This window comes from Mustela putorius, unplaced genomic scaffold (genome assembly GCF_011764305.1).
Source record: "Mustela putorius furo isolate JIRA1106 unplaced genomic scaffold, ASM1176430v1.1 tig00000224_pilon_pilon_pilon, whole genome shotgun sequence".
Classification (NCBI taxonomy): Eukaryota; Metazoa; Chordata; class Mammalia; order Carnivora; family Mustelidae; genus Mustela; species Mustela putorius.
Window position 1 is genome coordinate 35,627,053 of NW_025421321.1, and position 144,179 is coordinate 35,771,231.

Genomic DNA, 144,179 nt, shown 5'->3' on the forward strand with positions numbered 1-144,179 from the left:
TAACTGTTGATAATAACTTCTGATGATTATTTCTACTTCCTTGCTGTTAGTTGTGATCTCTCCCTTTTCATTCATAATTTTATGAATTTGGGCTTTCTCTCTTTTCTTTTGGATTAGTGTGGCCAATGGTTTATCAATCTTATTGATTCTTTCAAAAAACCAGATTCTAGTTTCATTGATACGTTCTACTGTATTTCTGGTTTCTACCTCATTGATCTCAGCTCTAATATTGATTATTTCCCTTCTTATGTGTGGAGTTGGTTTGATTTGTTGTTGATTCTCCAGTTCTTTAAGGTATAGAGACAGCTGCTGTGTTCTGGATTTTTAAATTTGTTTGAGGGAGGCTTGGATGGCTATGTATTTCCCCCTTAGGACCACCTTCGCTGTACCCCATAGGTTTTGGACCGAAGTGTCTTCATTGTCATTGGTTTCCATGAATTGTTTCAGTTCTTCTTTGATCTCCTGGTTGATCCAAGCATTCTTAAGCAAGGTGGTCTTTAGCTTCCAGGTGTTGAATTCCTTCTGAACTTTTCCTTATGGTTGAGCTCCAGTTTCAAAGTATTGTGAACTGAGAATATGCAGGGAATAATCTCAGTCTTTTGGTATTGGTTGAGTCCTGATTTGTGACCCAGTATGTGGTCTATTCTTGAGAAGGTTCCGTATGCACTTGAGAAGAATGAGTATTCTGTTGTTTTAGGATGGAATGTTCTGTATATATCTATAAGGTCCATCTGGTCCAATGTGTCATTCAATGCTCTTGTTTCTTTATTGATTTTCTGCTTCAATGATCTGTCTATTTCTGAAAGAGGTGTGTTAAGATCTCCTATGATTAGTGTATTCATATCAATATGACTCTTTATCTTGATTAACAATTTTCTTAAGTAATTGGCTGCTCCCATATTGGGGGCATAGATATTTACAATTGTTAGATCATCTTGGTGGATAGTCCCTTTAAGGATTATGTAGTGTCCTTCTGTATCTCTGACTACAATCTTTAGTTTAAAATCTAACTTATCTGATATGAGAATTGCTACCCCAACCTTCTTTTGAGGCCCATTGGCATGAAAAATGCTTCTCCATCCCTTCAGTTTCAGTCTGGGTGTATCTTTAGGTTCAAAATGGGTCTCGTGTAGACAACATATAGATGGGTCCTGTCATTTTATCCAATCTGCAACCATGTGCCATTTTATGGGCACATTTAGGTCATTCACATTGAGAGTGATTATTGATAGATACATTTTTATTGACATCGAGTTACCTTTAAAGTCTTTCTTTCTGTAGATTGTCTCTATATTTCTGTTCAATGCTATTCTTAGGAGAATTTCAGACCAATATCACTGATGAATATGGATGCTAAGATTCTCAACAAGATCCTAGCAAACAGGATCCAACAGCACATTAAAAAGATTATCCACCATGACCAGGTGGGATTCATCCCTGGGTTACAAGGATGGTTCAACATTCACAAATCAATCAGTGTGATACAACAAATTAATATGAGAAGGGAGAAGAACCACATAGTCTTCTCAATTGATGCAGAAAAAGCATTTCACAAAATCCAGCATCCGTTCCTGATTAAAACACTTCAAAGTATAGGGATAGAGGGAACATTCCTGGACTTCATCAAATCTATCTATGAAAGACCCACAGCAAATATCATTCTCAATGGGAAAAAGCTTGCAGCCTTCCCGTTGAGATCAGGAACAAGACAAGGATGCCCACTTTCACCACTCTTGTTCAACATAGTATTAGAAGTCCTAGCAACGGCAATCAGAAAACAAAGAGAAATAAAAGGTATCCAAATTGGCAATGAAGAAGTCAAACTCTCTCTATTCGCAGATGACATAATTCTTTATATGGAAAACCCAAAAGACTCCACCCCCAAACTACTAGAACTCATACGGCAATTCAGCAACGTGGCAGGATACAAAGTCAATGTGCAGAAATCAGTGGTTTTCTTATACACTAACAATGAAAATACAGAAAGGGAAATTAGAAAATTGATTCTATTTACTGTAGCACCAAGAACCATAAGATAACTGGGAATAAACCTAACCAAAGAGGTAAAGGATCTGTACTTGAGGAACTACAGAACACTCATGAAAGAAATTGAAGAAGAGGGGCGCCTGGGTGGCTCAGTGGGTTAAGCCGCTGCCTTCGGCTCAGGTCATGATCCCAGGGTCCTGGGATCGAGCCCCACATCGAGCCCCGCATCGGGCTCTCTGCTCGGCGGGGAGCCTGCTTCCTCCTCTCTCTCTGCCTGCCTCTCTGCCTGTTTGTGATCTCTCTCTGGCAAATAAATAAATAAAATCTTTAAAAAAAAAAAAGAAATTGAAGAAGACACAAAAAGATGGAAGACCATTCCATGCTCTTGGATGGGAAGAATAAACATTGTTAAAATGTCTACACTGCCTAGAGCAATCTATACTTTTAACACCATTCTGATCAAAATTCCACCGGTATTCTTCAAAGAGCTGGAGCAAATAATCCAAAAATTTGTATGGAATCAGAAGAGACCCCGAATTGCTAAGGAAATGCTGAAAAACAAAAATAAAACTGGGGGCATCACGTTACCTGATTTCAAGCTTTACTACAAAGCTGTGATCACCAAGACAGCATGGTACTGGCATAAAAACAGACACATAGACCAGTGGAACAGAGTAGAGAGCCCAGATATGGACCCTCAACTCTATGGTCAATTAATCTTCAACAAAACAGGAAAAAATATACAGTGGAAAAAAGACAGTCTCTTCAATAAATAGTGCTGGGAAAACTGGACAGCTATATGTAGAAGAAGGGAACTCGACCATTCTCTTACACCGTACACAGAGATAAACTCAAAATGGATAAAAGACCTCAACATGAGACAGGAATCCATCAGAATCCTAGAGGAGAACATAGGCAGTAATCTCTTCGATATCAGCCACAGCAACTTCTTTCAAGATACGTCTCTAAAGGCAAAGGAAACAAAAGCGAAAATAAACTTTTGGGACTTCATCAGAATCTAAAACTTCTGCACAGCAAAGGAAACAGTCAACAAAACAAAGAGGCAACCCACGGAATGGGAGAAGATATTTGCAAATGATAGTACAGACAAAAGATAGATATCCAGGATCTATAAGAAACTCCTCAAACTCAACACACACAAAACAGGCAATCATATAAAAAAAAATGGGCAGAAGATATGAACAGACACTTCTCCAATGAAGACATACAAATGGCTATCAGACACATGAAAAAATGTTCATCGTCACTAGCCCTCAGGGAGATTCATATTAAAACCACATTGAGATATCACCTTACACCAGTTAGAATGGCCAAAATTAACAAGACAGGAAACAACATGTGGGGATGTGGAGGGGATGTGGGGAAAGGGGAAAACACTGTTACACTGTTGGTGGGAATGCAAGTTGGTGCAGCCTCTTTGGAGAACAGTGTGGAGATTCCTCAAGAAATTAAAAATAGAACTTCCCCATGACCCTGCAATTGCACTCCTGGGTATTTACCCCAAAGATACAGATGTAGTGAAAAGAAGGGCCATCCCAATGTTTATAGCAGCAATAGCCATGGTCACCAAACTATGGAAAGAACCAAGATGCCCTTCAACGGACGAATGGATAAGGAAGATATGGTCCATATACACTATGGAGTATTATGCCTCCATCAGAAAGGACGAATATCCAAATTTTGTAGCAACATGGACGGGACTGGAAGAGATTATGCTGAGTGAAATAATTCAAGCAGAGAGAGTCAATTATCATATGGTTTCACTTATTTATGGAGCATAACAAATAGCATGGAGGACATGGGGAGTTAGAGAGGAGAAGGGAGTTGGGGTAAACTGGAAGAGGAGGTGAATCATGAGAGACTATGGACTCTGAAAAACAATCTGAGGGGTTTGAAGTGGCAGGGGGTTGAGAGTTTGGGGTACCAGGTAGTGGGTATTATAGAAGGCACGGATTGCATGAAGCACTGGGTGTGGTGAAAAAAATAATGAACACTGTTATGCTGAAAATAAATTAATTTAAAAAAAAAGAAAAGAAAAAGAAAGCCAAAGTTGGTGGCATCACAATTCCAGACTTCAAGCTCTATTACAAAGCTGCCATCATCAAGACAGCATGACACTGGCACAAAAACAGACACATAGATCAATGGAACAGAATAGAGAGCCCAGAAATAGACCCTCAACTCTATGGTCAACTAATTTTTAACCAAGCAGGAAGGAATGTCCAATGGAAAAAACACCTCTTCAACAAATTGTGCTGGGAAAATTGGACAGCCACATGCAGAAAAATGAAATTGAACTATTTCCTTACACCATACATGAAAATAGACTCAAAATGGATGAAGGACCTCAATGTGAGAAAGGAATCCATCAATATCCTTGAGGAGAACACAGGCAGCAGCCTCTTCGACCTCAACCGCAGCAACTTCTTCCTAGGAACATGGACAAAGACAACAGAAGCAAGGGTAAAAATGAACTATTGGGATTTCATCAAGATCAAAAGCTTTTGCACAGCAAAGGAAACAGTTAACAAAACCAAAAGACAACTGACAGAATGGGAGAAGATATTTGCAAATGACATATCAGATAAAGGCCTAGTATCCAAAATCTATAAAGAGCTTAGCAAACTCAACACCCAAAGAACAAATAATCCAATCAAGAAATGGGCAGAGGACATGAACAGACATTTCTGCAAAGAAGACATCCAGATGGCCAACAGACACATAAAAAAATGCTCCCAACCACTTGGCATCAGGGAAATACAAATCAAAACCACAATGAGATATCACCTCACACCATTAAGAATGGCTAAAATTAACAAGTCAAGAAACGGCAGATGCTGGTGAGGATGTGGAGAAAGGGAAACCCTCCTACACTGCTGGTGGGAATGCAAGCTGGTGCAACCACTCTGGAAAACCGTGTGGAGGTTCCTCAAAAAACTGAAAACAGAGCTACCCTATGACCCAGCAATTGCACTACTGGGTATATATCCTAAAGATACAAACATGGTGCTCTAAAGGGGCACGTGCACCTGAATGTTTATAGCAGCCATGCCCACAATAGCCAAATTATGGAAAGAACCTAGATGTCCATCAACAGATGAATGGATAAAGAAGATGTGTTATATTTACACAATGGAATACTATGCAGCCATCAAAAGAAATGAAATCTTGCCATTTGCGATGACATGGATGGAACTAGAGGGTATTTTGCTTAGTGAAATAAGTCAACTAGAGAAAGACAACTATCATATGATCTCCCTGATATGAAGAAGTAGAGATGCAATGTGGGGGGTGGGGTAGGAAAAGAAAAAATGAAAGAAGGTGGGATTGGGAGGGAGACAAACCATAAAAGACTCAATCTCAAAAAATAGACTGAGGGTTGCTGGGGGGAGGGGGAACGGGAGAGGATGGTGGGGATATGGACTTTGGGGAGGGTATGTGCTATGATGAGTTCTGTGAAATGTGTAAACTGGTGATTCACAGATCTGTACCCCTGGGGATAAAAATACATTATATGTTTATTATAAAATAAATAAATAAATTTAATAAAAAAATAAATAAAATGGACATAACCACTTTTACTTAAAAGACTGCAACAAAAAATTGGGTAAAAATGCCTAATACTGCTCTAATATATAGCAGCCTCTCAATAGTTAACTGTTTCCATTGTCCTGCTTGGATCACAATTGTACCCAATGGTTGTTTTCAAAAATTATTTGATTTATTTGGCTTTTCCAACTGTCTCATTAGATGCTAGTCTAAAGAAGCTGAAGTTTTCCCTCTCCCAAAGAATCACCCAAAGAATTTTGAAAACTTAGCATTCTCTACAACTGAAACTCATCCCCATTCTCTACAACTAAAACTCAAGTGATGAATTTCTGGGCCCATAACAAGTAAAGGAAGCAATGGCATTTTGAAGTATACCTGACTAGTATTATGAAATGAAATAAATATGTAGCTTCTACTAAAAAAAAAAAAACACAAAAACAAAAAACAAAAAAAACAAAGAAAAGAAAAGAAAGCCTATGTTTATTTCCACCATGTTAAGTCATGTAAGCATTTTTTGTGACATCACATGATGCAGGAATGTACCTATCACCTAAGTATCTATCAATTCCTACAATTTACTACACATTCATTATATGCCAGGTATGATGCTAAACTGTTTACACCTGCTAACTCAGTTAATCCTTCACTCCACTAGCATGTTTCACTCGAGATTAAAAAGTTTTAATGATTCCTGAAGGTGCTGGATGGCATCTGAATTGAGGAATCTGGGCCAGTTTCATTTGGCAAAAGATTATCACTAGTTTCAGATCAATTTTTCAGGAAATGTCTCCAAACCATGTCTAGAATCACCTTGTGGTCACCCTCTTTTGAATATCAACAAAGAAGACAAAAGCTCTTTTCATGAAGAATTTTTCATACTTTGTAGCTGTTTAAAATACAACTCGTCTCTCTGGTTCATCATCTCCACCCATGTAGGGCCCTGTGTTTGCAGGGGAAGGAGGAACAGGGGTGGTCAGTTCTCTCCCTAACAAACAGGAAATGTGGTTCCTATTGTGAAGTGACTGTGGCAGGACACCTGATCTTTCAATCTGCTTTTCTAATAGAGATTAGAAAAGAGACTGCAGGACCAAAAAATTGGGAGACTAATATCATTAGTGTATGCTCTACTCTTTGTCTTCCAGGCTCTAGCTTCTATATGTAAACTTTCTCCAGTTTTGACATAAAATTAGTAAAATCCTCCTAAATGACCAGGCAAGGATCTATCTTGGCTTTTCCTAAGATAGTCTATCACCTTTTGCTATCCAAGATAGCAGGAGCCGTCCTTCACAGACTTTACCAGACTCATGATTTATTCTCTGTGTTCACTGATACAAGTTACATGAGGGCAGGGACCTTGTCTGTCTTTGTCACGCTATCTTATCATTTCTACAGTGTGCTAGAAACATCACAGATATGCACTGAAATTATTCTTACAGAAGGAAGGAAAGGAAGAAGGGAGGGAGAAGGAAAGAAGTTATCCTAGACCATAAACATGGAGAAACCCAAAGAAATCAGTACTCTAGAATTGCTCTTGGTCTCAAAATACAATATTAAAGTTGGAAGAAATCTCATAATTACTACTGAGCCCAGCACCTATTTACTGAGGTTCAGAGAATTAAGTGTTTTATTCTGGTCACAAGTTCATAGCAGAAGTCTCCTGGAGCTCAGTCCAAGAGCCCTTCCCTTATACTGTGTAGTCTGTCTAATGAGTGCTTCTGACCTCTTTGTCAATGTTCTCTATGTTTTTGAAGGCAAAGGGTACTTTACTTTGAGCCATTAAGAAATATATGATGTACTTATTTATTTTATGTATAGGTAGACATAATCAGCTTGATTTTTAATAATGGAGCATTTTCTGTTTCTGGAGTATGTACATGTGAGTCTGTACGACTGAGTGTGTTTTCATTTGCAGTTTAAACAGAGTAAGATATGACGTCTATAGAGCCTTCTTCATCAAAGGAGAATGACTTAAAGGAATTCAATGACTCAAATTCTCAACAGTATCCTCTTATTAAGGAAAATGCCTCTAAGGTTTTAGGATTGATACAGCAGAAACATTTAATGAAATGTTCTTAAGATCTCAACTCTTAAAATGTGCTGTGTGCACAGCGAATATTGTGACTTGGAAGAAATAATCTTATAATTCCCAAGTTTAATGTCATGCCTGTGAATTAAAAAGTTAGGCCAATTAGAGTTTCTCAGGAGACAGTAAATGGCCAACTGCCAACCCAGGAAAGACAGGCCGCTGAGTTCTGATGCCAAAACAAGAAGAAAGACCTCAGTGATGAGGGGGGATGTACCTTCAAATGTAAAAGGGAAGTTTCCATGGCCAGCCCTCTACAACTCAGGGTCGGAACTGAGAGCTGCTTCAGAAGCAATTTCCAAAGAGCATAGCATCAAGAGTTCTGAATTTAAAATGTTATATTACATTTATATAGTGGTTTTAACCTCTAAAGGGCACCTCCCTTCTCATTGATTAGTGTAACACCCTCCTTCCCACAACAAGGAGGAGAATGTGCTATTCGTGTATATTTTTTAGATACAAAAACTGAAAATTGAAAAGTTAGATGATCCCTGAGCCAAGAGTAGAAGTCTGTTCCCTGGTACCCAGCCACATAGTCTTTTTACTTTACCTTGCTGAGGACTTTTTTGGACAGGTAACTTTTTTTTTCTTTTTTTGGAGGGTGAGGAGTAGCATGTTCAAAATGGAAAGATATAAACAAACCTAATGGGAGAAATAGAAAACTGGGGGCGCCTGGGTGGCTCAGTGGGTTAAGCCGCTGCCTTCGGCTCAGGTCATGATCTCAGGGTCCTGGGATCCAGTCCCACATCGGGCTCTCTGCTCAGCAGGGAGCCTGCTTCCTCCTCTCTCTCTCTGCCTGCCTCTCTGCCTACTTGTGATCTCTCTCTGTCAAATAAATAAATAAAATCTTTAAAAAAAAAAAAAAAAAAAAAAAAAAAAAAAAAAAAAAAAAAAAAAAAAAAAAAAAAAAAAAAAAAAGAAATAGAAAACTGTATCCTGGTCACCTACTCATGGCTACCTACTATTGTCATTATGGAAAAGGACAGTGGAATATATAAAATCCACAAATATACCAGACCACCTTGTTAGAAAGATGAAGCCAGTCTCTCAAAAAGCTATTTGAAGAATCAGAATAGCTAGTGTGCTGCTCATTTCCAGCTGACCTGACTTACGTGTTCTCTGCCTTCTTTAGCAATCCTTAGGATAGTAGTGGTAATGTGTTGTGAAGTGGACACAGGATCAAAGAAGCACAGATATGGAATAATTGGCTCCCATGTAGTTAAGAGAGCTGTTTCCATGACCTAGCAAATGACAGAAGAGTGATCTAGCAAATGGGTTCCTTTTGCCAAACAATAAACTACTTTTGTAGAAGCCATTCTCCCATAACTTGTAAAAATATCTTTCAAGGATCTCTCTAATACAGTGTTCTAGCCCTTAGGATTCAATATTTCAAGAAGTACCCTTAAGTAAACTAAACCTCTAAAGATTTTTCTGTTTTAACTCAACTCTTGTCTCAGTTCCAGTATTTCTAGGAAAACACTGATTGATTTACTGTGGTAAATTATGAGATGTTTTTAACGCTGGGTACAATATATCTGATTTGTGATCCCAGGCTTCAGATGTTTTATAGCAGAAATTTAAAATGTACACCATAGCTTGGTACAAATAGGCTCACCTGTAAGCCCATAAAAGCCTCCACCTGCTGTGTTATACTTCTTTTCTCACATCTTCTGACTCTACTCTTCTTGATTGAGTCATGATCCATATCAAAAACTTAGCAATGCATGATTTCAAATAGTTGATTTTACACTAGTCATGAAGTAATCTAAGCATCATGCTGAAAGATACATATGCCAAAGGCTTGATGGAGGCTAGCTATACATGTTGGCAGGCATCACAGAGGTACAAAGGTATGGCTTGATGTGTCTGAAATAAGCAAAAAATCTTAAGCTTCAAAGCTTAATAGTTGCCTATTGGAGTCTTTCCTGCCATACTGTAAGATCTGTGAGGTCTGTTGTCTACTTTCAGTGTGCAGCTCTATGCCCAGCACAAGGGAGGTGACAGCACATATTTATAGAAGAGATGATCAGGAGGATGACCAAATGCATCATGAGGAAGAAGAAGCACAAGTTTAACTGTAGTTATCAGAGTCAAGAGCTGTGTCTCTCTATTGCTTTCTTCTTTCCTTTTCAGTACTTTTTGTGGATTTCTGTCAAACTCATTGTCATTTTTTTTATATAGTTTAGATGAACTGAGCAAATATCAACTTCTGCCTGTTGACTCTGTTTCTAAAGACAGGTTTGGGGTATAAGCTCCATGTGGATCAGTTAGCACCTTTCTCATCCACAACCAGAGATTCAGATTACATCTGTGTTAAACCCTCTTGCTGGCTATGTTAGTGTTCTAATGTTGGTCAGTCTGAAAAAAAAAAATTTGTTTTCTGACCTTTAGCCCTAATTCACCCCCATCATAATGTGAACCCATCTCAATTCTGCTCTGGGTGCAGAGGACAACTGTTCAGTTGTTCATGCCCCATTCTTTATTTCCTGTCTGGATCAGTTAGCTTTTGCTGCATAACAAACCACCCAACCCTAATGGCTTAAAATAATGACCATTTTATTTATCTCATAATTCTGTGTATTATCACTTTGGGCTGGACTCAGTCAGATGGCTCTTCTGGAATAATCTGGTCTCACTTGTTTTTGACCGAGCTTACACATAGACCTGGAAGGCTCAGATAGATAGCTGTTACCTCTCTTTACAAGGTCTCTCATTCTCTATGAGCGTAAGCCAGCCCTGTTCATATGGTGGCAAAGGGTAATAGAAGCTATGACTTCTCAGTGTTAATGAAGACCTCATCTATAATTTCTACCACATTCTATTAATAAAGGCAGGTCACTAGGCCAACCCAGATTTAAAGGATAAGGAAATGGTTTTCCCTTTAGATAAGAATACCATTTTTGCAATCTACCACACCATCCTAGGTTCCTTTGAGTTTCATTAGCTTCATCCTTTCCTCATATTTCCCCAAAATACGTCCTTTCTCTGTTTATCTGGGTCCAACCTCCAGATTTCATGTGTATGCCATACATTCATTCCACAAATATTTATTGAGCATTTACTATGTTTTAAGGTCTATGTTATGTTCAAAGTCCACCAAAGCATGGTTCTTACTTTTAAGGAGATTAAAGTTAAAGAGAAAGCAAATATTGAAGAAAAAGTTGATAAGAAGCAGAATAAAGTTTTCTGGGAACCAGAGAGACACAGGGCTGGGCCAAAATGATAAGCCAGAGAAAATTTCTGGGAAAGACAGTGCTTAAATGAATAGGTGTCTTTGAGATCAGTGCTATTCGAAGTATGGTCTGTGGACTACTGGCAGTCTTCAAACTGTTGTTACTGGTCTGGTTTGAGACAAGAGTAAGAGTTTAGAAACCTTTCAGAAATTTGGTATGGCTGTGAAGTCCAAGCATATGTTTTTTAAAAGTATCACTCAGCAGGGTGCCTGGGTGATTCAGTGGATTAAGACTCTGCCTTTGGCTCAGGTCATGATCTCAGGGTCCTGGGATCCAGCCCCGCATTGGGCTCTCGCTCAGCGGGGGGCCTGCTTCCCCGTTTCTGCCTGCCTCTCTGCCTACTTGTGATCTCTCTGTGTCAAATAAATAAATAAAATCTTTAAAAAAAAAAAAGTATCACTCAGCAATAAAGTTAAAGTTTAATAAAGAGGAAAAAAATCTTTTTTTAAAGATTTTATTTATTATTTGACAGTGAGAGAGAGCACAAGCAGGGGGAGTAGCAGGCAGAGGGAAAGAGAGAAGAGCAGAAGCCTGATGTGGGACTCAATCCCAGGACCCTGGGATCATGACCTGAGCCAAAGGCAGTCACCCAACCAACAGAGTGACCCAGGTGCCCCCCCAAATGAGCTTTTATCAGAGATACTCTGAGAAGCATTGACTGGGTGACAAAGGGTAGAAGAGAATCAATCACCTGTGTGACTTCCTAAAGGAGATCCAGGTCCTAATTCCTAGAACCTGTAAATGTTATCTTAATGGAAAAATGATTTTTGCAGATGTGACTCAGTTAAGTATCTTGAGATGAGATTATCCTGGATTATCTGGGTGTGTGCTGAATGCACTCACAAGTGTCCTCATAAGAAGGAGGAAGAGGGATATTCGACACTGACAGAAGAGGATAAGGCAATGCAACCAGAAGGACAGAAACTAGAGTAATGTGAACACAAGCCAAGGAATGCCAGCAGTCACCAGAAATTGGAGAAGGCATAGAACGGATTCTTCACTGGGGCCTACAGAGAAAATGTGTACCTGCTGAACCCTGACTTTGGACTTCTCGCCTCAGAAAAAATAAATTTCTGCTGCTTAAGCCACCAAGTTTTGGTAATTTGTTACAGCCTCTATAAGAAACTAATACAATGTGTGAAGACAAGAGACATGAAGCAACATGATACATTCGGGGATTTATACAAAGCTAGAAAATGACTAAGGTAAAATATATGTAGGAAGGAGGAGTAGAGATAAGGAAGAAGAGGGAGGAAGAAATTGGGAAGACCAAGAGTCCCAACTTTTCATCCCATACTGACAATTGAGAATTAACAAGAAAGACTCTGGAAGCCATTCACTTCCCAACTGGTAAAATGTGGTTATATTCTACATGTGGTAAAACACAGAGAAATATTGCTCCTTGAATTCAATTCAGGACAAAATGTACACCTTGCATGAACCTAAAACTTAAAAAATTTGTTGTGCTACTTGATGCATACCCTAAACTCAGCTACCTCAGGAGAAGAGAACTAGCCAAATTTGGGGAGAAAAATTAGGAATTAAGATTATTTACCTGGCTTGTAAGTAGAGGATGCTATAAACAAGCTACTGAGCTAGTAAAAAAAAATAATCTGTCTAGCCTGAAACATGCATGCATACATACGTGTGTAAATGCACATGTGTGTGCACTCATGTGAGCATGCATGCACACACACACGCACGCACACACACACTGCAAGACCAGCCTACCACAGTAAAAGAAAAGGGAAAAATCATTAAGGAAAGAGTGGGAAGAGACTAAGTACTGGCAATTGCTAGTGACATGTTTACTAAATATGCTTTAAAACATTAAACATAACATTGGAAAGCAGAGGAGCCAAATCGTTGGAGAAGCCCACTGATTACAATTCAGGTTAGGTCTCTGATCTGCTTTCTCGGCACTTGGCTTCACAACCGGAGCCCAGCCAAACCAATCTGCGTCTCTGGAGTCTCCAGGCAACTCCCAACTTGGCATTTCTGACACAGGAGAGCTAGCCAGGAAACCCCTCTTTGGAGGAGAACCATTGGCCAGACTCGCTCTATCAACATCCAGACATCATAGTTAATTACAAACACACAGGACCAACCTGACAGCCAGCTCTGCAAGTAGCAGACACCAGCCTTCCCCAGGGAACTGGCTTGGCTCCAGTGAGTACTCCCAGTGACAAGAACCCTTTTAAGCAAGACACTCCAAGGGCTCACCAGATTGCGACAGGTTTTGTATTGCCGTGTAAAGACATCCTCCTACCACCACCACTTCCTCAGAAATACCAGATTTCAACTGAAAAGCAATGAATGGAAATCCCTGGCAATAAGATTATATCCAACATTAAAAAAATACAAATGATCTCCGAATCACATCACTACTTCCCACCCATCTGGCATTAGATTCTTTTTAGATGGGAGCCTAGGAAAAATCTTAGAAAGGAAATTGGTAAAACCCTTGACCCATGACTCAGGTGTGTGGGAGGAAACATTTTGACTCAGAAGCCTCTGATGTCTCCCCTTTTTCAACATTTTCCAACAAGAAGTTATTCAGCAGGAAGACTGGAAATTTGGCCACAAATGTTAAGATCTAGGCAATGAATTAGTCAAATGTTTTTATGGAGAACCCATTTGTATTTGACGTTAATTTGGGTTGTCTGCTGGAAGGCCAGACTTCTTGGAAAAGTTGGGATCAGGAGAACACAGTGCTATGCAGCTGGATACCAACTGACTAAAACAACTTGAGAAATACACCCTGCTTCACCCTGATCCATTGGTGTGATCCTGGCACTTGTACTGGTGACAGAGAGTCATTTTGACTGATAAACGGCAGGATTAATCACATTACTCCAATAGCCCACCAGCGAGTGACATATCAACAGCCATTACTTGGCCAAAGTCACTCAACTCAACTGAACCGGAGCACTAAGCCAACGTTCTGTATGAAGTTTTTATATCCTGAAGACAATTCTGCTATTGTGCAGCTTGCCACCATAATGTGGAGCTTGGCTCTTAGGACAAGTTTATTAAAGCCAAGTTTTGGGTTTTTTTTCCTCTGCTCCAGCACATTTGCTTTGTATCCTTTCAGCAACTCATTGTGCCACATTTAATTAGGTAAGAGCTTTAGGCTTTAATCTTGGCTAGATGGTGGAGAACTTTCTGAAATCTTTCTTCCTCAGATGGAACCCTATGTGGACTTCTAACTTACTTTTTCTGATAAAGAGATGTGTTTATTTCTGCATAAGAAAAAGATTCTTTATCCAGAAACCACAACACCGTCACATTCCAGTAATTACTGGTGTCTCTTATTTGGAAAGATTTCTCAAGTAACATTTTCCCATTTGTATTCCATTGTCCTTTTACATGCTGTCCCTTTGAAGCTTAGATTCTTAAACTTTGTGCACATCTGTCATGCATAACCCTTCTCCTTAAGCATTCCAAAGGTCTGTGGCAGAACACCAAGTCTTCCTTCCCAGGTCTACACTAGTCCAGGAGGAAATGTGTGCCCTGAAAGAGAATAGCCCTAATAGAATGACCTTTACTGAGGCTTGACATCTGCTACCTTGTAAGCTTCTTACACACTCAGTCTAATCCACCTGGAGGCTTTTCTGCTTGATGGGAGGTGATAAAAAAGCTGTTAGGCTGTAAGCCTTGTCTTAGATTCAAAGCATGTAGGCTGCTTGAGATTCTGAGGCTTAGGGCAGACAGAGGGGAAAATATTTCTTAGTTCAGGTGTAATTCTCAAGATGCTTATTAGGACAAACTCTAGTCTAAGAACAACTTTATTGGTATGAAAGTCAAGACAAGGCTTCCTAATAGGAAAGAGGCTCCCAGCTTCCCAACATTTCAGAAGAGCTAATGTAATGGTGCTCATAAAACTTGCCTCGTTGACAAGAACCAAGAAGCCCAACTCTAGAAATTTACAATCCACAGAGGATCAACAGCTTGTATTCTGGATATCTTAAAGGTGAATGCTCTCAAACACCCAGCCGTCCATGGTGATGAAAACCTGGACACCCATGGTTATAAATAACCCAGTCTGTTTCTTACAGCAACTGAGACTAAGGCCTAAAGTCCAAATTGAACTGACTTCTTGATTTATACCCTTGGCCAAGAGAAAAAAGCTCAGAGATGGAGCTTCTGAGTGCAGAGGCAGGTCTCCCAGGAGAGAGGGAGACTCTGAGATAAGTTGCTGAAGAGTGACTCCCCTAAGTAATATGATAATTGCTTCTCAGAATCGCAAAGTGAAATTAAAAAATGAAGTATGTTGGAAAAACTAGAAAAGGTGAAAATATTATATTATGCAATGATTCTTTTTTTCCTAAATCAAGTGGTGGGATTCCGAATGCTCAGCAAACTTACCCCAAAGGGGAATTATTTATAGTCTGCATTGAAAGAAAAGTCTGCTCCATTTCAATAAATTTTTAATGTTAAAGAATCTGATTTACTGGAAAGATGCGTGTCCTTTGGTAAACTGTTTATATTTTTCTTGATTAGATTAGAGAACTATAGATATATCATGGTTGATTTTATAGCAGGTATGAGATAAATAGGTCTCATCATTGCTGGCATCACCAGTTCTGTGACCTCTGATATACACATGTATTTGAATCTTAGTACACTTGAGAAAACTTGTCCTTTGGGGAAAGGAGTGTGTGATATACATTTATATTTTTCTTGATTAGATTAGAGAACTATAGATATATCATGGTTGATTTTACAGCAGGTATGAGATAAATAGGTCTCATCATTGCTGGCGTCACCAGTTCTGTGACCTCTGATATACACATGTATTTGAATCTTAGTACACTTGAGAAAACTTGTCCTTTGGGGAAAGGAGTGTGTGATATACATTATATCATGAAAACAATAATAAAATCTCTATCAATATTCACAGCAGAGAGGCACCAGGGTGGCTCAGTGGGTTAAGCCTCTGTCTTCGGCTCAGATCATGATCTTATGGTCCCAGGATCGAGCGCCGCATCGGGTTCTCTGCTCGGCAGGGAGCCTGCTTGCCCTTCTCCCTCTCTCTGTCTACTTGTGATCTCTCTCTGTTAAATAAATAAATAAAATCTTTAAAAAATATATTCACAGCAGATAGGGCATTATAGTAGTCTCATTTAACAGTAGAATAAAAAGTAAGAAGATTAAGTGACTTGTACAAGGTCATACAGCTAGTAAGGATTAAACCGGTAATCCAGATCCCTGATCTTATGCTCCCTCTAGCGCAATAAGTTGCCTTTAGTCTGAACCATAAATGGAACACATTTCAGAAAAGCTAATAATATCTGTAAATGTCATTATTGGTAAGTAATTTATTTTAGCCAATTTCCATTCTTCCTGAAAGAGATGTCTGTATTTGCCAGAAGGTAAAACAGTGGTTGTTCTACCTACCTCACTGGAACATGGCTCCCTGGAGTGCTAAGTTTAGGCATATCCGATAAAGTGGAAGGAGGTGAAGTTACACTAATTTTATATCTCCCAGTTGAGATAATGCTACTGAGAACCTCTCAGAGTTGAATAAATTGGACAAGTGTAGCTTTGATTAATTCCAAGGGATTAAAAAAAAGTATGGCATATTTTTTCCTGAATCAAAAAGATAAATTGGATCAAAATGAAGATCCTATTCTAAGATATACTCAGTTTTATATTTATCTGCTGAATTTCGATAATAACTGAAGTATAATTTACAAAATCTATGCATGAGAATGATCCTTGTACTGGAAAGATTCATAAGTAAAACAACCGAGCAAATGGAACTATTTAAAACATACAGTTTCATATAATGTAAATTAATCTATTATGATAGCTCTGGCTAACATTCTCCTACACATACCATGTGCCAGGCTTTGTGCTAAATAGGAGTTTTTTTGCTTTGTCTTCCCATCAACTCTATCAGGAAAGAATGAGCATTATCTCCAATTACAGACAAAGAAATTGAGGTTCCCTGAAGTGAAGGGGCTTGTTCAAGACTCTTGAGGTAGGAAGGAGCAGAGCTTGGAACTGAATGGTCCATGTATTATCACCATGGTTACTATTTCTTCATTACATTTTGACCCAGTACTCTATCCATAGACACCAATTTGAGGAGGAAAATAAGTTGAGCTTAGTTTTTAAAAGTTATTTTTTAAAACAACTGTCATTTTAAAACAATTAATTATGTAACTAATCTCAATTTTGATAACCACTGGTATGATCCTTCCCCACCATCAGGGAGGCTGACTACACCACAGGGTGATGGGGCCTCACCTCTCCACTCTCCCACTAGCCCATACTTCTCAACTCTAAGCCCACTTACCTCATCCCAGAACCAGACCAAAGAATGCCATGAGTGTAGCCCAAGGTGTTAGAAAACAAGATGAAGTGGACCCAGCAGAAAAAGAGGATGATACTGTGGAAGGGCAGGAAAGATACCAAACATCTACATAACTATCCCAGCACCAGCACACCAGACCAACATTGCTGTCCTTTCCTAAACAAGCCTTCTCTTCTTACCTGACTATGATTAAGTCCCGTCTATCTGCATTTTATCTCAATGCAGATGATATTTACCTTTATCCATTCCTTGCTCAATCATTCATTTGTGCCTATATTTAAATTTCTGGCACTAAGCTAAGGATACAAAAGTGAATGAGATGCCTTCACCTAAACCTTCATAACCCAGAGAGAGTGACATATGATCAGAGTCTAGTGTGGAGAGGTGGTGAAGGAGGTAAGGAGAAATGACTCTGGGAGCACAGAGGAAAAGCAGCAACTCAGTTGAGGTGGGGTGAACTAGTCAGAAAAGACCTTATGGAGCAAGTGACTCATGAACTGATTTGGGTTCTAAGAAGTGACCATATTACTGAAGGAAAGGAGGTGAATGGAGGCCTGTGTTATGGGCAGAATGGACCTCAGGACCGAGAGTAACCTGGTCTGTCTAGTAATTCACCATCTGTAGTATAAGTAATAGATCTAAAATGAGACAACTACTTTAAATCCTGAGAAAAGTAAAAAAAAAAAAATAGAAACTAAAGGGAAGAACCTTCATGGTAACACTCCCCTTTCCATTCCTGTGTTTCTCCAAACCAGTCCATCTTCATCCAATTCTCTACTGTGGATATGGCTACTCAGCTGTGGGCAGGATAGCATTAAGAAAGCAGTGCTTTGGGTCCAAGTTACAGACTTTAAAAATGAGCAGAGGTGCCAGCTCCGCAACACTGAAATGTGTGTACTGTGCCTCTGCTTCTCCCTCTTCCATCTGTGTCTTCAAGGAACATAATCACTCCAGAAAGAGCAAAGAGGACATAGAAATCCAAACAAAGCTTATGTTTTCTAGGCAACACAAGCCTATTCTCTACTTTGTGGAACAACAGTATCAACAACTCCAGCAACTATAATTTATTGAAAGCTTCCTATAAGTCAAGCTACCATCAGCTCCCACCTGAACACTCAGGGGCCTCCCACTGGATCCACTTGTATTCTCTCTCTGGCCCCTTCTGATGTCTTTCTCCATACACAGTCAGGGTGGGCTTTGTAAAGATTATTTGCAAAGTTGATTCTCTCTATCCCCACCTCCTACTGCATACACACAAGTCCTCACACACACTGCCCCTCAATGGCTTTCTATTCCACTTAAGATAAAACAAAAATTCCTTCATTTGATCTCTGAGTTTCTTTCATGCTCTGCCTCCTCTCTCCCTCTCTCTCTCCATTCTTTTTTTGCACCATCCACCTCCAAATACTACTCAGAATCAGACCTTCTTTCATTTTCTTGGGCCTGCAATGCTTATACATGCTTCTCCCTCTGCTTGGACCACTCTTCTACTCTTCTTAACCTAGTTAACTTATAAACACCTTCCAAATGGTAGCTTGATTACCACCTCCTCAGAAAAGCCTTCTTGATCACCCTGATAGTCACAGTATCATAATAAAACCTCTTGAAGCAGCATACATCTTCATTCAGTAACCAAAACAATGATTTTGCATTCATTGGGTAAGTATTTGATCAATACTTGTCATTATTCAATAAAGAAGATGCAACAATGAGCACATGCGCATAGGAGGATAGGAGCCATTGAACTGCCATATATGGCATCAGCTGGAAGCAGTTGGCTTGATGGAATATTGGAATATCCTATTAAAATTTATACCCGAGAGATCAAAACCCACTAGGATGCGAGCTCAGGATTCCCAACCCACAGGGTTTGGGTAATATGCTTCAGAATGTAGTGAATGTAAAAACACTGCATCTGATATATGGTGCTGTGCCACAGTAGCTAGAATACAGAGGTGTGCAATCTTGGTGATCCATCTATGGAATTTGTGTGTCCCATTACCATCACTTGAGATTTAATCAAATCAGAGGTTCCCAGTAGGGGTCCCAGTACCAGTAGAGGTCCTACTGGACCCAGTAGGTGGTGGGGTAGGAATGTGAGGAATGTTTTCGTGTGAAGACACAGTAAGGAGTTCTGTAAACCGAAAGCAATGATTACTGCTTAGTTATGTTGGGCTCCTCATATTGGTGAACAAGTGGACAATGAAAGAGTTTACCATAATGACAAGAGTCATTGACTGAATTCATCATGAAGAGCTAGTGTTGCTGCTTCATACTATGGGCAGTGAGAAATGTGTATGGAGTTTGGGAGACTCACAGGGTACCTCTTTGTACTGTCAAGACTGGAAGAAGAGTAAAAGGGCAATTATAGCAATTACAACCTGACAAAGGCTAGATAACCGAGGGTTAGGTCCCTTAGAGAGGGAGAGAAGGAACCTCCAAAAAGCCAACTAATTACTTGGGTAAGAGTAAGAAAACTCTAGAATGAGCAGGAAGATAACAAATATGACCAGCTACAGCAAGTATCTGTCTCAAGTCTTTCTGAAGAGTCAGAGACAGAGTGGACCTAATGTGGGGTATCATTGTCCCTGAGTGGGATAGGCTCATCTCACATTTCTACTGCAACTCTAATGAGCATTTATTTCTATGCACACAGGTAGTGTTCCATCTCAAGTCCCCATCATCATCTCCTTACTTTTCTGCCGCTAGAATTTTTCTAAGCCAAGGCATCCCTAGCAGCCTGAAATTTGATCTGGAGTTCACTTATCTTGGACTTTGTTAAGAAAATAGTATGATTTTGACTGAAGTAATAAAAAGTATGTTTTATAATTGTTTTGTTTTTCTTTGTTTGGTACACATATTTTCCCCTTGTTTGGTACACATTTCTGTCATGTGTCATGGGGAATAATGGTCTAATATTTACAGTTTCACTCGGGGATACTGGCATTTTTGTTGTTGGACAAAAGTTGACTAAGGAGGAATCTTGCTGATAAGCAGCTTCATATTCACTTATTTCTTGCCTTGAGAAATTGAAAGTGTTCAGATAAAACCTATAGCAACTATAGACTAGCTTGTTTTTGAATACTCCAACATCTTAGAGACACATGTTAGTATAATAAACACACTTTGAAAACTACTGGGGTAGGAGCACCTGGTGGCTCAGTCAGTTAAGCATCTGACTCTTTATTTCAGCTCAGGTCATGATCTCAATGTCATGTGATCAAGCCCTGAATTGGCTCTGAGTTCAGCAGAGCTCAATCTCAAGTCTGCTTGAGATTCTCTCCTTCTCTCCTGGCTCATGCTTGCTCTCTCTCCAACACAAATAAATCTTGAGAAAGAAAAGAAAGAAAGACTGTTAGGGTAATCATATGGGATCTGGATCTATGCTATCTAATATGGTAGCCACTAACCACATCAGGCTATTGAGCACTTGAAATGTAGCTAGTCTAAATTGAGATGTTTTGTACATACTGGATTTCTAAGACATAGTATGAAGAAATGAATGTGTAACTGTATGGGATGAATGTACTGTTTCATGATAACTATTTTTTTCCTTTGAAGGATTTTTAGACTTCCCAGTTTTTTGTTATTACATTTATGCTTCAGTGCTTGCAAACATTTTACTTCATCAAATCTGTGCATTGAATAGTCATGGTGCAACATGGTGCATACATTATTGTTATTCTTTTTGCCCTTAATGAAAGGTTTCTAGTGTTTCTTCATTATGAGGTTTCCTATAGGTTTCTTGTAGATTCTTTTGTCATGTTAAGAAGACTTTCTTCTATTACTCTAAAAGCTTACTTATGAAGGGGTATTGGATTTAATAAATGGTTTTCTCAGGAAAAAAAAAAAAGAAATGAATGTGTAATACTCAGTAATGTTTTGTATGATTTTGTACATATTAAAATATCTTAGCTATATTGGGTTAAATAAAATATATTACTAAAATTATGTTCACTCTCTTTTTTTTAATGTTGCTAACAGAAAATGAAAAATTATCTATATGGCTCATGTTACATTTTTCTTACACAGTGCTGGTTTAGAGCTTTCCAAGCCAGCTTTCTTCTAGTGGAGAAAATGAAAAATCTTTATAAAGGCAAGCCCAATCAGATAAAAAAAAATTGATATATACTCATATAAAATGAACTATTATCCCATAGCTCATCTGACAATATTCCACTGACTTCAAATCCCAAATAACAAGGAAAAAATAGCTTAATAAGTCAACATCTGCCTATTAAACACTATGAGAAACTGAAGTTGAGTCTCATGACTAAAGGCTTAATCAGCCTCTCTTGCTCCTTTTAAAAGTCTTAAAATATTGCAACAAAATTAGTAAGTAGTCCCTCCCTGACCCCATATAATCATACCTTGAAAAATGAACATGGTTTGAAAAATCAAAATTGTTGATCTAGCAAAAGAAAGTCATAAACCAGAGGGTACCATATGAATAGTTGCGTATGCCAAGAATTTACTTTATGTAATACCACACGACATTGTTTGATCTCTTTTATCTCAGCAAGGATAAAAGGCCAGCCACAAGGAGACATGACAAACCCATGCAGTGCTGTGGAGGAACTCCGTGGCTGCTGAGGAAAGAGCATCTTGTTTACATCCACACACCATGGCAGGAAGAAAGGAGTGAGACTGTGGTCCCTGAGGCATAGAGTCTTTGCCCTGATGGTCCAATCCAGGGCTAAAGCACCTCTATCAGACATAGTCCTGAGCATAACAACATGGGAGATCAGTTGTCTTTTCTGTGAAATTGTCATTAAACCATTAGTAATTTGGCACTATTTTCTGCATGATTTATCCTCTCTGAAAATGAGCAGACTCAGGCTTGTGAAAATAGAAATTGATTTACTTTCTATTCTTCTTGAGCTCATCTATTTCAGGTCTACTCCTTCTGAGATGTGCTAGAAGACCGCACTGCTTTCAAGTTGTGGAAATTTCTTTTAGTAAAATGAGAAGGACACTTGGAATGAGAATGCACTTGGCTAACTGATTTCCCATCCAGCATCGCACCTCTTCCTAAGTAGGGAGAATCAAGCCACTGTCAACTTGGCTAGGCAGTAGCAGCTCTATGAGTCACCCACATAGTTATCCTCTCCCTTCCTCAGCTGGATCCAGTCCATTCTATGTATTTTACGTCTTTAAATTAAAGTATATATTCTCAAACAATATTCCTAAAAACAATGTCAAGCAGAAATAGTACAATGGCATGCTAAATTTTAATAATGATTGTTCAAAGGTAAATTGCAGAGCTTTGGCCCATTTGGGGGAAAATGTCATTAATATTGTTGCCAAGGTCTATTGGCACCAGCACCACACACTAACCATTTGGTTTCATGATAAAGTGCCACTGTGATCCACCACAGCAATGCTATCCTTTTAGGTACCGGATTAGAATCCAGGCGAGTCCACAATATAGCCTTTACACATCATCAACTTCCACACAGAACATAAATTGCACTAACATAGTAATATACTGAAATCTCAGACCAACTGTTTGTCATCGGATTAGAATGTGATGACACAAAATAAAGATGTGAGGCGGAATCTGTGCTGAGGTCTAAATTCACATTGGAAGTCTGGAAAGAAAAGACTGTTTATAAAATTATAGCCCAGGAATTGCTGCCAAAGTCAGCCTTTGGTGCAGCTGTAAGTCGGATGGAATCCACCTCCCGGACATCAGACCCACCCACTGGAATGCTGCTTCTCCGGCTAGAGCTTCCCTGAGTGGAAACATGTCATGCTCAAAGTAGGAGCTGTCATGCCAGTGCTACTGGCCTGTTTGGATCTTTACGGTGGGTAGTTGCTTTCCCTCTTCAACCCAGCAAAAAAGCCATCACAGCTCTTGTGGTTTTAGCATGCCCATTTGTTATTCCCAGGTTTTGAGTTTGCTCAAAACCACCTGATTTCATGCAACCTTCACCTTTGGTGATGAGATGCCTGTTCTCATTTCTTCTTTTTGTCATTCTCCTTCTATTTCCTTCTTCTTCAGCTTCTGTTCCCAAGAAATAATGACATTGTTGATTCTGCTTCTATAAACACTGTGCTTTATCATTTACAAAACCCACATATATATTTTATTTTCTACTGTTGAGAAGCATTTGTGCCATATGTAAAGATACCAGGGAATGGGTGTTTATGCAGAAATTTTGTGTGGACTTGAGAAAAAAAATAAGGTTTGATATAACTACTTATATAATTCTGAAGCTACTAGATGACTATCTTAAAAGTTTTTAAACACATAATGTTTGGAGTTAAAGTCACAATATAAGAATATTTAAATAAGTTTCAACCTCTTGGTTTAGGGACAACAAGATGATGAGTGCAGTGGGCAGAGAGTTAACTTAAGATTTGGCTGTTTTATATACACCATGTAAGATGATCTTCATAAAACCAATGTGAGGCAGGAAGACCAGAGACTAATTCAGTTGCATATAACACTCATTACTCATTACATCATGTGCCTTCCTTAATGCCCACCAACCAGTTATCCCATCCCCCCATCTACCTCCCCTCCAGCAACCCTCAGTTTGTTTCCTATAGTTAAAAGTCTCTTATGGTTTGTCCCCCCTGTGATTTCTTCTCATTCAGTTTTCCTTCCCTTCCCCTATGATCCTCTGTGCCATTTCTTATGTTCCACATAAGTAGGCTCCATGCCCAATGTAAAGCCCAGTGCAGAGCTTGAACTCATGACCCTGAGACTAAGACCTGAGCTGAGATCCAGAGTTGGATGCTTAACCGACTGAGCTACACAGGTGCCCATAATTCAGTTTCATAAATAAGAAAATTGATGTTCAGACATGTGAGGTGACTTTCCCAAGTTACCTCCTAAGCAACAGAGCCTACATGACTAGAATCCAAGTCTTCTGACTCTTAATCCAAAGTTCTACCTCCCAAATATCATTTGAATGGTCGAGTCTTCTACTTCATTGTATTGTAATTGAAATTCATAGATTCAGAGCAGTGGATTTTAACTGACTAATCTTTCTATCTCACAGATATGGCTGGTCCATATGCAAAACTGCCTTGCTAGTCTCAACTACATCTTTAGAACTTAGCAAATGTGCCTTTTCCATATTATGTAAACTTCTACCTGCAATAGGCAGTAAACAGATCATAATTATGGACTGACTTGCTAAGATCTATTGACCATTCTTGCTTGAACACTTGTTATGTGCCAGGCTCTCTGCTAGCTTATAAGCTGTTAATTAATATAGTATACTTCGTATTGGAGCATCATCCCAGATGCTCTAAAATGAACTAGGTTTCAAAAGTTTGTTTTTGTAATTAATTCTTGGTTTTCAAGCCCAGTGGAAGGACATAATGAACTTTAGGGGATCCACTATTTAATTCTGGGGGTGGGGTAGTAGGTTGGGTCTCCTTTACAGCATCAATATTGAAATGGAGTAGCAAAACCTGAAACAGGAAAAAACAATATATGACAAATGTTTAAGGAGATAACTTCAAATCACCTGGCTAGACTTAGGTGTTTGGGGATTGAGAGATACTGACTTTGAACAGGTGTGTGAATTTGGGGAGCAATTTAAAATTAAGGACAGTGGAAATTCTTAAGAAGGCAATGCCAGTGCAGATGGTCCACTCAAGGCCACAGCAACAGTATAGCAAATGTGACCTCAGCCATAGTGGTGTCGTTCTAAGACTCTTCAGTCAAGTGATTTTTATTCGTTTCTAAGACACTGTATTATGAGCCCAATTCTGACTTTCAGATGTTTGTTTTGAAGGATAGTCTTAGGAAAGAAAAAAGTTCTATGGTGTAAATTATTACAATAAAAATTACCTCAGTGATCTTCAGTTTTGTTTCTTTCCCTAGAATTAACTATGAGCTTAAGATCTTTCTCAAGATGCTACTGCTCCATAAATTCATCTCCTTTTCCCAATCTTCAGATGTTCTTCTGTTATAATAAATAGGCATGATATGTGAATTCAGAAATTTAAAAAAGCTATTGCATGCCCTCTGTGTGCTTTTAGAATGTGCCTTTATAGAATTTCTCTTTAAATAGATTTTCTATCCCCACACCACATTTTTGCCCCAGTTCTTTCCAAGATTATTATTCAGAAAGCTAAAGCATTATAATTATGGTGTCTGCCTCCTTGAGAGCAACAGAGATACGATATTTTTTCTGTTTTGATGCCCCAATAGATTATTTGACCAATTTTTTCAGCTAATCTGATTACTATTGAGAACCAAATAAGATGATTCACAAGAAAATAATTATCTTGGGACACCTGGGTGGCTCAGTGGGTTAAAGCCTCTGCCTTCAGCCCAGGTCATTATCCCAGGGTCCTGGAATCGAGCCCCGCATCAGGCTCTCTGCTCAGCGAGGAGCCTGCTTTCTCCTCTCTCTCTGCCTGCCTCTCTGCCTACTTGTGATCTCTGTCTGTCAAATAAATAAAAAGAAATATTTAAAAAAATAAAATAAAATAAAATAATTATCTATATGTACTTTGTGCATATGGCAACCTGTGAAGTTGATCAGTAATCTGGTTCACTTAATCACTATATATAATTCATAACCCTTTAATCATACTTCGTATTATGCCATAGATTAAATACCCAATTTCAGAATTTATTTTTCAAAAGATGCCTTCTTTGACCTTATCTGTATGAAATGGAAATGATGGAACTAAGAAGCATAGAAATAAATGTGACAAGTCCTCTTCAGCCAATTACACAACTCTTAGAAAAACTGCCCTGTCCTATAAGAGAAGAGGGCTATAGGGAGAGTACACAATATGAGAAGACAAAGATACTCAAACCAAGGAGATTTTGAGGAGGAAAATGTTGCCCCCAAACTAAAACAATTCTGCACATGTATTACAGAAAATGGGAGTGTACCCAGTTTGCCCCATTATTTCAACTTCTCTGTTTACTTTATAACAAACTAACCCCCAAATTTAAGGGCTTTAAACTACAATCATTTTATTTGGTTATGATTCTGCAGCCCAGAAATTTTGCCAGGGCTCAGTAAGGCAGTTCTTCTGTTCCTATGGCATCAGGTGAGGTTGGGATGTCCAAGATAGCTTCCATATGGCTGTATCCAGCTGAAAGCTGAGAAAGAAAGTTGCAAAAATTCTTCATGCACATGTCTGATGTCTCAGTGCATTTCTGTATAGTCTCCCTTTCTCTGTGGAGCTAGCTTGGGCTTCCTCACAGCATGGTGAACTGAAATCTTACACACTGGCTAACTTTCACAATGAGTGAAAGAAGATCTAGATCTCTTGAGCCCCTCTCTCCAAAGTCACTCAGCATCACTGTAGTCCATTGGTCAAAGTCAGTGACAAGGCTTGGACAACCGAGAGTCATGGAGGATAAACATGGAGGATAGACAAACAGACACCTCCTCTAGGAGCAGAAGAGAGATGAAAGGAATCCAGAACCATGTTTGGCAGTCTGCTGTACCCTCGGTTGGTGAGTATCATCATTCATCAGGTCAACCCTACAGCCTCAAAGTTTAACACCCTTTCTTATCTTTGAATCATCTTCTCTGCTTTCCAAGAGACCTGAAACCTGAAATCCAAACAGTTTAATGATACCAAATGTTTCAAATTAGTGTCTGTCTTGTTGTTGCCGGTAATTGGGGAGGGGATCGATATTAATGAAGAGAGAAGCAGTAAACATTGCTAATGAGGATGAAGCAGAAGAGACCCGGCTACTGTGGGGATACATTTCAGCATGCAGTGAGTAAAAGGACACTGGCTATGAAAGCCTGAATCTTTAATGCATCCACAATAACACCACCACCAAAGTTAGCACTGTGGATAAATTTTAATAGATGATGTCTTACAAAAAGCTCTTTGCTTGAAATGCAGCCGAAAGACTAAATTAGAGTCAAACCCCAGTCAGTTAACTGTGCTACAACATGTGAAGAATTGATTTTCTTATTTTCAGCTGTCAGACCTGCTACAAAGAATGAGTTTTAATTCTGGGGATGTTATTAAACTCCTTGCTTAACTGGCAGAAAAATGGAACTGCTAGCCGGGTGACGGTGGAGCTGCTGTCGGATTGAATGACACCTGTCAGAGTATGATGAATGACCCTCTCTTCCCCACAATCCCCTGTTCTGTCACTCAGGTGAAGCCCATTAATCTTCATCGTGGTCCTGTCAGGCTAGGCACCCATGACGACAAAATGTCTTGAAGCATTTACCCCCAAGATGCATGGAACAATGCGATCTTCTCATTGTCAGAGCCACATCAAATTAGCATAATTTATTATGACTCCCATCCCCCCTCACTCCTTACCTCTACCACCACCCCTCAAAAAGCAAGTGGGGGCTAGATGGGATTAGACAGATGGAGTGTAGGACCAGACTGCCAACTACCAAGCCCCCTGCAGTGCCTGATGAGGTGGGGGGGAGCATCTCTACAAACCAATCAAAAACCTGGCAGTTCAATTACAGAGTAATAAAGGGACATTCATCATTCAATTAGGCACCTGTCATGGTTTCACAAAAGGGAAAACTTCTAACCTGAGACTCCAGGGAGAAGATGCTACAACCAGGAGACAGGGAAATAAATGAAAAAGGGGACAAAGTCAATTACAAAATAAGGGGAAAGTTCTCCCTAGGCAAAAATCAGAAAACTTCGATGACCTTACCCAGATTAAAAGGGGCTAATATTAAAAGTAGCATGGTGCCCTCTTCTACAGTACATCTCATGATTGAATTTTCCCCCTAGAAGCTGCCCAGGAAACTGAATTTTGTAACAAAAAGAAATCAGGAGGAAAGAGTAACTCTGTTACTCAAAAGCATTGTTCTTTAAATGACTAAGAAGACATGAGGGCTAAGGGAAGAAAGCCTAGGCTGACATTCCACTCTGATGCTTCACCATGTTGCAGGGGAATGATCACAAAAGGTGTTTCAAAAATATAATACCCTGCTAAGTGATTGGAAATAAGAACTGACAAATTTGATTTCTTAGCAAGTGTATGTGCTGGTAATTGAGGCCAGAAAAGGGTTTTCAGAGGAAAAAAATTCACATTTTTTAACTAAAATTTATTCCTATGATCTAACAGCTGTTTCCTACGTCACTCTTGCTACAGCTTCCAGGCTTTATAATGCAAGATAAGCAAATGAACCACAGAAGGTTAAAGCTAAAAGTAATGACAGCAGTAAATTTAGGCAGCCCCCTCACAGTTTGGGACACACAGACCCAGGACTGACCACCATGGGCTACAATTCCCTAAATTACCCTGTAAGTCCCTCACTAGGATTGATAATCACATGTCAACTCTACTTCTGTGTACATTCCATGGCTCAGCACTGCTTCCATATGCTTTGAATTATTTTCCCAAAGATTTTTTTAAAACAACAAAGAAACACCGTAGAGGAAGAAATTAGCAAAGCTCCTCACGTTATGAAATAGTTAATAGGTAGAGTCAAGTAAAATACAGTATTTCTATTTTGAATGGAAGTTTGGGAACACTCATTTTTATGGAATTGATTATTCACTCTAATAACCTCTGTCTGTCTATAGATTGTCAAGAGAAAGATTTATAATATATACACTGTTTCTTTTTATGGTGGTTCAGGCCATAGGTTTCAGTGCAATATTCATCATGTGTCACCTGTCCAGGTATCAGGCTTTCAGATGTGATTTTCAAAGGCCCTTAGATTATTATATTATTGCCCCTTTGTTTGATTATAGGGAAGAAATGTTTTTCTTTTTCCTTCTTCCTTCTTACATGCTTTGCTTATTTTAGAATAAAATAAGTTCTTTGTTAACTTTCAGTTTTTTTAATTTGAAAAACACTTGACACTTGCTCCAGATAAACCACACAACCAAGATGAAATTCATTCTCAGAACAACAATCTAAGGAAGTATAAATTTCTATGTAAAGAAGAAATCATCTTAATTGAGACTTTTGTGGAGAAACCAGATAATGGTCTCCTTTTTAGACTTTAAGATCCCTTATGAAGGAATAAAAATCTGTGTTATATTATATTCATATGTGTGCACATGTGTACATACATGTTATATCACATATAGTCATACAAATACACAGTGTGTGCACACATACACACACTATGAATAACTTCCTTTCAATTTTAGTTTTGAAGCCTCATCTGCCGCAAAACATTTTTTAAAAAGGCAGAGTAGACCTCATTTTGTTGAATACTAAGATACATTGACAAGCCCTCTCTATTCCTTTTCATAAGCCCTTAAAAATCATTTCTGAAAACCAGAAAGGTGGGGCATTCCATCCAGAAGGTATTTATTTGGCTAACAGGCCTCTGTAAACGATGTTGTCAATTCCACTGCAGGGGGTGGAGTAGGGAGGAGAGGTAATGACTATTGCTACCTCCTCTCCCCATCTCTACCCTCTTGGTTAGAGTCATGTTGCTGAATTTTTAAAGCCAAGAGAGACTGTTGCATTTTTCCAGATTTATGTTCTTCCGGGCTTCTGTACATACTTTGGGAAAATAGAAATAAGAATAGAGAAAAGAGGGTGAAAATCACCAAGATGATAATTATTTAGAAGGAAAAATTTCTGGGACAGAGTCTTCAGTTAAACCCGGGATTAATGAGACCCTACCCAGTGAAAATCCTCACTAAATGCTCATCAGTGCTAAACGGGACAAAGATTTAGTAGAAGAATTAGATGTGATAAAGTTTCATGCATTACCAAAGACACAAACAGTTCTATGTTTTGTTTATATGAAAATCTGCCCAGCAAGATGCATGTGTGACAGTAGCAGGATACCCCTTCGGGTACAGAAGTTCCAGTTACTGCCCTGAACAAACTATGAGAGCCCAGGTAGCCATTTCATTTGGGCTTTAGATTACTCATTTGTGAAATGAAAGAACTGAACTAAATCATCTGATATAATTTCTACATATAATGATTTGATTCTGTAGTTCATATCCTAGAGTTATATTTTCTGAATGACCCACTTTATTTAATGAAGACAGAGGCAATGATAGTTGAAGGCCAGTCTCTAATTACACCTTCAAAAATAAGAAAGGCCGGTATTCTTTTCAATATCACAGATCATACAGAAAGAGCCTATTACCTCTAACTCTCTAAGTGCTTCCCAAAGCTCCCCAAGGGAATGACAATGCTGGATCCAGAGTCCACGGCTTACGTAAATTCCCTGTGCTTACCCTGCTTTAGAGGACACAGTTCGATTACATCTTTATCACGTAAAGCTAAACTGAAATTAGATGTAAGTTAATATACAACAAAGGGTAAATTAACTCCAAGTTTGCTCTTTTTGAATGCAATCAATACTTCCATTCTAATAATTTTAAAGTTGTTAAGTTGAATTGAAATTATTTCTTTACCAGAAAGCTTGACTGAAGAAAAACAAAAAAATCCAGGAGCATAAAGCCATTTTTCTCCATGTGGTTCATATCATGGCACACACAGAAATTGCTAGAAGCTAAAAACCTGGTCACCAAAAGATATACCACCATTTTATGTCCGCTAAGAAAGAAATAAAATAATTTCTCCCGCCAGTAAGAGCAGAGCTTGGCTTCTGATAGGTTTCGTCTATTGATGGGCATCTTCCCTTTCTCAGACTCATAGAGCACTTGTTTGTTCATCCCTCCTATGACATATATTGCTTCAACAGTATTACATTTACATTCACATCTCTGTTCCCACGCCTCTCTGCGCACATGATAACTTTTTTGTTTCAGTGTTGAATTGTAATGTGTTTTAGTGAAGACACTTTAAGGGAAACTCAAACCAGGGTACACAGTACAATGATGTACATCGCTCCATTAAAGTTAGGACAAGATGAACAGCTGCAACCAAGCTTAGTCAAGCTATGTGCAGGCTATGAAAACTACCTCATTAAGGTTATGTGCAGACTCTGGCAACGACCTCATCACGACCACCTGGGCAAAAACAATTGCAAAGTATTGGTAAGAAAAAACATGTGGGTTTCAGAAATGTTAAATGAGGAAAAAGAGGTACATCTTCAAATCCATAAACTAAGGACTAATGAGAAAGGCTTCTCTCAGTCCTGGGGTCTGAGGACCCCAGCAGATCAGGCCCAATTTAGAAATTTCATGGAGAGAATTTCCAAACAATATTTCTCTTAATATGGCTCTGAAAATAGTGACTAGCTGAGATATAACAAATTAGAATGCATTTGGCCAAAATCACTACTACTTGTCTTTGGCTTTGTAATCTACCTACCTTGACAAAGCTGAGGATTTATATCCATGTCTTCTCATTTCTCTATATTCTCTCAGGGAATTTGGATTTTTGCTCTTTTTTTCTAGTATTTGGTTCTGTTTGTTTGTTTATGTGGTTGGTCGGGTTTTGTTTGGTCTTTTGTTTGCTTGTTTTGTCTTGTCTGCATCAGAAGGCCATTGCAGAGTCTTGGGAAAGCAGTAACATGGCATTTGGAAAGGTTATTTGGTGGCAGAGTGCAGATACATTGCAGAGAGTGTAGCTGAGGCAGTGAGGCATGATCTTACATGCAAGCTGACCTGGATATTTGAATACTAATGCTGGTTGGAGTGGAATAGCAAAACATTTCTCATACCCATCTCTGCCTTTCCCTTGATTGGTCAACCTGCTTTTCAGGTAGTACCACTTCTACTGTCCATCATCCTACCTGTCCAGGACAAAAGGGAAGTACTTCTAGTCCTTATTGCATGAGATAATGACTTTGGTCTGGGTTACACCCTCTCCAGCATTCTACGTCCTGAGGAGTAGAAACCGCCTTCCTTGGTTTTCTTGTTGACTTTGAGTGAGTGAAACAAATAATAGACTCTGGGTATAACTCCCAGTCCTTGGCCTCTGTCCTGCTCCAAAGCCCATGCATCTTTATGGGTGTTACTGTGAAAGCTCACTGAAATTCTTTTCACAATCATCTAGACATCTAGACCATGACAGCCAGTCCTAGTTAAACACAATTTGTTCCTAAAATTACATTTAATTTTAATAAGTAATTTCTAAACGAAATTAATAATTATATGTAAAACTGGGTACCAAACAGACTTGGGTCCTTTGCCTCAAGCCTGCAAAAAAGTCTTCCCCTACATGATCCAGACTATAAATGTAAAGTTTAATTTTGTTTATTTTCCTGTGAAACATGCAGGCCTCCACCTCACAACCTGCTTGACTATAGATAGATGGTGCGGAATTTTAGGCATGATCCAGTACCCATAATTCATTCATTCCTTCATTCACTCATTCACTCAGTCATTCATTCAACGTCATGTGTCAGGCATTATGTTGGGAATTGAAGATACAAAGATAAATACAACTTAAGCTCTGTTCTCCAGAATTCACAGTCTTGTGAGGTAAGAGTCATAAACAAACAGATGATTATAATACAGTTGATAACCCTACTGTCAAAGAACTGTCAAAGATAGGCCCAGAGTATTAGGGAAGCACAGAATCAGGGGTGCCCTAATTCCCTGAGACTCAGATCACTTCTGAGAGTTCCCTCTAATAGACTTCCATCATCATGTGTGATATCCTGGATGAGAACTAAAAAGAGATGCTGTTTAAGAAGAAAAGGAAATTATAGAACAGAAGGCTTTGTTTACACTCCAGGTAAGGAGATTGAGGGTTAAAAAAAAAAAAGTAATCACACCAACGCAAAAAGAGGAGGAAGACTGCAAAGTATCAGGAATGCAGCTGGATGAATAATTGATGAGCTGGTGGCCTAACAGAGAGTCTCATTAATATAATCCTGCAGTTTCATTAAGTACTGTTCCAGGCTTGTCTTGGAGGGGGCCTCCTGAGTCTTGATTAGGGATTGTGTGGCTTTTGCTTTGACATCAGAACTTTGGGCCTTGGGTTTTGACAACTGCTTCCTAAGCTCCTATCCTTTTACCCCAGCACCTTTTAGAAGCTCTTCTCGATGCCCCTCTCACTAATCATGGGCCCCTAACCATGACAGTCAGTCCTAGTAAATAATATATCAAGATAAATGATAATTGTTCTGTTTTAAGTGTCTCCTAATGAGCATCATAAATTAAAAATTAATATTGCAAAGACTGTATGAATAGCATCAAATCCATAAACAAAGCAGCGGGTATCACGCTTGCAAATGAAAGCTAAACACCTCCCATGCCCTCTTTCCCATTTCCCACCTCGTTCTGCCCTCCCCCAACTCCTTCCCCACCTTTACCCTCGGTCTACAGGTCTGGAATTTAGGCTACAAAGAATGATGCTGCAAATGACAATACTAGAAATTTTTTCCTTACAAGTTATTTCTGGTCTGCTACTTACCTACTTGGCTTAGTGTGATTTAAAGACTCAATCCAGAAATTTTATTTCTCATTTTTCTTTTTCTTGGCCAGAGACAGAGAAGGTAGAATTAAATTACAAAAAAACTTTTATGTAGGTCAGATGATCTAGGTCAGATCCCATACAAAGGGTGAACAAAGTGTCATTTTTATTGGCATCAAATAAGTTCTGTCCTTTCGTCTTAAAGAATGGCATTTCAAACGGGGCCATATTTAAGGGAAAATTATATACCAAAATACTATTAAGAGATGTCTTTTTTTTTCTTGTCTGCATAGATTATACTTATTATTTTATCTTTTTTTGGTGCTTTTCTGAATGTTGTAAATATCTACAATTATTATTATTACTTGCACAATAGAGGAAAGAAAGAAAATATCATTGAGAAGTGAAGAAGAGTACTTGGTGGAACACAAAAGCCCTGTCACAAAGGTTACAATAACCAACATTTTAAAGCATTTTTATAAGGCACCAGACACTATGCTAGGTGTGTGTTTCTCTATCATTCACAGCAGCACTGAGGGTAGATGATATTCTTCCCAGCATCTAATTGCTTTCTAGAGGAAAAGGGGGCTTAGCCAACAGGCTTAGAAGTATTCCAATTTCTTTCTTTCCTTCTTCCTTTCTTTCTTTCTTTTTTTTTTTTAAGATGGACACACAGACTGTCTTGGCCGTATGGATTGAAATATTCCACTTATGTAACCGATGCCCCTTCTTCGAATGACAAGATCACTGCACAACCTGCTGGTTATATTTGGCTTCTGGTGTGGGCTGTCCATGTTGCGACTACACACATGTAAATATTCTAGGCCACATGGCAGTCCTATTTCTCACTGTAAGTGAATACATTGGCTCTGTTCTATATAAAATCAATTTGACAAAAACTTTGATTCAGTGGCTTTAGGACTGAAGGGATAAAGATTTCCTCAGCTGTCAGTGATTGCCAAGCTCTCTATGCCAGATTCATATGAGCTCCACATCCCTAAACGCTATCTCAGTTGATTCGTGTGTTTTACTAATCTAAGCCTTCAGATGTTCACACAGCCACATATGCAGAAAATATTTTAAAAATTCACCTTTCCTGGCAAATGAGCTACATAAGCAATAAAGGTAGTATCACTTTCAGGCTGCTACCCAGATTACTTTAACTAAAGTTAGCTGAGATGCCATCCCCGTGCCCCTGAGACTGCAGAACAGGCACTGGCGAGGGCGTTACTGCCACTGGGATTCTCTCTCGCAACTAGAGGCACTACCTCCGCTGTAATAGCATGACAATGAAAAACCCAAACTCTCTCTCCCTGGGATACCCTAAACCCTACAACAGTTAATCCTCTCAAAAACCAAAGTGCACATAAGTATACAGCGCTTTAGATAATTAAATCCATTGCAGAACCAGGAGAATTCCAGGAACAGCAGTAATACATTTTTATTTTATAAAAATGCCCCCAATGAAACAGCAGATCTGAATGCAAATGTAAAACTAAGCATTTGATAATGTTCCCTTTCACATCTGTCAACATTTTAGAGAAACTTCAAATGGAATACATTTGTGGTTCTAGAAATTCTTAGTTTATGCGTAGAATACATTTGAGGCAACTTTATTTCCACAGGTACCCAGTTTTCAAATAAAAAAATATCATGAAACCACAGACCTTTGAAGCTGGAAAAGATCATGAGAGTCACGTAGACCTACCACCCCCACCCCCAGCATTTAACATGTGTGATGAAAGTTCAGAGAGGTTGAGACATGGCTCTAGGTAGCTCACATGATTAGATTTCAGGAAATCTAAAGGCTAAAGAGAAATTGGGGGCAGATTTCCCATTGTACCCTTAGCAGTTGAATGGCAAATGACTCCATCCATGATCAAGGGCTGAACCAGACAAAATTCACTGGCCATCTGACCTTTTGATATTTTTACAAGGAAAATTAAATAGAGAATTGAAACATTTGCCCAAATTGCTTTGGTTCATTCATTGAACTTTGTTTAGTTTAAAAAAAAAATGAAGTAGAATAAGCTGTGTAACACATCTTGTAGTGTTTAAATAATAGTAAGGTCACATTTGATGTAAAATATATTATGTTTATTATATCCTACGAGAGTATTATTTCATGAAACTTTTCATGTTTCAATTACAGCTGACCCTTGAAAAACACAGGGTTTAGGGGTGCTGACCCTTGCATGCAGTTGAAAATCAGAGTGTAACTTTTGATTCCCCCCAAACTTAACTACTGTTAGCCTACTACTGAATGGAAGTAACATAAACAGGCAATTAACACATATTTGTATGTTACATGTATTATATATTGCATTCTTATAATAAAGTAATCTAGAAAAAAGAATGTTGAAATCATAAGGAAGAAACAATACACATACAGTACTGTACTGTAAAAAATCTATTTGTAAGTGAACCTGCACAATTCAAACCTCTGTGGTTAAAGGGTCAACTGTTTGTTTATATGTATACCCAGGGTATACATATGCTGGGTATACATATTCTTACTTTAGGTCATACCAAAAAGAAAGAAATTCAGTTCAATAGGAATTTTACTTTTGGTCCCACTCAACCTTCTTTAAGAAAAAAAAAAACTAAGAAATCTAAGTTAGCAAAAAAAAAAAAAAAATGGGGATCTTTGTGCTAAATTGTCATTTTTTTTAAGTCACTACAGTCTAAAATATTCTTACCCTAGAGCATACAGTGTTCTGTAGATTACTAATAAGGAAACATTAAACATAAGGAACTAGAAAAAGGACAAATGCATAACAGATGAAAAAGGAAACAGAACATTCCTTCATGGTTTTAAGGTACATTTTTTTTCTTTTCTAAAATCCTTAGATTAGGGAAAATCCTTAGGAAAAATCCTTAAGAAAGTTTGAAGTGCACAGCAAATTTAATTTACTCAGTTCTTGGCACATAGTAAATGTTTCACAATATGTGTTGAATGAATGCTGAACCAGAGACAGAAGAGTCAACTTGCTGTGCAAAGCTAGGCAAAATTCTTAACTTCTCTGAGCTCCAACTTTTCCACTGGTGAAAAAACAAATGATGGGGCAAAAGCAGTGCTTCCTCCAGGGACATCTGCAGAACCATTTTCATGGAATGTTAATAGATGACCCCTGAAAATAATCTAAAACTGATAGATAGATTAATAGGTGGTCCTTTCACCAGGTATTTATGTCGCCCATCCTCATCTATGTATTCCTAATCATTTAATGAGTCCTAAATTCCTAGCTCAGAAACAGTGACCTCTGAAGAATTAAATAAATAAATAAATCCAAAAAAAAAAAAAACCAGGGGAAAAAAAATCACTCTGGGTTTTTTTAAGTAGGAAAACAAAAAAGTACATCCACGTACATAAACACAATTCTATTTAGGTCCCCTCAAACAAAGGAACAACTGTTCTGGCTGTGAATAGGTGATCTGTTTTATTTTCCGTACAACCTTTATTTTTATACATCTGACCTTTCACAAAAAGGACAGAGAAACCAAAGGTATTTCGGGCTCAAATTGGTATCTTGCCCAAAAGACACCACAGCAATGGGCACTCTGCATCATTCATTCAGGAATGGTTCTATAGCATCAGCACCTACTGAGAGGCCTGGAATTATCAAGAGCCCCACCCACCTGCTTCTGTGACTCTGGGATTAAAAAGAGCCAAATGAGCTCTAGTTCTAGAGTTGTACCCGCCATCACCTATAGCTGCAACTCTGGCTTGCTAACATTCATGTCAAGAAACAAAGATAACCCTCTCCGTGAAGAAGTTCTGACTTTGGGTAGCCACACAGCATGCTTTGTCTGGAGACAAAGTGAAATAGTTAAATGCATAATGTTAAATTAGGCACATTACTGAGAACTCTAAGCTTTAATTTTCTTACACAAAATAGAAATAAAACCAGAACCTACCTTATGAGTTGTGGAAGGAACTGAGTAAGAAAATACATTTGTAGGACTTGACCCAATACCTGATACAGAATAAGTGTTCAATAAATGGTGTCTATTTTTATTATGGTATAACTGAATCCAAACCATGATTAACAGATCAAGGATGAAGAAATCTTAAACAATGTATTGGTGTAGACACATTCTACTCTGATGTAGAAGACATTAGAAAGATGCTAAGAAGGTATTCACATTGAGTTGGAAACCAGTCCTACCTTCATTGGTTCATTTTGTTCACCTAAACCTAGCAAATGACTTAGAAGTGCTCAAGAAAACCAGCTGTCTACCCCTAGATGACTACCAAATCTTGTACTTAATGGGTAAAATCGTAGCCAGAAAAGCATCAGTTTCTCAGGAAATACCCTATTGCCATAGGTTTCCATTCTTTGTTTAAAATAGCAACACATTTTGGACCAAAAATGTTGAGCATTTTGAAGCCATTTTGCCATCCTAAGGCTTGTAGATGCCAACCAAAACCTCCTAGTTATCATTACTAAGCACTGATTTTTCATGCTGCAAGTCTCTAGATATCTTTATGTGGTCAAAGATGGCTTCAGTTTCCTCACAGGACAGATTACTGGATGTACCCAAAGGGTCCATTGTCTGCACAAGGGACTGGACTACCAGATCCTTAAATGTGGCAACCAACAATACGGTAACACTAGCCCTTAACCACCCCACCCAGCATGCAAATCTGGTTCACACTCACTCATTCTCCACAGCTGCTCGGGTGGTGAGCACAGGCCTCAATTTTTCTGGGTGTCTGTACTGTAGAAATGGTTGACAGGCTGAAACGAGGTATATTTGGGGGCAGGGGGAGGGAAATAACAGTAAAGACTTAATTAAAGGACATCTAAAGAAGGCAAAAGAAATTACCCAACCCATCTGCAAACCACACACTGGAAATGAATGGGTTCTTTAGTGTTTGGGACATTTTAGTGTTATAAAAATGTAGACTATAGAGCTATTATATCAAGTAATTTATGGGATGAATATTGTAATTCATTGAATGTCACGACTTATCTTTTATTCATATAGTTACTATTCCATTACCAGAGAGGGAGGTTTGTCAAAGGTTAATTATTTTAAATTGCTCTAGCAAATTTATTTTGATTTGTACAATTTTTTTTGAATAATCACAGGTCTATATATTCATACATCTTTATGAGGCTTCTTTTTAAAAAATAATATTCTTTGATGAGGCAGTTAAAGCTAGATAAATGCTTTAGTGATGTCTTTAAAATATATTCCCTTTAACTCTGGATGTGGATCTATAAAGAATTATTATATTATTATTATTGTTGACATGATCAGTCTTTTTTAGAACTTTCTATTTTTTTCTGAGAGAAATTCCACTTTAAAAAGTGGCCAAGAAATTGAGCCTTGACTTTCTGAAGGGGTTGGTCATGATTCATAGTAACTTTTAGCCCTGGGTCACTAGCTGGAATAGCCCCAGTGTATGGGGGAAGAGGAAAGCTGTCACAGCTGCTCTCTGGTGTGCCCCCACCTCCATTTCATGTGAGATTGTCCCTGGGCCAGGGCATACATCCTCAGGACGTGAAAACTGGTCTTTGTGGGACAATGAATACAAAGATAGGTCAAATACTTGCAAAGTTGGAAAAATCATTTTGAAGCATAAACCTAAATTAGAAAGAAAACCAGAAGCAAACAGAGGAATTTGGAAAGCTACAATATGTGGAGTATATACAATATAAGGATTAATTCAGCTCTGTCTCTTTCAAAACCTATAACCTCTTTGAGGAAGGCTTTCTGATTATGCTTGTTTTCTTTATATTTCTCAAACACTTATGTATCAGGTCTAGATTTCATTAATATGGTCTTATTGTTATGCAGCTTTTTAATTATTCTTAAATCATTTGAGAGTTAGAGACATATAGTGAGAAAAGGTTTAATTGAGAGTCCGAAGACCTAGACTCACATTTAAGCCTTAAGGTTTACTATCTCTATGGGCTTAGATAGGTTGTTTGATTTGTCTGAAACTCAGTTTCTTTTATGTTAAAGAGGAACAGAAAACCTGCCTATGTGCTTTGTAGAGCTGATAACATGCTACCTAATAATTACATACTTCTCTGGGTTTATAAAATTCTTGCATATTTATCTCATTTAATCCCCAATGACAGAATAAGATAACACTATTACTCATCTATTTTTATTGAACTGTGTGAAAATACTATTTTTAACAACATAAAATATTATTATTTTCAGTCTGCAGATTTTATATCATCAATTTAATATTAACAGCCCTAAGATATAGGCTGTATCTTTTATTTCTTTTTTATTTTGTTATTTCCTCATATCCCATTCTTTTAGGTGGCTTGATAAACAGATACAGAACACAGATTTTTCCAGTACAGACAGCAAAGTGCTTTGTAAAATAAAAGCACAATAAGAGTATATCTGTATGTTGCCAGAGTAACATAATTTTACTTGATGCCAGAAAGAAAATAGTAATCTACCATTTGATCGAAATTTTTATTTTTCTTAAAGATCTTATTTATTTATTTGACCTAGAGAGAGAGATCACAAGTAGGCAGAGCAGCAAGCAGAGAGCCTGATGTGGGGCTTAATCTCAGGATCCTGAGATCATGACCTGGACAGAAGACAGAGGCTTAATGCACTATGCCATGTAGGTGGCCCCAAATTTTTACTTTTTAATCACATGGTAAAATGTTGTTGGAAAGCACAAAAATGCTAGAAGTACAGAAATAAAATGCACATTACTCTATAATGTTGTAGCTAACACAAAGCACAGTACATGATTCTGGAAATCATGAAGAGTGGCTCAGGTATAGAGGCTGTCAGGGATTTCCTAGTTATGGGTAGCCACTCCACCCAAAAGAATGTCTGATTTATTCATAATCAATAGTTTCATATAGTTTCAATAGGTTCATAATTGGTACTCAATAAATATTAGGTAGGTATAAAATCTTTCATTATACTCATGTAAGTCAAACCTTTAGAAGACTATGAAACTTTAAAGAAACTTTAAAGACTATGAAACTTTAAAGAAGCACTTGGAATTCGGAATTCTGATGTGGATTCAGCAAAGAGTGTTAAAAATGGGACTCACTAGAGAAAGTTGAAGAAGCTATTAGTCCCAATAAGGAAAGTTAGTGGATATTGCAAGCATCGTACAGCTTTCTACAAGATACCTATAGTGGAGCAGAACATGCTGGCAAAGGGATCCTTGTTTCTGCTGTGAAGAGAAGCAGCAGAAGTATGCTCAATTGTGCTACAGAGGATGTGCTTTAGTAAAAATAAATAAATGTGTAAATATGTACATGTGTGCATACATAAAATAAACCTTCATTGAGGAGTAGTAGAAAGTTAATAGGGAAATTATAGCATTAGCTCTTCATTATTGAGCATTTGCTATGTGTCAGACACAGATATGGTGTGTTTAAGTACTTGTTTTACATTGTCTCATTAAACAAGTTCTCTGTGGTAGATATTAGCATAGATGAGGAAGCTGAGGCTAGGAGTAGTTAGTAACTTGTCCAAAGTCATCAGTAGTCAGCAGAGCCTTGGAACTAGTGTATATTGGAACCAAGTGGTCATTTAAGATACCCACCATATGCAGTCTCAACATTGACCAGCTCTACAGTTTTTCCCTCCAGGGAGCCCAGTTTCTATTTTGTTTTTACTTAATAGACTGCATGAGAGCAAAAGCTGATGGACAGCCATGATAATACAATACAAAACCTCTATTAATGATGCCTACAGAATTAAGAAATATATATATACTATATAACATATAGTATATATTACATATATATTTTACCTAGACAAATATTTTACTATTACTAAGCCTCTCTTACCCAGATTTCAAGTAAAATTAGAGCCCAGTAAGATAGATTCACTGAATTAGCAAGTAAAATGATTTCATCTTCAAAATGGGATACGTGGCCCTAAACATTTTTATTTTCCTGTCATCTACCTATATATCAATAAAGGATGTACCAAATTCTTTTTTATTGTTAAGGTTCGTTGGAAGTTTCACCCATTAATTGGGTGTGTGTGAATCAGAGGGTCTGAGGTGAATAGTGTGGCAAACAATTTGCATCGTCATTGAGTTATTCTGAATTGAATTATTCTGTATTGTTGCCTAAACTCAATCAATTAGTCACATAATTGTCAAATGGTCAAATATCCAAAAACCTATTGTCTAAAGTGAGATTTCTGTGTGAGGAGACACTGGACCATGGTGTGAGCTGCATTGGCAGCAATTTTGTGACTGTAACAGCCCCAAGTATGGCCATAAATCATCAAGATGGTGGAATGAAAGGTAGGCCCCCCAGAGAATATCATGGCAACAATGAACCCATCCTTTTCCCAATTCTATTTAACATCACCAGAGAAAAGTGTTCTGTATCCAGTTTCTTTAACCAGGAACAATCTGATTGTTTCAGTCCTGTGGGTTGGGATATTTCCATTTTTAATTCTCCTTAACAAAGACTTCTATGTCCAGAAGCTTCCTCCAAGGCCTGTGAAGTGCTATTCTGATCACCCCTTCATGTTTCTAAGCTGCTCTGGGATAATGTTGTAGAGAGAAGGGCCCCAGGGGAACAGCTGATTGGATTCTGGCAAGACGGACCAAACATCTGCTTCAAACAAAAGACATCTGCATATTTCACATTTATTTTTCATAATTTACAGAAGCAACCTGCCAAAATTCGGCAAGGGAGAATACACAAGCACGTAATTAGCTTAAAGTTTGCTTGCTTTAGAAGTATGAGCATGAAGCCCAGGAGCTCACCTGGGAGGACATCAGGAATGGTGGAACTGCAGTTTGATTTCTGGATATTCAGTTTTAGACCTCATTTGCCAGGGCAGAAAACCCAGCACTGCTAGGTTTGCAAGGGAGAAGTAAATATGCCAGAGGTGACACTAGCAAGTTCTTTTGTCCTCACATCACATAAAAGGGTTTCACACCAAAGGGGTGGCCTAAGGTAATATTATTTATTAAATAAGATTTGATTAGGCAGAAATATTTTACTTCTACCACTTAGCTCTGCAATACCTATGTTAAATAATGGTGCAATGCTACATGATTTATAATTTAAAATGTGTATATCATAAGTACCAATGGCATGGTGAGAAATTTTATGTGGGTGTTGCATTATTGTTCAAAGCATCCAAAAGGATTCAAACCAAAAAATACTGGAAAATATATTTGTTTCCTATGTGATGAAAAAAAAGAGAACAAGATAATGGGTGATATGATCAGTTTTAATATATCCCAGTGGAAGGAATACAACAAATTATCTGCCTTCTATGAGCTGCACCTTCCCAGTCAGATTTCAAGCTTTGCAAGATCTTTATTGTGTGAAATAACTACAGCTTGCTTAATTGGAAAACAAAAGGTGAAGAATGGATTTTGAGAGTGTGTGTGAGAGAGAGAGAGAGAAAGAGAGAGAGGTTTTCTGTTGTACCTCGCAAAGGAATTTCAACCCTGTGTCCATATTTTTAAAAATACTAGTTATAAGATCCTGTGGGATTTCCCCTGATCTTAACTCCAGGGAGAAAGCATACTTAAGGCAAAGTTTGCAAAGTATTGGATGCTGTTGTCTTGAAATACTCAAAACAAGGCCTCTGGTGGGAAGGTGAAGTAGCATTTTGATTTTATCAACTGTCTATTATCTTCTAGTCTTAGTCATTGCTTTACAAAAGCGATTGCGCTCCTGATTTAGTTGCAGGCACAATGCTGACCCTATACAGATCTCTGCAGTAACAGTAGGGCAGTTCCAACGGATGTAACATCTAAGTTATTTAAACTATGTAAAAGCAACATGTTCAACCCAGGCACCATGAATAATTCCTTGGTAACTCCCAGCCTGTTCTATGGAGTGACTTGGTTGTGGTCATTCCAAATATCACCTAGTATTAATTTCTGACATCTGATTTAGCATGTACACCAAACTGGTTTGAAATATGAAATCCCAAGTCAAAAGAGCAGGTACTTTGAAAATAACAATTTGTAATTATACACTAACCCACTGTTTGAGATTTACCAGTTATTCTTAAATATGTATTGTTAAATCAGTATATTTTAAATCAGTATATTATACACATGAACCTCTTATGTAATTATAAATTCTCTTCTCTTTTGCAGTGGGCTCTTAATAGAGGGGCAGTTTGTTATAAATGGATGGATTTGATTTGAACCAAGACCTCAGACCTAGATTTGAATCTTGATTCAACTATATATAAAGCTGGGTGACCTCTGACAAATTATTTAAACTCTGAGACTTATTCTTTTTTTTCTGTCTCCTAGGGGAGGTATTTTTGCTCTAAGGGTTAAATGAGGTGGCTTGTGTTTATCACAGCATCTCATCTGCACCTAAACTGATACTTTAACTTGCCAAAGATTTGAACTTGCTCAAATTTAGGTGTCTTATATACTGTAGAGCTCTTTGAAAGAAAACAAAGGGGAGGGCATTTAGCAAGAAGACAACTTTGAAAACAAACCTGGAGGTTGATTTAGAGCAATAATACTAATGTACTGGTATTTATCATTCTATGCACTTGTGTGGAAGATGTAAATAATCGAAAGTAAAAATTGAAAGAACTATTTCTGTAAAATTTCTACAACACAGTGGGGAACAACACATACACTTTGGGGATTTGCCTTCCTCACTTCCAGGGCAGCACTGTGGGGAGATGTCAATAGCAAGTGGCAGTATGTTGTGGAAGCAGTGGATTCTGCTGAGAGTTGGCAGCAGTCCCCAGAAGAAGTGGTACAGAAGAATGGGACGTTCCCAGCAGACGTAGCTGCCATGTTCAAAGAAAAAGCATTTACTAAAAACTACTCAGTGGAAGAAGTGGTGACCAAGAGAAGTGCCCAGGAAACACCAGCTTCTGTTGTGCTGTCCAACATGATACTACTAGCCACATGTGGTTATTTAAATAGAAATGAATTAAAATTAGAAATTCAGCTTCTCAGTCTCAGTCACAGATCCATCATCATAACAGTTCTGTTGCCCAACACTGGACCCATAGATGACTGCTTCATTCCAAAGTACATGTGGAAGAATCCTCAGGGGCTTCCCAAGTGCCTAAAGACTGAGGCAGTGGGAAAGGGGAAGGAATGAGGTCTTGAAACAGCAGTTATGAGTAAGACTTAGTAGAAGTTATTCCCTTTAATGTGACTTCTTTCCACCCAAGGTGAAAACCAGGAAATTCAGTGCATGCACGATAATGGTCTAGTACCTTGCCTTGAATGTAACAGACTTCAATAAATATAAACTCTCTTCTGCTTAAGATCTCTGTGCTGACATTAGGGATTTCTAATATAACTATCATTCTGCTATTTGAATGATCTCCCACCATGTACATTAGATCATCAACCCTTTTGAACACTGCCAAAGAGTCTTTGTTGAATAAAGAACATGGTACAAAGTCCTGAGACCCATATCCTACCAAAAAGAGCACAGACACTGGAGCCAGAGAGCCTGGGTATGAATCCAGCTCTGGTGCTTGCTGGCTGAGATGCCCCATTAGTTAATCTCTCTGAGGCTCACGTTTCTCATTGAAGATTGTATTAGCACAGACATCATTAGGTTGTTATGAATGCCTGACACATCATCAGCACTAGAAAAGTGTTTGTTAAATAAATATTTCTATTCCTCAACACACTGATCTTTAATCACATATCAAATCAGTCTTCTACTATTGTGCTGCCCCCTCTCTACATTTCAGCTGTGCATTATTCCCTCAACTTGACTTAGATACATTATCCTCTTTTTATATTTATTGAAATCCTACATACACATCTTCTGATAGGTACCTTCTAAAAGAATTTTTCCTAGATTAGTCCTACTGAAGCATGTCCATAAGCTATTGTTTACCTCAACACTTTAAGCTTTATTTCATCCTACTCTGCCTTGTTCTTCGGAGTTTGGTCTTGACATATCTGCACTCACTCTAGATTATAAATTCTTCCAGGAATTATTCATGCTTATAGTCCCCAGAATACATGTCTAAAATAGGTGCTCAATAAATTTTCATAAGAGGGTGAGAAGGAGTGAGGGTATGGCATGCCTTTCAGACCAATTCATAAATACCTACTTTGTCCAAGTGCTATATTTCAGAATATACCCATAAGTGACTTCTCAAGTTGTCTAAACACAGTATCAAACATAATATTCTTCAGATGATGAGGGAAAAATTTGTTAATCTCCATTAAATGTTCTGCTTAATGCCAGATACCTAGGTTTCCTTGAATATGGCAGCATGAAAGGACAACCACAACCTTAGAGGACTGAAAGCAGTGACACTAGATCCAAACACATAAGCAGTCCATTTATCTTCTTGGTAATTTAATATGTGATTATTTCTGCAGTACTCTCTGGCTATATCACAAGGATTCCCCACCAAGGAGAAGAGCCTAGAATTCAAATGCTCCTTTGTGGATACTGCACTTACTGAATAGTGGCAGACTCAGGAGAGCTCTGTGATCAAGTGGACCTGTGTTTTATGAGCTGTTGATTTCTAAGAATTAAACGTGACTTCACTTATACAGACATAAAAGAAGGACAGACATCACATAGGAAAATGATAAAATGCTGGATCATGAACAGATATTTTCAAAGCTATCTCCCAAAGGTAAACCTTCGACCAAGGAGGATGATGAACAACAGAACAGCACATTGGTAGTATTCCAGGAAGGCATACCACTGAACAAAGAATCAGAGATATGCATAGAATATGTACACCTAGATTATCCTTACATTGGATAATTTCCCCCCTGGCCTATCTTGACTCTGTAATGGATCAAAATTTCTACTCACAGAAGTTATTTTGAGTAACCAAGACATGGATCATATCATCAATAAATTGTCATGCTCACATATCCCTATACTTCTCCCTTTGGGAGGCAGTGGCTACTATTTTTAAAAATGTACTCACATAAGGGGTTAATATCCAAAATCTATTAAGAATGTAACAAAGTCAAGACCCAAAGAACAAATAATCCAGTGAAGAAATGAGCAGAAGACATGAACAGACATTTCTCCAAAGAAGATATACAAATGGCCAACAGAAACATGAAAAAATGCTCAACATCACTCAGCATCAGGAAAATACAAATCAAGACCACAATGACATACCACCTCACACTAGTAAGAATGGCTAAAATTAACAAGTCAGGAAATGACAGGTGTTGTTGGCAAGAATGCAGAGAAAGGGGAACCCTCTTACACTGATGGTGGGAATGCAAGCTGGTACAGTCACTCTGGAAAACAGTGTGAAGGTTCTTCAAAAAGATAAAAATAGAGATACCCTAAAACTCAAGAATTGCACTAATTTTTACCCCAAAGATACAAATGTAGTGATCCAAAAAGGTACTTGCACCCCTGTGTTTATAGCAGCAACATCCACAATAGCCAGACTATGTAAAGAGTCCAGATGTCCATTGACAGAAGAATGGATAAAGAATATGGGCATATATAGTGAAATATTATTTAGCCATCAAAAAGAATGAAATCTTGTCATTTGCAATGATGTGGATGGAGTTAGTATTATGATAAGCAAAATAAGTAAGTCACAGAAAGAAAAATGCCATATGATTTCACTCATATGCAGAATTTAAGAAACAAACAGAGGAATATAGAGGAAAGGAAGGAAAAATAAAATAAGACATAATCAGAGAAGGAGAAAAATCATAAAGGACTCTTAACCATGAGAAACAAACTGAGGGTTGCTGGAGGGGATGGGGTGAGGGATGGGGTAGCAGGGTGGTGGGCATTAAGGAGGACACCTGATGTAATGGGCACTGGGTGTTCTATGCAACGGATGAATCACTGAACTTTACCTCTGAAACTAGTAATACTCTCTATGTTAATAAACTGAATTTAAATTTTTTAAAAATGTACCCACATGCTCAACATTTATCTACCCAATCATGGCCACTAGGGATTTTTGCACAGGACCTTGTGTTCTCTTCACCCAAAAAGTAGATCAGTAGAGATCTACTAAAGGAAATCCAATCTGATTCAAGCATTATCTCTGAATAATTTCTAGGCCATCTCTTTTTTGAGTTTTAAAAACCACAGGAATCACATATGTCTTTCTTAATTTTGTTTTCTAATGGATCAGTGGTTGAATTTTGGTTGATACTCAGTATCACATAGTATGCACACATCTTGGCCAGGGCTGCTGGGATCTGTGAGGGGAAATTCCCTTCACCCAGAGCCCCTCACTCTCTCTATATTTACATATAATTCCTAAGATAATAAGCACAAATAAGCAAAAAGACCCTACCTCCTCTTAGCCTCAAAATTTTCTTGAGTAATTTTATTTCTTTGTTAGAAATATAAAATGGAGCTTTATGAGTCTTTAAAAGTCTAAAGAAAATAGCTACTAATGGTATCTTTTTATTGCCTACAATTCATCCTGCTGAAAAAGGCAGTAATGTTCTTAGAGTTGATTATAGCTCAGTCTTAAATTTTCTAATTGTTTTAGATTTTTCACTTATTTTAGACATTTTCACTTTGCCCCCTTGAGTAAATTAAGATGAAAGGTAAATTAAAAGAGAGGAATTCAACATAAAGAGAATAAATAAATAAAACACAGATTGCAAAGCAGGAATGAAAACAAGGTCTCCCAGACCAATCTGTTAAAGGAATGCTACAAATGTGAAGTGTTTACTATTTTAAACATTAATCATGTACTCACTCTGTTTATTTAGCTATCAATGTTTTTCCTGTAACTCTGACTTGAAAATATGTAAGCTGTTTATAATTAGGACTCAAACTGAAGCCAAATGATATTTTGATTATTTATATTGCATAGCTTGTCTTGAAACTTCAGAATTTGCAGTCTTTTCATTTCAATTCACACCTATTTTAAAAGTCATTATTATTTGTATAATGTGATATCTCAAGTAACTTTTATTGCCACCCATTACCATACGCCCAAGTCACAGCCATTAAAGATAGGGGAGCCTGAGTCCTCCATCAATGGGCCTATTCAGAAAATTGCCACCATCTTTCTTTTACTTGAATCTGTGCAGTGATCCCAAAACACAAGACTAGCTTAGTAATCAGAATTAGGAGTTCCAAAGAACTGTAAGTTTCTCAAGTTTCTGGCATTATTTTCTTGACAGATATTATTTTTAATAAAGTTTAATATTTTGGATCTGCTTATGGAAAATAGCCACCAAAGCTACCATAGACTCATCATGAAGAGGAACCTCTCATCTAATCGCACAAAATTATAAGTCATGTTAAGACCAGAAACAGATCACATAAGGTTGATTTATAATTTTTCCTTTTTTTTTTAAGATTTTTATTTATTTGACAGAGAGAGAGTGAGTGAGTTCAAGAGAAAAAACACAAGCCAGGGGAGAAGGAGAAGCAGACTCCCCACTGAGCAGGGAGCCCAACATGGGGCTTAACTGACTGAGCCACCCAGGCATCCCTATTATTTCTTGCCTTTAAGAAGGTGAGGGAAGGGGGCACCTGGGTGGCTCAGTGGGTTAAGCCTCTGCCCTCGGCTCAGGTCATGATTCCAGGGTCTTGGGATCAAGCCCCGCATCAGACTCTCTGCTCGGCAGGGAGCCTGCTTCCTTCTCTCTCTCTGCCTGCCTCTCTGCCTATTTGTGATTTCTCTCTCTGTCAAATAAATAAATAAAATCTTTAAAAAAAAAAAAGAAAGAAAGAAGGAAAGTGAGGAAAGCATTCGAATTTTCTCCTGGAATAAAGATACGTTATAATTTTTCCCAACAGAACACCTAGACAATGACATGGACATGATCTGCAAAAGTACATATTTTCCTTGAAAATTATTTTTGTCATAAAAATTAACCATACGACTCAGAGGTGCTGGAAAATTGTAGCATCTTTATTTTCTATAGCTAACATAAAATTCCTCCAGTGTCCCACCCCCTATCTTCTAATTTGAACAGTTCAACCTCTGTGAAAGCTGTTTCTTCCCCCACTCGTTCCTTTCCTTAATTGGTGTGGGAGTGTATTGCCTCATGGCAGATCTCCATATGGTTCTTGGGCTGTTGTCTGCAGCAGGGTCTCATTTGGTACTTGGTGGGTGTTGGCTGATTCTAACATGTTTTATATTCAGTGTTCTAAGGATACTCAGCCTCCTGTGCTAATAGGTCAGCCCATGCCTGGGCTGGCATTCTGCTTCAGCCTACTTGAGGAAACTCAGAAGACCAGCCCCAACCAACCTCTGACCTTCTCTTCACAGTCCCTGAGAACCAGAAGTGTTTCCCTTCATATCCCCCTTTCATTCAGGCCATGGGGATATTTTCCTGCTCTATCTCATTACCCTTGGAAGAGTAATACTTGCCTTCCCCATTTCTTGAAGGCTATGAGAACAGAGTAGCTGTTGAGGATAGAACATAATTTATGTGAGAAAAATAAATATTTTATCAGTTTGATCGTTTCTAATTTGCATCCCATTAGAGTTATGTAGAGGATGATAAGGACTCTAGGTCATAGATTCTTCCCGGCCCTCCTCTCTGTATCTTTTATCACCCTCCATCTTCAATGGTAATTCCATTCCTGCCCTTTGGGTGCTCAGTGCCCTCAGAAGCTATTCACCTCTCTCAAACTAAACATTTCTGACAAACTGGCTCATAGACATTCACTGTCTGATATGACTTTAGGTATTACCTCTCTTAGAGGAATTACAAAGGACTAACAATTGAGCCAAAGCAATGAATCACTAAAAATGGAATTCTGATAATTAGTGGTTGAAGAAGAGCATTGAGGGCAGAAAAGAAGATGAGATGATCTCATGATGGTTTTTCCATTTATATGTTCAACAATGGAGGTACACACACTGATATATGTGTGCACACATACACACAAATTGAAATACCAAGACATGTGAACATGAGATTAACAAATATGAAAGAATTTTTAAAACTAATAAATATTTTATAAATATATAGTGTTAATGTGTATCAATTCATCTGATACAGAGTTCCTTAAGTAAAAAGCAATCACAGAAAAATAAAGAATTATAGGAATGACATAAACTAATCCAGTCAAATCCCAAATAATCCAGTTGGTTCCAGAATCACCCAAAGAACTGACTTTTAACACAGTGGCTTTTTTTTTCTTATTGACAGAAATGGTCACAGGTACCTTGCTGTGACCAGTAATTGACAGCAATATCAACTTTCCTATTTTGTAAAGGATGTTATTTCAGACAACCTAAATATGTTTGCAAAAGCTGATTTTTTTTTATTATAGTCTACAGGAGTCTGAATTACTCGTGTTTTTAGTAACCACAACAAAAACAATTTCCAGTATTTTAAATGCATGATAGTTCTTAGAAAATATGTGGTAACATTTTAATCATTTTGATACTTCCCTGGAACTTCTGACAAGAGAAAAATTTTTGCAGCATTTGGTGGATGTGCTTCATCTTGGCCTGGCAGCTCGGTTTATGCCTCATGATCATATTTTGAGAAACAAATCTGGATTTGCCTGGGTATACCTTGATGGACTTTGTTTCTAGATGTGTCTAGACAAACTTCAGTAATGGGTTTGTTAAATGTGTTACTTCCTGGAAAGATCAATAAATCACTTTTCTAATATTCAGTTTGAAACTTCAGTCAAATCCCTTGCCTCAATGGCTAACCTTTTCATAAGTACACATGAGTGTACCAACCCATGTTGCTCTGAAGTGGAAAGGCCTCCCTCTTTGAGTGGCAGTTGGCTTTACAGGATAGATCTTCTCCTTTAGGAAGGATCATTACCACATTGCTACTCAGCCTTCCTTCACTTACAGTCCAAAGTGTGCCTGTTTGTTATGTCACTAACATTGCGTCGAAATGCTGCACATCAAGGATGCTCAGATATGTCACCACGTTAGCAGTACATCAGCTCCCATGGTTTCAAGGTCCTCCTCACATAATAGGGCATCTACACCTCACATAATTCTCTGGATGAAAAAAACAATGCAAATGTTAGAACCTATGTCCCACAGTAAGCAGCAGCATCCCCTTCCAAGGAAATCTGATTGCCTGCTACTACAGAAACGGTTTATCATTTCTTGACTTCGATTCAGGTAGTCTCTCAACAGCCAGATTTTAATATTAAGTTTATATATTAGAGTAATACTCTATTTGGGATCCACAGTATGTGTTTGATTTCCCTGTTTTATGTTTTAGTTAAATTATCTCCAAACTTTCAACAATCCTCTGAGAAAGGTGTTCTTTATTTTGAGGAAATTTAAGTTCAGAGAGGTAAAGGGATTTGTCCAAGTTCATGCAGTCAGTAGTGGTATAGGAATTCTGAGTTCTTGTCCAGTGCTGAATTTTTTTTTTAAGATTTTATTTATTTATTTGACAGACAGTGATCATAAGCAAGCAGAGAGGCAGGCAGAGAGAGAGGGAGGAAGCAGGCTCCCTGCTGAGCAGAGAGCCTGATGCTGGGCTCAATCCCAGGACCCTGAGATCATGACCTGAGCCAAAGGCAGAGGCTTTAACCTACTGAGCCACCCATATGCCCCTCAATTTTATATTTAACAATGTGGAGGCACCACCTTCCATGCTTTCAGCCTACCTCCGATACCCGCCGCAGTCCTGGCAGCCAGTCTTGCAGAGAGATGACCTGCAGTGCCTCCCTCAGTCATCGCACATGTCCTGGAGGTCCTCTTACACTGAGATCCCAAGTGACTATCACACATGCAAATACCTATTACATGCCCAGAAGTGTCAGGAGTGGCTAAAGGCTTTTCCCTTCTGTTCTTTGAGACAATTCTGAAGCATGCCTGCACAGCTTCTCAGAAAATGCCAGCAAGATCAAGCATAGAAACTACAATGGTGGGCTGCTCAGTACTGTGCCCTTGAATAGCTGTACTCTTCAAGTCTCATTTCTTGTTCCCTAGCACCACTTCTAAATAAAGAAGTCTGTCTTGGGTTCTACTCTCCAGAGGGAATCCAGGGTAAACCAAGGGCATCGTGTCACACTCTGAAAGTGGTAGCAGAATGTATCTAATGGGAGAATGATGTGTTTTCTTTTGAGAAAACTCCTTAATGGACTTTATTAGTTTCCAAAAGCTGGTCCAGAAGGAAAGCCATCAGCAATGGGAAGTAACCAGCAATGTGGTTGGGGGAGGGGGTACTTGAAGCCTATAGACCAGAAAAGGGGGAAGGAGACAAACAGGTGAGGGCATGGGCCCCCTAAACATGACAGAAGATGTGGGTCTAAGGAAAGAAATGGTCAGCAGGTGACTGTCCATGACAGATCATGACCAAAAAGCCTCATGACCTTCAGTGTTTTTTCCAGAGTTGTCTATGCTGTGTGGCTCTCATGATTTCCCCAAATCCTCAGCAAAGATGCTTAACCATAGCAACCTAAAGCAACTTTTATGGCAATCAGGGGAACAGAGTTAGAGGTTGTTCTGTACTCGGGGAAATGTCGAGAGGAGAAAAAGCTATAGCCTCCTCAAGCATTACTGGAGAGCAAGTGGCAATAATAGAGCAGTTTTGGATTAGGCCCAGAATGAGAAATGATAGACAATGAGTGGGACATCTAGGCACCTACCAGGAATCAGCAAAATCATCCAGGGATAGGTTTTCCTATAGTCAGTTATGTAAGAACTAATTTCCTATAACTATATAGGTTTGAATTGTTTTATTTAGACATTAAAGATAAAGACAAAAGAACCTGGGAGTACTTGGGCAACATATGCAAATATAGAGTTAAAGAAATGGGTAGAAAACATGCCATTCATATATTTTATATAAGAATGAATACTCTGAACATGTATTTGTTCCATAAATATTTGTTATATACCCATCATGTGCCAAGTACTAGTTTAGACACTGTGGGAGAAAAGCAGTGAACAAAACAGAAAAAAAAATTATTCCACTAGAGGGAAATATAAAAAATTAGTAAAAATATGAAGTATTGGACAATAAGTTCTATAAAGAAAATAAAAGAGGAAAGGAACATAGAAATGTTTGGGAAGTAGAGCAATGCGAAATGTTGGCACTATTTTTATGATTCTTGCAAAAGAGCAAGTTTTGCGGACTATGACAACCAAGGCCATGTATCTATGCTTAATCAAACACTTATTTAATGAATGTCAAATGTTATTTGATTACTTGCTACAGGCAAGGTGCTGAGCTAGGCAACATGGTGAAGACAAAGATGAACAAGAAATGTTTTCAAGAATCTTTCAGGCCAACAAAGATGTTTAAGTATTTACAGTCTAGCAGCCTTTCTCCATCAGAGTCCCACAAGAGAATTAAGGCCTAATGCCTTTAGGACTTCACTTTAAGTAATGAATAACCCTCTCTCCTATGACATGGAGTGTTAGTGTTATGAAACTAGTTACTCAAATCACTTTCTGTTTTCTATGGTAGAGATGAGGAATGTCAGTTTCTATGGTAGAGATGAGGAATGTCAGTTGGGAAAGGCAAAAAGGTATGAATTTTTTTAAAAAAGATCCTTATCCTGTTTTTCTTTGTTTTATTTTTGCTGGCAATTGTTTACTTTTGAAAACATTCAACCCAACTATATTGCTGACTGTTGTTATGGGATAAATATACTAAGAAAGAGCAAGGCAATTTGGCCTACAATTTGTTTGAACTAAATATTTACCTTGGAAGAATTATATTTACAACATTCATAAAAAGAGATATGACTGCCACCTTGTTATCTTCCTTGGAATTTTACTTGAGGCTTGAATGAGACTGAAACCACCTAGATACCACTAGAAGATACACCAAGGAACGTAAAGATGAAGGCCATTCTGTTCTTGAGCCTCTATTTTGATTGAGTCATTTGGTGTTGAGTCTTTGGCTGCTCCAACAGCCTGGAGATTTTCTTGTTGCTTAATGCTGGCAAATATGCTTTTGAAATTTACTTGAGAATGTTAAATAGATCTTACAAGCTTGTCCAATGGAATTATATTGTTCAGTTGTTCTGTACTGTTGTATTATCCCTGTCTAGTGTCTTTGGCTATTTCTCAGGAAGTGTGACCAAACTCACTTTCTCCTTTTAGCTGGAGTAGACGTCATTCCAAACCATTTTAGTACTCTCTAATGAAATAGTGGGTTGAGGTAGCTTTCATCCATAGCTGCCAAAATCAGTAGGGGAAAAGTTTATGGGAAATTTTATAACGGAGGGATCGGGAGGATGATCTCTAAGGAAGCCACTCACTGAATGATTAACCAGATATTATGTATTGATGAATATGATGCAATAGGAAAGACAGAGCAACTATTATGAATTCTTCTTGGCCAAAAAATTTGAACCAGGGGTGCCTGGGTGGCTCAGTGGGTTAAGCCTCTGCCTTCAGCTCAGGTCATGGGATCTCAGGGTCCTGGGATCGAGTCCCACATCGGGCTCTCTGCTCGGCGGGGAGCCTGCTTCCTCCTCTCTCTCTCTGCCTGCCTCTCTGCCTACTTGTAATCTCTCTATGTCAAATAAATAAATAAAATCTTTAAAAAAAAATTGGAACCATAATCCAATCAAATTTATAGATCTAACTAGTATACCAGAAAAAGAAAAAAACAGTTAAATGACACTATGAGAAGGCAATAAACTAAAGTCATTCCTCAGAATAAAAATAACCAATTACTCAAAGTAAAAGTAGGGGAGGGAAGCTATTAAAAGGAAGTTAACATAAATAACAATCAAATACAATCATGGTGTAGGTTCCACAGAGTTCTGTTTAAAGGGAACAGTTCAGACACAGGAGTGGCAACAAATCTGCGCATGCCTTACCAAACTAAGGCTTCTTAGCACCTTTTCTCCCCCAGAAGACATGTCTTATCTAGTTCTCTGTAGAATTCTTCTGCTTCTTGTCTCATAATCTCTCTTAGCTAAAACTCTGATCATCATTGCGTGATTACGTAATCTTTGTTGTGGATATATATACAAAATGGAATACTATGCAGCCACCAAAAAAACCTGAAATCGTGCCATTTGCAATGATATGGATGAAACTAGAAGGTATTATGCTAAGCAAAAGAAGTCAATCAGAGAAAGACAATTATCATATGATCTCACCAATATGAAGAATTTGAGAAACAAGACAAAGGATCATGGAGAAGGGAGGGAAAAATGAAACAAGATGAAGCCATAGAGGGAGACAAACCATAAAAGACTCTTAAACTCAGGAAACAAACTGAGGGTTCCTGGAGGAGGGGAGGGAAGTAGGAGGGATGGAGTGGCTGGGTGACAGACATTGGGGAAGGTATGTGCTATGGTGAGTGCTGCGAATTGTGTAAGACTGATAACTCAAAGACCTATACCCCTGAAATAAATAATACATTATATGTTAATTTTTAAAAAACAGCTTCTTGTGATGAATAAAATAAGCATGGACAATAGCAAGACTTCATTGCTTCAAACTTGGGAGAAAATGCTGTAGAACTGGCCCAATAACACAGTTTCTAGGAAAACCCCAAAATGTCTCAAAGCATTTTCAAACCTTGGTAACCAGATTAGGGCTTTGGAGATTTTAATACACGGCAGCCATACCCACATCCAAATTCATTCCAGCTCCATGTTCAGAAGTCTAGCTTTGAGTTGGCATCAGAATCCTGACTTACCACCTAGCCTCATGCCCATGAAATACATGTTAAAGATTAGTAATTAGCCACTGGACTCTGAGTGGCAGCATTTTTACTTTCTGCATATGGATTTGATCATTCCCTACCAAACCTAAGAAACTTGAAATGTTAGTGGTATTTCACAAAAATTATACTCTTAAAAAAAATTATATTCTTAGCATGACTGTATTCACCCCACAATTTGTGCAAAGTTGTCTGAGACAGAAATGTATCAACGAAGAGTCTAATGCATAGCTTAGAATGATTGATTCAAGACTAAATCAGCAAAGCTAATTTCTTGCAATGCTAGTTACATATGGTTGCATTAATATTCCCTTCTCAGAAATCCAGCTGAGAATCATTATTTAATGAAAGGCTTACAAATTGCATCCTATTTAATGGCTTCCATTGAAAATTCCTTTGTAGAAATGCAAAAAACATGTAAGTGACCATGTAAATTGTATGCTGCAGTTGCAATGAGCTGGGGTATTTTATGTACGCATACATGAAATATATACATATGTATGTATGCACATAATACATATATAGGCATATATTACAGACAAATCAATATATATATAAAAATGGCACAAATATTCAACAAATAATATGCAATATATATTATATGATACATACATAAAATATATATAATATATGAAAGTATGTATCAAGATATTCTCATCCATAATCTAAATTCAAAAGTTTAAGCAATAGATTGTGAAAGATTTGCTGCAATTTGATTTTTTATATCAAATTGTGTTAGATTTGAATAATGCCTACACCATTCATTAAATGTGTGTCCTTAACCAATTTTATTCCCTAATATTCAGTTTCCTCATCTTTAAAATAACAATAATAATATCTACTCCCCAGGGTGTGGTTATAAAAGTGAAAAAAATTCAGGAAAAATACTTAACACGTTCTCTCACACAGACCAAGTACCCAATGAGCATTAGCTCTGTTTCTAATGTAAAGATAACAACAGGAGGAATCACAATTCATTGCTTTAGATAATCTATGGATTTTTAGCTGCTGAAGAGCTGAACCTAAGTGGGAAGATGAACCAAAGATCTGTGGATAATCTAGAGACACACTGTAAAGGGAACAAAGTTTGTAGAGGAATTCACATTTAACTAATAATTATTGGATTTTCCTTTCAGATTAAGATAAGCCACCTGATTCCTATATAGTATATATGTATTATCATATATGTTTCTTATATGTAATTACGTGTCTGTGTGTATATATATACATATACATGCACATATTTCCTTTACCACTTTGTTAACTAAAACTAAATATTTAGCCAACTAAATAGCAAGCTTTCAGGTAAAACATTATGACTTGCCTAACTCCAGATTTGCCTTACTTGAAAGATTTACAGAAATTACAGAAACATTATTCAGGGCCTCCCCAACCCAAGTCTGTTGACTTGGCTCTTTTCTCATTAGGAAACAGACACAAGGAATTTTACACAAGCTGAATCATGAATTAACTAGCTGGAAGTAGTCTTTCAAAGTAGCCACAGAAAAGGATAGTCAAAGATTATGCCAATAAATCCCTCTGGACAGGATGCCAAGAGGAAAGACCCCATGCACTCAGTCAAAAAAGGAATCACCAATTTCTAAGATTTCTAAATGAAGCCATGGTCAGAGAAATTCCAAGCAGTGTAATCCTTCTTAATGTGAGAACTGTGGCTATCCTGACACCTGGTTACTTCATTAATTATCTTTACTCACAGCAGATTTTTTTTTAAGAAGAGAGTTAAGTGAATTTTCATTGAATTAATTTTTGTTTTGCCTAAATATTCTTAGTAATTTTAAAATCCACTTAACAACATTAATAAAAATCATAGTTTCATCTATTTTGTAGAATAGAATGTTTCACCAAGTGTTGTATCACTTACTCCCCACAACAGACTTCCAGCTGCATATTGCTGACCTCATCTTAAACTTGAAAGTGAGGCTGAGAGGTCACATGACTAACCGAAATTTTCATAATAAGCAGCAGCTCTAGAGATACCCCTACCCCAAAATCTCATCTGTGTAGAAGTGTTGAGTGTTGTGAGCATGCATTCTTCATATATTAGGTATTTTAAAATCATATGTGGGTCAATGTCAGGCTTGCTTGCTTTAAAAAGAAAAAAAAAAAAGAGTGGTTTACAATATTCTAAATCTAGGGGTAAGAAGAAATTCCCATTGAAAAACCACTACTGATTCTAACACATGCTTAATGGACCTGAAATGAGCTAAATCCAGGGAAGAAGCCATGAGCTCTCCATTCAAACCAGGGTGTCCATCTCTGCTGTCAGAAATTTGAAAAATACGCATACTTTCCATGTGCTTTATCAATAGCTACCTCAATATTTCTAAACTATCTGTCATTACAGTGCCGAGGTAATTAGGCAGGGGTGCTCAGGCACTGTATTATTTCAACATCATTTCCATGGAGCAAAGTTAGCTTGTAACATTTATCATTATTTTGAAGGGCTTCTTATCACTTAAATAACTAGAGGAAAAATTACAATTTCCTCTAAATTCATTTTTAGTTACTTTCACAAATAATGTTTGGCCACAGTCATCATATTGAATATTGGCAATGTGTCAACTAAATCTTCGGTGATTATTTCAGTGTAATTGATGGTCTTAGTTAATTTGCCAGATGCTATTCTGAGAACTCTTTTTCCCAAGTATTTTTTTAAATGTTGGAAATCACTTCCAAATATATTTATTCTATTGACTCTCTTTTTCAAAGAAACCAATTGGTGCTGTATTATCTTTGATGTATTATGTCTGATATACATGAAGAGAAAAAAGACTCTTGGGTGATCTTGAACCATTGTGATTAGGTCTTTTGGTCTGATTTTTGCATAGCCACTAGAAAAGGAAATATGTACAATAATTTCAGGATGTTTAGAGTAGGGGTTGGAAATCTATAAATCTACATCACCAAATGGTTTTATAAGTAAAACCGTTCTCAGCCATGCCATGCTCAGGCATTTACATACTGTCCATAGCCATTTTCATCCTATAATGGCAGAGTCAAGTATTGTGACAAGGATTATATGGTACACAAAGCTTAAATATTTACTAAATGTCCCTTTAAAGAAAAAGTTTGCAGACTACAGATTTAGGAGTAACTTTGGTTTCTGGCAATAGTTTAAAAGAATCAAAAACAGGAAAAAAAAGTTTGTCTTAGCTGGCCTTCTTTTAGCCAGAAATCCAGTATTTCCTCTCATCTCAGGGCTCATAACTGATGGTCATAGTGATATCCTTGAAGCACCAAAAAGCCTTGAAGTACCTTTTGAATCAGCAAAGATTAAATCTCACTCACTGTGGTCTCTGTTATCTAGATTCATAGGCTTAACACTGTTAGAGAATTTCAACATCATCTTTCAAAAACAGCAGAAACCTCTTCTACTACATGCTTTACATGTGGTCTTTTAGTCTCTATAGACCCAATGAGAGGGAGCACACAACTTCCCATGATACTATTTTGTGGCACTTCAGACTCATTATTCTTGCTAAGTGATTTTCACCTCACGCTGAGTTATTCTCTATTTTCTTCCCATTCACTTGCCCTATTCTAATATTTTGCCTGTTAGTAAATTATAAATGATCTATCTGTAACTTTTTATTAACCAGAATACTAATTAAACAGAGAACTCCATCCTTCTATTCTGCCTTATCATAGTGGATAAAGGAGGTTCTGGGTAACAGGTGCTGATTTGGGACTCAGATAGACCTGTGTTTAACTTCCGGTCTCACCATTCAAAAATGGTGTGGCCACAGGCAAATTTCTTTAACTCTTCTGAACACCAATCTCCTCATTTGCTAAGTGGGAAAACATGAGAATTTGAAAGGAGATATACAAAAGTTCAGGGTGGTACCTAAACACAAAAGGAGCTCTTGTTGTAGTAAAAAGTAGCAGGCATTTTAAACAGGCTATGGGAAAAATGAGGAAGTTCCAGAGCACTCCAAGCTGGGGAAAGCACTGGGAGCATTTTTGGAACTAAAAATCATCCCATATTTAAGACTTCTTTAAAGAAGCAAACAGTGCCTCATGTTTGTCAAAAATGTTCCAGAACAAGAATTTATTTATCTAGTTCCCTATGTGCCACTATGCAGAAATAGGGGATTAGAGCTTGATTTTAGCTCACGAAGATCCCCAGCGAGTAAACAGTATAAACACTAGACATTCTACATGTAGACAAAGGAATATTTCACCTTTTCAATCCAGAAAAATAAATTATGCAAATTGCTAACCCAGCAAGGGCCAGATTATGAGTGTCTGTCTCTTTTAATCGGAATCACTGTGTTTTGAGAAATCTAGCCATGTCTGTAGTATCCAGTTTTAATATGGCAATTCTCTTCTATTCTAGCTTCTTCTGTTTAAGGCAACATATTGAATCTCTTGGGAGAAACTCATCCTGTATCTGCTCGATTGAAAACATGAGGGTGCACATTCTGAGCTACATATGCTCAGGTCCAAGTTTCCAAGGAAACGAGGAACTGCTCGTTTATCTGCAGAAATGAACTGATGAATCACTTTCAGCCTGTTACAAACCTTGATTCCAAATCAAATTCCAGTGCAGAGTCTGAAAAATGCCAATGTCTTGTCATATCTGCCTGGCAAGCCCCTGATGCTCTAGAAGCTGGCAGCTGGGCAGGCATTAGTTGAGTTATATCACTACTGTTTCCCTCTGAACTTTTGGTGAAATACTGTCAGTGATAGCCATCTCCACTGCATCTATGTGTGAATGGCCTTCATGTGTTTCTATCAGTAAACCGGAAGCTATGTACATTTGGGACGTCCCAGACTAGCCATATGGAAAGGAGTACTGTGGTCCTCTCAGCTCTGTCAGATAGGGCTGCCAGCAGTCAGGTCCACACACTAGACCAAGCAAAGGCCACAGGACATCCCACCTCCAAACTATCAATGGCATTCAAATCCTAGTGATTGATAAGCATTTCTGAAATTCTTGACTATGAAACTTCCTGACCATTCTTTAACATTTACTGGTCCAACTACTTTAAATGCGTTACTTTGTTTAATAATCACAACAAACCTTGAAGTAGATACCATTATTTTCTCCATTCTCTAGAAACTGAGGTACAGATAGCTTAAGTGGTTTCTCCCAAGGTCACATAGTTTGTGAATGATAAAACTGGGATTTGAACCCAACCTGTGTCTCCTCAAATTGATACCCTTAACACTTGATTCCATCTTATAGAACACTGACCATTGTGTTTTTCTCTAAGTTTCAAATGAGTGTGCCCATTCATTTCTTCATTCATTCGTTTATTCAGCAAATATATACCAGACACCTACACTAAGCCCTGTGGCTACAGTAGCAAATGCAAGAGACAAAGTCTCTCATGGAGCGCACACTTTGGGGAAGAGACATATAAAAACAAGTAAACAAATACAAACAAGACAGAAACTGTCATAAGATGGCAACAAAGGAAATCAATACTGTGGTTTGGGATGATGACACTGGAAAAGATCATAGCATATTGACGGTACAGAAAGGGGACAAGATAGAACAGAAGTAGAGATGTCCTAGATCATCCTGGACCTAAGAAGGGAGATTGATTTTTATTTTAGGTGCAGTGGTAAGTTATTGAAGAGTTTTAATCATATTTGAGGTAGAACTGTCCTATGTTCCTACTGCAAAGAAACTACACATGTAGGTATAAAACACATCTATGCATCAGAGGTAGAAAAATGCATTCAACTCCCAGCTCCAATTCTATTTTTCTGGAATGTCTTTAATTAAATATCCTGAACACATTTCAATATTCTTAAAAGAGTAAAATTAGTTTTCCTATTATTTATTTACTTTTGGTTAAGGAGAAAGTACATTGAATAAGAAAGTATGCTAACATGCAGGAGCGTAGCTACACAAGAGGCAGGAAAAAGCAATTTAAAAGGACTGTTGAATGAGCACAGCCTAAAGTGAGTATCCATGAGTAGACAAAGTATGGGCCTTTCACACTATCATCACACTTGGACCCTCCCAAAGAACCCAACCCCCCTGTATGGATAATCCCTAGTACCCAGGCTCCATGGAATAAGGCTTTGCTTTGGTTCACATCTATATGCCTGTGCCTGACACAGTATTTTATTTAGTGTAGGTTCACCATAATATTTATGGAAGGAAGGAATAGAGAGAGGAAGAAGAGAGACGAGGAAAAAGAGAGAGAGGTAGGAAAGAAGGAAGGTAAGAAGGAACTGGCACTCTTGGCTACCGGCTGACAACTTTACTTCTTGGTTTTGCATCTTCTTGGCTGTTTCTTTATTCTCAGCACTCCCTAACCCATCTTCCTGGGATTTAAAAAAAAAAAAAAAATCCAGCATGACACTTCCAAGATTAATATTTTCATTTCAACATTTCTGAAAGTATTTCAATGAAATTGCTTTCAAATGGTTTATTTTATATTAGATCATTGAAAGATAGATTAATGTCATAAACGTAGGTACTAGCAAGCAATATTTTTGTCTCCTATGTGCATATACGGTATATTTCATAACCTCTGATAACTTAAAGTCACTAATTTAAGTCAAATTAGGGAAAGGGCAGTATAATAATTGCTATATTTCTGCTCCTTCTTGATAACAAATGAGGCTTTTTTACCTCCACCAGTTTATAATAGTGTGCTTTTTCTTTGGCTAAGATATAATAGCACTGCTCTACACGAACAAAAATATTTTTACTGGCTATGTTATTACTGAGAAATGCATTGGGAAAATGTAAAAATATTTCACCTTTATGTTGAAGAAAATAAACACAGTGGATTAAATAAAATTTTCACAGCTGTTGACACGTGCCATATGTAACACTTGGTAAACGTCAAAGAGGCTTTGGCTCCTTCTGAGAATCAGAGACTAGAATTGGAGGGGACCTTGGATATTTATTGATCCACTACCCCCACCCACCTCAGCACAAAGGAAAATGAGACCTAAAAATGTTGATGGACAATCCAAAGTTTATGTAATTAGTTGAAGAACCAGGACTGGAAGACTGCTATCCAAGATCCAGCCCAATGTTGATCCCATGACAAAATCTACCCCTGCTACACACACACACACACACACACACGCTACACGCACATGCCTCAGTGCACACTATTGGAAGTCAGCATTAGGAACAAGGAGCCATGACCCTGAAATCAGGCCAACTGAACTTCAAGTCCTGACTCAGATTCTGACTACATCATTGAGCCGGCCCAGCATATTTTAACCTATGCAAGCCTGAGATTTTTCCATTAAAAAAAAGGAAATTTAATAGTGCCAACCTCAAACATTTAGTGAAATAAAGTACTAGTACATTGTAAGTGCTAAATAAATCTCATCTATTGTTACTAATATTATTAGTGTAATTATTAAGTATTATTATTCAAACATGTTACACATGAAACCCTCAGTTCTGATAACTTTTGATTGTATTCATTCACTAAAATGGGAATTCTAAGTTTTTATATACACACATAAAACTCTGCTCAGAAAGCTTCTAAATGGGGCATCTGGGTGGCTCAGTTGGTTAACTGACTGCTTTTAGTTCAGGTCATGATCTCCAGAACCTGAAGCCTATTTCTCCCTCTGCCTGCGCCCCAACCCACTACCACCCCTCTTTCCTTATGCTCTCCCTTGCTAAACAAACAAACAAACAAATAAATAAATAAATAAAATCTTTAAAAAAAAAAAAAGCTTCTAAGTTAATCGTCTGACCTAATGATCCAAATAATAAACATGCTTCTCAACAATCTCACAAATTCAAATAAATTCAAAAAGATGTTACTAAGGCAGTACATGCAGAAAATGAACAGGAGCTGGACCTTGCCCTCAGAAACCTAAGCACCTAGTGGAGGAAAAAAAATATAAAGAGTAACAAATGTATATGGCATAAAAGATGTGACAAACAGGGGCTTTGGGAACAGTGCAGGAAGAAGGAATTCAGGCCAAGAAAGAAAGAAAATCGTTGAGGAAGAAAGAGCATTTGGTCTAAGCCTTGAAAGGATGTGGAAATTAGAGGGAATAGTGTGGTCAAGGAATCAAGCTGCAGGTCTGCTCTGTTCCAGTCATGTCTAAGCTGTGTTTCCCAGCATATCTAAAAGCCTATGGTCCTCAGAAACACAGATTTGGTAAATGCTGAAGAGTACAAGGACTGAGTCATAGTGTGTGGGGGAGACAGGAATGGAGATGAGTAAAAATGAGGCTGTAAAAGTGGGCTTGAGCCCGAAGAGCAGCATGGTGAAACATATGAACCTTGGCATGAGAGACTATTAAGCGTCCCAGCTCTGCCTCTCAGAGTCATATGGCTTTGGCAGATTGCTTAACCTCTCTGCGCTTCAGTTTCCTCATTGATAACATGTGAGAAATAATAATGCCTACTTCATAAGGTGCTTGCGACAGTTACATGAGTTACTGCCTACTAAGTATCTAGACTAGTGTATGAAATAGAGTTTGGTCATTGTTAGATCATTATCACTGTCGTTATCACCACCACCATCATCATCATCATTAAAACGGGATATTTAAAGTTGTTGGTTTTTTTTTTTAATTTATTTGACAGACAGAGATCACAAGTAGGCAGAGAGGCAGGCGGTGGGTGGGTGGGGGGGAAGCAGGTTCTCTGCTGAGCAGAGAGCCCGATGTGGGACTCAATCCCAGGACCCTGATCATGACCTGAGCCAAAGACAGAGTTTAACCCACTGAGCCACCCAGGCACCCCAAAACAGGGGATATTTAGATACAATTTTGGAGATTGAAGATCTATAGATAATCATATAAAGATGCATCCTGGATGAAGAACTACTTTAGAAAATGACTCTGATAGACTGCATACACTTAGTGATTTCATGTAACAATTGTATATGACTCTTAATTATCACCAAAAATATGGAAAATCTGGATTTCAAAAAAGAAAGATCAATTTTTCTGGTAAGTTGAGGAGCTATATCACAGTCCAATACAAATTTTGTTCACAGTTTGTTTGTTGTTTTTTTAACTATATAAGCAGCAGATAAATGCATTTTGGTTATAAAAATACAACCACTATAGGAGTAAATAAACAGGGAAATTTCCTTCTAATCCCTAGTCTCACAACTACCAGGATCACCCCTGAGAGTGACTTCTGACTTTAAGGACTTAGACTGGGATTCCAACTTTGTTTCTATACACTTACAAGTACACATGACCTTTAAACTTCTTAAAATTGTACATTTTTCAATTTTCCTTAATTAAATACTATGTTTAAAGATCTTTACATGTAGTATAATAGATCTATCTTATCCCTTTCAGGTGCTGCATAGTATTCCAAATATTCCTATTTCTTCTCTTCATTAATCATTCTGCTCATGAACATTCAGGTTACTTCCTGTTTTGTCCTTTTATAAACAAGGTTACATTGGGCTATCTACATTTTTTTTTTAAGATTTATTTATTTGACAGAGAGAGAGATCACAAGCAGGCAGAGAGGCAGGCAGAGAGAGGAAGGGAAGCAGGCTCCCTGCTGAGCAGAGAGCACGATGCGGGGCTCGATCCCAGGACCATGAGACCATGACCTGAGCTGAAGGCAGAGACTTTAACCCACTGAGCCACCCAGGCGTCCCTCTACATTTATTATTGTGCACATACATGCTTAAATATCTCTGTGGGACAGATACTCATAAGGGAAATTGCTGATTCAAAGTACATATTCTTAAATTTTGAGAGATTTTATTATTTGGGTCTCTGAAAAGTTGGTACCCATTTATATAACTATCAAAAATGAGTGAGAGTTCTTTCATAACTCAAGTTTTAAAAGTAATAATCAAGTTTATATATATTACAAATAATAATCAAATCCATGACTAATGGCATAACTGAAAAATTATTCCAGATCAGTGACTCTTAAAATTTTTGGAGTCACACATCTCTTTCCAGATCTGATAAAAGTTATGGATTTGCTCCAAAGAAAAGAGTGTGCAGACACAGATATACTGAACTTTTACATTTTAGTGGATGCTTCATAATCTCCAGAAGTTCAACCCCAGATTAAGGACCTCTATTCTGGATAAATCAAAAGTTATGCATCTGTGGGTGTGATGAATGAGTACTAGCACCCATCCAGCTTGGAATCTATGTATACGTTGCTGAGGACCTTTCTTTAGATCCTCTTGATTTGCCTAAAATAGGTGGCAGGACCCTGGGTAAAAGAGTTGTCCCTTTACTTACTGTACCTTCATCTGACAAGGAAAAATCTACTTTCACATTCATCTTAGTCAAGTGGTTTTGTTCTTCAGTCTTCAGTGAGCATGTGATTTGTATCTGTGCATGTATGTGTGTATTTGCTCACGTACAGGTGCTCACATCCATTCTTTGCAGCAAGTTAACATGGAAACAGGCTGAGTGGATTCAAATTCCTGATTCTGACACTAACTAGCTCTGTGACCTTGGAGAAGTCATTTAACCATACAGGTCACCACTAGCCAATAGAAGTCACTGTGATGACTGAAATGTTCTATAACTTGTGCTGTCCCTTACATTAGTCTCTAGCCGTATGTGACCACTGACCATTTTAAATGTTACTACCATTATTGAGGAATAAAGCTATTAGACAGTACAGATCTCGTGCCTTTGTTTTCTTGTCTGCCAAATAGGGAAAATAATGGTTTCTACCATGTAGGAATATTATGAGAAATAAATAAATATATGAAGTACTTAGGGCAGCACCTGGCAGATAGCAAGTGCTACGTAAGTATGTGCAGTTGCTATGATTGAGTACCAACTACATGTAAAGTGCCATATTAACGTTATTGGGAGTAAAACAGGTATGTGGCTCTCACAACCTCAAGAAATTTAATATCTCACTGAAAAGACAACATGTTCGTGCATGCAAGTGGAGGCAGGGCATGGGGAGAGAGATACTAACACAAATGTTAAGTGATATTTCAAGTAAAATACCTGTGCAATGTGTGCAAAAATTAAAGAAGAGATAATAAACTGAATCCCTGTGTGGAAGCATTGTGAATTGAACTAGTGAAATGAGCTTTGAGCAATATATAGCAGTTTCAGTTGGAAAGTGAGGAAGAAAGTTTCAAACACTAAAGCTGGGGGTGGGGGATATGATAAAGGGTCATCAGAAGATGCAGAGTGGGCCTGTATGGCAGGAAGGTTAATGGAGACGTCTAATGAGCATTAATACTGGGTGGTACAATTGGAATCCGATGACCAGAGGTCTTCTGATGGCAAAGTAAAGAGATTCAAGTTCATTCATCAGACAAAAGGAAAGCATTTGAAGATATGAGGGTAGGCATGGTAGAAGCTTCTGGACTCAACAAGCAGGAGACAGGAGAGGGCGACTTACAGACAACTAGAAGACATGTCAGAGAAGCAGGGTCAGGCAACAGGAGGGCCAGGGGCTGGCAAATGGTGTTTGCTTGTTGTGAGGATCACCCCTAAATTTCTTCCCATACAGTCTTTCCTCATTTCTCCTGCCAGATATAAAACTTTTCCTACCAACCTTGTCCTCAATCATCCTTCAAACCCCTCCAGAGGCCTTGCTCTACTCTTTTATCTCTGCCCTCAAGGATAGATCTTTTTTATGTTTTTTTTTATTCCTGCTGTTGTTCTGTTGTTCTTATTATAAAAATAATAAGTACTCACTATAGAAAATCTTTGAAGTACCGAAAATGTTAAAAATGCAAAAAACATACACACACCAACACCAATTACATTTTCAGTCTGATCTTTCCATAATTCACAAAATTCTTCTTGCATTTCTACTGTATTTTTCCCCCAAAATGCTGGACCAGGACTGTGCCTTTCACAACATACCCCAAATGTTACCTTACAACTGACACAAGTTTATTAAGTGTTGCTTTAATGAACAAAGAATAAATGGAAAGTTAATGGGAATTTTATATGCCCCACAACTTTCTTAAAAGTATGACAATTCCACTCTATGATGAATCACTCTGAGAAATATAAACCTATTGCAAACACTTTAGAATTTCTTCCCTAATATCTAAATTATGCCAAAACTTTGGCAAATAAATACATAAAGATGGGTGAGTAAAGATACCCACACCCTTTTATTCATGCCAACTAATCAAGCCAGGGTCAAAGTGACTTACAGGATACCCAAGTATTGACAAACATACACTCTCTGTAGATAGTTCTAGAAGCTCTGTAGAGTTTGACTGTTGGAGGCTATTAAAAATCACCCAATTAGACAAGTCCACCAAAACAAGGAAGATCATTGATAGGTCTATAGCTATATATGGCACTAAACTCAAACCCAAGATGTTTCCTGTTGCATTCAAGTTAAAAATACTAGAGGATTAGGTCTTGCATTCTTGGTCACAAATTCAAGGTTACAAGTTTGGTTCTGCCCATGGGTTTCTGTCACCCCATAAAACTGGAATGGATTTGGAAGCACTTTGCCCTATCAGGGATTTCAATCAGCAGACCTACCTACACCTGCAATAATTTTGTAATGACTCTCAAGAGGGCAGCTAATAAACAAGATAAAATCTTCCTTTTATAATATTCAATGGGTAATATAGTTGAAACATGGTGTTGCATATTAATAAAGCAGTCACTTCACTCATTATACAGATACACCAGATTGTCACAGCAAACATTAAATATGATAAAATCAACAAACTAAAGGATTTTAATCATTTTTTTTGCAGTGAACTTCATCATCTGTGATTTAAAAAAATTTTTTTTGACTAGCTTTTGAATAGGCAGAAAAACAGTTTATGTTCCTAATTCAAACAAGAGGTAACATGACTGAATTTAGTGCATTATCATATTATTATATGGGATCACATATATATATATATATATATATATATATATATATCACAAGTCATATATATATATATCTTATATGTATATACACACACACACATATACATACCTATGTACAAAATTGTAAAATGTATTTAACTTACTTAGATTGGCCTTATTCCATTTAAAGAGGTTCTGTCACTTTTGCACTGTAATTTTATTTTCATTTCTGACATTTTGTAGATTCTCTTTTTTCTACTTTCAACTTATTGAACCTATAGTGATTCCCTATTTCTCTGTGTGCAACCCTTTATAACATTTTTCTGAATCATTTTTAAGGCTCCTACATAACCTAACTACAACTCTACTTCTAAGCAGCTGTTTCATTTTTCCCAAATTACAACCTGATACAGTCAAGGCTCTCTTACCTTCCACCTTTCTGGCCTCTTTAGGACATAGGAACTTTCTATTGTCAAAACTTCCATTTCCCATAGACACATTTTCACCCAGTTAATTGTTTCACAGGCTTTTATTTTTCTGTTTCATTTTTTTGTTTGTTTGTGTGGGGTTTTTCTTAATATTTTATTTATTTATTTGACAGAGAAAGACAGCGAGAACAGGAGCAAAAGTAGGGGGAGTAGGAGAGGGAGAAGCAGGCTTCCACCACGCAGGGAGCCCAATGCAAAGCTAGATCCCAGGACCCTAGGAATATGACCCTAGCTGAAGGAAGATGCCTAATGACTGAACCACCCAGGAGCCCCTTGTTTTGCCTTTTTAGAGATATAATTCACACACCATACAATTTGGTGGTTTTTACTATATTCACAAAAATTATACAACCATCATCACTATCAATTCCAGGACATTTTTATCATTCCATAAAGAATCTCCATACTTAAGAACAGTCACTCCTCAATCTGTCCTCTTCCTAGTCTCTAAAAAATTACTTTCTGCCTCTAGGAATTTGCCTATTTGGGAGACTTAATATGGATGCAATCATATAATACTGTCACCTTTTGTGTCTGGCTTCTTTTACTTAGCATGTTTTCAAGGTTCACCCACGTTATGGCATAAATCAGTACTTCAGTCTTTTATGGCTGAATAATATTCCACTGTACAGAAATACCACATTTTGTTTATCCATTCATCAGATGATAGAAATTTGAGTTGTTCTCATTTTTTGATTATTATGAATAATGCTATCAACATTCACAAAGAAGATACTTTATGAACCTATGTTTTAATTCTTTCTGGCATATACATAGGAATAGAATTGATGAATTACAGGTAACTTAAACATAGTTACTTTCTAAGGAAATATGAAATTGCTTTCCAAAGTGGCTGAACTACTTTATATTCCCACCAGCAATGCATGAAGGTTCCAATTTCTCTACATACTTGCCAAAATACGTTAATGTTTATCTTTCTGCTTATAGCTATCCTAGTGGGTAGAAATAGTAGTTCATTGTGGTTTTGATTTTTCATTACCCTAATGACCAATCACACTGAGTATCTTTGGATATACTTATTTAAACATTTACATAACATCTTTGGGAAAATGTCCATTCAATATTTTGTTCATTTTTAAATTGGGTTTTCTTTCTTCTTATTGTTCAGCTATAAGAGTTCTTATGTTTTCAGTATACTAAACTCTTATCAGATATATGTTTAACAAACATTTTCCCCCATTCTGTGGGTTGTGTCTCGCTTTCTTGATACTGTCTTTTGAAAAGTTTTTAATTTGATGATGTGCAATTTATCTTTTTTTCTTTGGTTGCTTATGCTTTTGGTATTTCATCTAAGAAACAGTGGCCTAATCCAGGGTAATAAACATTTACACCTATATTTTCCTAAGAATTTCATATTTTTAGCTGTTAAATTAGGGCTTTGAACTAATTCTTATACATGGTGTGAGACTAAGGTCCAACTTCATTCCTTTGTATGTGAACCCAGTTGTCCTATTACAATTTGTTAAAACAAAACGTAACAAAACAAACAAAAAAACTATTTTTCCCTCATTGAACTGTTTTGTCATTCTTGTAGAAAATCAATTGACCATAAATGTTTATTTATGCACTCTTAGTTCTGTTTCACTGATCTACTTGTTTATTCTTATCACACAGTCTTGATTATTATAAGATTTGTAGTATGTTTTTAAATTGTGAATATTAGTCCTCCAACTTTGGCTCTTTTAACCCCATCTTTGGCTATTTAGTTCTAAACTGCAAATATGAGTCTTCCAAAAAAATTTTTTTGGCTATTCTGGATCTTTTATGTTTCCATATAAATTTTGGGATCAGTTCATCAGTTTCTCCAAAAATGACAATTGGGATGTTGATAGGGATTGTGTCTGTAGATCATTTTGAAGATTACTGCCATCTTATTAAGTCTTATAACCCATGAAACAGGGATGTATTTGCATTTATTTAGGTCCTTTTTAATTTCTTTCAGCAATTTTTATAGTTTTTAATATATAAGTCTTATATTACATTTTTTAAAGATTTTTTTTTAATTTATTTATTTGATAGAGATCACAAGCAGGCAGAGAGACAGGCAGGGTGAGGGGAAGCAGGTTCCCGCTGAGCAGAGAGCCTGATGCAGGGCTCGATCTCAGGACCCTGAGCCCAAGGCAGAGGCTTTAACGCACTGAGCTACCCAGGTGCCCCTATTTTCCTTTTTTTAAAAAAATTATCATGGACTTTACTTTTGAATCTATAATTCAGGTTTAAGCTTTTCCATGGCAAGAACCATAATCTTCTATTCCTTCTAAACCCACTACACAATCTTTAGTTCTTATATTTATTTTTTTTAAATTCAGGATAAATACATTCCATCAAAATAAACAGCTTCTTTCTAAAATATGGCATTCCATACCCTACTTTATATGCTTTCCTATCTTCATGTCTTTGCTTACTCTTCTTCCTATTTAAAATGACTCATCTCTTCATCTTTTCTAACCATCTTTCTAGTTCCATATGTTAATCTATTACTTCCAAATTAAAATTGTTCAACTTGTGTCTATTGCATGAATCTGAATGATATTCTAATGTCTAGATCATAGATCAGTAAATCAGTTCTTTTTTAAAGTTTTAACTTTTATTTTACTTTATGTACGGTTATTCAAAAATAGGTAAAAGACTGTTAATTACAATTTTAAAGTTGCTTCCCCTGCCCCACAAGAACACATCTATTATACATATTTGGCAAATAGCTTAGAGCAGGCTGGGCAGATTTTCTTTTTCTATAAAGGACCAGGTAGCAAATATTTTAGCCTTTGTGGACTATATTATCTCTTTTGTATCCACTCAACTCTGTCATTGTAACTGTACTCTAATATGTTAAGTAGACAATATGTAATTGAATGTCTGTAGCTTGGGCCCAAGAAAACTTTATTTACAAAACATATGACAGGCCATATTTCACTCTGGGGCTGTGCTTTGTCAACCTCTGGGTTAAACCATGAAGAACTCTGCCCCAGCACATTACTGACTTGTATTGGGCCTTTTATTTAACTGCATTATTGATATAATATTTCCCCACTACAGAGTAATGAGAGTTATAAACCCTGTCATGGAAAATATGTTCAAGTCAAATTTCCAGTAGGTTTTGCTTTGTTTTGTTTTGTTTTGTTAGAAATGGGATAGGAATGTTACAAAACACAACAGAAAATAAAAATGCTTAAGTTGCTTATTAGACCAAATATGTTCCATTTGGGATATGAACCAGGAACACAAAAAGTAAGAATAAGAGCTCTTAGCTCTGTTTTCCATTTGGCAGAACAACACAAATGACTCAGCCAGTATACCAGCAATGCTGTAGCATGCTTTACTAAGGTAATTTCCCTTCATTGGGAAGAAAGATTAATACCAAGAACTCATTTTAACATGAATTTTTATAAATTAATAAAAAATTATTCTAAGATGTTGTGATATTTTATTTTGTTCTGTGTTTTTTAAAAGGCTGGTTTTTTTGTTCATAAATTTTCTTTTTCAAAATGGCACTTTCCATGTCCCCAAGCAATGGATGGCAGATAAGTTTTCACCAGCTCACAGAGGATTTAGTCACTAAGGGTAGACATCCAAACTGATTCCAGCAGGAATATAACACTGGAGAGGAAATCTTCAGGATGACTGGCACACCCTAAACCAATGATCCCAACGAATAAATACTTTACAGGGAACTCAACAAGACTCGGGCCTCAAAAGCAAATCTATGTCATTTCATGTCCCTGCACCTAGCATAAGGCAATAAGCACCCTATGCATGTTTGGTAAACTAGACCAAACCCCAGTTTTTACATTTAGTATGTCAACATATACTGAAGTTCTCCTAAGTAAAAAGCTCTTTCCAAGGCCTGGTGAAAGAATAAAAAGGCAATGCCTTTATCCAAAGGAAATTATAATCAAAGGGTACAGAAGAGAACAACACAGGAAGACACTTCATACTAGTAAGTAAATGCATTGGCTTTTCTAAGAATAATTACAAATTGTGAATGATTATTTTGTAGATTTTAAGGCACTGATGCATACAGTTCTTAATGTTTCCAAGAAACTATGAAAAAAAGTCTGATATTACTGAATCCATGGAACCATTAATTCCAGAGCTAGGATAAGAAATTGCATGATTTTTTGCTTTGTCTTTGCTTCTTGTGTGTGTGTGTGTACGTGTGTATGTGTGTGGTTGGCCCTTGGTCAACTGTTACAAATTCTGCTTGTTTAAATAGTCAAGACTTACTTTATCCACTTAAACAAATGCTAATTTTATGTGTTCTAGTTCAAATAATTATAATATTCCTTGACACAAATGTTTAGATTCAGGAATGGGAGGTATATGGAAGAAGTTACAGAAATGTTCTCAGACTATCTCCTAAATGATGTACCTGGCTTCCTGCTCCAAAAGCCCTCCATTCTCCATCTAATTAAATCACCTGGCATTTACCTACTATCACAAATTCATTCTCGACTATGAGATGGGCTTTGTTTCTCTACAGAATAAATTTGAACCTAGATCCTAAGCAATAAATCATCAAATTTATTGTCTCTGTTTCTCTCTGCCTTCAAATTTCTCTTTCTATAATACAGGTCTTAGATAATTTGAACAATGTCTCCCTACACTGACTCCAACGAGTAGTATATCATAGTCATTTTAAACATGAATTCAGGAGCCAGATCAGCTGAGTTTGAATTCTGGTACCCGCTTACTATCTAACTGGCCAAGTTTCTTAACCTCTCTGAGCCTCAAATTCATCTTTAAAATGAAAATAATAATAATGCCAACCTCACAGAGGTAGGTGAGGATTAAATAAGTTACTATATATAAAGTGCTTAAAATAGTACCTGGCACAGAATAAATCCTCTCTATATATTTGTTATTATTAGCAATTCCATATTTGCTTGCTAGCCATGTTTTATGAAGACTTCATCAAATTTTTTAAAGATTTTATTTATTTATTCATGAGAGACACACACAGAGAGAGAGAGGCAGAGGCAGAGGCAGAAGTACAGGGAGCCTCATGTGGGACTCGACCTCAGAACCCTGTGATCATGACCTGAGTTGAAAGCAGACATTTAACCACTGAGACACCCAGCTGCCTGACTTTGTCAAATTTTTTAGAGCTATCAGAAACAAGTTCATCCCCATTACCTACATCAAGAATGATAGGCATATTTAAGTTCCCACTAAGAAAAAAGGGCATTTAAATTTTCATAAAATGATTGAAACTTGAATATACGACTTTTGTTCTTAAATATAACCATTCACAACACCTTCCATTTTCTGTTTCCCCTTCAGGTCCACACAGATGTCACATATATTTTAAGATTTAATTTTAACTTCCTTAAAATACAATTGTCAGGGATACAACTGAGGAAGACTGTTGGGCACACTCATAATTCTCCTTCAAGTATTTTATCACATTAACATTTTTTTCTTTTCATTTCTGGGAAGACCGTACATGGATATCGACTTTGGAAAATTGAGTCCATCTCTGTGGTTTTCCATTTCTGTTAGCTGAGTTTACGTAGCAGTTCTTGTAACTATCTCCTTCCTTAATTTTTCTACTTAACGCTCACTGTGTACTAGGGAGAAGTAGTAGTACTATTTCTCTTTAGAATCCTTCTCTTTTTCCAGGCTTGTGCTTAATCACATGATGAAAGGAAGGGAAGAGTGCCACAGAAAATACAGATGGATCACACCAGTGTGGCAGTATTTTCATTAGCAACTCTAATTGCAGGACAATATTTATATCTTTTTTGAGATGACATTATTATTTTAAAAGGAAGTAAAAAAAATTCTTGGTGATTTTATTAAAATTTTCATCCCAGTCCTTTATATGTGCCCTATACATTTTTATATTATTTATAATAAAATATATACTTTCTTTTCTAGATATGCTACTCAATCTAATGTCAGAAAGCTTCAACAGGACTTAAATTTCTGAAGTCAAAGCTTATGGGAAATGCTAGCAATTTTCAGTGACCTGATAATACCAAAAAAAAAAAAAAAAAAAAAACACCAGCATAAATGTATGCATGTCTTGGAGGTAAGTGGATGCTAGAGTAGGCCTTGTAAGTTAAAAGCAACATTTTATAATCTCGGCAAGATGTAATGGGTAGTCAAAGTAATGAAGCTAACCCAGGCGTAATGATTAATCTCTGTGTGAGTCACAACCCCGGCAGCTGCATTCTAAATGAACTGTAATCTATATAATGCACTCTCACGAAGACCAGACAACAAGAAGTTACATTAGTTCATAGTGCAGATGGCCAGACTGCATGTAGAAGTATATGCAGTTCTGACCTAAAAGAGGAGAGGTCTAAATTGAGCAAGAGTCATAAAAGGAAGTGAAATACCACAGATATATACTGGCTCCCATTTATCAAAACAGAGTCGCATTAGCCCTTACCTGTACCGGGTAACTAGCTATAAGCTGGGATATTTAATAAAGGCTCCATAGGAGAAGTGGAACAGAGCAGCACCTTGTAAGATGGGTTAGGAACAGAAACACTACTGTGGGTGAAAGACACAACATGAACACATAATGTTAGCTATAATGATAGGAACTCACAAGGTGTTTTTGAGACAAAGTGACCATCCTTGACCAGTGGAAGACTAGAATAGATGTTGTGAATGGTGAATATTAAAAATGTAAAGTTTAGCACATAAGTAAAACATTTTGACAATCCTCTTCTAGAAACGTTGGCAAAGCTTGTTGTAACTAACCAGTGGTGTGATGGTTGGCATTATCTTTTGGAAGGGACTGTGTGTTGGCATTGAGCCCTACCGTTTTGGCAAACAGTTTTCAGGATACACAGATGGATAATCTGGAGAATGTTTCAGGAAACTTACAAGAGGAAATTTTTTAGATAGAAAATAAAATGGCCTCCTAATAATGACGAGATCAAATCTGCTTTGTAAAAAAGAATGGAAGTTAGCATGAAATGGGCACATACTTGATGACAAGAACCATGGAAGTTAGTCCTGGTGCTGCCAATACTTGGCTATAAAACTCACTTCTCTTGGGTTATGGACACTAGGGAAATGGTGAGTGCGGTGAAGTGTGTAAACCTGGCAATTCACAGACCAGTACAGTCTGGGGCTAATAAGACACTATATGTAAAACCCTCTTTTCTGGGCTATAGTTATCTGTAAAATGAGAACATTGCCCCAGATGATCCCTGTGAACTCACCTTAGAACAACCTTTACACATCATATTTATCTAAAGGATTTTAAGTGATCCTGGGTCTTTGCTGTCGGTCAGAGTCAATCAGTCTAACAAACACACATGAAAAATGCTCTTGTTGCCTATACACGTTTATACACTTTTATTTTCTAAGTACATGTAACTGCCAAATAACACACAGCCTCAGTATGCAAGTCTCACAGCTTGCTTGGGAAGTTGCGTATGGTGGTAGAAACCAAGGACTTTCTAAGTATTGACTCAATCCTTCCCATCCTAAAAATGAAGAAGCTGAGGCACAGAAAGGTTATATAATTCGCCTAAGATTGTACAGCTAATTAATGACAGAGCTGAATTTAGAAGGTGGACAGCAGGTTCTGGGTTCTGCATTCTTACACCCTTCTGTAGGAACTACCTCTCTAAACAGAAATTGGTCATCATAATCTGATATGAATGACACACATGGGGGAGCTGTGCCCAGGCAAGTATGACGACCCAGAGATAAGGTCTTGGATGAAGCTCTCTAGTCGGAAACTGGTGGTAAGAGGCTGTGGTCCCAATGAGTAACTGTAGCCATTGTTATGAAGTTCTCTCTAGAAGTTGTTGAAGACCATAACTTGATAGAAATGTGCTTGCATATGAGGGGCCTGACTTTCATTTAGAACCATATTGACTCCAGGCCCGTTAGTCTTTGGCCCCTCAAAGTATTAATGGCCGACATCAACAAACACACTCTCTCTCTTCATTTCCCACTTTCATCCCCTCGCTTGATATCTGACCCAGCAAAGCCTGGGAAGGGAAATGCATAAGTATATGCAGCTAGTCTGCCTGCTAAAATCAAAACTAACACACCTGGGTTTTGCTTTCACTGAAAAGCCAGGAACCCCTTGGTTACTAGCACATTTTACCTTGAAGATCAAGGAAAGAAGAATCAAGACTGACTAGTCAAGGACCATAATACAACCAAGGACTCCTCCCCCAAATATTAATTCCTTCTCTCTAACACTTGCACGACACTCTAAGTTGATTCCTAAGACATGTCAGCTGTTCCTCAAGCTGACTGAGGTATGTGTCATTAGAGACTCAGTTAAAAGCCCCAAGTACTTCTCACTCTGACCAGGGTGTCAGAGGTAAAAAGTCCATGATGGTTTTATAGTTGATCCAGCCAAGCCTCTCCACACCCGACACACCCTCCAGATGGCAAGTTGTCTGCATTTAAGTCACTGTAAGAAGATGTTCAAATGCTTATTGCAAAGATGACATACTTTCCTTGCAGCTCATTTTACTAAATTAAAAACATTAAACATAAATGTCTCTTGAGGTGCTTTTTTTCCCTTCAAAAATTATTCCTCTGAATTAAAATGTGTTTATACAATTTCAGATCAGAATTAAGCAATCCCTTCTTTTTTCACCTGCCAGTGGATGTCTGAGTGCACAGACAGCCTTTCTGAGAGCAGGAGGTCCCCAGGGTTACTAGTGTAATTCTTTTTACTCTGGGGTGCTCAAGCACAGAATTGCCTACAATCAATTTGCTTTCATATCCTGGCATTAAACTCACTGTATATAAAAGTATCACAAGTATTTTCAATATAAGTCTAAGTAGCAGTGATTTAAAGGGCTTTTTATTGTAATGAAAAAAATTACAAGGCATAGTAAAAACTGCATAGCCATTTTGACTGAATCCAATCAAACACATGTAACCTCAAAATGAGTAAAAATGACTTAAAAATTAAGAAGGACAATTGATAGGAGTCATTTTCATGTCTGACAGATGAAGCAAATGTGCCTGAACAATATTTTGACCTCTGGTTTATAAAACTACAGCATGAATTATAATTTAACTTAGTGCTATGGGGTTACAGGTTCTTTTCAAAGATACAGCTATAGGTATAAAAATAGAGGTACTTATATAATATAGTCTTTTAAGTATACAGCTGTTTTTTAAAGGTATAACCAAAAGACTTCCATTAAAATATGTCTTAATTATCGTAAGTACTCTTAATGTTTATCACTGATGTTCGATTAGATAGCAAGAAGCATGACTTAGGCATCTACAGTCATTGCTATACAAAATTACCACCATTAAAATCTGGTACACACAATACCCTTGAACCAGAATAAAAGTATAACATAAATATACAAATATGGTTGTAACTGCCACAGAGTTCCTGACACATAGGAGTACTTCCATAAGTATTTGTTGAGTGGATGAAAAAATGAATAATGAGTAAATAACATGAGGCAATCTGTTTTTTTGTACTATTTCGATTAAATCATTTTCATTTTTGCCTTTAAGAAAAATGAGTAAAGCAAGTCATAAAATTGAGTTACAAACTGTGGCTTGATATCTGTTTGTTATTTTTAGCCATTCTAGAATACCAAAACCATCTCTTCTGACTTGGTCCTTAACCTTTGGTTCGGAGTCCTCCTTGTGCAAAGGCAGAGTCCCCTTCCACCACCACCACATGGCATGTCAATGAATCCTGCAAGAGTTGACAAAAGCAGCACTGAGTTTGTTATTTTATTCAATGAAGAGGTAGAAGAAATAGAGTTGCCAGATAAATTCTAGGAAGTCCAATTAAATTGGATTTTGATAAACCATGAGTAATAGTTTAGCATAAGCATGCCCCAAATATTGTATGAGACGTACTTACACTAAAAATCATTCATGGTTTACCTGAAACTCTATGTATTTGATAAACCTGGCAACCCAAGAAGGATAGCAAATGTTTTGACTAAAGACCGAGTGTTTCTATGTATGCAGACTCTAGTAGAGTAAGCGAGCCTTCAAGTGGGAAACAATAGCAGAATTATTGTAATGCAGTATTCAGTAATGGCCAACTATTCACACTTCCCTAAAATGATATTTTTGAAAGAGGCTTGATCTTACAGTCATGCTGCACACTGAATGTTTACAAGGACAATGAGAGTATTACATGTAGACAAAGAAAGATTATAGAAAGTGAAGAAAGCAAAGACCAGGGAGATATCAAGAGGCAGAATAAACATTTTTTACATTAACAGTCCATTTTAAGAGGATATTGGTATGTCATTCAAAAATTCTTGAATTTTGATAAAATGTCAACTGTGTTTTTATACTATGAAAGAAATCTCAAGCTTATGAAAGGTGGCAGATTGATTGATTGAATAATTATTAATATTTATTACATATCAGCAAGAAGCTAGAGGCTGTTCAAACACACAGGCACGTCTCTATAGCTTCAAGAGGACGTGGTCTATCTTGGAGCAGTGGGTGACAAGGTCTTAAAGGGCAAGATGACATATGTTGTTGCCTAGGAGTGGGTGGATATATTTGTTCAAATGAGATCTGACAGTCCATAAAAGATAGCTAGAAAATTCTTAAAATCCACAATATTAATAATCTAAAAACTGAAATCATGCCTTTTCCTCCTATTTCAAGGATCCCTTTGATATCCAAACATCAAGCTAAGCCCTGACAAGAAGAGTAAGTTCCCCTGTATTCAGTTTCAGGCCTGGCAGGGGTAGTAAAAGGGCTCCCTGAGGATACAGACACTCAAGCTTGATCAGGGCCTCAGAATTCTTTTCCAGTAAAGGGCCAGACTGCGAAAACAGGATTTCCAAAGCCTATCTAAGGGAGAACAGGGAATATTTCCAACCAGATCTATTATCAATACACTCAAAAGGAGAGAGGTAACATTTCTTGAACCATCATAAGTCACACCTGTGCTATGTGTTTTATATTTATTTTTATAGTTCTCATAATAACAGTGTATGACTGGCCTTATTTTTCTCATTTACCGATGGTAATCTGACCCTAATAAAATTTAACTAGGTACCCAAGATTATAAACCCAAATATTAGTGATTCTAAGATCCTATGTCAGGCCTATCTGACTAACATTGACATGTAATACTTCCAAAAATCTGGAACAATATTCTTCACCATTTGATAAAATATCAGAATCTTGAGCTAGTCAAAGAAAAGGATAAATAAATAAATAAATAAGGAAAGACAAACAAGATAACTGAATATTTCTCCTTTCAATAATGATATTTTCTGGGGCGCTGGGTGGCTCAGTGGGTTAAGCCGCTGCCTTTGGCTCAGGTCATGATCTCAGGGTCCTGGGATCAAGCCCACATCGGGCTCTCTGCTTGGCAGAGAGCCTGCTCCCCCCACCCCGCCTGCCTTTCTGCCTACTTGTGATCTCTCTCTCTCTCTGTGTCAAATAAATTAATAAAATCTTAAAAAAATAATAATAATGATATTTTCTTAGGTGAATTAGGAAATGGTAATTCCAAGACAAAAAAAAAATTGCTTACTATCATGAAACTCTCTGTTTATTTTTGGTGTATGACATTTCCCAAAATAAATTATAAGAAACATAAAACTTAAAGTTTCATTACTGTTTAACACCAAAATTAAATGCAAGAATGTCAATCTCTGGGAAAACAAACAAACAAACAAAACAAAGTTGTTAACTTTCATTTCAACTCCTGAGAGTTACTACTAAATAAAAAGAAACTATAAAATACAAAATTTAGGTCACAGCACAAAACAAACTTCAAATCAGATAGTCGCAGGCTGCGAAAGCTTGGCTTCCAGATATGTATACCCTTCCAGATATGTATACCCTGTATTAGAATCACAACCTCACTTTTTATCAACTGTGTGATCTTTGGCAAATTATTCAGCCATTCTGTGCCACAGTTTCCTCGCCTATAAAATAAATATAGTAAAAGAACCTACTTCACAGGATTGTCACAAAGATTAAATAAGATATTCCATGTGACCTATTTGTCATGGAACAAGCAGTCAGTAAACACCTGCTCCTAATTTTATCGCCATTAAGATGTTTTCTTAAAAATGGATATGCTGATGTAAAATGAGGGTTTTGCATTTCTCTGCATTTTTCAAAGTCAAGACTACTGGACATCAAAAACGCCAGTGTTCTCTAAATTGATACCAAAGTGTTCCTGGCAATAACTTCTTAAATAACTCATTTTCTTAAATGGAAGCACAGAATTCAAAAATCCCAGGCTGAGCCCACTTATACTGCTCCTTTGTATTAAGATGCTGCAAACAAAAGAAATCATTTGGCTTGCAGATAGTTGAATCCAGAAAGAAATCCTCAGATCCTTTGTCACCTAAAAGCTCTCACAGCCACATGGCTGAGTTTAAGCCATTCAGGATTTATTCTAAAATGGAAGCTTCAAGCATGGGTGTGTGTGTGTGTGTGTGTGTGTTTTCAGGAAGAATGACAACAATCTTGAGAGGTAAACATAATGCCTAAGACTGGGTGCCTCAACACCCCATTGTGGTTGGATGAGTTGTCTGGTGGCCCCAAAGGCAAGTGCTACTGTCACCTGGTACAGCCTCTAGTGATCCCACCGAGTGAGTCACAAGGCGTAAGGCCCTGGCACACTGCATTTTTATTCCTCCTAAAGAAATTTACAGGCCATTTTCTTACCCTTCCCCCTGAGCTAGGATATTGAGGTTAAAATGTACCTACTGAGTAGGTAATGTATTTGGTATTAAGGATCCATCATATGCGTATGTCTTCTGAGCATAATGGTTCCTTTGGAGCTATTATAGATATGCTGTGAATAGATATTAGGAATAATACACAGAGTGGCTGAAGGAGGTCCCATATTAACTACTGTCAGACTTTTAGCATTATTTGAAACTAGGCTTTTTTTTTTTTTTTTTAATTCCTGGAGTTTAATACCTCTATACTTTGTAAACTGAGTGCTTTTCAAAGAAAGCTCCAAATTCCTACAGAGCTGTCTCTAGGTAGGCTTTGATCTTTGCAGAGCACCTATCTTGTGTTTCTGTAATTGCTCTGGTTTAACAGGGCTCCTTAGCACGTGAAAGGGGAAAATCCTTTTATTAAGGCTATAAACCTAACTGACCACAGTGATGGAATGTGCAGCTTGGGGGTAGCCCTTAGCTCCCCAGGAAAGACAAAAAATGAGAAACTGGGGAAGTCTTCATGTTAAAACAAAATGAAATATTTATTAAACATGTTTCTGGTGTCCCAGGTGGTAAGAGTCTGCCCTGTGGTCTGCTGAAAGGCTTGATCTTTGTTAAGTATTGTGAATGCTGATTTCAATAATGGGGTGAAAGCGGAGGAAGTTATGGCTGAAATTTTGGCTAAAGATGACAGCTCCAGGTTTCAGGTTGCACAAAGCAGTCTGAGGGATTAAACCAACAAAGCCTGCTCAAAAGTATTGAGTTTCTGAAAGTGTAATCTTCCTATCTGTGATTCACACTCCTAGAATGGAGAGGATTCCTCATTTACTTTGACTTTGCCATATTAATCTTACTTTACAAATACATGCAGTGATTTATATCATGTTTAATTAACTGATTGAGGGCTCCAGTGGTAAAAATGGCATCGCATTAAGCTCTGTCCGTATGGCAAATTCGAATCACATCTTTAGCCTTGCAAGAACAAAATATCCCGAGAGTCACTGATGACAGGATGTAGGAATTGAAATCAGGTCCCTCCTGTTGTTTGAGAATCCAGGGAGGGTGCCTGCCATATGCCCGTCACTTCCAGGGGGGGAAATGACAGGATAAAAGAAAGGAAGGCTATAGTTCTTCCAATATGTTCAAATCTCAGATGAAAATGATCGTGCAGCAGTGCTGTACAGAGGCCAAGATTCACATGAAAGTGCATATCCCAAACTTTGCAGAGAGCTTAATGAAAGGGTTTTGTGTTTTTTTTTTTTGTTTTATTTTTTTCTGAAATGGCTGCCCAGGGTTTTGAGAACTGATAGATGGAAATGCTGTGGTTTGGAGTCGAATACAATAAGCAGGGAAATATAAAAATAAAATTAAAAAGGGAATTCTTATCTAATAAAATATATGTGCACTGTGATTCAATAAAAAGTAAATTAGGTTTGACTGCTGAAAACCACACATTGGGATACCAGTTTCAAAGTCAGCATTTTTGGATGTAGAAGTTGTCTAATTTTTCTCCTCAAAAATCTGTGGTGATTATTTATGACATCTAAAGAAAAAAAATGTAAACTGACTACTGATTTCCTCCAAATAATTTCTTTGAAATTTTAAAATGCATTTTAAATTATCTTAGTAACACAGCATAATAAAAGTTTGAAAAGGGGGAAAAAATCAGTTTTACTCCTTAACAATGAGGATTCACATTTTTGTCCATCCTCTTTTATTGCTTCATTATTTGCATGTCTTAAAATCATTGTAATCATTTTATACTTTGATCTTACAGACTGAATTATTTCACTTAATATTTTACTACATATTTCCCCTACTGCTATATACCCATAATTTTTATTGGCTGCATAATATTTCACCAAATTAATGTTATGGTTTCTCTAACTATGCTTCTATTGTTAGATATTAAAACACCTTCTGATCTTTGTTATTATAAATAACATTAGAAAGACAATTTTATACATATGGCTTTTTTTTTTTTTTTACATTTTGAATTATTTCCTTATGTAGTTTCCCTATCTACTTACAGGTAGATTCTGTACCTATACATTTCTTTAAACAGTGTGTAAGAAATTTTTCTTCCAAAGGAAAGTGGAAAGTAAAACATTCTGTGAGGTATCACTATATAGAATACCTTCCCTCTATGTAGAATCCACAAAAAAAAAAAAAAAAATCAAACTCAAAAAAACAAAGAATGAAAAGTGTTTGCCACGGGCTGCAGGAAGGGGAGAATACGGAGAGGTCTGTAAAAATGTACAAACTTCCAACTTTAAGAATAAGGTCAGGCAATCTAATTTAAAACACAGGGACATAGTTGTTGACACTGTATTGTATAACTGAAATCTGCTAAGAAGGTAGAGCTTAAACGTTCTTACAAAATGAATAAATGAAGGAAGGAGTAAGTGAAGGGACGAATGTGTTAATTAAGCAGATGGTAGAAGTCCTCTACAACACATATGTATATCAAATCCTCATGATACACACTTCCAATATCTTACAATTATATATTATTATACTTCAATAAAGCTAAAATATTTTTAAAAAGAAGACATGAAAATCTTACCTGAACTTAGCAGGCAGTCTGAGGATGATGGCTTCGCTCCTGTAGCAAAGGACTGGCAATTGAAAAGGTATTTCATACCCATGTTGTGTCCTTTCCTGCTCTGTAAAAGAAGGGTACAATAACAATGAAACAAAATCAGAATTTCCTATTTTGTCTTACTTATCATCTGTCATTTCTCTCTAGAAATAAAAGTGTGCCTTTAAGTAAAATTAAAGTTTTGAAAATGTGTAAGTTTCCTAGGGAGTACTGCAAATAGACTATTAGAGCAGGACACAGTTCACTTTTTCAAATGACCATTGTTTGAGCTTTACCTGAAGTGTGGTCCTAATAATTAATAATCCTAGATGTTTTCATGACATTAGTTTAGAATATGATGAACTGGGTAAGTGAGGCAATATATTTTAACAAAAACCACTTTGGAGTTTGACAAGGAATTCAAACTTTACCCTATGGTCTGTAACTGCCCAGGCAGCTTGTAAAAAGAATAATCACCTCAACTTTTTCACCGAAATCACTCAAAATAGAATAGTTCAAGATGGTTTCATTTGGAAGTAGTAAGTTTCAAAACACTGTGTGCTACAGTTTATATTAATTGTTGGTTTCAATTCCCAGTGCTCTAGATTTTCTTAACCATCCCTTATATATTTATTTCCAAGATATATATAAATCCCTCGTTTTTATTTACAGCCATTTATCAAAAAGTTATCTGATTTATTTAATTTGGTCTGCAATTTCATGAAACATCCTCAAATTCAATTCAAGTCTATATTAGGATTCAGATGACATGCTTTTTAACAATTTGGAGGCCGGAAGTACATTTCTCTTTAGATGGTTTCTTCCAGTTGATATTATGATTGGTCAGGTAATATAACATCTTTTGTTTTCCAAGTTTATTCCTTTTCTATAAAATCTATTTCTTTTCTACAGTTTAAAAACAAAAGATAAACACTCCCTATGAGGCACTGGAAGGAGAAGCAATTAATGTGAATTTGATAAAACATAATGTGGTGGACTGACAGTAAAAACGCTATGCTTATTTGATTGTTGACTAGTTTTGTCTTTAAATAATGGTCTTCTTTTGGCATTTAATGTATATTTGTTCGCAATAAACATAATTTATGAATATTTTAACACATGTGTACTCAGTGGGGTGGATTATCATACTGATATAAATAGAATTAATGAGCAGTCAACCTGCCACATGTCATGACATATGACAGGGCAGCTAGAGCACAGAAATAATTCTTGTAGTTTCATAATAAAGCTTTTTTCTTAGTTTGACTTTCTAAAACTACAAACAATCTTTATTTTCCCTTTATTTTGGAATATGGTTAACCAACTAGGAAACAGGGTTCAGGTTTTACTGTAAGAGTCCACTTTTTAACACTCAAAAAACTATTTTCTTGCCCTCTTCAGAGCATAATGAGTACATTTGGGCAAATTAACGCTATTCAGCCAAATTTCAGAGAATAGGTAATAGATTGACAATCATATTGCTTATTTCAACTAAAAGAAAAAAAAAAGCCCATATATTCCTTTCTCCTTTTCATTTTGTGGCAACATAATGATCACACCCAACTGCTGATACCAGATCTTTACAAGAACAAAAACTTTCAAAATACTCCTAAATTCTGAAACAAATCTGATGGACATATTGCCTGGATAAAATTGTCCTGAAGAAAACATCTTCTTAGCCAGTTATTTGCTCTCCTTGCTCACAAACCAACAATATGGTAAGCGTGCCTAATAAGATTTTTTTTTAAGGGAGTAAACTCAGTGGCATACAGCCACCTCTTCAAATAGTAAGGGGGTGAACATAGATATGCAAAATCTTCAGTTTCACCACACTGATCTAACAAAGAATTATCTTCATGAGGAGGCAATTTGAAATTTAAGATTAATCTTTATTTTCTTTTATTATTTGTATAGCTTAATTATGGGTAAAAATGGGAAAAATTAAACTAGCATGTGAATGCATTGTCTGAATGATCTGGCAGAAGGGAAGCTTTGGCAAAGAGAGAGAACCAGGACTTTTTAGAGACACAGATGGCAGGGTTACAGCCTTTATTCCTCTTATCTTTTCTTTTCAAAGAGAATATTCAAAGCTTTTTGCCACTACCAACCCTCCACTCTTAACTTCGCATTTAAAACTACTGACTTCCAAAACCCAAAACTCTGTCTTAAAACTGGCAATCCCCAGGATACTTTAGGGAAATGACTGAACAGGACACCATGCTCCTGGTCATCTGTCAGAGGAGGGGACCGCACTGTGTGGGGCTGGGGGCTGATCAACTTCCCCTGAGTGACTCCCTTGGGGAAATTCAGCTCTTTCACCGGCAAAGAAAATGGGCACCACCTAGTGCTTTTTTGATGCAAAGGCTGTTTGTGCTGGAGTGGATGTGAGTGGGCACGACTTGGGTAGCTGACCTTTCAAAGGAAAAAAAAAGGAGTTAGGTGGCTTCAACCTCTAAGTCCAGAAAAGAAAGGAAAGGAAAGGAAGAGAAGAGAATAGGAAAGGAAAGGGGAAAAGAAAAGAAAAGAAAAGAGAAAGGGGAAAGGAAGAGAAGGGAAGGGGAGAGAAAAGAAAAAGTGACACTCTTCAGACAAATGAATTCAGTGCTTCCAAAGTACGGATTTCCTTAGGGTTGTTTCCTTTTTCCTTTTTCCTTTTTTTTTCTTTTAAATAATTGTTGGTCTGTTCAAGAAAAATAACATTTTTACTTACTAAGATGCTAATTTCCCCCATATCATTTTTGTCTCTTCATGCAGTCTGCTGGTAACTTGTAAAAATTTCTAAGAATTTTCATTGCACCCTAAGTGACAAGGGAAAGCAAGTCATCCCCCACCCCCAAATCTATTCTAAAAAAGAGCCTGTCTGGAGTTCTCCTAACACAACAAATAGCTTTTATGAAAAATGGTTTGTAGCACAAAATCTTTTGCAATGCAATAAGATCAAGTTAACCCTCATGCCTCTAGGAAAAAGCCTACGAAGTTTTATCTGATTGGCAAAATGGACCCAGATATGAGTTCAAGGATTGAGTACACTTTGATGAAATTTCACAGCAATGAAGTCTGATTATCTGAATGACTGCTTAAGCCCTTTAAAAAATAACTCAGGGAAGCACTGTATTTTTTTATTGGGAAAACAGATGGTCCTGTAGGGAAGAGTAGCTCTTCCATATAATAATAGCTATCCCATACTGTTTGCTTTTTCTACAGCACCTTGCTTACCACTGTTGTTTTAAAAAATAATGATGATGATTTCTCTGTTGCTAAAGGTGAATTGTTCTGCAATAAAATTAGAAACCTTAGTGTAGGCAGGATGGAGGGAGTAACCTGCTACCCATAACTCGATTTACAGGGCCTGCTACACATCCAGGAACTAACCAGCTGACTGTGAACTCATTAGGGATCTGCTTATCTGATATGCTACACAACAGAATCCAGACAGAAAACAGACTTCGAAGAAACAGACAAAAATTATTATAATTGCTCTCGGGTAAGAGCTCAGTGTCTGTGCTAAGCAACCTGGGTATAAAGGAATGAAGGAAGCAAAACCCAAGATGATGAACTTTCCTCCTTTGCCTTCAGCAAAATTTCTCTAAAATGGTGATAACATTACTTAGGGCAACTGTATTACGAACTAAATTTAAAAATGTAAAGCACTCTCATATCTTTAGCCATTTGATTGCTGTAAGTTGAGATATTACATAAGTGATTTATTAAGATAAATTTTAAATTTTATACCAAAGAGGGAAAAAAAAATCTTAAACTATGGTTTTTTTTTTTCTATAAACAGCAAGAAAAAATAAAATGAATTGATCTCTTTGAGATTTCCCTGGTACTAAAATATACATCTTGAGGTTTATAATTAAACAGAAGATCTTGTCTTGGCAGGTTTGATCAGTTGAAGCCATGGGTGTGGCTGAGCCTGTGTTTGTCCATATATGTACCTACAGGATAAAAGAGGAAGGTGATTGTCTTAATCATCTTTTAAATGAAAGCTGTTTGATGTTTTGCTTTCGAGTTGAAATCCTCTAGTATCAATATCAATCACCATTTTGGTCAGCCTCACAAACAAACAAACAAAATCTTGCTTTTCATTTCCTTCCCTTTCTGCTCATCTGTCCTCCCCTTTTCCCTCCTGCCCGCTTTCCCTGAATGCTATAGTTCACAGTGAAACCCTCTGGTAATGACAGCCCTGAAGTGATAATGTACTTTCCTGCCTTCCTGTGAACAGTAGCACTTGATCCTGCCAAGGGTGCCATCTCAATGGCAGAAGGATGCTTTCCTATTTTCTAGAGGTAAAAGGGACCCGTTCGATTTACTGCCTTGACTAACTCAGCAGTTTCACTAAGTTCAAGCGCCAAGATAGATATTTTATTAAAGAAGAAGAAAAGGAAAGAGCAAAGGGAGGAGGAGGAAGAGGAAAAGAAAGGAAAGAAGAGGGGAGGGAGGGCAAGAGGATAATCAGTCTCTTGTTTTGTTCAGTACCATCAGCAAAACCAAACATTTTGTTTTTGTTTTTGTTTTTTCCCTTCTCCCTAGGACTCACAGTAAATACGGAGTTAAGGCGAGCAAAACCAAATAAAAGCATGGAACGTGGAGAAAATAAAACAAAGGATCTGCTCCTGCGGTAATGGGGGCTCTGTGGAATAGTGGTATCAGCATGAATTAATGCATGTATCTCCCCATTCCCCCTCCTTCACCTGTGACAGGAACCTGTGGCCTTGGCACACCTGGTCAGGTGGCATCTGGGCACTCAGCCCAAGTGCTCAGCGTGCCAGAGTGGCCCACTGTCCTCACACTTCCCTTTTTAATGCATAGTGTGTCATTCTGCCATGGTAACCAAACTGAGAATAATCAATAGTTCTAACCAAGTATCTGCTATTTTAAGAAGAGATCAGAATAATTTCTTAGCTGTGAGGAAGACATGAGAAACTATTTGTTAAATATAATTGATCTTCCCTGCTTCAGGACTCACATCACTTGGATGAATATATAATACAGAAAACAGTGATATCTGTTTGTTTGAAGACACTTTGCTAATGTCAGTGCTGTTTTACTTTATGGTTTCATAAGCACAAGTCCACCTGGGGAAGAGGAGGAGGAAGCCTGTGGCAGAGGCAAGAAAGAAGGGACCCTGCTTTGAGTGCATATTATGCTATAGGCACAGCACCACGCTTTTTTCCATATAAGAAACCAGTGAGATAGGTATTTGAGGCCAAGTCTGTCTTACCACACAGCCCATGTTTTTCTGCCATACCAATGACCGAAACTCACAGTGAGAAATACATTCTATAATATAACCCAACATACACATATGCTACTGAACCAGCTTCATGAAATAATACTGAACTTTATACATGCAGCTTACTCTGATTTTAGTCATCCTGTTGATTATAGTTCGATTCTTTAAAATTCTGGTTGCAGTTCCACTAACCAATCTTATTAGGCCACTATTGTGGCCTAACTAGAATTTCATAAATGCCACACTGCATCATATTGCCTTTCAAAATTTTATTACGGTGGACGTGGTATCAGTATAATACCCAAAAGCATACTTGTAGATGGTGGAAAGTTCTGTCTATACGATTCAAGTTTTCAAGTTTTTCATCTAGGAATTGAGAGTTATTTACTCCCTGAAACTCTTATGAAATTAAATTCATTGGTAGTGTTCATTTGCTTCTCAAAGAATCTGAGATGGTACGTTTATTAGCAATAAAAGACATAAAAAGGAATAATTATTACTATCATTGCTATTGTTAACAATCACTGTGAACTCACTACCTGCCAGCCACTGTTCTATGAGCTTTAAATACGGTCACATATTTAATTCTCACATTCATTTATGAAGTAGGCAAATAACATTACCTCCATTTTGAGCCACAATTCCTTCGTCTTCTTTATCGCAAATCTCCCTTTCTGAAATGTTATTATGCACCTCAGAAGGTGAATGAGATGGTGACTATGACTCAAGGAAATGGCATTTCTATAGTTTAAGTGAAATTTAAAAAGCCTATATATCATCTGGTTGGTTTGATGAATGAACTGGTTTTTGAATAATAAATCATGTAATTAAAAAAATTATAAAAATCTTCCAGGATATATAATAATAGGTTCACATATATTTGCCTTCAAGTAACACAGATTCAGAGTCATTGGGAAATTTTAGTTCCAAGGCTGACTGATTCAGCAGCTCATAGATGTCATCAAGTACCTAGAGTCTTTCAGTCTTTCCACGGCCCTGTCCTTTACCATCTTTGTCCTACGATAGCTGCTCACTTCCAGGATTCATACCCCGACTCCACAGTAAAGCAGCAAAACCTCTTTTTCTCAGGAGTAAATTAAATGCTCCTTAAATCATGATCAGCATTTTTGTTTGGCTAAACATGAGCATAATGATTCCGAAGCCCAGTCACTGGCGAGGGAAATGGGATCACCACTAGGTGATCTGGACTAGGAAGGGTACTCCCCCAGAAATGGGAATGAGGCCGCCCGCCCTGGAGCACATGGGTCTGCGCATAAGGAAGGTGGAGTCTCGTGAAAAAATATATACGGACTAAGAAGTGTCTGAGGCAAAGGGGAAAAATGTTTTGAAGAAAAGATTTGTAGAAATAGAAAGTAGAACTACTCCCCATCATTTAATACATTTAACGTTTCACAAGAAATAGCAAACCTAACAAGAAGGAAAGAATCCTCTGTGTATTTCCTGTTTACTCTGAAATTAAAAGGACCCAGTGTTTTCACTACCAGAAAGAAGAAAAGTAGGTAGGCTAATGAAACAAACATCTGAAAAGTATCACTGCTCATGAAAATAAACATATAACATCGTATTTAATACACAAAGGCATCTTGGCATTTGACAACTACTACAAGGTGAAACATTACAGAAATGACTACTTCTGGCTTTCCAGGTGGATTTATTCTAAATCATTGAACATAATCTCCTGAATGAAAACTTAGTTGTGGTTTTGAAGAATATCCATATGAAAATACATAGACTAATATTGTTTACTAAGTTTTAATAGAACCTACAATCTCCTATAAATGATTGGGTTTTTTTTTTTTCCTTCCTATCTTATTGCTTCTGAGAAAGTTGGTTCCCTCGTCAAAAACACAGTGTTTTTTTTTTCTTTTAATTTTAAATTTTGACCTAATTTCAGACTCACAGAAAAGAGTTGCAAGAACTCCTGTCTTTAAAAAAAAAAAACTGATTTTTAAATTTTTTTAATTTTTAATTTATTAATCAAAAAAAATTCCTGTATAGACTTCATCCACATTCCCCAAATGTCAGTATTTAACCATATGTGCTTTATCTATCTCTGTTTTGTGTGCGTGTAAACACAAGGACAGGCATACACTCATATGTATATGCCTTACATGCACATCTATGTTTTGTGTATATGCATACAAACATGTTTTCTCAATCATTTTGAGAATAAGCTACAGATGTGATCCTCCTTTAGCCTTAAATACTACGTGTTTCCTAATAAGGAAGGACATCCTCTTACAAAACTACACACAAATACCAGAATCAGATAATTAACATGAATACAGTATTACTATCTAGTTTATAGATTTCATTTAGAGTTTATTGAGTATCACAACAATGTTTTCATGGTGCAAAATATCATGGATCATGCACTGCATTTGGTTGTCATTTCTCTTTTTCATCTTTATTCTAAAATAGTTCCTTAATCTTTTTCTTAGCAAACTGCTTTTAATATTGATCTTTAGAAAAAGTAATTAAGAAAGCAAACATAATTCCAAAACCAATGGATTTGTATGAATGCTTGTTTGTGATTTGTGCTGTATATGAGGCTTTCCTTTAGCAAATATGGTTCCTATAACTGTATGTCCACTGTTCTTTTACAAATGTGTACCTGAGCCACGGAATATGAAAGACATACTATGGAACAAGGAGATCCATTAGCCTGTTACTAATCAATTTATCTATTGCCCATAAATAGCTACAACAACATTCCAAAACACCTGAAACATTTCTAGGTTTTATAAAAGAAAAAAACTGAAGACATTATAGAAAGAAAAAAAAAACCTTACAAAAACATTCATTTCCATAACTACATGCCTAGATGCAATCCTTAGAAGTACTTCAATCTAAATAATTAGAAAAGGGGTGTTTATAATTGTTTAAAGGTTCAATATTTCTGAACTAATGTGCAGGATTTGGCTTATGAGTATAAGAATAAAGACATTCAGATCAATTCTCTTATCTTTTTTATTAACATTTGAATTAGCTTACCAAAAAATTCACATATTTAAAAGTCCACTGAAGCCTAAGAAGCTCATTTTCTTTCACAGTGCACACTGATGGTTTTAATTTTTCAATCTTTTAGATTGCATCTACATAGCAGCAAGCAGATCCTTTAGGAATAATAGTTCCAAAAAGGCTTGGGCAAGTGTGTCTTACATATAACTCTCTTTCTGAAGGCCCCAATCAAACATGTCCTAATTTTTTTTCAAACCAGTATATTCTATCATACAAATGAGAAGTCACCTGGCAACATGATTATTTGTCATCATGTTTTAGCCAACTCCTGACCCTCCCTCTTCTCTCCAGTCTTACGAAAGAGAAGAAAGAAACTACAGGGAAGAAGAGAATATTCCCAAATGGGCTGAGGTAAAGCATCCAGATCTGTAGCTGGAGTTATGATACACTGATTCATTCAAAAACCACTTTCTCAAGTTGATGTTTTTTTACACCTATTTTAAAAATAGGGCCATGGCCCTAAATTAGGATTAGTAGCAGGAAACCCTTACACTGTTTTCAGCAGTGAAAACAAATGATAAACCTTTTCTTCTCCCCACTACAGAGTTTTAATACATCAGGGAGGAAATCATTTCTTCACTTGTGTTCAGTTCAAGATTATACTCAAGTCTGATTGCAAAAGCCCATTTATATGGAAGAAACAAAAGGCTAACAATGCTCTGGTTAGAGTGCCAGAGGCTCAATGTTTACAAGAAATTGAGGGGAAGATTAGAGAGTAATTTTCTCCTGGAGAATGATGATGGTTTAGGGGTCTTTGTAGGGAAAGTCCTTTGCTAGGATTAAATGCAGGATTATTGGTAGAGAATTGAGAAATTGAAATGGAGAGCCTCTTACAATGGCAATTTAGTCAGAATATCCAGGAAGTTCTTGAAATGTGAACTCTAAGGAAATGGGTAGTACTCAAGAAAAAAAAAAAAACCTTCTATTCTAGGAAAAAAAAAAACACCTCCCTACTTCAAGTGATAACATCACGAGTCACAAAGCAATGGAATTGCCTTTACTTTCCAAGGAAAACCAAGAGATCAATAGCATGGTGATTTGACTCAGCTTTTCGGTAACAGTGCAAGTTCAAGAAAATCCTAATGAGGAAGAAATCAATAATCTGATCTACAGATATGGCTATATCATGGCTAAAGAACAATATTTAGAAACTGAATTAATGTAGGGCATCTGGGTGGCTCAGTCAGTTAAGCATCCAACTCTTAATTTCAGCTCAGGTTATGATCTCAGGATAGTGAGATTGAGCCCCACATCAGGGCTCCATGCTCAATGGGGAGTCTGTTTCTCTCTCTCTCTTTCTCTCCTTGTGTCCCTCCCCTACATCTCTCTCTCAAATAAATAAAATCTTTTTTTAAAAAAGGAAACTAAATTATATTACTTCTTTTCTCTAATTTCAAAAAGTCAGTGAAGTATGTGAAATGAAAAATTTCATTTGAAAACAATAACTAATGCACAATTTTGAACTTGACACTATTCCTAAGACTACATTGGTTTCCAAATTACCTACAAAATAAAAATCAAATCTGTTGTCTGAAAATATCAACAAGAGTTTTGGCAAGAAAGAGCTGAGAGTTTAATGTAGAATAGTCCTCTGCCCCCTTATGCTTAAGGGATATGTCCCAAGACCTCCAGTGGATGCCTGAAACCAAGGATAGTACCAAATCCATTATATACTGTTGTTTTACCCTATACATACCTCTGATAAAATTTAATTTATATTTTAGGTACACAAAGAGTTTAACCACAAGGGCACACAGGTGGCTCAGTTGGTTAAATGTCTGCCTTTGGCTCAGGTCATGATCCCACAGTTCTGGAATCAAGTCCTACATTGGGTTCCTTGCTCAGCCAGGAGCCTGCTTCTACCTGCCACTCCCCCTGCTTGTGCTCTCTCTGTCTCTTTCTTTTTCTAAAGAATTATTTTCTAAATAAAATTTTATTTTCTAAATAAAATCTTTTACCAAAAAAAAAAGGAGCTCCAATAACAATAAATGGTAAAAAAAAAAACAATTATAACAATATACTATAATAAAGTATGTGAATTTTGTCTTTGTCTCTCAAAATCTTACTTTTCTATACTCATCCTTTTTCTTCTTGTGATGATATGAGAAAATAAAATGCCTACCTGATGGCATGAAGTGAAGTGAATGACATGGGCAATGTGACCTAATATTAGGCTACTACTGACCTTCTGACAACATGTCAGAAGAAGGATCATCATTTGCTTCCGGACCATAGCTGACCATGGGTAGCTGAAACTGCAGAAAGCAAAACAACAGATAAGGGGTAGGTATTGTAATTCATTAAAGGGACTATTTAATGAGATGTGGGTGGGTTAAGGGAATCTAAATAGGAGGCTGAGACACTCTGTAACTAGCAACAACCAGAAACCACTACTACTCATAGATCTGAAGGAGCCAGGAGTCGGAGAAACAAGGTCATCATTGCTTTTGGAGAGTTGCAGCCATGGAAAAGAGGGCAACCAACAGATCCTCTAGTCAAAGATCTATCCATTGTTCTCAACCCTGGCTGTACACAGGAGCTTTAAGAATTATTGACACCTGGGTCTCACCCCTTAAGATTCTGATGTAATGTATATGGGATGTAGCCAGGGCATCAGGTTTTTAAAAACCTCATAGATAATTCTAATGTATATAGCTAAAGTAGAGAACCATTGTCAAAGAGGGATGGACACAGTCAGTGCTGGAATGTAGACATCCAAGGAAGGGAAAAATATCTAACCCCTGACACTTACAGAGTGGACCTCAGAACACCACAGCAATCACCCAGGAGTTTGGCAGAAATGTAGAACTGTGGACTACACCTCAGACCTAATTATTCAGAATTTTCACTTCAGAAAGATTCCCAAGTAATTTGTAGGCATATTAAAGTTTGAGAAGCCCTACTTTAACCTATTCTTTTCTTGTTTTTCCTTGTCCTACTGGTATTTCTCATTAGCCCAACTCCAGTGGAACTCAGAGACTGGGGGAGCTTAGATAATTCATTCATAATGGTTAGTCTCCCTAGGACACAGAATAGGGCAGAAAAGTGCAGAGAGAATGAATCTGGATAGATCAAAAGAATTTAATCTCACCAAAGTGATACAATTATTCTTCTATTTTTACCACATTTCCAGAAATAACTTATTCTCCATTCTACCAGAGAATCCTAAAACACACACTTCACTTCCATGCATTCCTTCCACAAGCAATTTTTGGCATATACTACACATAAATACTATACTAGGTATTATGAAAGAAAGAAAATCTGTAAGAAATGGTACTTAGTTTCAGTAAGTGGTAGAGTAGGGTAGACAAGTAATGGATAATCTGCAGGATTTCTTCCAGCAAGGTGGCAAGTCCAGCTAACAGTGATGTTTACCCTTCTCAAGAATTAACAAGATATAATCATTTAACAACAACAGAATCCTTGAAATAAATACTTGAGTTTACAAGAACATGAAGAAAAATGCCTAGTTCCATAAATGAAAAGCATTCACCATGGGGAGCTGACTCAGTGCTATGGGGCTACAGGGAGGAATGACAGGTAGAAGAAGGTAAGAGATACTGGAAAAGAAACAAGAATCAGGGTGTCTGGGTGGCTCAGTGGGTTAAGCCTCTGCCTTCAGCTCAGGTCATGATCTCAGGGTCCTGGGATTGAGCCCTCGGACCCTCTGCTCAGCAGGGAGCCTACTTGTGATCTCTGTCAAATAAATAAATAAATAAAATCCTTAAAAAAAAAATCTATCCTTTAGCATAGAATATGTTGGAGAGGGGGATCCCCTGAGAAATCAAAACCACAGGCCTTTACATTGTATGGGTTTCATGTCCGTACCAGAAAATTATATAAAATCTGATCCTATAGAGATAATACCCCAACAAATGTAAAGCTCTCCCAATTTTTAACTCCCAAAGAACAATTACACAACTCACCTGCAAAAAAGTCACGTGACTGAGAGTCAGCAGACAGAATATGAACAGGAAAAGAACCTAGAGAAAATGTATACAACACAGCTATGTAAAAATATCTATGTAAAAAAAATTAATGCAAAATAAAGGCAAACTGAAGGAATAAAAATTCATAAGAACAAAACACCAAGAAAAATGAGCAACTAGATTTTAAAAATAACCAAATAATACTTCTAGAAATGAAAACTATAATAAAATTAAAAGCAATAGATATTATTAAAAACTGAGAAAATAACAGAAGAATTAGTAAACTGAAGAACAGATCTAAAGAAATTGCCCAGAAAATCCTGTACAGAGATGGAAAATATGAGAAGACAAGTACAAGTGCATATGCACACGTGTGTGTGCGCGCACACACACACACACACACACACTCTTCCAGAGTAATTTGGAGAAAGAAAGTGAGGCATTCCTGAAGATATAATGAACAAGAGTTCCCAGAACTGATTAAAGTCATGAATCCACAAATTCCAGAATCATGAATCCTAAGCAGGAGAAAACAAATTTAATTATGTATAAGCACATCAAGATGACAATGCAGAACACCAAAATAAAGAAAAAAAGATAGAAAAACATAAATGCTAAAAGAATTTGCCACTCCAAATATCACCCGTTTTATTTGCAAATAGTCACAATGAAGAAGGTACTTCAGAAGCAAGGAAACTGAATGGAGAAGCACAGCACAGAGGTAATGATGAACAAAGAAATTAGAAAACCATGGAAATTTCTAAACAACCAATGACTACAAAATTAAGTTTATATGCTGACTTATTTGTGGAGGTTAAAAATACAAGTTGGGGGGGGGGCGCCTGGGTGGCTCAGTGGGTTAAGCCGCTGCCTTCGGCTCAGGTCATGATCTCAGGGTGCTGGGATCAAGTCCCGCATCGGGCTCTCTGCTCAGCAGGGAGCCTGCTTCCCTCTCTCTCTCTCCGCCTGCCCCTCTGTCTACTTGTGATTTCTCTCTGTCAAATAAATAAATAAAATCTTTAAAAAAAAAAATACAAGTTGGGGAAGACTTAATTCTGCTAAAATGTCAACTCTTCCCAAGTTGACCTATAGAGTCAATTAAATCCAATTCAAAACTACCATGCTTTTTTGTAGACACCAACAAGCTAATACTAAAAATATATATGGAATATTTTTTCATGGGTCTGTTAGCCATTCACACGTCTTCTTTAGAAAAGTGCTGTTCGGGGTGCCTGGGTGGCTCAGTGGGTTAAAGCCTCTGCCTTAGGCTCAGGTCATGATCTCAGGGTCCTGGGATCGAGCCCCGCATCGGGCTCTCTGCTCAGCAGGGAGCCTGCTTCCTCCTCTCTCTGCCTGCCTCTCTGCCTACTTGTGATCTCTGTCTGTCAAATAAATAAATAAAATCTTAAAAAAAAAAAGAAAAGAAAAGAAAAGAAAAGTGTCTGTTCATGCCTTCTGCTCATTTTTTGACTTGTTTTTTGGGTGTTGAGTTTGAGAAGTTCTTTATAGATCCTGGATACCAGCCCTTTATCTGTAGCGTCATTTGCAGTTATCTTTTCCCATTCTGTGGGTTGCCTCTTTGTTTTGTTGATGGTTTCCTTTGCTGTCCAGAAGCTTTTTATCTTGAAGTCCCAAAAGTTCATTTTCACTTTTGTTTCCCTTGCCTTTTGGAGCTGTGTCTTGAAAGAAGTTGCTGTGGTCAATGTCAAAGAGGTTACTACCTATGTTCTCCTCTAAGATTTTGATGTATTCCTGTTTCACACTGAGGTCTTTCATCCATTTTGAGTTTATCTTTGCATATGGTGTAAGAGAATGGTCAAATTTCATTCTTCTGTAGGTAGCTGTCCAATTTTCCCAGCACCATTTACTGAAGAGACTTTTTTCCATTGGATATTTTTTCCTACTTTATCAAAGATTAGTTGACCATAGAACTGAGGCTCCATATCTGGGCTCTCTATTCTGTTCCACTGATGTGTCTGTTTTTATGCCAGTACCATGCTGTCTTGGTGATCAGAGAAATTCAAATCAAAACCACATTGAGATACCACCTTATATCAGTTAGAATGGCAAAAATTGACAAGGCAGAGGGCACTGGGGTGGCTCAGATGGTTGGGCGTCTGCCTTCAGCTCAGGTCATGATCTCCAGGTCCTGGGATCGAGTCCCATGTTGAGCTCCCAGCTCACCAGGGAATCTGTTTCTCCCTTTCCTTCTGCTCTGCTTCTTCCCTCGCTTATACTCTGTCTCTGTCTCTGTCTCTCTCTCAAATGAATGAATAAAATCTTTAAAAAAAAATTGACAAAGCAGGAAGCAACAAATGTTGGAGAGGATGTGGAGAAAGGGAAGCCCTCTTACACTGTTGGTGGGAATGCAAGTTGGTACAACCACTTTGGAAAACACTATGGAGGTTACTCAGAGAGTTAAAAATAGAGCTACCTTGTGACCCAGCTATTGCACTACTGGGTATTTACCCCAAAGATACAGATGCAGTGAAAAGAAGAGGCACATGCACCCCAATGGTCATAACAACAATGCCCGCAATAGCCAAACTATGGAAGAAGCCGAAATGCCCTTCAACAGATGAATGGATAAAAAAGATGTATACAATGGAATATTACTCAGCCATCAGAAAAGATGAACACCCACCATTTGCATTGACATGGATGGAACTGGAAGAGATTATGCTAAGTGAAGTAAGTGGAGAAAGACAATTATCATATGGTTTCACTTACTTATGGAACATAAGGAATAGCATGGAGGACATTAGGAAAAGAAAGGGGAAAACGAAGGGGGGAAAATCAGAGGAGGAGACAAACTATAAGAGACTATGGACTCCAAGAAACAAATTGAAGGTTTCAGAGGGGAAGGGGGTGGAGAGATGGGTTAGCCCAGTGAAGGATATTAAGGAGGGCACATATTTCATGGAGTACTGGGTGTTATATACAAACAAAATATACTTAGCATACTTAGTCATTAGGGAAATTCAAACAAAAAACATGAGATACCACTATAGAAGCATTAGAATGGATAAAGTAAAATATAAAAAGATTTTTATTTTACTTATTTTTTTTAGAAAGAGAACACATGAGCAGGGAGGAGGGGAAGAGGGAATAAGAGAATCTGAAGCAGACCCCACACCCAGGGCTAAGCCTGATGCAGGGCTCAATCTCATGACCCTGAGATTACAACTTGATTTAAAACCAAGAGTTAGAAGCTTAACTGAAGGAGCCACCCAAGTATTCCTCAAAAGATTTTTAAATGACAATGCCAAGTACTAGAAAAAGATGTAAAGCAAGTAGAATTCTAATACATTGCTGGTGTGAATATAAAATAGTACAGTCACTTGGAAATTAGTTTGGCAGTTTCTTATAAAGTTAAACATATGTCCACCATACAACCCATTGATTCCACTCATAGATATTTACTAAAGTAAAATAAAAACCTGTGTGCTGACAAAAACCTGTTTATGAATCTTTACAGAAACTTTACCCATAATTACTAACAACTGGAAACAACTTAAATGTTCCCCAATCAAGGAATGGATAAACTAACTGTGGCATATCCATAAAATAAAATACTATTCAGTGATAAAAAGGAATGAATTATTAACATATGCAACAACATGAGATATATTTCAAATGTTTACATGAAGTGAAAGAATTAGACTCAAACAACTATATGCTGATTGACTCCATTTGTATGGCATTCTGGAAAATGCAAAATTATAATGATAAACTGTTCCATGGCTGCCAGAGTTTAAGTAGGTAGGGAGAGTTTGACTATACAGGAGTAGCACAAGGATAATTGGTGGGTATGGCAGCGGGTGATAGACACGTTTTCTCCTTTTTTTTTTTTTTTATTTCTACTTTATTGAAGTATAAATGACCAAAAAAAAAGACCTGTAAGATAATTCAAGTCTATATCATAGTCATTTCATACACATAAAAATTGTGAATAAATTTCCCCCACCATGTTTTACATTAGATCTTCAGAACTTATTCATCTTAAGGTTTATAATCTTTTAGTAACTGTTCTGTTTTCCCAAGCTCTCAGCCTCTGGCAACCACTTTGTACTCGTTTTTTATGAATTTGTTTTTTATTTAGATTTCATTTATAAATGATGTCATACAGTATTTACCTTTCTCTGTCTGCCTTATTTTAGTTAGCATAATACCCTCAAAGTTTGTCCACACTTTTTACAAATGACAGGCTTTCCGTCTTTTTTGTGGCTGAGTAATATTCCATCATATATATGTACCACATCTTCTTTATCCATTCATCCACTGATAGACACTTAGGTTGTTTCCAAATTTGGCAATTGTGAATATGTTGTTGCAATGAATACGGGAGTGCAGATTTCTCTTTGAGATCCTGTTTTTATTTCCTTTGAATATATAATCAGAAGACAGACTATGGCATATGGCATTTCTATTTTTAATTTTTTGAAGAACTGCCATACTATTTTCCATAACAGCTCCACCAATTTTCATTTCCCCCAAAGTACTCAAGGGTTCCCTCTTCTCCACAACCTCACCAACACCTACCTCTTATCTTTTTGATGACTGCTATTCTAACAGATGTAAGGTAGTATCCTATTGTGGTTTTGATGTGCATATTCCCTGATGCACAGTGATGTTGAGCATCTTTTCATGGACCTCTTAGCCATTTGTGTCTCCTTTGGAAAATGTCTATTCAGTTTCCCTGCACATTTTTTAATCTGATTTTTGGGGGGTTTTATTGTTTTTTTGAAATTGAGTTGTGTGAGTTCTTTATATACTTTTATATTAACCCCTTATCAGATATATAATTTGAAAATATTTCCTCTCATACTATAGGTTGCCTTCCATTTTGTTGATGGTTTCCTTTGTTGTATAAAAGCTATTTAGTTTGTTGTAGTCTCACTTACTCATTTTTGCTTTTATTGTCTTTGTTTTTGATGTCAGATTTAAAAAAAATCATTACCAAGACTGATGTCAAAAAGCCTACCACCTACATTTTCTTCTGGGGGTTTTATATCAGGTTTTACACTCCAATCTTTAATCTATTTTGAGTTGTTTTTGTGTATGATGTAAGATAAGGCTCTTGTTTCATTATCTTACATTCTAATACATATTTTGGCTTCTTTATAATAAATTAATTGATCATATGTGCATGGGTTTATTTCTGGGCTCTCTATTCCATGTATCTGCTTTAATGATAATATCATACTATTTTGATTACTATAGCTTTGCAATATAGTTTGAAATCAGAAACTTTGATGTCTCCAGCTTTGTTCTACTTCCTCAACTATTCTATATATTGTGTAGTATATATCTGTGGTAGTTATTACATGAATCTAATAATTTGTCAGAACTCAAAGACCTGTACAGCAAAAACAGTGAGTTTTACTCTATATGACTTCAAAAATAAATGAAGAAAAATGTTTGAAATAAAACAGTAGACCACAATACCACTGTCTTAGTTTCCTATGGCTGCTGTAACAAATTACCACAAACTAGTGGCTAACAACAACATAAATTCAAGCTTTTATGCTTCTGAAGGCCAGAGTCCAAAACAAGTCTTTCAGAGCTAAAACCAAGGTGTAGACAGGGCCACACTCCTTTTTGAGACTCTAAGGGAGAATCTGCCCCTTGCCTCTTCCAACTTCTGGAGGTTGCTAGTAGTCCTTGATCAGTGACTAAATCACTTCTATCTCTACCTCCACAGTCACAGTGGCTTCTCCTCTTCTGTGTGAAATCTCCCTTTATAATGACACTTGCGTTATAATAACACTTGGGACTGCACTCAGGGCCCTGTGAATAATCCAAATCATCTCCCCATCTGAAGACTCTAATCTCATCTGCGAAGTCTTTGCAATGTAAGGTAACATTCACTAGCTCCAGGGATTAGGATGTGGACATTTGGGAGAGGGGAACTATTATCTGGCTTCCCACAATCATATTAAATAAGAAGAGACAACACAGGAAACTTTTAATGTACCTGTAGTATTCAACCTCTTTAGATAAGTAATAAAAACATAGGTGTTCATCCTCTGAATAGCAGAAAAGAAGAAGAAATGGAGCCATTTCTGGCTGAGTGAGTAGTTTGGAGAAGTAGGAAAATATATGATAAATTCAGGCTGTGGCAAATGACCAAAATATGGAGTATGTGGAGCATACATGAAAAAAATACTTTTAAAAGACAGTTTGTAGCCAAATAATAGAACACCTTGAACCCCTTGTGTCATTTTGCAGGTCTTAGGCAGCCAGTACATATTTTTTGAGTGAGTGGGAATCAAACCAGTGTATTCATTAGTGTATAAAAGCATATGACGTATAACAGCACTTATTATGTGTCAAGAATGATTGAAGCATTTTAAATACTTCAAACATTTATCCTTAGAATAATCGCTTGTGTTGAATACTATTATTATCACCATTTTACAAATGAGGAAACTGAGGTACAGAAAGATCAAGTGGTTTTTCCCAAGGTCACACAGCTAATATGTCATAGGACCAGGATTTGAAAAGAAGAAGACAGCCTCCAGAGTCCTTAACTATTTACTAAGGAAGAGAAAGAGGGAGAAGGAAGGGAAATAAAGAATTCAAGAAGAGAGATTTAAAAAAAAGATTAAGGATGAAGAACAGAAAGTTAGAAGCAATACTCGGAAGTGCTGATGGAATAGAAATGGCGGGACAGAGGTCAGTTTTATCAAAGGAGCGACAAATGCTCCGTGCATTCCTTTCCAGTAGGGCTAGATTACATACATAAGGAGAGAGTAAATCCCAGTCTCATCACTTGAAGTAAATCCACTAATGCCTTGGAGTCTCAGAGATCACCATCTTTCTTGGCAAAATATTTATCCTTCAAATCATTCCATGGGCCAATTGACAAATGTCAGGTTATACTCTTGAGCAGTCCAGTCCTGTTTTCTCGCATAAATATATGAACAAACACATCCACTTCACATAGACCCTATAACATTTCTGAGAATTGTAGACTTTTTTTAGATATTCAATAAAGTAATGTAATAAATGCATTGTTGAAATTTTTTTACTGCTTTATATACGATTCCTGAGAATAGAACTGTGTCCCTTTTCCATAAAAGTGGACTGTTTCCTTTTGTGCAATTTCAAATATAATGTTTTATATCACTGTAGTTTCAGATGTTTATTTTTTATTATTGAGAGTCAAAAAATGAGCTCAGTTGGGAAACAAAATGTATGACTCCGCATGCCTTCAAAAATGCAAACCTGAAGCATTAAGTGGAACTTTCCCCAGGATACTGTGTTTCAGTTCCAACTGGCTGCTAATTACTTACAGTGAAAGTGTCACACTGCTCTCCTTTCAGCACTTTGTTGGCCAAGTGTCTCTGGCAATAATCTCTCAACACATAAGCACCATTCCCTTTCATCACATTATTTAATCAATAAAGCAATGCCCTCGCACCAGCCAGGCCCAGAGCCATCTTGTCACAAGTGCTAAATAAATGAAACAAACACCAGTCCTGCCCTACAACCTCTCCATTAATAAACATGAATCGAGATTCCTTTAATACAAAATCCATTCTCTTGAACTTAACACTGCACACGTAGGCACATTTATGATGTTACAAAAGAAATTTTTTATTATGATGGTGAGATTAGACCAAGATCCACCCACATTTGGGTGAGGTTCTTTTGAATCAGCCTCTTCAATGCTATTCACCAAGACAGATGTTTTCCTCACTTCCTGCCTGCATGAAGGAAGCCCACCTTGGCAGGGTCCTCCTCTCAGCAGGGAAGGAAGGGTTCCCTCTGCTGTTCAGTCTAAAAAGGAATGATAGGTGGACTTAGGATGCCCCATTTGCCCATTTCTCTCTACCAGGGATCCTCTATTATGGCGATGTTGAACTTCCAAGGATAAAGTTTGGATCCCAATTCATTCTCTCCCATTTCTTACTGATTATGAAGCCACAGAAGAGAGAATGTCTTAGCCTTAGGCTCTCCCAAAAATCTAAAGCCTATGAAGCCTTAAAGGAGTGGGGTTAGTGTCTCCCCTTCATACCTCCATAGTCTAACAGATCCTGGCACATGCTAGATATACAACAGGCATTAAATGGTTGGATGACTTCTTTGGATACCATCAAGAATCACCTTCTATGGAAGCTAGCATTTATTATGCACATACTATGTGCAAGTTAATTTATTTAATCCTCTCTTTATAAAGATAAAACAAAACAAAACTGAGGAGCAACGAGAATGAGTAAGTCATCCACAGTCACAGCAGGTGAGAGACAGAGCCAGTATTTCAACCCACCCACTTTGACTCCAAAGCCTGTTCCCTCTTGACTGTTCTGCTGTTCTCCTCCCAAGTTTTATCAGACACATCATGACTTCCTAACTTTCTCTTACATGGTTGCATGGATAATTATATCATGAGAAACACTAGCCAAGAAAAGTATCAAAATAATAATTCACACTGGAAGACATCATTAATGTGTTTGGAAAATGTTAATCCCAATGATTGAGTGTACATTCTGCATGGGCATCTTTTGCTAAAAGCTACTGAGAATGCAACACAGTGCTAAGACTTCATTTGAAGAATGAAACTATTCTTACTGTATAGAACATGATTTGACCTATTAAGTCTCCCTACAGCTGAATATGGTTTGAAAAAGAAGTGCTAACTAGACAGGAAAATGTTAATATTAGAATGGATTTACATTGAAATATAATGTGCTCATTTACCTTTTTGAAAAAATCTGCTATTTGTGATTCAATTCCTACAAGTTTCAAGGTCTGGTTTTTTCCTGGGCTCCTTGGAATTGAATAAGTTCTTATAACCAGCTGACATTGCTACCAGCATTTCTAGTGTAAGCCAGCTATCCCCAAATTCTCTGGCATTCAGGAAGCAGGAATCATGTTTTTGTAAAATAGATCACTCTGCTATCATTCCATTTTCTGTGAGAAGACTAGCCCCTCCACAATACTTCATGTGTTCCCAAAGGGCTTCCTCTCTGCAATTCCTAGTCCTCCCAAAATCAAAATTACCCCCCTTGCCCTCTGACCTCCAGGTGAAATCTTCTTCATTCCTACTTTGTCACAAGCATGGGAAAGAGCTCCTATTCCTTCATTACCAAAAGCATCATTAAATAAGGGCTGCTGTGTAAAACTGACTTTTATTAAGGATTATGGAAAAAAATCATATTACATCACAGATCAAAAACCAACTTCAAGTAGAATGCTTTATATCATAAATACATTCAACCATTCTGCAATAGGTAATCTCTCTGACCAACTCTCTCCCTTCAGCCCTGACCCTCAGCCATGTTCCCTTTCTATAAGACTTTTTAACACCATATTTCTTCTTCCAAAACAGTGCTCAAGCTCTAATACAACTCCTTCTTGAGTTGCCAGGAGAGAACAGTGAAATTCTTGTTATTTTATTATGTAAAGTGAATAAAGCAATTCCCCCAATATCTAGGTGGGTTGGGGGAACCACTCACTTTTTATAAGCAAAGATCCTAGAAAAAGATTTTCCTTAAAGAAAGCAAATCCTCTTTTTTGAAAGTAGTCCTATCAAAAGGCATCCAGCCACCTTTTAACCTTGTTTTTCTCAATACCGTATTGTTGGGAGTTCTAGGAGATGAAGAGAGTTTTTCCTAAGTAATCAAATCTCTCAGCAATATGGATAACTACCCTTTATCCTAAAATAGTGCTTTAAATAAGATGCCTAGATAAAGTTAGCTTAAGTATTCTTTTCCTTAAGTTAGTTAAAAGTTAACAGTTAAAAGTTAAAAGTTAAGTTTCCTTAACTTTCCTTAAGTTTCCTTAAGTTAGCTTAAGTATTCTTTTCCTAAATAAAGTGTAAATACCTCCTCCCCTGCGTGATAAGCTAGTGTCCCCCTCCTCTGTGTGATAAGCTAGTGTCATTTAGGATGAGTGTCACACTGTTTGCACTGTTCAATAAATATTTGCTAAATAAATTGGTAATCACAGTCACTTCCCAAAGGAAAGGTGACAAAAGGTACAGGTAGAGTAAAATTACTTTATTTTCACTCTAAGAGCAAAAACTTTAATAATTGCCTTGAGTCTGTTTTAGCAAAAATTAGGCACTTGGTTTTCATTAGGAAAGACATTTAGAGATATTTCTCCTAATGAAAATCTAAACCCAGGCCTTTAAAATGGCTTAGTGATAGTGATGATTCTTCAGAGAGCTCACCAGTTTCTCAGCCCTATGGGACATGTTGATAATTCATTTTATAGGTCAAGTGCAAGTGCATTTATTAATGTATGCTCTGATCTAACCCACATTGCAGGATTAACTTCACAGTGCTTGATCAATGATTCTCAAATTAATGGATTCATCAGCACTGCCTATTGAGACACCCTCGTCATTTATATTGCACTTCTTCCAAATCGTAATTAGGCATGTTATCTGTGCAGTCTCTACTGGACTCTTAAAAAGAAATCTGCATCAGAAGGAAGTGTAGAGATTTTTATTACCTTGAAGACTTTGATCCATCAGTGACCTCTGTTCTGTTGCATCAGTGCTCCTACACCTTGATAGGTATCTTCTCCCATCCTGAAGTTGTCCCTATCCTAAATATTCCACTCTAAGATTATATTCTATATTGGGCCTTTTCTGTGCCCACAAAACTTTTGATTCTACTACTCCATGGAAATAATTCAGCAATCCTCTAACCACCAAACTTTCACCTTTCATAGAATCTGTACAATCTGGTATCACGGACAATGCATTCCTACCTGGACTTCTTCAGCAACTGGCCCCTAAGACAGTGCCTTTCCAGGTCCTCTTCCTATCTTTCTGGTCAGAATTTGTCTCTCTTTGTGGCTTATTCAGCCTTCCTCTAACCTCTGCCCTTGATTCTCAACTCTTGTTCCCTCATTATTGCCAAATGTTAAAGAGGAAAGCAAAAGTATAAAAATAATGAATAAGAAATAAATCCCCAAATACCATTAATAAAAGCCTATATAAAAGAACCAAATTCTCCAGTAGAAAAGATTTTCATATGCCATGGAATATTATTCAGCCATAAAAAAGAAAAAAATCTTGCCATTTGTGACAACATGGATGGACTGTGAGGGCATCATGCTAAGCAAAATAAGTCAGAGAATGACAGATACAATGTGATCTTACTTATATCTGGAATCTAAAACAAAACTCACAGAATCAAAGAACAGATTGCTGATTGCCAGAGGTGGAAAAAGGAGGATGAGCAAAATAGGTGAAGATGGTCAAAGGTACAAACTTCCAAATATCAAATAAATAAGCCCTTGAGATGTAATATACAGTATGGTGACTATAGTTAACAATCTGTAGTGCATATTTGATAGTTATTAAGAAAATAGATCTTAAAAGTTCTTTACATGAAAAAAATGTGCAAACAATGTGTGGTGATGGATTTGACTAGACTTATCATGATGATCACTTTATAATATATATAAGTAGCAAATCACCTTGTATACCTAAAACTAATATAATGTTATAGGTCAATTATATTTCAATTACAAAACAAGATTTTCAATAAAGATAAAAATAGACTGGTTACAAACTCAAAGTTTGAACACACAAAGAAATTCACTTATACATATTTAAAGGAGGAACACCCAAAATACAAAGGCACAGTCAGGTTTAAAGTAAAGGGGGAAATAAGATACCTGGCCCTAGAACAAACAAATAAACAAAAACTTTAGGCACTGTATTAATAGCAGAGAAAAATGCAATTTAGGGCCAAAAAGTATTATGAAATACAGAAGGTCATATATTGAAAACATTAATAATTTAACAAGTTCACAAGAAGACAAAAATTTATAAATTTGTATATACCTAACAAAATAACTTCAAGATATAGTAAGCAAAACTCAATTGAGATGTAAAAATAAATTGATAATATCATAACCATAATGATATATTTTAATGACCTCCTCCTACTAATTGATAAATCAAGGACAAAAATATCAGTATGTGGTGTATCAAACTTTTCATATACACCAGTTAAGAATGCACATTCTTCTCAAGGCCCTATAGAAGATTTACAAAATTTGATCCTCTACTAGAAAATAAGACAAATTTCAACAAATATCAAAGAATATCTGTCATTCAGATCACAATCACTGAATTAATACAATATTAGCACTCAAAGATGAAAAAATAACTCCATATATTTAGAAATTTTTAAAAATACATCTAAATTTTACATAAATTATAATTCTTAAAATGGTAGTTTCAAAATACTTATAATTAAACAATAATAAAAATTCTACATATCAGAACTGGTGGGATGCAGCTAAAGCAATAGTCAGAAGAAAATGTATATTGTTTACTTCATATATTTTTTTAGAAAAAGAGTAAAAATCAATAACTAGCTACTCATCTCAAGAAATTAAAGAACACAACATCAAAAACTAATGATATACTACAAGTTGGCTAACTGAACATAATAAAAAAGAAAGAAAATTAGAAGAATAAGAAAAAGTACAAAGTATAAGAAATAAAATAAAAATAAAAGCAGAATTCAGTGATATATTTAAAAAACAAAAGAAAAGAGAATCAATAAAAGTAAAACCTGGTTTAAAAACAAACAAAAAGGCTAATTAGACAAACCACTAGCCAAAATGGTAAAGAAAACAAAGAGAAAAGGCAAATATATAACATTTAATGTGAAGAGAAAGGACACAGCTAGAGAAATAATGGAATTGGGTTTTTTTGTTTTTGTTTTCATTTGGTTTTCGTTTTTTTATTTTTTAAGTAGGCTCCAAGCCCAGCATGGAGCCCATCATGGGGCTTAAACTCATGACCCTGAGATCAAGACCTGATCTGAGTGAAAATTGGATGTTCAACTGACTGAGGCACCCAGGCATCCCAGATAATCCCATGATTATCTTTTTTAATCAAAAAGAATACTACCAAAAAAAAGAATACTATGGCCAAATATGCAATTAAGTATGCAACCTAAAACAAAAAGGATAATAATAATATCTTAAAAACATATACTTTATCTGATCCATCTCAAACAAAAATAAAAATAAAAAACCTATATGGATATAAAACCTTTACAGAAGAGATATTTAATACATAATTAAAATCTACATACCTCACTCTCCAAAAATAAAACAAAACAAAAGTTAACTTGTTTAATCCTTTTGTACAGGGAGAACCGTATCTAGAACCACAGACTATTAGAGCTAGGTGAATCTGGGCCAACACTTTCTTGCAGATAAGAGAACTAAACTTCACAAAGATGAAAACAGTGAGTCACCCGCACTAATGGGGTCCTCTGAGTCAGGTACTATGTTAAATACATTGCATGCATTATTTCATTTCCTAACAACCCTATAAGTAAGCACTAACATTTTTATTTTGTATATGAGCAAACTACAGTTTATAAGGCTTTAAATATTTGCTCAAGGTCATATAGCTGACATTGAAACTTAAACCTAGATTCATCTGCCCCTTACCCTGTTCTCCTAGCCACAACAATGGGGATCAGGATGCACAGAGCAATGACATGGTTGATACTTAGTACCCATCCTTCTCAAGAATGCCTTTGCCCTACCACACTGTCTCTTCGAGGGTAAATTACTGAGATATACTAGGGATTATAATACTGACATACCTTGAAGATGTTGCTGTACACAAATGCTATATAAAACAATTTTGTTGGCAAAAGGAACTCTCCATTTGCAAAGCAGCCCTGAAGACAAAACAAGGCTAGTGAAGGATATGTTAATGCTATCTGATTGTTCCATGGAGAACCTAAAGTAAGATTATTAAGCTCCTAACTAGGAGTTTCTACTGCCTCTTATGCACTCTCCTGTGTTAAGCATAATAATGGCCCCCAAAGATGTCTGCATCTTAATCCCCAGACTCTGTAACTACATTATGTTGCATGGCAAGGGAAAATTAAGGCTGCACATCTAATGAAGGTCAGTATTCAGGTGATCTTAAAATAAGGATATTTTCCCATATTATAAAAATGGGCCTGACGTAATCTCAAGAGTTCTTACAAATGGAAGAGGGAGGAAAAAGAGGGAGAACCAGAAATATAACAAGCAGAAGGCAAGTATGGCCTAATGTTACAGACTTTGAACATGGGGGAATGGGGCCTTGAGCCAGCAAGCCAGGGCAACCTCTAGAAGCTGAAAAAGGCACAGAAAAATATTCTCCCTAGGGATTCCAGAGAGAACACAGCCCAGCCAACCCTTTGATTCTAGTCCAGTGGGACTCGTGCAGGCCTTCTAACATACAGTACTGAAAGATAATAAATTTGTGTTATTTTAAACCTCTGAGTTTGTGATTTGTTACCAGACTAATAGGCATTTAACCACCTCTCCATAAAACAATACAGTGTCATGATCAGGGGCAGGGTCTATGGTGGTTCAGAGAGGCCTACAAAATGGTCATACAAGGAAGGCTCTATATAGCAGGGAAGTAGAAGCTTCATGTTTAGAAAACTGGCTCTTCTGATTGCTCAAATGTAAACATTCCAGAAGATGAATTAGAACATGCTTTGAGCAATACTAATAGATATTTTAAATGGTAATCTTCTTAAAAATATTCTAAGTTATCAAAAGAATGTTTCATGTAAAGCACTGAACAGTAATATATATCAACGAATGAATATAAGCTGTGTTTTCTTTTTATCACTAGCAACTATTTCTTGAGTATCTATAGTGTTTATATACATCCTCTGTAAACCTTTAAGCAACCATGCAAGTTGATATTATCTTCATCTTACACATGAGAAAATGAAAGTTTAGAAAGATTAAGAAAGTTTCCCAAGGCTACCCAGATCATAAATCAGTTTTGGGATTAATGCATAATTGCTTAACATGATAGGAGGAAAAAATAAAACTCATTTGAATGTATAAATTATAGCATGTTTAAGAAACCTCGGTCACAGGCATTCCAGATTTCAAATAATTCAAGCTATCAGATGGACATGTTTTCTGTATAATCGAAGAGAGATCACAGAGGTGAAACACAAAAAAGATAGAAAGAAAGAAAGAAAGAAAGGAAGGAAGGAAGGAAGGAAGGAAGGAAGGAAAAGGAGGGGAGGGGAGGGGGAGATCAGCCTTCTGGAATATTACTCACCCATGAAAAATGAGATCTTGGCATCTGCAACAACATAGACGGAGCTAAAGAGTTTAATGCTAAGTTAAATAAGTCAAATAACAAATAATAATTCCATATATGGAATTTAAGAAACAAATGAGGAAAAAAAAAAGACAAACCAAAAACGGACTTTTAACTATAGAGTCAAACTGGTTGATACCAGAGGGCAAATGAGGGGGAGGACAGGTGAAATAGGTGAAGAAGATTAAGAGTACACCTTCTCTGATGATCACTTAGTAATGTATATCACTATGCTATACACCTGAAACTAATATAACACTTAATTAAACTGGAATTTAAAAAAAAAAAATCTGCCTTTTGGTCTCTGCTTTAACCCCTTCTCTTTGCGAGGTCATGGACAAGTCTCTGCATCTCAATCTCCTTGTCTGCAAAAAGGAAATTAGAGAATTAAAAACTCACTGTGGTACAAGATAACGTAGGTATAGCAGGCACAAGATAAAGAGGTACTATCACTACAGCAGTACCCCCTTCTTTCTTTTTTTTTTTTTTTTAAGATTTTATTTATTATTTGACAGAGAGAAATGGAGAGCACAAGCAGGGGGAGAAGCAGGCACAGGGAGATGCAGGCTCCCCGCTGAGCAAGGAGCCCCACATGGGGCTCGATCCCAAGACCCTGGGATCATGACCTGAGCCGAAAGCAGAGGCTTAACCCACTGAGCCACCCAGGTGCCCCAGTACCCCCTTATTTCCAGGAGATACATTCCAAGTCCGTCAGGGGATGCCTGAAACCAGGGATGGTACAGACCTACTCTACCAACATATTCCATGAAGTTTAATTCATAAATTAGGCAGGGTAACAGATTAACAACAGTAACTAGTAATAACATAAAACAATTCCAACAATATGCTGCAATTAAAGTTACGTGAATATGGTCTCTCTCAAAATATCTTATTGTACTGTACTCACCGTCTTCTGGCCATGCGAAATGAGCAAACGCCTGACGGACGTGGATGACGTAGGCATTGCGACGTAGCCTGGTGTAGCGTTAGTCTACTATTAGCCTTCTGATGATTCGTCAGAAGGAGGATCAACTGCCTCCTGGGCGGCTGACTAGAGTAACAGAAAGTGCGAAAGCAAAACCACTAATAAGGGGGAAGCTCTGTTTACCTAATACAAAGTCTAGCGCCCTCTTCACTCCATTCCTCTTAACTGCATCCGTTCTTCCCTCGTGCTGACACTTTCGGCCTTGATTCTCAGGATAGCAGATTCTTCTGCTTCTCCTTCCTGCACGGATTTCTCTTTTTACTTTGCATATGTCACATCTGTGGTTATCAGTTTTCAACTGGTCGGAATTCCTACGTTACCTCTCTGGGGGGAAAAAAATGAAGAAGAAATTTAAAATAGGTATTTGACATACATTGATAACTTTTGGTGCTAGGAATGAAAACATCTAGTCAATGTACATGATAGAAATTTCTGAAAACCAAATTTTTTTTTAAAAGATTGAGTCTTATACCTTTCTGAGCCCTTGTTCTCTTTTTGTATTTCAACAGCTTGTGGATATCAACTAACACATACACACACACATATATACATACAATCACACATATAGAATGATGCAAAGTCCTCTTTACTAAACCCTAACACCTCCAAAAAAGAGTGTTTTATATAGTTATGAATCACTGACTCAGTCAGGGTTCCTTTGCTGTGTTTTATTAATGTCTACTATCTACATATGATATAACAAAAATGGATTTTTTTCCTCATCAATAAAAATTCTCCAAGGTTTATAGCCCTAGAACAACAACCACCAAAACTCAAAACAGTCAGAGGAAGGTTTCCAGTCCCACCAACCAATTAGCAATCCAACACCACACACCAGTCTTACAAACACACATTTTAACATGAACATGGAATATTAAAATAAAAATGTATATCTCTAGGTAAGATAATCATATTTTACATCACAGACTCTAATTTTAATTACAGCTGGCATATTTCTGCTGCTATGATTTAAATGATTAACTAAGTTGGACAAGGTCTCAGATCTTTAACTACACCCAACCTGTTTGTGATTTTTGGCACTCTACATTTTAGGTGTGTTATGAAGATGACAATGTGCCAGTCATCCAAGCTGTCAAACGCCTGCTAAAAATCTGTTCAGAGCCAAACTCATTTGCACTCCGATGAGCACATCCCAAGAAGTAATCACTTAAATACCCACAGTTTCAGGTGCCATGCATGGCTAGCAAAGCAAATTTTATAACAAGCCCAGAATGATCTTTCCCCAAGTGCTGAAATAATTCCATAGAATAAACCAAGGTAAAGCATTATGGGAGTTATTAGTACTATTAGTATAGTACTAGTATTAGTATAGCACTAGTATTATATCGTATCAAACATTCGCAGAATAAAGCATTGGGGTCGGACATGTATGCAGTTACAGAATTTAAGCATTCTTCTGAAACAACTCAAGTAACACATTTTGAAACACAATACTAAAAATATGTCCCCTATTTGGTGGAAAGAGCACTTTCGTTCACACACTCTGAGTGGGAGTTTAAAATGATATAGATTTCTGACAAATAATTCAAAGATATGCATCTTGATGCCTTACTTAATGTTTCTATACTTTGATCCAGTTATCCCAGAAGAAGGGTTCACCCAGGTAACGAGGGGGTGAGGGTAGTTGAAGAATCTTCTAGACAGGAGGAACCTCATGTGAAAAGTATGAAGTGACAGAAAGTCTAACTATCTTTTCCAGAACTGTTAAAATAGAAACTGTCTGGCGCTCAGGAGTTTAGTCTTCACAATTTTGGCTCTTCCAAACAACCAGGAAGGTGACAGGAGACAGTCTGTAATGTTGCTGAGGTCTGACCATATCTGAATGGCTGGGGCGCTTGAGAACACTGCCTTGCCAGTGACTTTGCCAATCATTGTCTAACATGTCGTATTCCTCATCAGGGATTTGCAGAGTTATTTATATTTTGGGGTACACTTCAGTGTATTTTTATGGGGGGAACATTATGTGCTATGTGGTATTTTGAAACTTTGGGGTCCATGGTGGTCTTTCAAAATGAAAAGGTCTTGACCCACTGGAAATGGCAGCAGCCACAGAAGTGTGTGAGAACATGATGAGAAAAACAGGCAGACACCTACTTAGGAATAGTAAGGTACAGTCTGCTATGAAGCTGAAGCAGAGGGTGAGTTGCATAGGAACCTTCTGATGGTCAAAATTAAGAGAAGCTGCTGTGGAGAATGGGAGCAGATGGAGGCTTTCAACAAGAATTACCCAGCATTGCTGTGGGTCAGTCTGAGGTAAGAGCAGGTGGTGGCTCTTAATCCCAGGCACTGGACTATTTTTATAAATTCCCCAGCTAAGAGTTTTACATTTGTAAAGTATCACATAAAAAAGAAAACAACGTGAGATGGTATGTGGCCCACAAAGCCTCAAATATCTACTACATATATCTTTACAGAAAACATTTGCCAACCCCTGGGTTGCAAAACACACATACGCAGATTTGCTTCTCCGTGTCATCTTGAACGTCTACATTCAACACCCTGCAGTGCACAGGTTACAGGGACTGATTGATCCACATCCACCCTGCAGTGCACAGGTTCTAGGGATTGATTGATCCACATCTAACAGGACCTAAAGGGATTGAGGGAGACAAATATAATAACTGATGTGTAAGACTGTGAGGACTAGGCTGGTCAGAAAAAGAAGCATAGACAGAAAAGGGCTGACACATTTGTGGAAGAATAAATGGGTTGGAGCTCTGAAAAATTGGTGCAATGAAAGTAAGAGAGCAATGAGCTGAGAATCTCGGAGTATGAACTCAGAGTAGGGTATTTGGTCCAATATTTCAGGGATGAATCAGTTCCAAACTACGTCAAGGGGGATATGGCCTTGGGAATGAGCAGCAGAAATGGAATGCTGGGAGATTCCTGGAGCGGAAGAGCGGAAGGTGGTTTAGGTTCAAGCCCTGGATGAAAATTATCCATATGGTTATATATATGGGGATGAAATATTTATACTATAAATATAGTATAAGCCAGTGTGTTTTATTTTCTCTGTAAATCAACCACCATGGCTGAAGTCACTGCGCTCATTGTGAAGCCTGAACTGGGGAAGAAATATACACTCCGTCTCAGAAGGCTGTGGGAGCCAGCTCCAGCCTGCCACTGAGGCAGCAGTGAATGAAATCTCAAGAAAAAAGGATGTGATGTTTAAGAGCTTCAACCAAAGAGGGGAAAAAAGGATAAGAATATCGTTCTAGTTCTGGAATAGGGAAAATAAGAACTGGGGACTAAAGAAGAGGTCAGCATTCATGTTATATTCCAAATATTAGCCCTTATTCAGAAAGACTTTAAGTGATCTTATTTATAAGCCAAGGAGATTTTTTTTTTTTTTTTTTTTTTGGATACTGGATACACAGCAGTTCTTTATTTTCTTAGGAACATGTGGAATTGATCAGTATTATCAGGGTTGTTTCTGAGCCTTGGAGCTGGTGCTTTAATTACTAAATCAAGTATTCTACTATGGCTCTGACCATTCCACCCCAAGAAAGGATGTACACATTTTGGAGCAACGGAAGAAAAGAGAAGAAATGAAGAAATGTCTTTAATATTTTTTTTAGAGGAAATCTTTTCAGTCCCTGAAATAACAAAAGAAAGATATAATTGGATGACATAATCATCAATTATCTCTGTTCCAGTAAGGTTCCCATTTGAAGCAGGTAATAGGAAAACTTACCCACAAAAGGGAAAACTCTGTTTATATGCTCCCTTATCTTGGAGAAATTCAATGTACTTTGATGCTCAAAAACTAGGAAACACACACAACATACATACACACAACACAGTCTTTAGCATAGATTATCTTAGATAGAAAAGAAAAGACCTTTTAGATGAAACGTGGTTTTTTGTTGAGGAGAAGATAATCTCTATTTTGCAATACACACATCAGTACATGCTAAATTGTGTTGAAAATATCAGCAGTTTAAAACAAGTCTATTGCACATTTACATTGTATCTCAGTAACCTCAGAGGCAGGAAAAATGTAAGGACCCCATTCATTGGCCCTTAAAGCTTTTGAATGGAATTAACACAATCAGTCCATTTGTGTTTCACTGGCCACAGCAAGTTACTGGGCTACTCCTCAGTTCAAAGAGGTGGGGTGTTTTATTCTCCTACAGACCCTGAATATTTCTAAACAGTCATATAGACTACCATTTTTAGTATTTCAAAACTTCTGTCTTGCAGCTTTAAAAAAAATCAGTCAGTGAATTTTGGCCTCGTATCAGTATACATCAGTATACATCCTCATGGTTGAAAGGGCTTACAAAGTACATATGAAAGACCAAGAGTGGATATGAGTTTTAGGGGGAAGGAAATGACTGAGCCAGGGGCCAGTGTTGTTGATGAAGGTGGATATATGGACCAGTTAATGACAATGACTGGTAAGGGGGATGGCTAGCATCTGAAGAGAGTAAGCCTCAAAGGAGAGTGATTTTTTTTTTTTTTTACAATAAAGTTTAAGTGAGTAGGCTTAATAAATTAGAGATTGTTTCTACTTTCCTCCCTGTTGTTTCTCCCATCGTGAGGAGTGCTTGTGAAGGGAGCAGCACACTTGAGGGAGACCTGCTTTTATTTCAGTCACGGAGATGGCCAAGATCCATGGAGAGTTACAGACTAAGGGGAGAGCTTATTCACTATGCAGCAGGGGCTTCCTAGGCAGAAAGCACAGGGCAGACAAGAAGGGCAGTAACAGGTCAGGCAGCATGCAGAGCATAGGGAGAAAGGACTGGAACAAACAGATAACCAGAGAAGCTGCCATTTAGAAGAGAACTAAGCTCAAGTGAAAAGAGAGATTTGGGGCAATTAGCTGATCCCACCGGTCCCAGTGAAGCCTAGAACAAAGTGGTTCCTAGTCCTGCACAGGCTGAAATTGCAGTTGGTCTTATAAGCCTGGGGGAACAAGAAACTGCTAAGCCCGACACAGGCCTAGATTCCAAAAGTATCATATGTCACATGATATTCTTCTACCTATCCTGTAGAGGCTTCCGCCTGGCCCTCGCTCAAACAGCTGGGTAAAGCAAAGAAAACCCCTCAGCTAGGAAGGTTCTGGTACTTCATTTTTCTTTGCCCTTTCATTCTAATTCAAGAATATATAGAGTTCATGTCTGCAAAAGAATCTTCTGCCAGCTTTGGAAAAGCTTCAGAGAAAAAGAGAATGTAAGGAGAGAATTGCACAAAAAAGAAAAATTTACTTTGAAAAAGAAAAGGAATGTCAGGGTTATGGAGCAAGGTAGAAGAATAGGAATAAAAGTGAGAAACAAAAGTGCAAAAAATGATGCATTTGTAAGTTTGGTCAAAGCATTAAATAGGAGAGGTGGAAAATTTTAAAATTGTGATACACTAAAAATAGTTACAGGAACTTCAAGAAAAGGAACACTGATTCCTGTTGAAGATAAAACTGAAAATTGGTATCAAAAACTACTTTATTTCTCTATTTTAAAAATCAATGGAGAATTGGGGCGCCTGGGTGGCTCAGTGGGTTAAAGCCTCTGCCTTCAGCTCGGGTTGTGGTCCCGGGGTCCTGGGATCGAGCCCCGCATTGGGCTTTCTGCTCTGCAGGGAGCCTGCTTCCTCCTCTTTCTGCCTGCCTCTCTGCTACTTGTGATCTCTGTCTGTCAAATAAATAAATAAAATCTTTAAAAAAAAAAATCTATGGAGAATTAAGGATATTGTTCTGTGGATTATTCCTTTTTTTTTTTTTTTTCTTTAGGAACTAGTTTTTGGTTTTGTTTTTTAAAGAGAGACAGATTGGGACGCCTGGGTGGCTCAGTTGGTTACGCAGCTGCCTTCGGCTCAGGTCATGATCCCAGTGTCCTGGGGTCGAGTCCCACATCGGGCTCCTTGCTCAGCGGGGAGCCTGCTTCTCCCTCTGCCTCTGCCTGCCACTTTGTCTGCCTGTGCTCACTCTCTCTGACAAATAAATAAATAAAATCTTAAAAAAAAAAAAAGACTACTTGTTAAAAAAAAATAAAAAAATAAAGAGAGACAGATTGCACACAATTGGAGGAAGGGACAGAAGGAAAGAGAGCAATGTCAAGCAGACTCCATGCCCAGCACAGAGCCCCACACAGGGCTGGATCTCATGACCCTGAGATCACGACTGGAACTGAAACCCAGAGCCAGAAGCTCAACCAACTGAGTAATTCAGGGGCCCCTAAGAACTAGTTTTTAACTATGATTTCTTTTGAACAAAACATCTCCCTCCCAATTGCATTGGCTGGTGAAACACAACTAGACATTTCCTTCAGCACCTTGATGAATGACACCACTTGAATAACTCCAATGCACTCAACCCCATAAACCAACAACTCAATCAGACACCCCTTCATACCACTCCTCACCAGAATCACTCACACTTCTCAGAAGAAAGAAATTATTTTTGTATTATAGGAAACTAAACTCGTGCTTGATCTCTAGCTGCTTAATTAGTCAATAGAAATTCTAGCATTTAATTATAGCAATATAAAATTAAGTAGCTTCCAAATAATAATTCTTTATAAATAGCATCTATGGGTCAACAAAATCTTCCTAGTTGATTAAAACTCAACTAAATTAAAACCAAAATCTAGGGTTTTTAGAAGGTCTGGTTTAATTTTCCTTCACTGCATGAAATAGAGAATTAAATGAATTCCTGGGGAGCCTGGGTGGCTCAGTCATTAAGCATCTGCCTTTGGCTCAGGTCATGATCCCAGGGTCCTGGAATCGAGCCCCACACTGGGCTGCCTATTCAGAGAAGCCTGCTTCTCCCTCTCCCACTCCCCCTGCTTGTGTTCCCTCCCTTGCTGTGTCTCTCTCTGTCAAATAAACAAAATCTTTTTGAAAAAATAAAGGAATTCCTAAGCTATACAAAGAAGAAAATTGATGGAGAAAAAATGAAAATGTTTGTATGAAAATAAATTAAACTACATTCATAATAATTAAGATATTTTTCTTCTGATAAAGTAGCAAAAAGTGAAAAAAAACAAAAATATACAATGCTTGCTAAGATGTAGCAAAATAGGTATTTTTATGCATGGCTAGATTTTTCTAATTCTTTTAGAAAGAAATTTTGTAACATAGCAAATATAAATATGAAATACTTATAAACTTTAACTCAATAATCATACTTCAGGGAATTTATCACCAAAGTCTTATACAGAAGATAATTTTACAAACATTATTTATGATAGCGGAAATTTGAAGGTTTAGGAAGACCTAAATGTTTCCAAATAGGAAACTTAATTATGTTATAATTAGCCACCATGCAAAAGATTTCAATTATTAAGAAGTAGAGCTCCAAAGACTAATATCATATAAAAAGATTATGTGATGCATAAAATGTTATGAAATTTGAATATACAGGATAATTACAAACATATATTCACAAATATGGTTTGTCTCTAAGAGGATTATGCACACACACACAGATCATACCCTTAGGATTATTTTGGCTGAAAGGACTAGAAAACCGAATGAAAACTTGCTTTTAAACAGTTAAGTCATTGGATAAGCCAAGATCCTATTAAGAAACAAATGGCACACTTAAATTGAAATAATTTTAATTTGATGAGGATTTATTTAGAAAGGAATTGATCACATAGGTGTGAATGGGATATAAAGGAACCGTAGGAGATAATGCAGGAATATGAGACTAGAGGCCAGAAATTTGTTACCACCCGTGAGTCCTACCAGAAGAAGAAAAGAAAGGTAAAGAAAAAATAATAGATGACTAACCAGCAAAATATTTCATTTTCTTAAATAAAATATTTGGGGGGATCTTGCTAGCAAATGTGCTGAGACCTGCCCACAAAGAAGCCATAGGAAATTTTTCAGCAGCCATTGGGATGGGAAGAAAAAACCAAAAGAGCAGAATAGGAAAAGAAACCATCATGGGTTCATGACACTATAAACACTGATGTGATACAGTGTTTGGCTGGGGGGAGGGAGGGTTACCATGACCTCACAGTAACAAAAGCACATCATAATATGTGGGGAGAAAGAGCTCTGTGAACATTCAAAATCGCTCATCACAAAACTTTGAATCCCAAGGGTCTTCCCTAATATTACCAGACCAAAAATAGTAATTCTAAAAACTGAGACAGATGTGTTATTTCTGGGAGGTCTCTGAATAACTTTTGATCTGCTACTTTAAATTCACAAGGAAGAAACAGTGTGATATAACCATTGTCAGGATGCAGTAAGCTTCATTTTGACATCATTTGAAGCAAAATTTATAAATAAGAACAAAAGGCAACAGTGACATATTGCTTCCTTTGAAAACAGATTAAATTATAGACATCATAATAATCAGGATGGTATCAGTTACCAACACATATAGTTTTAGAAATGCTGTGTCTAAAAGAAAATGCATTTAAAAAATCCCTGGCTTTGATTATTATACTGAGATTATCTAAGAATATATCCTTGTTTTTAACAATATGCACTGAAATATTTAGGGCTAAAGGGGCATATGTCTGCAACTTCCTCTCAAATGGCTTTGTATGTATACATACATATATAGATGGGAGGAACGATAAGGCAGACATGATAATATGTTAACATTTAGAGAACATGGGTGGTAGATACATAAGAATTCTTTTTCTAATTTTATTTTTCTGTAATCTGAAATTATTTCAAGGTAAAATGTTAACGTATAATGTATAAAATCTCAAGGAATAAATACTTAGATTTTGAATACCTCTTCTTAGTCAAAAAACAAATGAGAGCTACAGAAGTAATTATTGAAGATGGCAGTGTTGGGGCAAGAGTAGGTAATGGAGATTTGTTTATCACCAAGTGGTTATGGAATATTTCGCACCCTACCAAAATACAGCCATTTTTTTCAGTCCACTGAAAACCAATCACCATTTTATATTGTTAAGGACACGCTCAGTACATAATATGACACACTGTGATCTAGAGTCTACACTGTCTGGTGAACTGAGGCATTGAAGACAGCAAAGGAATAATAGAATTAATTAAAATTATGGTGCCAGATTTGTAAGTGGACTCAGGTATAACTGTCATCAATGTACACAAACAGAAGATTAAGAGTAACCTAAGTGATAATAGATTTGTCATAGAAGGCAAAGCTATATTTAGTTGTTCTCATCTTCTGGTAGAATTTAATATCAGGCAGAAAAAAATACATTTACTTGTCAAAACACAAAAATTAATTCCTTTATGATCTAGAAATAATTTTATTTCTGTAAAATGTTAAAAACCATAGGCTCTCAATCATACACTCAATATTCGTTTACCAGATATTCCGAGGCCGCCCACCACACGTCAGACTGTATTGCGGATGCTGGGGATGTAACATAGAGAATAGGACTTCTGTCTTCTTCGTGCACTGTAGTGAGCCTAACGAAAATAATGAGACTTAAAAATATATAGTGTTACTGATGCTTGCTAAGATAAAATAATAATAATAATAATAATAATAAAGAAGGAACGATGAGAAGGATGAGATGAGAAATGTTCGGGGGTGGGGGGGGGGTGAATTTTAGAGAGCGTTTCCAGGGAAGTAATCATGGAGAGAAGATCCTTTGAACAAAGCATATTGGCAGAAGAACATTCCAGAGAGGGAACAGAGAGTACAAAGAACCTGAGGCAGAAGCATGCCTGCTGCGTTGAAAAACAGCAGTTGCCCTCTTCGGCTAGAGGAGAGAGAAACTGACAAGAAAACCAAAAAATGAGGCCAGAAAAGTACGGAGAACTTAAATCACAAGAGGCATTGTAAAAGTAAGGACTGTAGGTTCTACTCTGAGTAATATGGGAAGCCATTAGCAGATGCTTAAAATGACGCGTCATACGCCATTCAGGATCTCTCTGGTTTCGTACGGAGAGAAAGCTGCAGAAGACCAAGGAGGGGAGCAGAGAAAACAAAAACAAAATGTTGCATTTATCAGAAACCCATCTCTCATCCCCAAAGGAACTATCTTCTAATCCAGCAGCATCTCTCTCCTCCTTCACCATGTCCAAAGCTTCTCTTTTTCCATTTGTATTCAGATATGGTTCTTCTCAGGATGCAGTAGTACAGGAATCAATAAGAGCAATTTGAGGCAAACTTGTTGTTCCCATTATAATGGCCAATGTGACTATGTCCTGGTTGTTTTAATATCTAAATTAGTCTGCCAGAATGTAAAATCATTGCTTGTTACTAGCTTATTCTTATTTTAGCAAGTAAGATGCTTAGTAGACATAACTCAACCATTCCAATCAAGGGAGACCTTCACCTTCTACTTTTTTCATTTTTGATACGACATGAATTTCTTCCAAGGATATATTCATTTTAGAACTAATAATAATAATTTTAGTGTTATAACTGAGTTAGCCTCTGAGTATATCTCAGTAGCCCCTAAATCATTATTATACAATAGCCTAAAGTATCTAATTAAATGTATGTATAATATTGAATACTAAAAGAACTGATGGAAAGAAATACCGAGAGTAACCCATGTTATCTGGAGCTGAGAATAAGACCACATAACATAATATAAACATCCTTTTTCTTATATCCATTTGACAATAAATACCAAACCAAAATTAAAACTGTATGTAACAAATTGGCAACACTCCTGACTGAAGACAAAAAGAAGATGCTTTCCATTTGGGAGACATTTCCTTATTTATATCATCAATAAGGATAAGTAAAGAAATGCATTCCTGAATTGCTCGAACTCTGTTTTGGGAACCATAATCAAGAATTCTATCAAAAGTGGAGGATTTGTTTAAATTTTTCAATGATAAAATATGTATCATCATTAAGCTGACAAATGCATATATCATCTAAAATTAAATGAGCACAACTATGTTATTTTAAGAGAGAAATGAAAGGATTTGATATGCACAGCATGTGGGCTACAAGTGAGTTGTCAGAGAATGAGCACACATTTTGCTCATTGTGTGATAGAGCCTGTGATGGAGACCTATAATTCTAGGTTCTATGCAGCATTCTTCTAGATGTTACACCCACCTCATCTTCACCATCTACACCAACCCCACCCCATCCCAAAGCCCCCTAATCTTCAGACTTAACCTCCCTCTACCTCCTGACTTCTGCTAGAGTTGGGGCACTCTGGTCTAGGGTAGGGATATCCATTCCAAACGTCACTTAGAAATTTTTCTTAAAATTTCTGCAACATTAAAAATGACTCTGTAATCACAATACCCTTGTGACTTATGGAGGGGCAGATCCAGTACATTTCTCTCATTCTTTCCATTAATATGACAATAAATAGGTTTTTGCTTTTATGGACATAAATCCCCAAGTAGGGATAGAACCAGAGGATACAGTTTCAACATTTTGGGAGAGGGAAGGCAGATAGAGGAACAATAAGTAACTCAGAGGACTAGAAAAAGATGAATCCTGATCTGGGAAATGAGGAAAGCCTAGATATATGCATAGAATCCTCCAAAGGCTCAGGTATTGTGAGTACTTAGAAATGGACTGCTAACGTAAAGAAAGTTGATGAAGAGCAGTTTAAGAAGCAGCTGGAGACTGCATTCCCCCTTCTACTCTGCGGAAGCTGAGCAAATTCTCCCAAATCACCAAACAGAAGACCAGCAGTGAATTCTCTGGCAATTCAGTTTCATCTGACACTATTAAACATAAGAGGGCTATCGAGATTCCCAGACAGTCAAAGAAACTTTATAAAAGGAATAACTGAGATTAAGAAAGAAAAACAAAAGCACTTAGAGGAAGCAAAAATTCAGCAGAAAAGAAAGCTTGAGAAAAACTCAATAATCATAGAGATTAGCATTTGTTAATAAAACAGTATAAAAAAGAAGATTCAAGGAACAAAAAAGATCAGATATTTTAAATGTGAGAGCACATTTTAAAAAAAACTCAATAGACTTGTTAGAAAAAATATAGGAAAAATTTAGGAACTTTCCCAAAGGGGGACAATGAAAGAAATAGAAATAGAAGAGGAGGGGCGCCTGGGTGGTTCAGTGGGTTAAAGCCTCTGCCTTAGGCTCAGGTCCTGATCCCAGGGTCCTGGAATTGAATCCCGCCTCCGGCTCTCTGCTCAGCAGGAAACCTGCTTCCTCCTCTCTCTCTGCCTGCTTCTCTGCCTACTTGTGATATCTGTCTGTCAAATAAATAAATAAAATCTTAAAAAAAAAAAGAAGAAGACGAAGACGAAGAAGAGGAAAAAACAAGGAAGCTTGGTGTTTGATTTTAATTCTTTGTAATTTTTATTTAAAAGTAAATTTTCATGTTATCCAAAACTGTGAGGGTGCCTGGGTAGCTCAGATGGTTAAGCATCTGCCTTGGGCTCGGGTCATGATCTCTAAGTCCTGCAATCGAGCCCCACATCCAGCTCCCAGCTCAGCAGAAATCTGCTTCCCCTTCTGCCTCTCCCCCTGCTTGTGCTCTTTCTATCTCTCTCTCAAATGAACAAATAAAATCTTAAAAAAAAAAGAAAAGAAAAGAAAAAGAAAGAAAGAAAATTGTACTCAAAAGCTTATAGTAAAAAAAAATTAGTTCCTTTACCCACTTTTTCCTACTCCTTACTTGATGACTTCAGTAGCAATCACCTGACTCTTTTTTAGCTGTTTTTGTTGGCACTTGCCTAGCTTTAGATGTTTAAATAATATGTGTATTTTGCTATGTTTAGACACATAAATTTTGTACATAATCTACTTACTTCCTGTTATGGTAGTTGAATACTTTACTCCCTTATACTCCTGTATCGTCTGCTTTCCCTGCTCTGTGATTCCAGTGTAGTTATATTCATTTTTGTAAATTAAATCAATATCCAGTTATGTCTATGTAAATATTACTCACAGCTGAGCACTCTACTATGATTACATTTCCTTTCTTATATTTTTGCCAAAGTTAATTTTACCATTTTTTAAAGTTGAGGTACAATTTATACACCGTGAATTTTAAATTTAAATTTTACACACCCATCATTACAACTCAATGTGCAATTCCATGAATTTTAGTAAATTTATAGAGTTGTGCAACTATCACTTTGGAACATTTCCATCACCCCAAAAACTCTTTTGCGTCTGTTTGCAGTCAGTGCCTGCTTCTGCTCCCAGCCTCAGGCAACCACGTATCTGTTTTCTGTCTCTGTAAATTTGCCTTTTCTGGAAACTTCATTTAAGTAGAATCATGCCATAGATAGTGCTTTTTGCTTAGCTTCTTTGACTTAGCATAATACTTTGAGATTCATTATGTTGAAGCATGTATTTGTAGTTTTTCGATTGATCAATAGTATTCTATTTTATGGATGTAGAGTACTCTGCTAATCTACTCATCGCTTGATGAATATTTGGATTGTTTCCACTTTTTTTGTTTCTGCTATAAATAAGGCTGCTGTGAACACAAGTGTGCAAGTCTTTGTGTAGACTTATATTTTCATTTCCCTTGGATAAATAAATAGGCATAAGATTGCTGAGATGTGTAGTAAGTTTCCTTTTAACTTTTTTATGAAACTGGTAACCTGTTTTCCAAAGTAGCTGTTTCATTTTACATTCACACAAGCAATGTCTGAGAGCTCCCATTACTCCTTATCAACATCCACACTTGAAATTGTCAGTCTTTTCTTTAAAGCCATTTCAGCAGGTATACAGAAGTATCTCATTTTAATTTGTAGTTCTCTGATGACTAACTCAAGTATCTTTTCGTGGGTTTATTAGCCCATGATCTATTTTGATGAAATGTCTATGTACATCTGTTGCTCTCTGCATTAGATTTTTACTACTGCTACATCAAATTGCCACAAATATGGCTGCTTAAAATAATATGCATTCATTATCTGTTTTTGTAGTTGAGAAGTCCATTTGGGCTCAGCTGAGTTTTCTTGTTAAGGTCTCACAAGACTGAAATTATATCAGCAGGATATATTCTTTACCAGAGGCTCTGGGAAAGGCTCTTTCAAGCCCAGTCAGGCCATTGGCCAAACTCAGTTCCTTGAGGTTGTAATCTCTGGTGCTATCATCCAAGGGCTAATCTTTGCATCTAAATGCTACCTGAACTCTTTCTCTTCTTTTTAAATGGATTGTCTCCTTATTAATGAGTTGTAAAGTGCTTACTATATTCTAGATAGAAGTTCTTCAGCAGATCTATCAGAGAGTTGCAAACTTTTTTTGGTGAAAGGACAGGTAGTAAATTCATTGATCCACATATATCTCCTTACCCCAATACTCCACTGTCTTGATTATCATAGATTTGTAAGAAGTTTTATAATTGGGAAATCCACATCCTCCAAATTTATTCTTTTTCAAAGTTTCATTGGCTAGTCCAGGTTCTTTGTGTTTCCATATAATTATAGGAGTAGCTTGTCAATTTCTCCCAGAAAAAAAAAAAAAAGGTCTCCTGGGATTTTGATAGAGATTAGAGATTATATTAAATTTATTAAAAAACTGCCATTTTAACAACATAGATTTTTTCAGTCTAGAACATAAAATGTCTCTCCATTTATCTCAATCTTAACTATTGTAAGTAAGCTCTACATCTAACCCAGGGCTTTAACTCATAACCCTGCAATCAAGAGTTACATGCTCCACCAACTGAACCAGCCAGGCACCCCTTAATCTTAGTTTCTTTCAGTGTTTCATAGTTTTCTATGAGCAAGACTTGTACTACTTTGGTTATGTTTATTGTCTTTATTGTCAATATTTTATTCTTCTTGATGCTAATAGGAATGACATTTTATTTTCCAATTGATCATTGCTATAATATAGAAAATAATTTATTTTTACATACTTATCTTGTATTTTATAAAATTGAACACATTTTTTAGCTCCAGTATGTTTTTTATATTCATTGGGAGTTTTCTACATTCAGGGTCATGTTGTCTGAAAAAAAAAGCTGTTTACTTCTTTTTTAATCTGTATGCTTTTAATTTATTTGTCTTTTCTTATTGTACTGGCTAGAGTCTCCAGTACAATGTTGAATACCATAGGTGAAAGTGAACATCTTTGTCTTATTCCCGATCTTAGGAAGAAAGCATTAAGTCTTTCAAGGTTAAATATGTTAGCTATACACTTTTGCAGATGCCTTTTATCACATTGAACAGTTCCCTACTATTCCCAATTTGTTGAATGTTTTTATCATTCATGATTGCTAGATTTTTTCAAATGTTTTTTCTATGTTTCTTGAGCTAATCATATGGTTTTATCTGTTTTCATTAATAGGATATATTATAATGATTTGTTTTCAGATGTTTAAAGCAATCTTCCATTTCTGTGATGAATTCCACTTGGTCATTGGGTATCTTGTTTAGTTATTACTGGATTTAATTTTATGTGCTAATTTTTTGAGTTTTTTTTGCATCTACAGTCAAAGAAATATTAATATGTAGTTTTTTTTCTTGAAATTAAAGATACCTTTAAGTGGCTCTAATATAAGGATAATACTTGCCTCATAGCACTGAGAAGATCCCTTTTACCTCTCTTTTCTGACAGAATTTGAGAAGGGTTGGTATTATTTCTCACTTAAAGATTTGTTTATTTTAGAGAGAGAACAACCATTAGCGTCACTGGGGAGGGGGTGCAGAGAGAGAGGAGAGAATCTGAAGCAGACACTCTGCCAAGTGCAGAGCCCAGCATAGGGCTCAATCTCACAACCTTGAGATCATCCATGACCTGAGCCAAAATCAAGACTCAGATGCTTAACCCACTGAGCCACCCAGGTGCCCCTATTTCTTACCTAAATGTTTGCAGAATAGTGAAGATATTTGAGTCTGGGCCTTTCTTGGTAGATTTTTTTTTTTTTTTTTTAAGATTTGTTCATTTTAGAGAGAGAGTGTGAGTGAGGCTGGTGGCAGAGAGAGCAGGAGAGAAGCAGACTCCCCACTGAGCCTGGAGCCCAAGGCAGGACGACTCAGTCTCACTACTGGGAGATCATAACCTGAGCTGAAATCAAGAGTGGGATCCTTAAAGGATGGAACCACCCAGCATCTCTGTGGATTTTTAATTACTAATTTAATTTCTTTATTCATTGGTCTATTCTGAGTTTCTGTTTCTTCCTAAGTCAGTTTCAGTGGTTTGTGTTCAGTAGTTTGTGTAGGAAATTATGTTTCATCTGAGTTTTCTAATTTTTTGACATAATATTATCAATATTTCCTTATTTCTCAGAGTTGGCAATGATGTTCTCTCTTTCATTCTTTAATTCCCTAATTTGTGTCTTCTCTTTTTTTCTGGTCAGACTCGCTCAGAGGTCAACATAGTATGGATAGCTTGGTGGCCAGCCCATGACTGGCCAGATGTTAAACTGAAATTCCTGGAGTCAGTAGGTTTACATCCTGCTCATAGATCTGTTTGTTGATTGGGAGCACATCCAAATTTCAGGCATTTTGACCCTGCTTATTCAGTCACATTCTTTCAGGTATTTTCTGCATATATACATGGCCTCCCAGAAAGCCAGTGAAGTACAAGGACATTTGCTAGCTAGCTCTTCTATGGTTTTTTAATTGTTTTTGGAATCTACAGGCCTGCAACTCACTGTAAACAGGATTACAGCCTCAGGCTTGAGTCACAGGGCTGATGCTTTCATTATTCTTTTCCTATTAAGATTGCTATGATTGGGGCGCCTGGGTGGCTCAGTCGTTAAGCATCTGCCTTCGGCTCAGGTCATGAACCAGGGTTCCTGGGATCAAACCCCCCATCAGCGCCCTGCTCAGCAGAAGCCTGCTCCATCTCCTACTCCCCCCTTGCTTGTGCTCCCTCTCTCACTGTGTCTCTCTCTGTCAAATAAATAAATAAAATCTTAAAAATAAAAATTAAAAAAACTGCTATGATTGCTGGCAATACTGCTGGGTGTGGGATTTTTTTTTTGCCCTTTGCTCTGAATCATGTGGGCTCCTTCAATAGCAAAACTGCTGGTTTTCACAGCAGATTTTAAAGACTGCTTGTTCAACTATAGCTACATACTATATTCCAGCTTTACGGAAAAAGGCTTAGTTCAATTTTTGCAGTTTTGTTTTCATAATATTAGATGCCACACTTGAGCTGGGCAGGAGTTAAGAGGTTTACTGTGCAAGTTTTTTTTTTTTTTTCTTGCTGTCATTTGTAATATGTTTGTGAGACTCCTTGGGATTAAAGTTTTGGTTACAAATTATTGTTTAACCTGAAAGCCTATTTTTCCTTGCAAAACTAAAATCTGTGAGTTTGATATCAACCCCCAGTATAACATTCCTATTGGAAACCATACTTACATTTTTTTGTAAAGTGCTTTTCAATTACTAAAATACTAGCACAGGGGCACCTGGGTGGCTCAGTGGGTTAAACCTCTGCCGTCGGCTCAGGTCACAATCTCAGGGTCCTGGGATCAAGCCCTAGTCAGGACCTCTGCTCAGCAGGGAGCTTGCGTCCCCTCTCTCTCTGCCTGCCTCTCTGCCTATTTGTGATCTCTGTCTGTCAAATAAATAAAGTCTTAAAAAAAAAATACTAGCACAATTGTGTAATAGTCAAAAAAAAAAAAAAGCTACTGGTTTATGGCTAGCCCCACCATGTGAGCTAAAGGACTGAATGGGAACAGCCAAGAATAGCAATAATTTCCATTGCTCTTATCTGAAGGTCAGCAAATCTTTTAGTAATAAATTCTTCTTAATATGTTGTTTGCCTTTGATTTCTTTTTTTTTTTTTTAAGATTTTATTTATTTATTTGACAGAGAGAGAGACAGCGAGAGCAGGCAAACAAACAGGGGGAGTGGGAGAGGGAAAGCAGGCTTCCAGCAAGCAGTGAGCCCAATGCATTCCCAGGACCCTTGGATCATGACCTGAGCCAACCAAGGCAGATGCTTAACCATCTGAGCCATCCAGGCGCCTCTTGCCTTTGATTTCTAGAGTGCTGATTTTTTTCTTTTTTTCAAAAATTTATGAAGTTTTATGTTTATTTGAGGCTAGATGACTTGCCATACTTTTCACTTTGCCATAATTAGAAATCTCCCTCCCAAGCCACTTGGCATCCCAGATATCTGTCTGTTTTCATTTATTTAGTTTTTCCTTATATTTATTGCTAATTGTCCACACACATGCCAATAGTCAAAACAATTTTTCACCTGAAAGAAATCTCCACTTCAATGTTATACTTTTAGAGGCTTCCCCCCTGAGAACTTCCATTCTGCTTTTATGTAGAGTATAAATTAATTGTACCACTAATATCTTAAGATATCACTTCCTAATTATCCTAGGAATTCCCTTCATCTGTCTCCTGATTTAGATTATATCCCCTAAATCTCAAGACTTTCTCTTTTTTGTTTATTCCCTTGTTTTTGATGGAACATAGTCTCTAGTAGAGCTTTTATTAATTTTGTGCTAAAAGTACTGCTCTTCACATAAAATGGTGATAGCAACATTCAATATGCCTTCTTCTGTAGTGATACTACTCTGAATGATGTTTCACCTCAGGTTAGGTAGAATTTTTTGTTGTGATTTTGCTAAGTGGAAAACCCAGTTTTAAGTAAATAGCCTAATTGCTAGGGAAAATAGAGTGAGGAGAGAGAAGAAAAAGACTCAGAAATAGTCTTTCTTTAATGATATTAAGTTGGAGGAGATAAGATTCTTTTGGATAGAATAAATTCTTTTGGAACGAGTAAATTGCTGATTCTGGCCTCAAGGCAATTTGAAGACCAAAGCAAAGGGTACTCAAGGTATCACATCACATTCTCACTACAGAAACATAAGGATTATAAGGCTGATGCAAAAAATTACAACCATCCATCCTAACAACACATCAGTATAGACCTTTGCCTAAAAAAGAAGTTCAATGTACGAAGACAAGAACTTTAGCAAAACTTGGATTAGTTCTGACATACAACCCTTGTCAGGCATCCTCCAAATTTAAATATCTCAAATCCAATGCAAGGAAAAGAAGGCTTTCACTACTACAGAGACCAGGGTAAAGCCATGACCCCTGGAAATGACGGGATTGGTTGAGTCTTGGAGAAGAGGGGACAAATGAGGCAGTGCCTTTGACAAATGATTTCATTCATTCTAGAACTGCTGCCCTTCTAATGTTTTGAAGCAAGATATGAATGATTGATAGTCATTCATTTTATATTCAGGATGCAGTTTGATCCCGACATCTTTCTGCAGGCGGCTCCTAGTTTTTATTGGGTATATGCAAACTGATGTCACCCAAGAAAATTCCTAGTTTACAAACACCTTTTGGAAACTCCTCTACCAGCACCATTGAAATGTTAAAAGAAAAAAAAAAAGGAAGAAGAAGAAGAGAAAGCTTATTTGCTGAGCTACACTTCAGTTAGACAAAATGTGGATACCCAAGGTGCAGACGGAGGGCCTGCAATGATTAACCACATATGTATTTTTGCTTCTATGATGAAGATGGAAGCTACTCACATAGTACCGAGGCACATTATGTTCTCCATTAGATGATGTGGACACCAAGGGACCATATATATCATATATGAAGATTATCTTCTACAATGAAAGTCATTTTGTCAATTCAAGAGATAGATAAATTTACTGCCTTTTCAAGAGGTTTTATCAAGAACTGAAGAAAAAATATTAAGTTCTTAATAATACAAATGTTCATTAGATTTCAGAAAAGTCTTAAAATATTTGTTTGAAGGCTGGATATGTTTTTTTGTTGTTGATGATGGTGAGGTATATGTTTGCATTTTAAAGCAATGAACTGTTTGAGAACCATTTAAGAGGGAAATTCTTTTGGCCTGGCTCATCTAGAAAATAATTTGGGTCCATATAAATGAGGTAAATAATTCCTTTTAAGATAACGCTCAGCATGTTGTGACTATGAAATCTTAACCAACCTGCAAATCAACTGAGCACATGACTGCCAAAAACTTATAAAGTATTGGGCCAAAAAACAAGATGGACCATGAAAGGGTCAAGGTCTACCTAGCCTCCATACCTAAGTCAACTTTTTTCCTTTATGTTCAATTTTATAATGCTACGTACCTCTTCCTTGCTATACTTCCCACAATTGTAATTTTACATTCTTAATTATCTTTTGATACATCAACTTGGCTACAATCCCCAATTATTTAATCAAATACTAATCAGGGTGTTGCTATGAAGGTATTTTGTATGTGTAATTAAAATCCATAATCAGTTGACTTTAAGCAAGGAAGATTTTTCTAGATAATCTAGGTAGACCTGATTCATTCTGTCGAAAGGCCTTAAAATCAAAGCTGAGGTATCCGTAAAGACAAAGAAATTCCTGTGTGTGGACAGTATCTTCAGCCCTTGACTGAGATCCTAGCTCACTCTTTCTGATAACTTGCCCTACAATTTCAGACTTGCCTAGACACCACACACAATTGAGTAAGTCAAATCCTTGCAATGAATTTCTTAATATATACCTTCCACTTGTTCTACATCTCTAGTTGAATAAATGTCTCTCTCTGGAGTATAAAATTCATAAAGGCAGAGACTATACCATTTTTATTTATATATTTATTTGCAAACTATGATATCCTATGGTGTAGAATAATGCCTACCTTACAAAACCTACCAAAAAAATTTGATGAATGAATAATTAAAGATGGATAAATTTCTATATTTTTAACAAAAATAGTGCCTAAACAGAACTAAAAGCAGGATTATATCTTTCAAATCTCTGAAAGAAATACAAATGAAAAAATACACAGTGTATGTAGTAAAAGGTAGGTAATAAGAAAAGAAACAAGAAGTATAAACTTAGAAAAATAAAGTAAAATTCCAAAAATAAATCTGAAACATTGATTATACTATTTAATGAATATTGGTTTAAAATTCCTTATTAAGAAAGGAAAATATTTAGATTTAGTTTTATGTAAATCCAACTTTTGCTTATAAGAAAAATGTGTAAAACAAAATTAAACAAAAAGCTTAATTAAAGAGAGTGAGATGGTCAACAATATTTCTAACAAATGCTAAAAAAGCATAAAGTAGAAGCAGTGATATTTATATAGACAAGAGAACACCTAAGAAAAAGAAAAGCACATATGACATAAAAAGGGTGAATTTATAAGATTAAAAGGAAACATAAGAATTATGTGTGAGGTTATAAAAATATAAAAAGTTTATATTGATGATAATAGAAGAAATGGACAGAAATATGTTTATAGTGGGATTCTTCATAAACCACTATTAGTATGAAGCATCAAATAAAAGAGATTTAGTTGGGGGCAAATTAATGAAGAAAGATGAATTATATAACATATTTTTATCTATGAAAAACATATATAGTATTTTATTTTAAAATGTCTTTGAAAATATAATTGGATTATTTTCTAGGATCAATCAACATCCCAGTAAACTACAAAAAATGAAATTATACTGGTCACTCTCTCTGATCATAATAAAACAAAACAAAATGAAACAAAAAATACAAAACCACTAAAAATTAATATTAAAGAAACCCAGACATATATTTGTAATCCCTTGGAGTTAAAATAATTTCTCCTAAATAACTCTTGGTTAAATATAAAATCAAATACAAAATGAAATGATATGTATAAAAAGATAAGGGATTTAACCTAAAGCTATATTTAAAAATGAATTAATAAAGTCAAAAGCTTGTGTTAATTTTTTAAAATAACAAAATAAGTAGACAAAATACACTAATCATTTACTTTGAGATATTGGAAAAGATGCAATTATAATACTGTTTTAAGGAGAGGAAAGGTAGAATGTAATGAAAATGATGTTTTATAGGACAGTGGATTACAAAAATAGAAAAAGAAAGCTGAGGGACGCCTGGGTGGCTCAGTTGGTTAAGCAGCTGCCTTCGGCTCAGGTCATGATCCCAGCATCCTGGGATCGAGTCCCACATCGGGCTCCTTGCTCTGCAGGGAGCCTGCTTCTCCCTCTGACTCTGCCTGCCACCCTGTCTGCTTGTGCTTGCGCTCACTCTACCTCTCTCTCTGACAAATAAATAAATAAAAATAAAATTAAAAAAAAAAAAAAGAAAAGAAAAAGAAAGCTGATAGATAAAGTCAAGGTCTAGGTCTTTGAGAAAACATAATGCAATTTATCATTCTTTAATAAATCTAATAAAAAGAGATTGTGACAAATACAAAGATAATTTTCATTTGTGTATACTGTGTTCAATTGCAACCTAATAAATTTGACAAACTAAATGACAAGGAAGAAATTAAAAATCTGAATTAACTATAAGAAAAATTTTAAGATATCATGAAATAACTTTCCCAAAAGACTACGGAATCAGAAAATTAATATCTGAATTTATTTTATGGAGAAATTATTTTAATCTTTTGAGAAATTAATAATTCTCACACAGCATAAGCTATTCTACAACATAACAAAAGATGTAAGGCTTCCCAGTGTACCTCATAAAGTAAGAATTGGTCTAAATAAGAAGCGGCTTAGAATCTCCTAGATTGATGAACTTAGATAACTGCTCTCAAACCCACTTTCCTCATCTGTAAAATGGGAATAGTTAAGGTATGAACCTTATAAAGCATCTATAAAATTAAAATTCATGTAAACCTCAGCCTAGCAGATTCCCAGGGACACAGTGCACAAGTTTGTTTTTAAAGCTAGAATAATCCTGATATAAAAAACCTGTTAAATATGGTTTTAAAGTCAACAATATACTGATTTAGTTAATGAGAAGTAATGTAAAAATCTTAATACAATATATGCAACCAGATTCAACAGACCATTAGAGAATAATCAGGCATAAATGCAACGACAGCTTAGTATTAGGACATGTGCTGTTGCGAATGAGTCCGGCTACATCAATATATCAATTAAGAAAAACACATTATCACATTTAAAGATCGTATACCTAATAGCACCTTACAAGTAAGGATGCAAAGTAAGACAGCTCCGTAATAGTAAGATAGCATCTTTATAATGAAACACTAGAAGGAAAGATCGCCGCTGAAATCACAAACAATACACAAATGCCTTCCATATCCAGTTTTGCTCAGGGTTGCAATGTAGCTAGCTTAAAAAAAGATCTATGTGTCTAAATTGCTGTTACAGGTAAAGGTTGCTATGTGACACAGTTCTAGCTGAAAAACTGTAAACAGGAATCTTTAGGTCCAACTTGGGAGAAGGAGCAAAGAGAGGGGAGTGGTGGGGAGGTAGAGGTACAGGTGAAGCCTCTTCCTACTCTTGGAGGGAACATGAAGCAATCACAGGGCCATAAAGCCTAAAGCCCCAATCTAAGGATTAAGGAACAGAAAAATTCAAGGAGCCTAAGTTTCCAAGGTATCCTACAACCAAGGTGCCAGACCTAGGTGGCCTAGCTTTAGACTGACCATCCATCCCTGATCCACTGAAAGTCATCAATCCCTTAGTTGTTAAAAACCAGTTATTTTGAGTGTGGCCCTTAGAGCAACAGAGTCAATATCACCTGAGAACTTGTTAGAAATCCAAATTCTTGGACACTATCCCAGACCTACTGTCTCAAAACTCTGGAGAAAACACCCAGCAATCTGGGTTTTAACAAGCCTTTCAGTGGATTCTGATACTTGTTTTAAATAAAGTCTGAGAACCTCTGGTTTAAGCCATTGTCTTTCAGGTCTTTCGAAAAGCCAAATGCTTTAACTAAAGCATTTTAACTAAAAGTATGCTTTAACTAAAAATATATTCTGGGGCACCTGGGTGGCTCATGTGGTTAAGCATCTGCCTTTGGCTCAGGTCCTAATCCCAGGGTCCTTGGATCAAGGCAGGCATTGGGCTCCCTGCTCACCAAGGAGCCTGTCTCTCACTTTCCCTCTGCCTGCCTCTCCCCCTGCTTGTGCTTGCTCTCTCTCTCTGTGTCAAATAAATAAATAAATAAAATCTTTTAAAAAATAAAAATATTTTCTGCTGATGAGCATTCTAAGAAAATTCACCAGACTTTCAGGAAAAAAGTTGTCAGATATTTCCTTTATACACAAAACTAAATTTCAGATGGATTCAAGATTTAATATGCATATTAAATGGGTGCCATGTGAGGACTAAAGGGTCTAATTGCTAAGAATGAACCTCCAAGAACTCTTACATAAAATTGCAGACTAGAATAAATAAGATTTCCAATGTTTGCAATAACCATCTTACTGTACTAAAAAAATACGTTCCCTGAAATGGCTATCATTTCTCCCCAATTTCCTTGAGTTGAAAGCTCACCCAAAGCCAATTTCACTTTCGACCTCACCAACACACATCCTCCTAGGCCCCTAAACTGTCCGAGACAGGACAATGCTTCTAGCTATTGACTCAGAACAGTAGATAGTCTGATGGCCCCCCCCATAAAATAAAGCATCCTTTAAATGAGTGGATTTGGGAACTAACTCCACCCTTCATCTCATTCTCTCTCTCTGGCTGTCTTGTTTCCCATAAGGACTTCTGTGTTCTTTTTCAAGTGTATACCTCTAGTTTAAGTCACCAATCACTCTACTACCTAGTCTTACTCTTCAAGCTTCACTTCTCTGATTTTAACCCTTACTGGTTTGCCTTTCCATGGACTAGCAGTACAACAGCAGCCAAGCCCTGAAGTTCCCAGACTTAAATACTGAACTTAGGGGCACTTATGAACTCAGGGGCTGTTCTGACATCAAATAAGAGTAGCTCTATAGGTTCCAACAAGTGGTGTTCTGGTAAATGTTTAAGAACCAGCTCCCTCTGCATTAAAATAATAATAATAATAATAATAATAATAATAATAATATCGATATAGTTAGGTACACACACACATTTATTATAAATTTTTGCTGATATAGAGACTATTTCACATCACACAATTTACAAACAATAATAGAATATATGATAATCTTTTCTGTGAATTCTATATAGCTAATTGGATCTCCTGGAATCCTTTTGTAGTTTTTGTTAAGTTCTTGTATTCATAGCCAAGCTATGGCTGCAAAAGATGAGCAAAAGTGGGGCACCTGGGTGGCTCAGTGGGTTAAGCCTCTGCCTTCTGCTCCGGTCATGATCCCAGGGTCCTGGGATCGAGCCCCACATTGGGCTCTCTGCTCTCCCCCTTTCTCTCTGCCTGCCTCTCTGCCTACTTGTGATCTCTCTCTCTCTGTCAAATAAATAAATAAAATCTTAAAAAAAAAAAAAGAGCAAAAGTGTAGTTCTGATATGAATGCCAGTTGATACATTCCTTTATATTAGTGAGAAAGTAGAACAATGAAGTCATATATTAGTGGGGAAGTAGAACAATGAAGAACAATTCACTGCTTTTTCAATGATCTGACTGACTTCTTCGCTCAATAAGAGAATTATTTTTAATACTGGGAGACTATTTCCTCAATTTTGTGTGTTACTCACACTATACAGGTTGCAGCCAAGGCATACCTAAAGGTTTAATCTACATTTTCTCCATCACTTTCTGAAGTCTTGACAATCAACAGGTTTAATCTACATTTTCTCCATCACTTTCTGAAGTCTTGACAATCAACACACATTAAATCAAGTCTTGATTTGTAGTGTTCATCTGCTTCCATGATGTGAATATACCCATTTTGTCTTATTTCAAGCTGCCAAAGGAGTATCACTGAGTGTGGAGTTGAGAACAGATGTGTAATGACAGTAGCAGACCACTATACAGTATTCTACCTTACAGACACTGTGGACACAAATAAGCTGGAAAGCATAGATAATAGTTAAATGTAGTAAAATTACTAGCAATTGGTGAATTTTGAGTATACATTAACCTTATTTTAATATAATTTAGTTAATGTTTACATAAATTAATTTTTAATAATGGCTGTCGAAATTCCTGAAATTTTTTTTTCATGAGCAAATTGTTAGCCCCAGCTCTTCTGTGTTACCATAAAAGAGAACTGTGGAATATATGCATCCATAAGTAGACTGAACATCTTCCATCTTAATAATGTGTTCTTCTAAGAAGTCATGTATTACAAAGAATTAGGGAAATGTCCTAAAAATTTGGGTCATCGTGGCTGCATAAATCCTAACCTATTCAAGCAGTAGTTCCTGGGTGTCATGGTTGTCTCAGTATTTGCAAGACATGAGGGGAGCCCATGCTAGGAGCTTGCTGACTGATCAAGGGACCTTGGATAGGAGTTGTCTTAGAAGCCCAAAGATGTATGGAAGCAAGCAGTCAAAAAGGCTCTTTTATGCCTTGCTGTGGTTATATTATTATTCATATACATAGGACTAGATCCTGGTCAAATACGGATAACAAAGTATGGTATTTATTTACTGAGTGACTGTTCTGTGCCAAACATTGTGCTAAATACTACACATGTATCATCTCTTTAAGCCTTAAAACAACCTCAAGTAGTAAGGATTATTATTCCCACTTAAAGCCAGAAAATTGAAAGAGCAATTACGCCCAAGGTCACATGGACAGCTAGTGATAAACTAGGATGGGAATCAGCTGTGTACTTCCCAAACCAATGTTTTGCATGTCCTCAAGTCTGGAGATCCAGGGCCTTTGAGAACCCATTAATAAAATCTTCGATGGTATCCATTCATTCTTCAACATTCCTCTTTAGTCCGTTAGCCAAATGTCCCTGGTGTGTATCTGTTTTCAGCTGAAATTGTTAATAACATCCTTTTTCACGATCAGGAGTGTTCTAGTTTGGGTGTTAATCTATATGGTCCCTTTTCATGTAGAAGAATGTGTTCTGCATATAAGAATGTGTTCTGAATTAAGGCAAGCTGTGTTCCTGCCATTAAGGGAGTTGGCCAAAAATAGGAGCAGTACAAAACCAGCATCTACTCTGTGCTTCTCCCCCTTACCAGGTCGAGTCTGCACAGACACATCTCCAGGGAATCTATACATTCACGTGTATGAGCAAAAGGGAAACATGAAATTTTCCAAACATAACTCTACTAATTTAAGTATAGGGTCATGCCTTTTGACCTCTGAGGTTACCTTCACTGGTTTCTACTACCTAAACATCATCATCTTGAATGAATGATTCCCCAGATCTGACTTCCTGTGAAGACCTCATCCTGACCATCTTGGACGTATGTCAGAATAAGTTTCTTTATGTCAATCTGGCAAAGTACAACCTTCCACTCCCAGGAAACCCAGTGGATGCCTGCAAAAGGGGCAGCCTCTCAAAATGATTGTTACGTAAGGTTTTGGGGATGTGAGGCCAACTACATCCAGTTTAGTGGTGTTCTTTGATTATTAAACATAACTCCAGACAGGAAGAAAGACATGGAAATAAAACAAAATTTGGAACAAAGCCTTCAATGGAAATGTATAAATAATATTGTGGGGGAACCAAACAAAAATAAGGGCATTTTAAGTGAGTATTTATAGATTAGCTATTAATTATTCTCTTAAAGTGCATGAAAATTAAAAGCCTTATTCTTGTGAACATATCAAGCTTAAAAAGATATAAATGCAAATAATCTGATTTACATCTTGAATGTTATGATTTCTTTCTCTGTAGACGAACAGTGTCTTAAGAAAAATTATTTCTTATGTTAGACAGTGTCTTAAGAAAAATTATTTATCATGTTAATAACAAATGGTTTCACAAGTTTAAATATGTTCTGTGTAGCCTTCATTACATTCAGATTTCCAAACACAGTCCAGTTCTTTTGATACCAATGAAAGAAACAATCTATCGGATATGTAACAGTAATGTTTTTTGGTCTTTCCTATCAGGAAAACTACATTTTTTTTCTGGTCTCAAAATAAGCTTACTACTAGTTTTCTTATAAGGGTCAAAAAAAAAAAAAATCCACAAAATAGCAGCCTAAACAGAAAACCCATTTCTCTCCCTAACATTGCCTAGAGCGATAAAACAGGTCAGCATGCTTGCTTGCTTGCATGTGCGTGTCTGTGCCTGCGTGTGTGTATGTGTGCGCGTGTGTGTGCGTGTGTAATATATACATAATACTGGTGCTTTTCCTAGAAGATTTTTTCATTCCTCTCCTGCTAATACTGTTTCAGTTCTTTATTAATGCAATCAAAAATCAAGGATTTAATTGTGACATATAAATACTTTAAACACTGCACACCACAGATGGCTCATAACAATATTAAGTTACAATTTAACAAGCACTTAGAGATGACAGAATAATACTATGGTCAAGTCACAAAAAATATATTGTCATAAAAAATTTGAAACCGACCACTGTGGCATATTACTTCCATTCTTTTTGCTATGGATGTACTCATATTGGGCTGGAATAAATATCAACATTTCTTTACCAATATGATCTTAATGAAAAATTAAGGATTATTATGTGTTCTTTTTGCCAAGTAGAAATTCATAGTTTATTTTTTGTCTTGGCACCTATAAGAAAAGAAATGTATGTATGTACGTGTACATGCATGTATGTATGAGTTCATTTGAAATCTTCCATTCTTATTAATAGCTTCTTTTTAAAGTATGTAAACACGTCCTTTTATTGATACAGTATAATTTTTAAAGCCTTTTCTAGGGGCGCCAGCATGGCTCAGTGTGTTAAAGCCTCTCCCTTTGGCTCAGGTCATGATCTCAGGGTCCTGGGATCGAGCCCCACATTGGGCTTTCTGCTTGGCAGGGAGCCTGCTTCCCCCCTCTCTCTGCCTGCCTCTCTGCCTACTTGTGACCCCTCTCTATTTCAAATAAATAAATAAAATCTTAAATTTAAAAAAAAAAAAACCTTTTCTAAGCCCTACTGCAAAATGTTTTAGAACATAAGACAGAAGGAAATATGAAATGACTTTTAACAATCCACTGAGAAATCAGCATCAATTGCAAATGTTAACAGCCCTGTACCAAAAGCCAGCACACAACTCTGGCCTAGCCATCTAGGGCAGGGGTGGGCTAACTACTGCCCACAAACCAAATATAGACTCAGGCCCATTTTGGTATGGCTTTTTTACCTAATATGCTTTAATTTTTAAAGAGTAAACAAGTCCAGAAAGAATATGCAACTGAGACAGTATCTGGCCTGCAAAGCCTAAAATATTTACCATGTGCAAGCCCCTTTTTAGAGAATTGTGCCAAACCCTGGTCTAAGAGCTCACAATATTGTCAGGGACATAATATTTGCATACATCCAATAATTTTTGAGAAATATAGAATCCTAACAAAGTGCTAAATTAAAGAATGGACAAAAGGTAAGGTGGGAGGGGCGCCTGGGTGGCTCAGTCGTTAAGCGTCTGTCTTTAGCTTGGGTCATGATCCTAGGATCCTGGGATCAAGCCCCACATCAGGCTCCCTGCTTAGTGGGAAGCCTGCTTCTTCCTCTCTCACTACCCCCTGCTTGCGTTGCTGCTCTCTCTCTCTCTCTGTGTCAAATAAATAAATAAAATCTTAAAAAAAAAAAAAGGTAAGGTGGGAGTTCAGAGAAAAGAGGCAATAATCACTTTGGTCAAAGTTATTAGAGAAAGTCCGTGCAGATGATCAGCTCTCAAACTTTCCTGTGGTCCTGAGTCATTGTGTAGCCCTGCAGATTTTGTAACCGTGCAGATTTCCATTCAGCCCTCTGGAATAGGCTCAAGATTCTGCATTTCTAATTAGCTCCCAGGTGAAAGCCAGGTTGCTCTTTCACACACTACATTTTGAATAACAATGAGTAAAAGGACAGGGAGCATTTGGAAATGTGAAGAGCCTCGGGTAAAGGGGACTGCCTGTTGATGTACTTAGAAGCCATAGTAACAGGCTTAAGAAAATAGTTCAACAGCAGCATAAATGTACTTGTGTTTTCCATATGTTTCATGCCAATGAGATGACAACCCCCAGGGCCCAATTTTCCCCAACCCCGCTACCCAGGTTATTGATACTAGACCAAAGCCAAAAAAGTCTTTTACATTCATATGAAATACACCAATCATTTTTTCCACGAGTCTGAAAGACAGGAAAAGCCCTGTTGAAAGGAAAATGTTCTTATGCTGAGAACTAGATTGATACGAGCAGAGTTACTCTATAATAGAAATTTTGCAATTTAACTAACTTTTCTGTCCTTTTACATTCAAATTGATCTAAAATGTTATTCAAAATTTTAATATTTTAAATGCTGTAAAATCACTCCTAGATAATCAAAAGCCATTTTTAGCTCTAGCCAGAGTATCCTGTACAAGTGAACCATTCACCCAAAGAACCATTTGCTCTAGGACACTTTAAGCAACCCCATGCATGCAGTTGGCTGAGCTAACCTAAACACTATTAACATTTGTAAAAATTTTAAGAAGATTTTATTATTTTATTTACTGCAAAATAAACAAATTTGTAGTAGTCTCAAGTACGGGTTAGGGGTGCTTTAAGTTAAAATTATGGTGACAGAGTGAATGATCTGGATCCTGCTGCTTGAAAAAGTCAAGGGCAATCTTTAAAATCAGGCCATCTTCCTGCTATTCATAAAAGCAAAAACGCATCGAGGACAACCAGATTCCATTACAACTAGGGAAAAGAAAGTTTAAACCCTGAATAAGATATTTTGGGGAAGCTCGGTTTTTTTTCCCCTCAAGGTTTCACTTAAAGCAGTAGAGGAAAATGTCTTTTCAAATTACTTCTTTGACACCCAAAACCATTATTCCTGGATAGATATAGGCCCAGTGGGGGGTGCTATTGAAATAATCAGAGGCATTGAATTCAATTAGTGATATGGTTAAGTGGTGCCTGCAGGAAGTAGTGTGCGGAAAAATATGTCCCACTCCAGAATTGGTAACCCTGCTTTGCTTCCTTCCTCTTAGCCACATCTACAGATAGATCTCCCAAGGGCTGCTTAGTTAGAAAGGGTCCCTTTGTAAGGGCCTATTCAGCCAGAGCAGCCTCACCCCAGTTGAACTGCCATTTTGCTGTAAAGCTTAAATTGACCTTGCGCCTCCCCACCCCCAGGGGAATTTATTTAAAAGCAAGTCCAGGAAACCAGTTCCAGGTAACAAAGTCCAATACAAGGGTGGGTCAGGCCAGGTGGAGGTATTCAATCAGTGGGGGCGCATACTGCCTCCTAGCTACCAAGGAGTATGGGCCCTCGCCCTTCGGGAACCTTTTGGCCCCAATCCTAACCAAGGTGTGATAGGCTAAATCAAATGTCTACTAGGATAAATTGTAATTCAGTTGGTCGCCTAGCAATACTGTGGAGTTTCCTGTGTGTGTTACAATCTCATTGGCCACCTGTGTGTGGCCAGGGCCAACCACATGGCCTTTGCTCTATAAAAGTTAGTCTGGAAAGCAGGGAGGGGTCGTCCTCTCTATGGGGGCGGCCCCGACCGGACTGTTTGACGGTCTGTCTGATTCCTGATGCTTGGCACGAAATAAAGCTTTGCTTGACCTTCGCTTTGTATTAGTCTTGCTCCTTTAATCATGGACCCATTATTGGGGTACCCAATTTTGGGGGGACCCAACACCTTCTTACTTGGAGCTACCTTTCCCAGAAACCTTCTAATTTCTCAGCCCTCGGAAAGTGCCCCAGGCTCTCTTTTATTTTAACATTTACAGCTTGTTCATTTTTAAGCCTGTAACATACAGAGTAGTGCTCTCCAGTCCAGTTCTCAGCTCAGTCGCTGAATTGAGAGGCTTAAAACTGATGAAAGCTTTGACAAATAGGTAAGATG